Source organism: Phocoena phocoena, chromosome 8 (genome assembly GCF_963924675.1).
Source record: "Phocoena phocoena chromosome 8, mPhoPho1.1, whole genome shotgun sequence".
NCBI lineage: Eukaryota > Metazoa > Chordata > Mammalia > Artiodactyla > Phocoenidae > Phocoena > Phocoena phocoena.
In genome coordinates, this window is record NC_089226.1 from 102,783,488 (window position 1) to 102,913,916 (window position 130,429).

At 51.5% G+C, this 130,429-nt stretch overlaps 13 protein-coding genes across 21 annotated transcripts; 7 read left to right on the top strand and 6 right to left on the bottom strand.

Annotated features, from left to right (window-relative positions):
- The first annotated feature begins 4,431 nt into the window (after positions 1–4,431).
- ARL2 (ADP ribosylation factor like GTPase 2) lies at positions 4,432–10,280 on the top strand. 2 transcript variants are annotated; one of them, XM_065882637.1, is made up of 5 exons: positions 4,432–4,496; positions 7,365–7,475; positions 7,571–7,733; positions 9,205–9,285; positions 10,146–10,280. In XM_065882637.1, the coding sequence occupies exons 1-5, from the start codon at positions 4,432–4,434 to the stop codon at positions 10,278–10,280; spliced, it is 555 nt and encodes a 184-aa protein (XP_065738709.1). The 2 variants fall into 2 exon arrangements, with proteins under 2 accessions (XP_065738709.1, XP_065738710.1); XM_065882638.1 differs by lacking the exon at positions 9,205–9,285.
- A 4,510-nt stretch (positions 10,281–14,790) lies between these two features.
- SNX15 (sorting nexin 15) lies at positions 14,791–23,075 on the top strand. Of its 2 annotated transcripts, XM_065882511.1 has the most exons (8): positions 14,791–14,928; positions 17,246–17,281; positions 17,501–17,621; positions 18,934–19,049; positions 19,152–19,320; positions 19,634–19,777; positions 21,981–22,238; positions 22,510–23,075. In XM_065882511.1, the coding sequence occupies exons 1-8, from the start codon at positions 14,830–14,832 to the stop codon at positions 22,614–22,616; spliced, it is 1,050 nt and encodes a 349-aa protein (XP_065738583.1). In that variant the 5' UTR covers positions 14,791–14,829; the 3' UTR covers positions 22,617–23,075. The 2 variants fall into 2 exon arrangements, with proteins under 2 accessions (XP_065738583.1, XP_065738584.1); XM_065882512.1 differs by lacking the exon at positions 21,981–22,238 and having other exon boundaries at positions 14,830–14,928; positions 22,510–22,616.
- Positions 23,076–23,476: 401 nt separating this feature from the next.
- Positions 23,477–27,763, top strand: SAC3D1 (SAC3 domain containing 1). Of its 2 annotated transcripts, XM_065882046.1 has the most exons (4): positions 23,477–23,604; positions 23,791–24,371; positions 25,454–26,045; positions 27,753–27,763. In XM_065882046.1, the coding sequence occupies exons 2-3, from the start codon at positions 23,798–23,800 to the stop codon at positions 25,954–25,956; spliced, it is 1,077 nt and encodes a 358-aa protein (XP_065738118.1). In that variant the 5' UTR covers positions 23,477–23,604; positions 23,791–23,797; the 3' UTR covers positions 25,957–26,045; positions 27,753–27,763. The 2 variants fall into 2 exon arrangements, with proteins under 2 accessions (XP_065738118.1, XP_065738119.1); XM_065882047.1 differs by lacking the exons at positions 23,477–23,604; positions 27,753–27,763 and having other exon boundaries at positions 23,659–24,371; positions 25,454–25,956.
- Positions 26,853–37,246, bottom strand: NAALADL1 (N-acetylated alpha-linked acidic dipeptidase like 1). The gene is made up of 18 exons (XM_065882045.1): positions 37,047–37,246; positions 36,804–36,976; positions 36,601–36,722; positions 36,092–36,214; positions 33,793–34,076; positions 33,587–33,691; positions 32,796–32,881; positions 32,533–32,652; positions 29,611–29,696; positions 29,464–29,527; positions 29,311–29,378; positions 28,969–29,060; positions 28,797–28,887; positions 27,974–28,055; positions 27,716–27,889; positions 27,550–27,637; positions 27,347–27,439; positions 26,853–27,039 (listed from the first exon to the last, which is right to left on the bottom strand). The coding sequence occupies exons 1-18, from the start codon at positions 37,244–37,246 to the stop codon at positions 26,853–26,855; spliced, it is 2,238 nt and encodes a 745-aa protein (XP_065738117.1).
- A 19,610-nt stretch (positions 37,247–56,856) lies between these two features.
- On the bottom strand, positions 56,857–60,596 carry CDCA5 (cell division cycle associated 5). The gene is made up of 6 exons (XM_065883007.1): positions 60,551–60,596; positions 60,235–60,329; positions 60,088–60,153; positions 59,966–60,001; positions 57,129–57,566; positions 56,857–56,937 (listed from the first exon to the last, which is right to left on the bottom strand). Exons 1-6 carry the CDS (start codon positions 60,594–60,596, stop codon positions 56,857–56,859), a joined length of 762 nt encoding a protein of 253 aa, XP_065739079.1.
- A 235-nt stretch (positions 60,597–60,831) lies between these two features.
- Positions 60,832–64,934, top strand: ZFPL1 (zinc finger protein like 1). Of its 3 annotated transcripts, none has more exons than XM_065882140.1 (8): positions 60,832–60,978; positions 61,296–61,405; positions 61,716–61,827; positions 63,030–63,223; positions 63,316–63,388; positions 63,463–63,609; positions 63,859–63,982; positions 64,469–64,934. In XM_065882140.1, exons 2-8 carry the CDS (start codon positions 61,304–61,306, stop codon positions 64,653–64,655), a joined length of 939 nt encoding a protein of 312 aa, XP_065738212.1. In that variant the 5' UTR covers positions 60,832–60,978; positions 61,296–61,303; the 3' UTR covers positions 64,656–64,934. The 3 variants fall into 3 exon arrangements, with proteins under 3 accessions (XP_065738212.1, XP_065738214.1, XP_065738215.1); XM_065882142.1 differs by having other exon boundaries at positions 60,846–60,973; XM_065882143.1 differs by lacking the exon at positions 60,832–60,978 and having other exon boundaries at positions 61,304–61,405; positions 63,865–63,982; positions 64,469–64,655.
- Positions 64,903–65,615, bottom strand: TMEM262 (transmembrane protein 262). The gene is made up of 3 exons (XM_065882144.1): positions 65,363–65,615; positions 65,157–65,256; positions 64,903–65,056 (listed from the first exon to the last, which is right to left on the bottom strand). The coding sequence occupies exons 1-3, from the start codon at positions 65,534–65,536 to the stop codon at positions 64,980–64,982; spliced, it is 351 nt and encodes a 116-aa protein (XP_065738216.1). The 5' UTR covers positions 65,537–65,615; the 3' UTR covers positions 64,903–64,979.
- A 5,084-nt stretch (positions 65,616–70,699) lies between these two features.
- On the top strand, positions 70,700–94,235 carry VPS51 (VPS51 subunit of GARP complex). The gene is made up of 10 exons (XM_065882746.1): positions 70,700–70,959; positions 71,457–71,586; positions 90,215–90,361; positions 90,443–90,662; positions 90,765–91,482; positions 91,875–92,090; positions 92,290–92,508; positions 92,959–93,080; positions 93,172–93,259; positions 93,873–94,235. The coding sequence occupies exons 1-10, from the start codon at positions 70,735–70,737 to the stop codon at positions 94,131–94,133; spliced, it is 2,346 nt and encodes a 781-aa protein (XP_065738818.1). The 5' UTR covers positions 70,700–70,734; the 3' UTR covers positions 94,134–94,235.
- Positions 94,236–94,408: 173 nt separating this feature from the next.
- On the top strand, positions 94,409–98,932 carry TM7SF2 (transmembrane 7 superfamily member 2). Of its 2 annotated transcripts, XM_065881642.1 has the most exons (10): positions 94,409–94,618; positions 95,037–95,233; positions 95,336–95,390; positions 95,763–95,957; positions 96,036–96,139; positions 97,348–97,467; positions 97,561–97,729; positions 97,936–98,016; positions 98,103–98,225; positions 98,547–98,932. In XM_065881642.1, the coding sequence occupies exons 1-10, from the start codon at positions 94,570–94,572 to the stop codon at positions 98,705–98,707; spliced, it is 1,254 nt and encodes a 417-aa protein (XP_065737714.1). In that variant the 5' UTR covers positions 94,409–94,569; the 3' UTR covers positions 98,708–98,932. The 2 variants fall into 2 exon arrangements, with proteins under 2 accessions (XP_065737714.1, XP_065737715.1); XM_065881643.1 differs by lacking the exon at positions 97,936–98,016 and having other exon boundaries at positions 94,570–94,618; positions 98,547–98,707.
- A 151-nt stretch (positions 98,933–99,083) lies between these two features.
- ZNHIT2 (zinc finger HIT-type containing 2) lies at positions 99,084–100,359 on the bottom strand. Its single transcript, XM_065882907.1, has one exon. The coding sequence runs from the start codon at positions 100,329–100,331 to the stop codon at positions 99,132–99,134; it is 1,200 nt and encodes a 399-aa protein (XP_065738979.1). The 5' UTR covers positions 100,332–100,359; the 3' UTR covers positions 99,084–99,131.
- Positions 100,360–102,722: 2,363 nt separating this feature from the next.
- On the bottom strand, positions 102,723–104,258 carry FAU (FAU ubiquitin like and ribosomal protein S30 fusion). Of its 2 annotated transcripts, none has more exons than XM_065881561.1 (5): positions 104,147–104,258; positions 103,792–103,874; positions 103,558–103,702; positions 103,057–103,112; positions 102,723–102,896 (listed from the first exon to the last, which is right to left on the bottom strand). In XM_065881561.1, the coding sequence occupies exons 2-5, from the start codon at positions 103,864–103,866 to the stop codon at positions 102,771–102,773; spliced, it is 402 nt and encodes a 133-aa protein (XP_065737633.1). In that variant the 5' UTR covers positions 103,867–103,874; positions 104,147–104,258; the 3' UTR covers positions 102,723–102,770. The 2 variants fall into 2 exon arrangements, with proteins under 2 accessions (XP_065737633.1, XP_065737634.1); XM_065881562.1 differs by having other exon boundaries at positions 103,558–103,597; positions 104,147–104,197.
- Positions 104,259–104,447: 189 nt separating this feature from the next.
- Positions 104,448–108,155, top strand: MRPL49 (mitochondrial ribosomal protein L49). Of its 2 annotated transcripts, none has more exons than XM_065882716.1 (4): positions 104,448–104,528; positions 105,535–105,679; positions 106,505–106,629; positions 106,739–108,155. In XM_065882716.1, the coding sequence occupies exons 1-4, from the start codon at positions 104,451–104,453 to the stop codon at positions 106,883–106,885; spliced, it is 495 nt and encodes a 164-aa protein (XP_065738788.1). In that variant the 5' UTR covers positions 104,448–104,450; the 3' UTR covers positions 106,886–108,155. The 2 variants fall into 2 exon arrangements, with proteins under 2 accessions (XP_065738788.1, XP_065738787.1); XM_065882715.1 differs by having other exon boundaries at positions 104,451–104,534; positions 106,739–106,885.
- Positions 108,156–109,189: 1,034 nt separating this feature from the next.
- Positions 109,190–114,258, bottom strand: SYVN1 (synoviolin 1). The gene is made up of 15 exons (XM_065882068.1): positions 114,127–114,258; positions 113,809–113,901; positions 113,567–113,719; positions 113,396–113,444; positions 112,877–112,980; positions 112,101–112,227; positions 111,904–112,003; positions 111,761–111,826; positions 111,548–111,664; positions 111,290–111,453; positions 110,879–111,007; positions 110,629–110,781; positions 110,353–110,539; positions 109,373–109,524; positions 109,190–109,296 (listed from the first exon to the last, which is right to left on the bottom strand). The coding sequence occupies exons 1-15, from the start codon at positions 114,256–114,258 to the stop codon at positions 109,190–109,192; spliced, it is 1,833 nt and encodes a 610-aa protein (XP_065738140.1).
- Positions 114,259–130,429: the final 16,171 nt, after the last annotated feature.

A 130,429-nucleotide genomic window follows, 5' to 3' on the forward strand; every position in this document is an offset into this window, starting at 1 on the left:
GGAGGGGTGGGGGAGAATAAATGTAATAAATTAAGGGAATTATATAGGCTGGTAGAAGACCTTAACTGTCATGGGGGAATATAGAGCAAAATAAAGGATTTGGGGAATGTGGGTAGGGGATTGAGCAGTTTCAGACTTAAATAGGGCGGTCAGGCTGGGCCTTATTGTGACATTTGAACAAAAAAATTTTTTGAGACATTGGACATTAGAGCAAAAAATTGAAAAGAGGGAGGTGACAGGGAGGTATGGGTTAAGGGTGCTGGCCCCTAATGCACTGGCCAGCTGGAGAATTGGTAAGCAGGGGAGGAACAGGTGATGGGGGCACAGAGCCATGGGGACCACTCATGCAGGGCCTGGTAGGTCACTGAAGCCCTTGGGCTCTAACACGTAAAGATACGGGGAGTACCCAGCAGACAGTGGAGGGCTTTTTTTTTTTTAATATTTATTTATTTAGGCTGCACCCAGTCTTAGTTGCGGCATGTAGACTCAGTCGCGGCACGCAGACTCTTAGTTGCGGCGTGCGTGTGGCATCTAGTTCTCTGACCAGGGATCGAACCCAGGCCCTCTGCATTGCAAGCGTGGAGTCTTACCCACTGGACCACCAGGGAAGTCTCCAGTGGAGGGCTTTGAGCAGAGGCCAGACATGATGTGACCAGAGGTTAAAAGGTCCCTCTGCCTTGGGGAGGAGGAACAGGGAAACGGGTGGAGAGGCTACGGCAGCAATCTGGGTGAGTGGAGCCCCTGGCTCACCTGTCGAGTGGAGGTAAGTGTGGTACCTGCCTCTCAGGTTGCTGAGTGAAGGCACAGCAACTACTCCCTCCCCCCAGCCCCATTCACCAGGCCAGGCCCTGCAGAGACACGAAGCTGCTGGCACAGCCTTACTCTTGGGGATGCCAAGGCACAGGTCAGGTGGACGTGGACGTGGTTGTTGGAATAGCTCAGATTGTCATATCCTTAATCACTCCTAAGGTTCTGGAAAGGCCTGAGGATGTCACGTGCCCTGAGGAGGATGACAGGGGTATAACAGCTCATTGCGTCATCTGGAAGTTGAAGAGGATACCTCCTCTGTCTCCCACAAGAGGCAGCTGGGCTGAGACCTAGAATGAGGATGCTCAAACACTCTGACTTTCCATTTGAGGCATTCTGTTGTGGCCTGCACATTGTACACATGCACTGGGGACAGGATGGCCGTTGGATACTTAAGGCTTATAGAGAGATAAGGGGTGGGAGTACAGGAGCAGGCCAGGGTAGAACTGTCATCTGTAGGCAGTTGCTGGTTCAGTGATTAGGATGTACATTCAAGCCTCCAGTTGTTTACTCATTAGTGGGACGAAAGCTACACTTGGGTATGCTGCCATCAAGTGCTGGTTGGTGAGTCTGTCATATGCATGTGGTCCCCAAAATAAAACTTGCATCACAGATGTGTTTCAACAGAGAGAAAAACAGGATTCCTCTTATCAAAACTGTAACTTGATTTTAAACCACCTCACATGAACATTACAGTTTAAAAGAATCAAATAGGAAATTCATCTAGAGCAAGCTTAAATATTTATATATACAAATAAATAAATAAAATCCTTAGATATACTTCTTGCTAATGCTTAATGATCAACAATTACACTTAAGCAGAGTCTTTTCCCCTGGCTTTTTGTTGTTCTTGTTGTTTCTGAGTAACAAATAAAGTTTCTTTTATGATTATAAAGGTGATACATGGACTGTCTGGATCAAAAAGGCTACACCTCTTAAAATTAAAACCATAAAGCCAAATTTTCCTCCCCAGACATTGGGTAAATGTGCCCTTTTAAAAGGCATCTAGAACTCTACCCTCAAGTTATAATCCACTTACTTAGCCCCAAGAAACTCTCCTTTCAAACGCCTGTTTCACAGCTGTTAGGATTTGGGTATTTTAATCTCATGATTATTTCCTGTGAATATATATATATATATTCACAGTTATATATAACTACAGCTCTAGAGATCTTCTTTCCCAGTTTTCTTCCAAAGGTATTCCCCAAAGATTTTATTTCCTCAGGAGTACCCTTTCCACCTTTCCATGAGGCAAATGAAAATACTGTCATGAGGCCCCTACATCAGTCCTTAAAAGCCCCTCCACCTTCACTCCCCTACCCTTGACTTCTAGCTACTGGCAATCATTATTCAAAAGTTCAATACAGTTACTCCCTGGTCTCCTAATGTTTCACCAAGCTATGAGGTTGTTTTTCAAATTGGTGTCCACTGCAATCCTACTCTAACCCCTGGGAAGCTACACTAACAGCTTGGACAGGACAGGGCTTTAAAGCCTGACATTTAAGGATTTCAATGCCAGTAGTAGTAGTGAAGTAAAATAATCCAGAAGTGCTTATGGTAACAATTTTAAGTTTCCCTCAAAACTGCTCCAGAGTCAACAGCTGAACTGCAGCAATTTTAAAACTTTTGGGACTGTGACTCAGTGTGTACATATATCCATATAAGTATCTGAAACAAATGTTTCAACAAACACCACTTACCTGCTCTTCAAGGGGGCACCGGCAGCAATGTTTTCTGCTCTGTTCATTCTATTTAATTTTTGCTAATGCTACTAGGTTGAGCTATATGAAACTGATATCTTTGTTGTCAAAATGGTCAAATATGGGCAATTTCATACATTTCAACTTGTGACACTAAAATAATTTCACAATATACTTAACGGGCTGTATCCCATAGTGTGAGAAAACATTGTTTAGGGGGTTATTGTTATTTTAAATGTTAAAATGGGTTTGAAATTCGGGTTTTTCACTTAATATGGCATGGACAGCTTTCCACGCAGGTACTTCACCTTTCTCAAAGACTTCATGGAACCCACCACACAGGGGTACCCCGGCTTAGGTAACTGATCCCTGGTGAAGGCACTTAGATTTTTTCCAATTTCTTGCTGTTCCAAACCATGCCAAAGTGAACTTCCTTGTCATAAAGGTCCACGTGCTGGTGCTAGAAATTCTGTAGCATAGACTCATGGCAACACATTGTGATCTTAGTTGTGTCTCAAAGGCTTTGAAGAGGGGTTCCGCTCACTTCCTTCCCTTGTGTGCGCTTGGTGGAGAGCAAATGGTGCTGATGGAAGGGGCCCAGCCAGGCACCCGCTTCTGCCCAGCCCTCATCTGTCTACAACCTTCTTCTGCAAGATGGAGAGCTCCAGCTCACTCCAGACCTCTCCCTCTCTAGACAAACACCGTGGAGGGACCCAGAAAAACAGTGCCCTTTCCTGTTGACCAGACCCGAGTTTAAATTGTTGCCCAAGCTCCTTAAACTCTGGGGACTCCACTATCACATCTACAAAAAGGAAATAAACCTCTCAGGGTTGCGGGGAGGATAAAGTAGAAAACGTGAATGCTTTACAAAATGACACAGAAGTTAGCCATTATCTTCATCTGATGCCTCACTGTTCTTTCCCAAGCATTAGAAAGAGCCCACTCTGCTGCCTACTCACATTTACCCTGTGGTGGCCTGGGGGAAGGGCTCAAGAAAAGACAATAAGGCTCACCCTTCTGTGTTTACAATCTGTCTAGTCCCCGGCCTTGGCTTCCTCACTTTTTCTGGACTTGAGCGCTAAGGTTAAGAACCAAACGCTTGCATAGTCATTCATTCAACCACAAATATTTACTGAGCACCTACTGTATGTCAGTCACTATGTCAATCACGCTAAGCACCATGTGAGCTTCAATTTTCTTATCGGCAAAATGAAAATTGTGCTTCTCAATAACGAAACAATGAGCATCTTGGGCGGGACAATTCTTTGTGCAAGTCTTTCCCCTGACCTCTAAACGACAGGGACTCTACCTTGTAATCGGTACAATCCAATGACGCCTCCACACATTTCCAAAGGGGCCCTAAAGGCCATTTCCACCCTGGATGGAGAATCCCCGGGCTACCCTCTACGATTTCAGGAGCCAGGAAAAGTAGGGAAGCCCTGTAACTGGCAGATTTGGGATGATGTCGAGTCAAGATGAGCAGGATATGGACCATGCTTCAGGGGAACTGAGCCTCACAGTGGCCGCAGGGTGACGTCCACATCCTTGGGGCTCTTGGTTCTGGCTCCTAAGTCAGAACTCCTACTCCCTATATGCAGCCAAGATACAACCCAGGAATTTCAGGTTTCCGTTCCCAGCCGAGCCTGGGATCCTGGAAAGGAAAGAATGACAATGCTCTAGTCACCCAAGCCCTCGGGATGCTAAGGGTTAACGCAGGTGGCCGCGCAGAATCCGCCAGCACCGCTAGAGGGACCGTCCGTCGCAGCAAAGCCAGGCAGCTTCACAGTCACGTGGGAACGAGGGCGGGACTAAGCGCGAAGCCCGCCAATAGGCTGTGCTGTCTGTGACCGTGATAGCCAATAGGAGCAGGAAAAGGGGTCCCGGGATTACGAAGAAACGGCGGCCGGTAAGGGGCTACTGGGACATGGGGCTTCTGACCATTCTGAAGAAGATGAAGCAGAAAGAGCGGGAGCTGCGACTGCTCATGCTGTATCCTCCCCGATGCCGGAGCCGCGAGGGTAGCAGGGGGCCCCCGCCGGGTGGGCGGTGCCAGGCGCCCCCTACCGGCTGCGGGATGTGCTGCCGGCCGGCCCATACCAACTGCCCTTTGTGCGTCACGCTTGTGGGCCCTACCAAAGCTTTTGGCGGGTGGCCGGGAGGAGGCCGTACCACCGGCTCGGGGCGGGGGGCTTCGTTCCTAAGGCCAAAGGTGTGGGCGTAAAGGCGCAGCGGCCGGACCAGATGTCCCAGTGTAGGGGGAGGTGGGGCCCGGAGGTGACTCGAACGTTACCACCAGTCGGTCTGGCCCGAGCGTGGGGCGGTTGTCCTCTCGGGCCCTGGGCGCCTCCTCTCCCTGTCGGAAGGTGCCGGGCCTCGGCCCCGCCCTCAAGGTCGGAATCCCGGGGGCCTGTGGGCCCCGCCCTTCACTCCTGGGAGAAGTGGGTGTGCAGTCGGCGGGTTGTTCAGCCCGTGGGTCCAACCGTGCGTCTCCTTCCTGCCTCACGGCCAGTCGGTGTCCCAGCGGCTGACGGCTTGCAGGCCCGAGGGCCCCGCTGACCTTCTGAGTCCCATTAGCAGTCATCTGCACTCGTTCGCCCTCCTCTGTGCCAGGCCCGGGGGCACCCCTAGCAGAGAGGACATTTCTGTGCGCAGATAACTTAAAAATAATATTTACATCATGTCTGTTTTGAAGAACTCTGAGAAAGGCACAGAGAATTCACTCATGTGGTAAACATTTATTGAGCGCCTACTGTGTGCTAGGCACTGTCCTGGGGGCCGGGGTAAAACAGCAAAACAAAAAAACCCGAACTTCACGGACATTCTAAGTAATGCTGAGGGGAGAAAGACCTTAACAAAATGAGTAAAATGCATAGCATGTACGGAGAATAATGCAGCTTAAATAAGGTGGTCAAAGAAGGCCACACTGAGAAAATAACAGTTGAATAAAGACAGGGAGGTGAGGGATGAACCATGTAGATATCTGGGGAAAATTATTTAAACAAAGGGAGCAGCAAGTGTAAGGGTCTCCAAGGAGGAACTCAGCTGGTGTGTTCAAAGGACTGTCAAGGAGGTCAGATGGAAGAGCCACCTCACGTGGGACCTTTTGGTTCTGGACTTTTCCTTGTTTTTCTTATTTTTTTAATTTAATTTTCATTTTATATTGGAATATAGTTGATTTACAATATTGTGTTTGTTGCAGGTGTACAGCAGAGTGACTCAGTTATACGTTTACATATGTCCATTCTTTTTCAGATTCTTTTCCCATAAAGGTTATTACAGAATACTGAGTAGTGTTCCCTGTGCCATACAGTCGGAGACTTTTCCTTAAATGAGAAGTGCAGGGAGGAGGTGAGATCTGAGACTAGTTAGGCCACTGCAGTAACACAGGTGAGATACTATGGGAGCTTGGATCACGATGGAAGCAGTGAGGTGATGGAAGTTGAGGGACGTCTTGATAGTAGGCCAGTAGGAATTGCTGCTGGATTGGACATGAGTGTGAGAAGGAGTGTAAAGTCAAGTGTGACTCCTAGGTTTCTGGCCTGAGCAATTAGAAGAATGAGGAGCCACTTGCTGAGAGGTAGAAGGGGGCGGGGAACACATTTGGGGGGGGGAGGATGAGAGCTCAGCTTGCGCCATGTGAGATGCCTCTGAGACATCCTAGAAACGTCATCTAGGCAGCTGGATATAGGGACCAATGTCCAGGGGAGCAGCTGGGTGGGACGTGTGAATTTGGGAGTCATCCGCATAAAGATGGTATTTGAAGCAGTGATCCTGGATGAGATCACTGAGGGAGGGAGTGTGGACAGGGAAGAGAACCTAGGCTGCTCAGATCTAGAGGTCAGGGAGATGAGGAGGAATGACCAGGTAGGCCAGGGGAGACCCAGACAAGGGTGTGGCCCGGAGTGGGGGGCGGAGCTGGGCTCTGTCAGCGCTGCTCATTGAGCAGGGGGAAGAAGGCTGAGGACTGCCCAGCCAGCTGAGAACAACATGGCGTCTCTAAGGACTGACCTTGGCCAGAGCAGTTTCGGGGAAGCAGTGGGAGCAAAAGTCTAACGGGTTCCAGAAAGAGAAGGAGGATAGAAATTGGAGAGGGTGAGTATGGACAACAGTTCTGAGATTTGCTATAAAGGGAAGGAAATAAAGGAAAAAGTCAGGGGGAGAGGGATCAAGAGAGGGTGTTGGGGCTTCCCTGGTGGCGCAGTGGTTGAGAGTCCGCCTGCCGATGCCGGGGGCGCGGGTTCGTGCCCTGGTCCGGGAGGATCCCGCGTGCCGCGGAGTGGCTGGGCCTGTGGGCCGTGGCCGCTGGGCCTGCGCGTCCGGGGCCTGTGCCCCGCGGCGGGAGAGGCCGCAGCGGTGAGGGGCCCGCGTACCGCAAAAAAAAAAAAAAAGCTGACTTCCTGCAGTTTGGGCCTCAGCTCGAGACGGTCAGAGAGGCCTTCCCTGGTGCTGAGCTAAAGGAGGCTCCTCGATGGCCCTCTCCGAAAGCCTCTTCACTGCGCTGACACGCACCGGGCTCTGGCAGCGCCTTCCTTCTCACTTGTGTGCCCCGCGCCACTGTCCCGCCCTAGAGTGTAAGCAGCACAAGGTGGGGACTGTGGCTCCAGGCCGCCCCCAGCACCAGAGGTGTTCTGGCTCAGAGCAGGCCTTCAGTATATGTTGTGGGATGAATTAAGGAGCCTCTGGTCAGAGATGATAAGGTATTTCTTGACACTTTCACATGTATCGTGTGGGCCTGGCATGTATTCAACTTATTTTGATATGTGGTGGGAAATGATTTGTCCCCCAAGAGAGGGGCACTGTGATGATGTCACCAGGCTGCAGAGCATGGGGACTTCTCCTTAACCTGGCACACCCCAGTGGCCTGGACAATGCTGGCAAAACAACCATCCTCAAGAAGTTCAATGGGGAAGACATCGACACCATCTCCCCGACGCTGGGCTTCAACATCAAGACCCTGGAGCACCGAGGGTGAGCGGGGTCCCCGAGGGGGGGCCCGCCCAGAGCAGGGCAGGGAGGACAGGCGAGGGGCCAGGCTGACCTCCAGCCACCCCCTCCTTGTCCAGATTCAAGCTGAACATCTGGGATGTGGGCGGCCAGAAGTCCCTGCGGTCCTACTGGCGGAACTACTTTGAGAGCACCGACGGCCTCATCTGGGTGGTGGACAGCGCCGACCGCCAGCGCATGCAGGACTGCCAGCGGGAGCTCCAGAACCTGTTGGTGGAGGAGGTGGGCAGGAGGCCTGGCTGAGCAGGGGAAGCGGGGCTTTCCCCAGTGTCCGGGCCCCAATACTTTGTGCGCATGTGTGGATGTGTGCACACCTTCTTCAGCAGATTCCCTGAGGGGGCCGTGAACCCAGAGGGACACCTCAGGTGGGGTCTGTTCCTTCACTGAGCCCTCACCACGTGTCCAGCACCCTTGTGGAGGCAGAGACAACCTGTACAGCTGGTCTAGGGAGGCCCACAGTGCCTTGAGCAGGACACTCTGTGGATGGAGACATTAGTTTATAGCCCTGCGATGTCACTGCTTCACCACCCTGAGCTTCAGTTTCTGCACCTTGAATTGGGCTTCAGGGAGGATGACTTGAGGCCAGTGTGTGAAGCTTTGGGAAGCAGTGGAACCTGGCTCAGCAGTCGGACTCTTTGCTGTGTGACCTCAGGCAAGGCACTTAACTTCTCTGAATCTCCACTGCCTCATCTCTCAGATGGGCATTATAATTATGGCAATCTTAAAATTTATTGTCTGGGCCAAAATGCTCTTCTTTAAATAAAATTTTAGATCTACAGAAAAGTTACAATGAGAGTAAAAAGATACCCCATATACCTTTCACCTCGCTTCTCTTAATGTGAACATCTTACAGAACTGCCATACAAATGGCAAAACTAAGAACTTAACATTGGTAAGTTACTATTAACTGAACTACAGGTTTTATTTGGATTTCACCAGTTTTTCCACTAATGTCCTTTCTCTGTTCCAGGGTTTGAGCCAGGTTACTACACTTCATTTAGTTGAAAACCAGGACACTTTTGAGAGTAAAAGAGAGCTGTTAATAATTATGGAGGGACAACTGGCATAAACAGGGGTGTCGAGCAGGTCCAGTGAGACCCTGGCTGTTGAATGCTCAGCCCTGGGCTGGCATGTCATGGCCCTTTTTAAGGGCCAGACCCACCGTCCACATGGAGGAACTCCCAGTCACAAACACATATATGGAAATAACTGGAATCACAGGCAGAGAGTGAGGCCTGTCAGGGCAGTGGGACAGTTAGAGGGCTACATGAACTTGGAAGAGGGAAAGGTCATTTCCAACAGACCCCATAGCCTCTGGGACAGTCGCATTCCTTGTGCATGTCAGGTCATCAGATCGGAGCAGTCTAGAACTGGGGAGCATCTTACCCATCACCCCCTCCCCATTTATGGAAGAGGAATGTGAGGCATGGAGGAGAGAAGTGCCCACTGGGCTGGTGATTGGGCTGGAACCAGGGTCTCAGCCCAGCCCAGGGCTCCCTCCACCCCATAAATGGCTGGACACGAAGGCCGTCTCCACACTACCCACCCCGCTTGTGCCTTCGCAACTACCACGGGACCTTGCCCTGAGCTTCCAGGTTGATCTCTGACCCCAGGTGCTCTGGGTGATTAGTGCAGGGGCCAGGCTGCCCTCTGAGCCTCCACCCCCTTGACCCCCTCTGTTTCTCTTCCCCAGCGCCTGGCTGGAGCGACCCTCCTCATCTTTGCCAACAAGCAGGACCTGCCCGGAGCACTGTCCTCTAATGATATCCGTGAGGTGAGTCCAGGCCTTGACGCAGGCTCACGGAGGAAAAGGGGCACGCATTTCTTTGTTAATTTATTTAAAAAACATTTATTAGCCCCTCCTGTGTGGCTGGACCTATTTGGGATACTGGAGATTCAGTGATTAATAGGATATAGTTGTGCCCCACAGCCTGGGGGAAGGCAGACCTGCAAATAGATTATTCCACAGGATAACAGTAGCCAACAAGCAGTGGGTGCTTTCTATGTGCCAGGCTCTTTGCATAGGTTAACTCATTCAATTCTCAAAGCAACCTCATGAGGTAGGAACTCTTATAATCATTCTACAGATGGTGAAGCAGGCTTAGAGAGATTAGGTAACTCACCCAAGGTCACATAGCCAGTAAGCAGAGAAGCCAGGATTTAAACACAGGCCTGTGTAACCCCAGGTTGCATCTTAACTCCTATTCTAGGGCTTGAACACCAGAATGAGAAAGAGTGGGGTTAGAATCTACTAGTGGGGTTAGAATCTACTAGTGGGGTTAGAATTACTAGCTGTGTGACCTTACACAGGTTGCTTAACCTCTCTTAGTTTTCCTCCTCAGTAAAATGGCCAACACATCCCTGGCTTATGGGGCTGTTGGGGGGAATGGATGGGAGGACATTTGTAGGGCCCATAGCACAATGTCGGAAGCCCTTGTTGTAGTACTGGCGTGGCGGTGTACAGAGAGCCTGGGTGCCCTGGGGCCCTGACATCTTCACCAGGGGTCAAGGGAGGCTTCCCAAAGCAGGCCCTTGAGGGAGGCATGCATTTCCCCTGGGCCAGCAGAGGGCAGGGGCTGAGGGTGGGCAGGGCCTGTGGTTACTGGGGCCCACCATCACCTTCTACCCTCCCAGGCCCTGGAGCTGGACTCCATCCGTAGCCACCACTGGTGCATCCAGGGCTGCAGCGCTGTCACTGGGGAAAACCTGCTGCCCGGCATCGACTGGCTCCTGGATGACATCTCCAGCCGCATCTTCATGGCTGACTGAGGCGCTCCCAGCAGGCCCTCACCAGGCACCATCCGTGGGGGGATGGGAGTCAGCCAGGCCAGCTAACACCCCCTGCCCACCCTGTAACCTGCTGCTACTGCTGCTGACTGCTGCACTGTGGCCAGCCGGTTCCCATGGCAGGAGGGCTGCCGCCCTGGCTGTCACCCTGGCTCCTGACCCGGCCTGCTTGCAGCTGCTGTACCAAGAGGAGAGGGCTGGGGCTGGGAGGGCCTGCCTCTGCTGCTACCGAGGCTGTGAGCCTCGCCATTCGCTCAGCTGTGAGAATAAATTGTTCCTCGCTCCCATTCCTGGCTGAGTCATTTGTTGATTCAACAGCTCTAGAGACTGCCTAGAACCCACAGTCCAGTGGGGGACAGAAAAGGACAGATGATTTCAGTCAGAGGGTTAACTGTCGCTGTGTCAAAGGGATGGTAAAGAATTATAGAAGCACAGAACAGCGCTGTGTAATTGCATTTGGAAGAGTCCAGGTGGACTTCCCAGAGGTGGTGACATGAAAGCTGAGAGTTGGGACTTCCCTGGGTGATGCAGTGGTTAAGACTCCACGCTCCCAATGCAGGGGGCCTGGGTTCTATCCCTGGTCCAGGAACTAGATCCCACGTGCATGCTGCAACTAAGAAGCCTGTGAGCCGCAACTAAGGAGACTGCCTGCTGCAACTAAAGAGCCCCCCGGTTGCAACTAAGACATGACGCAACCAAATTAATTAATTAATTTTTTTAAAAAGCTGAGAGTGAAGGATGAGTAGAAGTTTTCTGGTGAGAGGATGGGAGGAAAGTTTACTAGAGCAACTGCTACCATCAGGGGGTATGAATTACAAAAAGGAATGCACCGCCACATCAGGGCTCACAGCTTATTGACTGGAACACGGGCTGAATTTCAGCTCCCAACTTCCCACTGCAGCCAGGAACCCATGTGCAGTAGACAACCTGCACAGCCCTGTGAGGCAGCATTGGTTCAAGTAGAGATAATTACAGGAAGAAAAAAGGAAAGCAGAACAAGGGCTCTTGGGAAGCACAGAGGGGTAAGGTCTCTGGTGAAGGATGTGGACATCAAGCCAGGTTAGCTCACCAAGAGCGGAGCTGGGAAGGGGCCTTCCCTGAAGGCTAAAGAGCACTCCGAAGCTGGGAAAGAATGGGAACTGGTGGGGGGGGGGGTGATGCCAGGGCCCCCATCCAGGTGGCAAGATAGACGGATGTTTTCAAAGGGCCCTCTGCTGTGGTCCTACCAGCGGGGCCTTACTCTGTAGGGTTCGGTTTGAAGCAGTCTCACTTGCCGTCACATTGAAGAACAGCCCCAAGCAGGACAGACTCTTAGTGTCCCCATCTGTATAAGAAATGAGCCTCCAGAAGTTTATGGGACTTACTCAAAGCTACCCAGCTAGGAAGCAGGGGGGCTGGGATTTGGACCCAGCATGCTTAGCCACTACACCCTACTAACCTGTTTTCTTTTTCTTTTTTTTTTTTAATTTGGGTATAGCTGCTTTTCAATGTTGTGTTAGTTTCTGCTGTACAGCAAAGTGAGTCAGCTATATGTATACACATATCCCCTCTTTTTTGGATTTCCTTCCCATTTAGGTCACAGAGCATTGAGGAGAGTTCCCTGTGCTATACAGCAGGTTCTCAGTAGTTAATCTATTTTATACATATTAGTGTATATATGTCAGTTGCAATCTTCCAATTCATCCCCACCCTTTTCCCCCTTGTGTCCATACGTTTGTTCTCTACGTCTGGGTCTCTATTTCTGCCTTGCAAACTGGTTCATCTGTACCATTTCTCTAGATTCCACATATATGCATTAATATATGATACTTGTTTTTCTCTTTCTGACTTACTTCACTCTGTATGACAGTCTCGAGGTCCATCCATGTCTCTACAAATGACTCAATTTCATTCCTTTTTATGGCTGAGTAGTATTCCATTGTATTCTGGTTTTGTTTCTCTGCTTGAAATTCAAGTGCCAGATAGAGGGAGCCTAATGTGTTTATGAGGGAAGGTCAGTTTTCCCAAGGGAAAGGCGAGGAAGAGATACTGACTTACTCGTAGACTGCCACTGGGATCCCTCGTGGAAGAAGGGAAATGGATGTTGGGTGGACAACCTTAGAACATAAACTGTCCTTCAGTGTAGAAATTTAGAACCTGTTGCCCTGTCCTCTGTGCAAGACTGGCACTGTGGTCCCCAATGTTCCATCCCTGCGGTGAGTGGACACCCAGTCTCCAGAGCCAACCCCTGGCTCTGCCACTCACTGATTGACGCTGAGCAAGTTGCTTAACCTGCCGGTGCCTCAGTTTCCCCATTTGGGTTAAAGATAGTGTCACCTACCTCCTAGGGTTGGGAGGAGGACCAAATGGGTGGGTTCCTTGTGTGTCATAAGCACTGGATGCCAGCTATAATTATCATTATTTGAACCAGTAGGATCCAATGAATGTGAACTCAGCCATCCACTGATCTGGGTTGACTCACTCATCTGGGCAAGGGAAGGGAGGGAATGATGGGCAAGAAGGGAACTTGGAGCCACAGCCCTGCTGAAAGAACTCTGAAGACCAGGAGCGGATGTCTAAAGGGGTCTCCAGAGGAGCCCTGGCGTGGGCTGTGGGAGGGGACACCACTCCATCCCAAACACCTCCTGCATGTACTCCCCTCTTTCCATGCTCCCAGGAGTCTGATTTGAGAGTTTGCTTTGTGTTTCTTTCTGGAGTTAAAGCGCCCACTCATCTGAGGTCCAGTAACAAGAGTAGCCATGAGCGCTTCACCCATGGTACTGCATTCAAGCTTCGAAACCTGGTGGTGGTGGTGTTACCGAAAGCTCGGCCTCTCTGTACACCAGTGCCGAATCAAATCCCGGAGACAGAGTTTTGGGTGAAGTAGAAAAGGATAGCTTTATTGCTTTGCCAGGCAAAGGGGAACACACCGGGCTTCTGTCTCGAAAAACTATGTGCCCCGACCCCAGAGGATCTGATGGAGGGTTTTAAAACAGTGGTTCAAAGGTGGGGTCTCTGGGCTTCCCTGGTGGCACAGTGGTTAAGAATCCGCCTGCCAATGCAGGGGGCATGGGTTCGAGCCCTGGCCCGGGCAGATCCCACATGCCGCGGAGCAACTAAGCCCGTGTGCCACAACTACTGAAGCCTGTGCGCCATGCTCCGCAGTAAGAGAAGCCACTGCAATGAAAAGCCCGCGCACCACAATGAAGACCCAACGCAGCCAAAAATAAAAAATAAATAAATTTAACAACAAAAAAAGGTGGGGTCTCTGACAAGATAAGGGCGTGAGCAGGCTAATCTCTGGTGGTCATCTCAATCTGGATGAGCTTCTCTGGTCCCTTTAATCTCACCTCAGGTGGTTTCCTGGCTGCTCCTCCCTTGATGAGCAGCTGTTCAAATCCGCCCTTTGGAACTCAGGAAAGGTCATGGAGGCTGGAGTCTTGCCTAAAAGAAATGGTAGACAAAAGGAGGCCTCTGTGCCCAGGCCCCACTCGGTTTCAGCAGTATCAGTCAGGGTCCTGGATGGTTTGCCCAGACACAGATTACTGTCTTTAGCAGAAAAAGCCTCTCTTGGAAGGATACTGGGAACTCATGGCATCTCGACGGAGGTCGGACATCCAGGCTTAGAAAACAGAGTGCTCCAAAGGCTGGGCAGCCAAACCCACAGCCAGGACTGTACTCAAGGAACAACTTAGTCCCCTTGCCAGGCACTGTGCCCTCTGTCCCTCACTCAAGATTCAAGGTTTCAGGAGGGAATCCCCGGCCCCCACTTGGGACCTGGGGCAAGGAAAGGGGCTGGCATCTTCGGATTCTGGACTAAGAGGCTGGAGGGCTGCACATACTAGCGAACTACCTCGAAAGATCTGGTACTATGGTGCCAACAGAAAGAGGCAGGGGTGAATGCTGGACAGACCAACAAAGGAAAAAGAAACATCCACTGCAGTAGATTCTATTATAAACATCCCCATTCTAGAGATGACAAACTGAGGCTCGAGTAGTTAAGGGAATCTTTTGCAGCTAGTAAGACATGTGACTTCAGAACCCATGACGCCATTGTGCTTCTCTGGAGTTCTTTTTGCTCCCCCCACCTTTCCAGAAAACGTGAATTTAGTGAATCCTCGGGAAGGAGACAGGGAAATGACTTGGCAATGTCTGGCACATACTGAACACAATAAAAGTTGTGTGGATGGATGAAAGAAGGGAATTGGGAAGCAAAGGAGAAGTCATTTGGAGATATGTGATGAGGGTTTACGATCGCATGGGGTGGGCTTATCTCTAAGCAGACCTGAGTTGATCCAACCTCCCCAATCCTTATTCTCAAATCACTTAGTTCCTGCTTTACCAACAACCGAGGACTTTTTAGACGCTCCCTTGGCCAGGCGCCCTGGCCGAGAATTGCACTGTCACTTGCGACCAGCTCCCTGGGCCCGAGGACGAAGGGCGCAGGCCCGGGAGAGGCTGTGGCTGGCGAAGACTGACCTGGAGGGGCAGGGGCGGGGGCGGCGTGGAGGAGGCGGAGGACGGCGGTCAGCTCTGCTCCAGCTCGATTGCCATGTCCCGCCAGGCGAAGGACGACTTCCTGCGGCACTACACTGTCTCCGACCCCCGGACCCACCCAAAGGGCTACACAGAGTACAAAGTGACGGCTCAGGTGAGGTGGGGCCCAGCGGGGACTTTGCCCTTTTAACAAGGGGGGGGGCCGTGTTTTACGTTAAGGCAAGACGCTGCTGCAAGCTCCCATGTTAGACGACAGATATGGATTTCCCCTTTAAGGGGAGGTGCCGGTAGGGCCTTAGTTTACTTCTTTAGCCATCAAGGGGCGGGGCCATAGGAGGGCGGTGCCTTTTTAAAAGGGCGTGACAGCCGTTCCCAGACTGAGGTGTGGGTGACCACGCGCAACGCGTGACATCTATCCGTCAGGCTGTGAATTTCTTTTAAGTTAACATGAAAGCTCTGGCTCAACTCAAATACTGGTTAGTTCTCCAATCTCTTGGAGTAAGTTTTATCTATTGGTTTGTTTGATATTTATATAAAAGCCCTTTAAGGAGTTGAATTACTTTTAATTTTTAAAAAAATAATGCTTGTGTATGACTAAAAATTCATACAGGTCAAAAGAAATTAAGGAGTAAGCCTCTTCACACAGCAGGAAGTCAATAGATAAAGACTGAAGTTGATGTATGAAGCAGTAACAACGTTAAAAGCATATATAAAGACGGAGGAAATCATGAAAAGAATTAAAAACAAACAGTGTAACAATATCTGTAGAATGATATACAAGAACTGCCTAGGGAAGATTTTTCACTGTAAAATTTTTGTACTTTTACAATTTTGAAGTAGGCAAATATTAAACTGGTGCATTAATGACTTAAAGTGGAGCAAAAAATGTAGAGACTTCCAAAGTGATTTAGAAATTTATTTATTTTTATTTTTGGCTGCGTTGGGTCTTTGTTGCTGTGCACGGGCTTTCTCCAGTTGTGGTGAGCGGGGGTTACTCTTCGTTGCAGTGCGCGGGTTTCTCTTGTTGCAGCTTGTTGTTGTGGTGGCTTCTCTTGTTGCAGAGCATGGGCTTTAGGCGCGCGGGCTTCAGTAGTTGTGGCAGGTGGGCTCAGTAGTTGTGGCTGGTGGGCTCTAGAGAGCAGGCTCAGTAGTTGCGGTGCAGGGGCTTAGTTGCTCCGTGGCATGTGGGATCTATCCGGGCCAGGGATCGAACCTGTGGCCCCTGCATTGGCAGGCAGATTCTTAACCACTGTGCCACCAGGGAAGTCCTCCTCAATATTTTTTAAATATAGTTTCTTTTATCCAAAATATTTTAGGCAAGTCTGTTGTGAAAAGCAAAGTCCAGTGTTTCATTGCTAGCAGTCCCTCCACAGGTCATGTCCCCTCTCTGAGCCTCTACTTCCTCATCTTTTGAATGGGCATGTGAATCATGTCTGCCTCCCTGGGGTCTAGGATAATGAACAGATGTTTTGAAAACTGTCAAAGTTACTTCAGACTGTAGGATTTTTTTTTTAATTATTATGAACGTAACATAATGAAAATGGAGTCTTTTTTTCCACCTAAGACACCAATCTGCTCTTTCTGGGTCACGACCCCAGTGAGGGTTTCTTCTGTGTCCGGGAGTGTTCACACACAGAGGCTTCCTCCTTTAAGGGAGAAGTGGCTCCTGGGACAGAAGCTCATTCTTTAGAGAACCTGGGGTTCTTCGTTTTCCGAAGGAGATGCAGGGACCCTTTGAAGGACCTGAGATAAAAGTTGGGCTGAGAATGGAGTCCTCTAGATGGGCCTTTAGGGATGGAGCCTCCCATTTTGAGACAGGCTGGGACCTGGGACCCTTTACTGGAGTGCTGCACTTGCACCTAGACAAACAGAAAAAACAAAGAAGCTATAAGGGGCTAAAAATAACTGCATGCCTGCAAAGCCTAGGCAATTATGAACAATAAGATACAAAAAGACCACAAACCAGTTGCCACTTCTGAGGTGCCTGGAGCAGAAGCAGGGTACTGCGCATGATCCTTGCACACAGCACCACCAAGGGGGTGGGCAGACCACCTAAGCCGCCCCTCCAGCCCAACCCACAGATCTGCCCCTGCCCTCACCCAATTTAAGGAAACAGTCAACCCTCCTCGGAGACAGCGGATAAGGGCACATGTTACTTGTTTTCCATCCCAAACTAGTAAAGCCTTAGGTCCCAATGAAGCCGTGCCTGAATTTCTCAGCTGGCCTCATCAATTTCTGTTGATTAGAGTCCAAGGACCGGTAACAATTTGACAGATGAAGAAACTAAGGTGCATGGTAGAAAAACTGCTAAAAGTTACACTCAAAGCCTTAAAGCCAGGACACCTTGATACCGCTGGCCAAAGCGCTCTGCCCCTTTGAAGGTGGCTAGGAGGTGGCCCCGATTTTACAGGGTGATGGGGTGTCTGCGATGTCAATCTCTGGTCTCACTGGTTCTTAACTTTCTTCCTCAGTTCATCTCAAAGAGGGACCCGGAGGATGTCAAAGAGGTGAGCCTCCTGGGAGGAAGGGACCATTTCGTAATTCCAGATCTGGAAACAGTAAAGGGACGGGGGTAACTCTGCCAGGAGACCAGCCCCCCTTCCTCGCTGGCCCTGGGAGGAGGGGGTGCTGTGCCCTAATGCACACACAGTGTGGGGCCAGGCTTGGGGTGGGGAAGGCCACTTCCTACCGTCGTTCAGCCCTGTCGAGTCACGTGTCCCTCTTAGGTGGTGGTCTGGAAGCGGTACAGTGACTTTCGAAAGCTGCATGGAGACCTGGCCTATACCCACCGCAACCTCTTCCGCCGCCTGGAGGAGTTCCCTGCCTTCCCCCGCGCCCAGGTGTTTGGTGAGTCTTGATCCCAGCTTTCAGGCCAGAGATGGAGAGGGCATTGAGCAAAGGGGACCCCTGCTGGTGAGGACTGGATAGAGGGACCCTGAAACTCCTGGCAAAGACGTGTTTCAGACAGCTGGAAGGGCCCTTAGAGATGGCCTCATTTGACAGATGGGGAAATTGCTCTGCCCTTATTGTGTGTTGAGCCCTTTAACATTCCTGTTCTCATTAGCCCCATTTTCAAGATGAGGAAACTGAGGCTCAGGGAGATGAAGGGGCTTGACCTGTAAGTGGCAGAACCTGAACTCCAAGCCACAAGCCAGTGTTTCCTCTAGACCTGTGCTTGTCCAGAAATAGCAGCCACGGACCACCTGTGGTTGAGGAGCCCCAGAGACGTGGCTAATCTGAACTGAGATGTGCTATCTGATCGAATACACACTGAGAAAAGAATGTAAACTATCTCAGTAATTTACACATTGATTACATGTTCAAATGAGAATATTTTGGATATACTGGGTTAAATAGAGTGTATAATTAAAATTAACCTGTTTCTTTTTACTTTTGTAAAATGTGGCTTCTCGGGAATTCCCTGGTGGTCCAGTGGTTAGGACTTGGCACTTACACTGCTGTGGTCCCTGGTTTGAGCCCTGCTCGGGGAACTAAGATCCCACAAGCTGGTGCAGCACGGCCAAAAAAAAGAAAAAAGGTGGCTTCTAGAAAATCGTAAATTATATGTGAGGCTCATATTCCTTGTTACGTGTATCTCTAGACTCAGAGGAGATGTTCTTTTGTAGCAAGATGAAAGCTCATTCCTGGTAGATTATGCCAGGTAATGCGAAGTACAGCAGGCTACCCACCCTGACAGCATGATAACTAGCCCAGAGTTAAATAACTCTGCATGATACCTAGACCAGAACAGTGAAACTAAAAATGGGGCTACTTGCTGTGTGACCTTGGGTGAGTCAGCTCCCCTAAGTCTTACTTTCCTCCCTAATACATCAAAACCACCTGTAATTATTTGTTTCCTGTTGGTTGCCTGCTTCCCCCTGTCTAGGATGTGATACGCATGAGGGCAGAGACCTTGCTTTTCTCTCATTCACCTTCTGAACCTAGCACATAGTAGGTGTTCAACAAACATCTGGTAAATGGATGAATAGGGAGGTTGGTCCCTCCTTGCAAGACCCTCACCCCAGGCAGAGCCAAGGAAGATTCCTGGGAGAATGGGGAGGGGGGCAGTGGGCTCCTCAGAACCAGGGAAAGTGGCCTGGGGGCCAGAAGCCCTTGTGGGTCACTGTTCTCTCCCTGCCCCTCGTCCTGGCGGGTGCAGGCCGGTTTGAAGCCTCGGTGATCGAGGAGCGGCGAAAGGGGGCCGAGGACTTGCTTCGCTTTACCGTGCACATCCCCGCACTCAGCAACAGCCCCCAACTCAAGGAGTTCTTCCGGGTATGTGTACCTGCTCTTCCCCCGTCCTCTGCACCTGGGAAGCTTACCTGCCCACCAGGCTGCACCCTGTGACTCCCTGTGGCTGGTCTTTCTCTCCTGAAGGGTGGGGAGGTGACACGGCCCTCCGAGATGTCCAGAGACGTGCATATCCTGCCACCCCCTCTGATCCCCACACCGCCCCCTGATGAACCCCGGGTGCAGCCTCATGAGCCCTGGTTGCCCCAGCCGCTCCCTGCAGAGAGGAGGGGCCTCGAGGAGTTGGAGGTGCCAGGTACATGGGGTGGGAGAAGGAGCCAGGGCTGGAGGGCCCAGAGCATGTGTATATGGGGGGTGGGGACCACTCCCTCCTCAGTGAAAAGCCTGGGGTGTTTCCCAGCTCCTCTACCACCATCCTGCTGAGGAACTCTGCACAGGTCATTTTCCTTCTCTGGGCTTTAGCTTCTTAATCTGTAAAATGGGCACAAACCCTAAGAACGGGCTTATGTATGCCTGTGGTTGCTGAAAGGATACAGTGAGAGGGTAATTACATTTTGAAAGCTGGGAAATAATAAAAGCAGGCATGTCCCCAATGATCTATTCCTCAGTGGACCCCCTGCCATCCAGCCCTGCCCAGGAGGCCCTGGATCTCCTCTTTAACTGTGGGAGCACCGAGGAGGCGTCCAGTTCCCCCGGCCGAGGCCCCCTCACCGAGGCTGAGCTTGCCCTCTTTGACCCCTTCTCCAAGGAAGGTAACAAGTTGGGACAAGTGAGGGGTGGGGCGAGGGCGGTAGCTGGGCAGGAGGTCCTTAGGGGCAGGGAGGCAGAGGCAGGCACAGCCAGTGGCTGGCCTCGCCTTGCCCGTGTAAATCTGAGAAAGGCGGCCCCTGTGGGCAAAAGGCAGCCTTGGTGAGAATTAGAAGCAGTGACCTTCCCCCGTGCTGGCGAGCTGGACGGTCCTGTACAGTGAGCAACCACGGAGGAAGTAGGCCACTTCCCACCATGGCATCTTCTCCCTGAGAAAGCTGTGGAACCAGCAGGATGTCACCGTGCCCCAGGAGGATTTCAGTTCCTTTGCTGGAAGCCCGAGGTGGGGTTTCCTGGCTAGCTTGGGGTCTGGCTGTAGATCTTCTGCCAAGAGGCCTTGTTGGTCAAGGGAGGGGAGGTCTGGGTTCAGAGGACAGCAGAGGAGGCCCCTGGAGCAGCCACTGACATGTGAGGGCACCAGAGATGGAAGGCCCCCCATGGAGGCCCTGGTCCTGAGCTCCTTGTCAGATCAGGGACTTGACCATCCCAGGCTCTGAGACACGGGGTCTTTCCGTTTTAAAATTCTCCAAGTTTATGCTGTTACTGCAACTGGGGTATTGAAGTGGCTGATGGCACGTCCGGGTCATCATGCAGCAGTTTCATTCTGGATCCCACAGCAGACTTTTTAAGCCCATTTTGTTGGCTTCCCTTGGTGAACTCTTGGGTAGGCCCTTAGCTTTCTGAGGTCCGATCCAAATCAGGACCTCAGTCTCCCATCCACTTTTCTCCCATCCACGTCCCCGCCAGCTCAGGCCTGACTGCCCTTGGCCATGGTGACAAGGGTGTGAGGACTGTCCTTTTACTCTTCTTGTTCTTCTTATCCCCCTGCCCCGCTCCCAGGGCTGGGGAAGGGAAAGAAGGGACTGGAGGGGAAAGGCAAGAGTGGTGTCACCATGGCTGATGAACTGGCCACAGGTAGGCGGGCATCCAGATACTCTGCCTTGCCCCAGCCAAACCCCCTGGGGTACCCAGTGCCCAGATGCTTGGGCAGGAGCCTGTCAAGACTCCTCAAAGGCAGCTCCCATAAGACATTCCCTTGGCCCACGGACAAACTCCTAAACCCTTGCCCACACCAGGCCTGGAAGCGCACTTCACTCAGATGCTGCCTTCTACCCTTGCCCCACTTTGTGGGCACCTCCAGCCAGCCTTTCACCATCAGAATTCTCCAGGCGAGGAGCCGGCGCTCGTCTCTCTCTCTTCAGCACATACACCGGGCTCTTGAACTCAAGTACTAAGGCATCCCAAGAACTCTTCCGTCTTCTGCTCCATTAGGAACACAGGGAGGGCTGTAGTCCAACTGGGAAGTGAGATGTCACCTCCCCTTCCTGTAAGAGGCCCCTGGTCTCCACATGGGGTCCCTTGGATAGGGTTGGAGAGAGGCCCACCCTTCCCTCTCCAGGCCGGTGGTGTGCAGCGGTGGTTCCCAGTCCTGCACCTTCCCTTCAAAGGCCCTTTCATCAAAGATTCACCAAATCTCTAGCCTTCTTTTGTGTAAGCTATGGAGGGCATCTTCAACCATCTCTTTGCCAGTCCTAGAGGATATAAGAGCCCTTCTTTCTGGAATGTGCGAATACCTACCACCCACTGTCTTCACATTTAGGGGCCTCAACTGAAATAGTAAAACCTTAAAAAAGCCTTGAGATTTTCTGGATCCATTATCCTAAGATTACAAGGCTTGGAGCATTTCTACCCTTGACCTGGCATAGTTGGTCTAGCATCCTTCAGTTAAACTTTATGGAGGAAATTCTTGGGTTTATAGGTCAAGCGTAGTCAGGACGGAAGTAGAACCAGTGACCCAGAGCTTGCAAGCTAATGTCAATGTGTACCTAAAGAAAGAATGAGGCTACACTGTACATCTGAGACTTACATAATACTGTAAATCAATTGTACCTCGAAAGAAAGAGGAAAGAAAGAGAAAGAAGGAAAGGGAAACAATGAATTAGGGAAGTAAGGGTGTTTTTACCAAAGTACACGAACTCCACCAATCGAATAGATCATGGCTAGTGTGCTATGTACAGGTGGCTTTTGGATTGCTCGGGCACTGAAGAACCCAGGACAGGTTGGTGGGCAAGAGAGGTCTGGGGATGGACAGCAGGCCCTGGGAATAGGAGGTCCAGTCTGGCTCGAGTCCTCCATATCTGATTGCAGAAGGTGTAGGCCCCAGTCCTACCCACATGGGTGAGCTGGCAGCATTGGAGGCAGAATCTGAAAGACTGGACCAGGAACCCTGGGAGCCAGGAGGGCAGGCGGAGGAAGAGGACGAGGAAGGAGGGCCCGCCCCTGCCTATCTGAGCGAAGCCACAGAGCTCATCACCCAGGCCCTACGGGATGAGAAGGCAGGCGCCTACCCTGCAGCTTTGCAGGGTTACCGGGATGGTGTGCACGTCCTGCTTCAGGGAGTTTCTGGTGAGCGGGACTGGAGGGCGGAGGGTCAGGCCTGGGGTACTGGCTGGTGCAGTGAAGAGAGAGAAAAGTAAAACACAAATCAAGGATCAGAATTGCTCCTCACTGGCCAATTGTATAACCTTGGGTGGCCTCAGTTTTATTTGTAAAATGGGGAGAATATATCTGCCTCCCAGGGAGCAGGGAAAGACACATGGTGATGCTTTGAACTGTAAGGGGCTAGACCAGGGGTTCTGAACCCAGGTATCTCTGCTGAGCCATTCTGTCTTCACAGGTGACCCATCATCTGCCCGCCGGGAGGGTGTGAAGAAGAAGGCGGCTGAGTACCTGAAGCGGGCAGAGGAAATCTTGCACCTGCATCTGTCCCAGCTCCCACCCTGAGACGGGAGAGGACCCTTTCCCAGGACTCTAGCTCCAGCACTGCCAGCCACCCTCTTCTCCTCTCCCTGGTGCCTGATCTGATCTTCTGGTCTTGTAACTCCAGAGGCCATTTCTGTGTGTAACTGGACCAAGAATGAGACAAATAACGAATTCTCAGCTCCCTGACTACACCTGCCACCTTGGAATCAGGGACTCACAAGTCTGATCCTGCCTGTCTCTATCTTGATATGTGAGCAGCAGCTCTGGTCCCTAGGCTCTTTGTTTATCCATGTAGAACAGGGGTCTGCAGACTATGTCCCGCACCCAAATATGGCCCACTGCCTTTTTTTGTAAGGCCCACAAGCCAGAAGAGTTTTTACTTTTTTTTAATAGTTGAAAAAATTCAAAAGAATAATATTCTGTGGCAGGTGAGAATTACATGAAATGTAAGTATCTAAAAAAATAAAAGTTTATTGGAACACAACCAGGCTTGTTTGTTTACGTGTTGTCTATGGTTGCTTTTTCACTACACCAGCAGAGTTGAATAGTTGCAGAGTTGACTGGTTACGACCTGTAAATCCCAGAACATTTACTGTTCTGGCCCTTTGCAGAAAAAGTTTGCTGACCCCTGATCTAGAAAATAGGGAGAAGAGCCTCCAGGGAAACATTAGAGAATGATAGCAAGGCCCCTTGAGCCAGGTTATTGGGTGAAGAGGAACCAAAGCGAGTGCACACACTTCGGGCCCGTGGTTCAAAGCCAAACCGTGATGATTCAGAGGGCTGGAGCCTGGGAAGGCGTGGCCCCACTCCTGCCCCGCCTCTCCTACAAAGCGATTGGTTGGGGAAGGGACTACAAACCGGTGCATCATGGGAGTGACCCAGACCGCAGAGGTGCATGACGGGCGGGCTTTAGCTGGGCCTGAGCGTGAGGAGCAGTGTTGACACTGAACTACAGCGCAGAGCATCTCGGGAGGCCTGCTCGAAGATCTGTGGGAAGCCACAGGACTCGGTGAGAGAACGGCGGAGCCAAACGGGCGGCGGGGATGCCTAGACCAGGGCGGGGAGGCGGGCCCGTCGGGGTCGGCCCCGCCCCGCCTCCCCTGAGCCTCCGCCGGCCTTGGCGTGCTCTCCCGCAGGATGGGGCGAGTGGCCGCGCCTGTCCACGGGATGCTGAGCGCCCATCCTTCCCCCCCAGCCCACCCATGTCCGGCTACGAGCTGCCCGTGGGCACGTGCGTGGACATGTGTCCGGCCGCTGAGCGCGCCCAGCGCGAAAAGGAGCGCCGCCTGCACCGCTTCGAGGTGGCGCCGGGGTGTCGCGGGCACAGGCCCCGAGCCGACCCGCAGCGCGCAGTGAAGGAGTACAGCCGGCCCGCCGCCGGGAAGATCCGGCCCCCACCGAGTCAGCTGCGTCCGCCGTCCGTGCTGCTGGCCACCGTGCGCTACCTGGCCAGCGAGGTGGTGGAGCGCACCGACGCGTCCCGCGCAGAGGTAGCCAGCTTCGTGGCGGACCGGTTGCGCGCCGTGCGGCTGGACCTGGCCCTGCAGGGCGCGGGCGACGTCGAGGCGGCGTTGGTGCTGGAAGCGGCGCTGGCAGTGCTGCTGGCAGTGGTGGCGCGGCTCGGACCCAGCACAGTGCACGGGCCAGCGGACCCGATGTTGCTGCAGGCCCAGGTGCAGGAGGGCTTTGGTTCTCTGCGGCGCTGCTATGCGCTGGGCGCCGGGCCCTACCCCCGGCAGGCCACCTTCCAGGGCCTCTTTCTGCTCTATAACCTAGGTGAGTCGGGGTCCCCGCGATAGAACAAGGGGCAGGCGGCCCTCCGTGAGGACAGTGGAGGCCGGGAAAGGAAGGAGAAGCTTTAAAACCTCACCAGTAGCTCCCTCTCCATCCCTGCCTCCTAAATGTGTGTCTCAGCCAATGCACAAGATGTACCGAGCTCCTACTTGGCCCTTCTGGCCTGTCTCTTCCCATCTTTGGGTCTCAGTTTTCTCGTTACAAAAGTGGAGGGGATGGGGTTAGAATGGGACAGTTGACCTAGATAGTGGTTTTCAAGCTTTTTTTTAAACCTCCAGTTCAGTCAGTGTTGCAAAGCGGCCAAGAACACATACGCTAACAAACGTATCTGAAACAGAAGGTTTAAGACTAGATCTTTTCTATGGATGGATGGTGCATTTTAATAAATTCTTTTTAGTTGTAATAAAATGCTGTTGACTTCATAACCCGCTAATGGGTCAGAAGCCTCAGTTTACAAAAAGTGACCCAAGTTTCCAGTGTCGTGATTCTTGGAAGGGGAGCAGAGGCAGAATTTGAAAAAATAATTGCCTCACCAGGCGGACAGAGGAGGATGTGTCAGAAGCAACTCCCAAATCTTGGGGCAGCTACAGCAGTGGAGAAAGGACTGGGTTGGAAGTCAGAAAACTCAGATTTGGTTGGGTCAAGTTCTACTACGTACAAACTCTAAGGCAGTCTGAGGCAAGTCATTAAATTATCTGGGCCTGTTTCCTTCCTCTGTAGACACTGCCTCACTTTATTATGAGGACCCAGACTATTTGAAGGGGTTCTCGAACCTCTGACAACAAATTCTGATGTGGCTTAGGAAGGGGCCAAGGGGGAAAGGGGGAGGGAGGGTGGGCTTGGCCTGGGGGAGGGGCGTGGCCAGACTGGGAGGTGGGGGTGGGGTGGGGAGTGAGGTAGGGTGATGAGCTCCGAGGAGGGCTGGAAGGAGGTGGCGGAGGTGGCGTGGCTGAAGACCCGAGCAGGTGGGAGGGGAGATAGGGGGAGACCTAAGGGGATGGCACGGAAAGTGGGCCTGCTCCAGAAGGAATCAGCGTCCTCATTCGGGCTTCCCGCCCTCCCAGGCTCGGTGGAGGCCCTTCACGAGATTCTGCAGCTGCCCACTGCCCTGCGTTCCTGCCCAGCCCTGCGCACTGCCCTGGCAGTCGACTCTGCCTTCCGCGAAGGCAACACTGCACGCCTGTTTCGCCTGCTCCGGACCCTGCCCTACCTGCAGAGCTGCGCCGTGCGGTGCCATGTGGGCCGTGCCCGCCGGGGAGCCCTGGCCCGCCTCGCTCGTGCCCTGAGCACCCCCAAAGGCCAGACCTTGCCCCTGGGCTTCATGGTCCACCTGCTGGCCCTGGATGGGCCCAAGGAGGCACGGGACCTGTGCCAGGCCCATGGACTGCCCTTAGATGGACAGGAGAGAGTTGTGTTCCTGAGGGGTCACTACACTGAGGAGGGGCTGCCACCTGCCGGGACCTGCCAAGTACTGGTGGGGAACAAGCTTGGAGGGCGCACCCTGGAAGAGGTGGTCACAGCAGAGGAGGAAGATGAGGCTGTGGACAGACCCAAGTCTGCGGCATGAGGAGGGCTGTGCGGTCTCCCCGAGCCCCAGGAGTGGGGCTGAAGCGCTCAGGGTTTTTCTTCATGATTCCCACACAGTAAAAGGAACTCGTTGGGCATCCCTGGTGGCGCAGCGGTTAAGAATCCACCTGCCAACGCAGGGGTTCGAGCCCTGGTCAGGGAAGATCCCACATGCCGCGGAGCAACTAATCCCGTGCGCCACAACTACTGAGCCTGTGCTCTAGAGCCCGTGCTCCGCAGCAAGAGAAGCCCCGGCAATGAGAGGCCCGTGCACCGCAGTGAAGAGTAGCCCCACTCGCCGCAACTAGAGAAAGCCCTCACGCAGCAACGAAGACCCAACGCAGCCAAATATAAATAAATAAAATAAGTCTAAAAATAAATAAATAAGTGAAAGGAACTTGTCTCGCAAGGACAGCAGCTAGGCTCAATTTATTTGGGGAGGGCAGGGAGGAGTTGAGACATGCTAGGGGCGTGGGGGGAGCAGAACCCAAATTGGGCAATGCCCTATCCACCCTGGGCCTCAGTTTCCCTGCTGGTCACTGAGGAGTAGCTCTGGTGGTCTCTGAGTTGACATCTAAGGTTGCCATTATGCGTCCCATCCTAACCCACCCACCACCAAGAGCAGTTGGTGGTTTTGCCATCCCCACCATCCCTATCTCCTGTTCACCCTCTGACAACCAAGAGCCAGGAAGAGGGAAGGTTTCATCTGGGGCTTGTCACTCCCTTCAAGTGTCTGCACCGGTGGGGCCCTGAGCTGTTGCCTCAGAAGTTTGAGAGGGTCCTGTGGTCGTGCCCTTTCCTAGCATCAGGAGAGACGGGGACACACTCAAAGAAAACTGGAGTGGGAGAGGGTTAGGATAAAGGGTGGGGATGGGAGCTGAAGAATGAGGGCTAGGGTCAGAGGTCAGCCACAGGCCTCAGGGTGGCTGCTGCGCCCTCCAGGGCCACCACCAGGATGCTGAGCTGCCTCCGCACCTCAGCCCAGGCTGCAGATCTGGGGCCTGTGTTCATGGCCTTGGAGCAGGCATTGGACAGGCCCGGGAACGTGGCTACAGAGCCGGTGCGGGGTGCCCAGAGCACATGGCTGACAGGAGAAATGGGGGAGGATAGGACCATTCAGGGGCCAGGAGAGAGGGGAGCTTCAGCCCGGAACAGCTCCTGTATACAGCTAGGGACAAAAGCCCCTCTCCACTGGTGGTGGGAAGAGATGCAGGTTCTAGTCCCAGGGTGACCTTCACCGATTTGCCTCCCATCCTTTAAGCCTGACTCCCCAGCTGTCTCAAGGGACTGGGTTGTTCTCTAAAGGCCAGCAAAACTGACATTTTCGTCCCTCCAGCGGGTGCCCATTGCCCAGCCTCACTGCACCTCGAAGAGCTTCAGGATAGGTTCACCTGTAGTAGCGTTCCTCTGGGAAGGCTCGCGAGTTCAGGAAGGTCCGTTCCAAGAGCATCAGCTGGTCATTGAGCATCCGCACCTGTAGGGGGCTGGAGGTGACAGGGCGCTCTGGTCACCCTACAGCCAGCAGCCCAGCTGCCAGCCTGCATCCCGCCCTGGATGCCGCCCTCCCAGACACCTGCTTGCAGCCCTTGCTCACTCGGGGGTGCCCTTCTGCAGTGCTGATACGTGTTGGACCAACACCGTGGCTGCCTCCTCAAACTTCTCCACTGCGGTCACCAGAGGTCCTGTGGGGAACAGCCAGCATCTTAGCCCTGGGGGTGCAGGGCTCCCCATTCCTCAATGTTGGGGGGGCGGCTCCGTACCCAGGCTGATGTTGTGCTGCTCCAACAGGCCACCAAGGTCCTGCTGGGCAGCCTGCAGGAGGCTGCGGAGGGTCTCGCTGTAGTCACTGACATTAAGAGGCAGGAAGAGGCTGTCACTGAGCCGGAGAAGCACACTGCCCACGGTCCGGGCCACGGCCTGATGGCTGCTGAAACCTTGCAAGAAGCGCAACAAGGCCGGGGCTCAGTCTTCAGCCCATCCTCCTCCAGCCTCAGAATGCCCCTTGCCCTCGTCCTCACCAGGGTCCACAAACTTGTCCATGTAATCAAAGGTGTCAAAGGCTGTGTGGTAGGTAGGGTAGATCCGGGCTGAGGTCTTGCCCTGGGGGAACAAGACCCAGAGGTGACAAGCTTGGGATGGGAAGTGGAAGGAAGTGTACAATGTAGAGACATTATTTCAATTCAATTGTCACCACATCTGTGAGGAAGGTTCTAGGATTCCTACTTTACAGAGGTGGAAGCAGGCTCAGAGAGGTTAAGTAACCTTCCTGACATCACACAGCTAATAAGTGGCAAAGCTGGGTCAGGTGCCAGTTTCCCGTTTCACATGAAGGAGAAGAACCTGGGGTTTGCAGTCAGACAAGAGGATTCAAATCCCAACTCCACCACTCAAGAGTGGTGTAGCCATGGAGGGGTGAAAGGGCCTTTTGGAGCATCAAACAGGGAGACAGGTTGGGCACTCTGCATCCCTTATCTCACTTTACCCTCAGACCACCCCTGGTTTATACTGTTATTTAAGCGATTCTGAGATAAACATTTTAAGATCTCTGGAATCAGGATGCTTCTTACAGTCAGTGTCATCCTGCAACTACTTGACAGTGCTTTTTTCCCTCCTGAAGAGTGCGTATCATAACAGTGCATCTTATACTCAGCTGTACCTTAAATTTGATAAAATAACATAGATGAGGGTGAACATGCTCAAGAGAGGTAAAGAAACTTGGCTGAGGTAGCACAGCTAATGAGTGATGGAGCCGGATTCAGTTTGCACTGGAGCGGCCCGAAGGAGAGGAGGGGGCTGGTGGAGCAAGGAACCGGGATGGGGGACGGAGGGGTGTCCGCTTACCCTGTCATAGGTGTAGGCGATGTCCATGGAGGAGATGCCCAGGAAGTGAATGAAGGGTGCGTAGTCGCTGCCCGCACCCAGAGTGCCCAGGCTGCGGGAAGGAAGATGTTTAGGCTGCAGGGCGCTGGGCCAGCTCACCAGCCCGGAGTCCACATCCCGGCCCTGGGCTCACCTGGGGACCAGGCCGTACACCGGGCTGCTACGGTTGGAATATCGGATCCAGTTGTCATAGATGCTGAGACTGCTGGGGCCTGGTGCGCGGATCTGAGCGGAGGGGGATCTAGTCTCGGGGCTGGCCCCGCCCCAGGCCCCACGACCAGGCTGGTCCTCCTCTCTGCCCACCCAAGTTTCCAGCCCACGCACAGTCCTGAGGGTCCTACAAGGCCCACCCCCCACAGCCTCAGTCCCACCCCCAGCCCTTCTAATAAGTACCAGCTCCAGCTCCGCCTACCCCGTGTAGCCCCGCCCCGCCCGTCCTCCTCCCAGCCCAGCTCCCAGCCCCTCCCATTTCCACCTGTTTGGCTGCAGAGAAGATGACGCTTTGGACCGGGGGCGTCCCCTGCGCCCTCAGGGTGGCATTGGCTGTGAGGGGATCCGAGAAAGACTCTATTCGGGCCCCGCCCTTTCGTTTCCCTCCTCCCCGAGTAAGCCCAGCCGCCCCTCATACCAAACACCGAGATGTCCACGTTGATGTAGGCTACGGCGCGCTCCTGCAGCTTGCTGAAGGACTCCTGCAGGTGGGTGGGACCCCGTCAGCCCCGCGCTGCCCTGCCCCGGAAACCCCCTCGAGCGGCGAGCTGCGGGGCTCGCTCACCTCCGTGAACTCTGTGGAGCCGATGAGCCCAAACTCCTCTGCCCCCCAGCTCGCAAACACGATGGATCTTCGGGGACGCCAGGTGCCTGGGGAGGGGGATAAAGGGCTGGAGGGCAAGATTCCTCGGATCCTGGGGTGGCTTAGGGGGAAGGCTGGGGATGTGGAGAGGAGGGAGGGCTGGAACGGGCCGGGCACAGGCGACTGGAGGTAGGTCCTGGCATCTCCCTGGCCAAGCCTTCCCTGAGGCTCCATCCTCCTTTTACCAGCGCCCCTCCGCTTCTGTGACAGCCCCCAACATTGACGCCAACACCGATCTCCCTCCGTCAGGTGGTACCTTCTGCCAGAATGCCCTATCCACCTCTTCTCTCTGGCTATGCTGATTAGAGGTCCCCCAACTCTCTCCATGCATCCTATGCAAAACTCTCCCCTAATCATCTTCACTTGGCGATGATACATTCCCATTCTCCTTAGAGCCAATCCTTACAACACGTCGTGAGGGACAGACTATGACTCTCTCCATTGAGGAAACTGAGCCATAGAGAAGTTTAATGACTTGCCAGGATTACACAGCTGGTAGGCAGCAGAGCCAGGGTTCAAATCCAAGGCCTGGCTCCAGAATCCAGGGGCTTAACCAATGCCCCACATTGCTTCTCATAGCCTCCCGCAGCCTGGCTTCCATCTCCAGTCTCTGTGCCCTCGCTGCTCTTGCCACAGGCCTCAGCCACCTCCTGGAAGCCTCCGAGGTCCTTGCTTGACCCCCCTCACCGCCTTCAGATCCCCCCTCCCCCTCCACGGCGCTATGGGCTCCTGGCTGTGCTCCCGTCTCTGGATGCAACTCAGTCCCCTTTGATCATTCCTCATCTTTTTGTTTTAAACCAAAAATTTTAAGTATAGGGACTTCCCTGGTGGCCCAGTGGTTAAGACTCCGCGCTCCCAAGGCAGGGGGCCTGGGTTCGATACCTGGTCAGGGAACTAGATCCTGCATACCGCAACTAAAAGATACTGCGTGCCACAACTAAGACCCGGTGCAGCCAAATAAATAAAATTTTTTAAAATTTATTTATTTATTTTTGACTGTGTTGGGTCTTCATTGCTGTGCGCGGGGTTTCTCTAGTTGCAGCGAGCAGGGGCTACTCTTTGCTGCAGTGTGCAGGCTTCTCTTGTTGCGGAGCACGGGCTATAGGTGCGTGGGCTTCAGTCGTTGTGGCTCGCGGGCTCTAGAGCGCAGGCTCAGTAGTTGTGGCGCACGGGCTTAGTTGCTCCGCGGCCCGGGGATCTTCCCGGACCAGGGCTCTAACCTGTGTCCCCTGCATTGGCAGGCAGATTCTTTTTTTTTTTTTTTGGGGGGTTCACGGGCCTCTCACTGTTGTGGCCTCTCCCGTTGCGGAGCACAGGCTCCGGACGTGCAGGCTCAGAGGCCATGGCTCACGGGCCTAGCTGCTCCGCGGCATGTGGGATATTCCCAGACCGGGGCAGAAGCCCCCATCCCCTGCATCAGCAGGCGGACTCTCAACCACTGCGCCACCAGGGAAGCCCGGGAGGCAGATTCTTAACCACTGTGCCACCAAGGAAGCCCTAAAAAAATTTTTTTAAGTATAAAATGATTACATGCTTGCAATGAAAAATTCTCATTTTTTCTGCCAAAAATGCATAAGATGAATCTAATCAGACAAACCCAAATTGAGGGACAGTCAACAAATGAAATATCAGGATCATGAAAGAAAGAACAGCTAAGAAACTATTACAAATGACCCATGCGACTACTACATGTGCAACGTGTGATCCTGGATTGGTTCTTGGACCAGAAATTTCTTTTGCTGTAAAAGTTATTGGAACAGGGGCTTCCCTGGTGGTACAGTGGTTAAGAACCTGCCTGCCGGGTTTCCCTGGTGGCACAGTGGTTAAGAATCTGCCTGCCAATGCAGGGGACATGGGTTCGAGCCCTGGTCCGGGAAGATCCCACATGCCTTGGAGCGACTAAGCCCATGCGTCACAACTACTGAGCCTGCACTCTAGAGCCCGCGAGCCACAACTACTGAGCCCATGTGCCACAATTACTGAAGCCCGTGCACCTAGAGCCCTTGCTCCGCAACAAGAGAAGCCACTGCAATGAGAAGCCCACACACTGCAACAAAGAGTAGCCCCCACTCGCGGCAACCAGAGAAAGCCCGCGCGCAGCAACGAAGACCCAATGCAGCCAAAAAAGTAAAATAAAATAAATAAAGTACTTTGCCCATTTAAAAACAAAAGTTTTCAGAACAATTGGCAAAATTGTTAATTTCCTGATTCTGAGCATTGCACTGTGGTTATGAAAGAAAATGTCCTTATTTTTAGGAAATATCCAGCTCTGCCACCTGGTCCAGCAGCTCCTTCCCACATGCTGTGCCCCACCTGGATCTCCACCCTTACCGCTCCCAGAACTGCCGCCTCCCTGCGCTCTGGCTTGCATCTGGAAAGCCTCATAGATATTTTTCCTTATAGCACGTTTCACAGCTGTCATTACAGCATGAACTCTGGTGTTCACTGGGGGATGTCCAGTGCCTAGAACTGGCCTGGCACATAGTAGCCATGGGGGACATATTTGTTGAGTTGACGATTGTCTGTCACCCCTGCCTCAATTGGGCTCAGACTCTCTGAGGGCAGAGCCTGGGCACTGCCTCGCTCGAGGCCACATCTGGCCTTGCTTCATTGGAGGGGCCCAGGAAACCCTCAGAAGGTGTTGCACAAGTTCCCTGCCTCGAGCGAGGCCAGGGCTGGTGTCCATGCGTGTCTGCCCCCAGGGCCCTCAAGCTTCGCCCAAGTGGGGACTGGAGAATGAGAGAGAGGAGCGGGGACAGGACGCCCAAAAGCTCGGGGAGGACTGAGCTGGAGGCGACCTCCTGGGGAGAGAGTCCCTGGACCAGGGGAGCAGGATCCGCTCACCCTTCTTCAGCAGAGTCCCCAGGACGCGGGAGAGCTCCAGGAGGACAGCAGTGCCACTGCTGGGGTCCACGGCCCCGTGAACCCAGCTGTCCCGGTGGTTTCCATACAGCACATAGCGGTCTGGCGGGAGGAGCAGAGTCAGACGCCCAAGTGGAGGAGCGAGGGTGGGCGGGGCAGCCAGGCTGGGCAGAGGGGGCGTGGTCAGGGGCGCTCAGAGCAGGGCCGGGTCCTGGGGGCGCAGGGAACAGTGAGGCGGCGCTCACCAGGCTCCACGGCCCCGCGGATGATCCCCAGGACGTTGGAGGAGTTCCGCAGCTCCAGGCGGTTGTAGACACTCACGTTCACCTGGCTGGGGGAGCGTAGGGGTATTAGGAGTCTTCCCCTCCACCAAAGTAGGAGAAACTGAGGCCCAGAGCAGGAAAGGGACCTGACAAGATCACTTGCCTGGAAATACCAGGAGAGACAGCGAGGCTAGAGCCCAGCTCTTCTGATTCCAATTCTCCTTTATACTCACTCACTTATTGGATACCTAGTGTATGGCAGCAGCGTACCAGGCTCTGGGCGATGACTGAGACAGACATGGACCCCACCCTCGTGGGGCCTCCCTCTCCTGAGGGAGGCAGACCCCAAGGAAGTGAACAACTGCAGGCAGTGAAGGGGCTTGGGAGGACACCGACAAGGTACCTGGTGGCAGGTGGGGAGGTTAGTGCAGGCCAGGAATGACAGAGCGTAAGGAAGGATGTTCCCATCAGCAGGAACAGCAAGTGCAGAGGCCCTGATGTGGGAAGGAGCTGGGTGTGTTCAAGAGAGGGGGCGGCTGGAGAATGGAGGTCCAAGATGAGGTGGGGGGGACCCCACAGGGCCTTGTGAGGCACGCAGCTGTTTCACAGGCTTCCCCAAAGACAAGACAGATACTCTGGAATCAGGGAGGCGTTGGGAGACAGGAGAAAGGGAAAGGCCAGGCCTTGAAGTGAGCACTGAGGAAACCAGGGTCAAGGAAGCATAACAAGGGAAGAGAAGGGGAGCGTTGGGATAGGAGGGGGCCCCATCTCACCTGCCTGCTGGGAAGATACCATCAGAACGGAAGCCGGGCCCCAGCTTGTAGTCACAGCCCAGGGCTCCCTGCCAGGCAGCCGGGGCTGAGGCTCCCTGCAAGTTGCTGGGGAGGAGGGGGAGGCCCATCAGAGCAAATATGGGTGCCGGGGTTGAAGTTTGGGGGCCACTGGAGAGTGGGAAGGAGACCCCAGGGCAAAAGCTCACCAGAGAAGGACTTCTGCATCCTTGAAGCCAATGGGCTGAGTGGGAATTGGGGGAAATCCGGAGGCATTGTCAGAGTCCAGGCGGAAGGAGGAGGGGTTGGCTGGAAGGTAAGGAGTCAGGGGGTCCCCAAAATACTCAAAGTAGGAGCCTCGCTCCACCCCCGAGGGAGGAAGGCCCCAGGAATGCGGGAAGGTCTCGTTCGGCAAGCTTTTCCCGTCGTTGATATCTGCAGGGTCCGTGTACACCAGCACCCCAGACACCCCATACTTGGCAGCATTCACAGCCTGCAGAAGGCAGAGGAGGCTGTGTTTAGGGAGGGGCAAGAAGGGGGCACATCTTGTTCCTCTTCCTCCCTCCCTCACTGTGGAAGCCAGGACAGATCTGTCTTCCCACCGGCAAGATGATACTTAACGCAAGTCATTTGTCGCAGTGCTGCTTGAGGCAGCAAAAGACTGTTGCGCCTAGGCAATGGCTCATCGATGGGGTCATGAAATAGACGGAGGTGCCCTGCAGTGGAGTACTATACAGCTGTGTAAAAGGAGGATGTGCTCCTAAACCCATGTTCGTATAAACACTGTTCATAGTAGCCGAAAGGGGGAAACAGCCCAACCGTCCATCACTGATGAATGGATAAGGAAAACCTAGTATATAACGTGCAAAGGAATATTACCGATTCTTAAAAAGGAGTGAACTTCTGATACATCAATGAACTTTGAAAACATTATGCTGAGTGAAATAAGCCAGACACAAAAGGACAAATATCACATGATTCCTCTTACGTGAGGTACCTAGATGAGGCAAATTCATAGAGACAGAAAGTCAAATAGAGGTTACCAGGGGCTGCAGAGGGAGAATGGGGGCGTTCGTGTTTAATGGGTACAGAGTTTCATCTGGAACCGTGAAAGCATTCTGGAAATGGTTAGTAATGATGGTTGTGCAATATTGTGAATATCCTGAATGCCATTGCATTGTACATTTTAAAAATGGTTAACCTGGTAAACTGGTAAAATGTATGTTACATATATTTTAGGACAGTAAAAACAAAACAGTACATTAAAAAAAAAAAAGATCAAGGACAGAGTTTATGTACCAATTGAGAATGATCTCCAGGACGTATTAAGGTGAAAAAAGCATAGCTCAGAACAGTATATTTATGCTACTTTTATATAAAAGGAGAAAGAAGTAAGAATATATCTTCATACGTTCTTCTTCCCAAAGAAACTCTGGATACATATCCCATAAACAAACAAACAAGCTACCTTTTTGGAGGATGGCATTATGAGAAAACTTTTTCACTCTATACATTTTTTTTAAAACTGGAAGTTTCATAATCTGTATAATTCCACCACGCCTGTTCGCCTTTCTTCTCTTTTCTTTCCATTTTTTTACCCCCAGCTCTTATCATGGGCATTTCTTTCATTTAGTTATTTATTTTACTGCTTTTTAAATTGTGATAAAGTACACATAACATGAAATTTACTATCTTAACCATTTTAAAGCATACAGTTCAGTGGCATTAAGTATATTCCTATTACTGTGCTACCATCACCTCCATTCACCTCCAGAACTCTCTTCATTTTGCAGATTTGAAACTCTGGACCCACTAAAGACTAACTCCCTAGTCCCTGCTCCCACTCTATACCTTTTTATATTTAAAATAAATAAGTAAGTAAACATTTAAGAAAACACAAACATGTAACCCTCAGTCAAAATTTTGTGTTGAGGCCTTCCCTGGTGGCGCAGTGGTTGAGAGTCCGCCTGCCGATGCGGGGGACATGGGTTCGTGCCCTGGTCCGGGAAGATCCCACATGCCGCGGAGCGGCTGGGCCCGTGAGCCATGGCCGCTGAGCCTGCGCATCCGGAGCCTGTGCTCCACAATGGGAGAGATCACAACAGTGAGAGGCCCGCGTACCACAAAAAAAAAAAAATTGTGTTGAAAAGAAGCAAGTTGTGGAGGAAGGGACAACAGGAGGGATTTAAGTCGAATGTTCAGAAGAACTACGTCACAGGAGGACTTAGACTTCCAGAGTATACCAAAGCTGAAAAATGTGCCCAATTCCTTTATTTCCCAAGGCTCAGGGAGGTTAGGGGAGATATCCAAGGTCACACAGCACCTAAGTGTTCTTTGGGCCAATCAATGGGCTAGAGCCTGGCTGGGCAGAGTGCCAAAGCAGGCCATTGGTGGGTGGAAGGAGTCCTTCACCCTCTACTGCCCCGAGCCCAGGGCTTGGCCTACCCCTCAGCCCTGCTCCATCCCCTTCCCCACACATCCTCCTGTCCACTGGGGGCTGCTGCTTACCTTAGCCCTGCGCCCTACACCCCCATAGCGGGTCAGGACGATGCTATCTTGGAGTTTGATGCCCTGTTGGTATAGCTCCATGAAGTCTTCTTCCGAGCCCCGGTTAGCATAGACGAGGAAGCCCTGTTCCCCAGAGAAGGTAACCCTTAGAGCCAGGCCCAGGAAAGAAGGGGAAAGGCTGAGTGGCAGGATGAAGGATTTAGAGTCTGTCCCCCAACCTCGCCTAGAGCTTATAAGCTCCCCAAGACAAAGTCACACCTGGTTTGCTCTGTGTCCATGTACCCTGTATCAGGCCTGGCTTTGAGCAGGTCCCATTAGTGTTTGTTGAATGACTAAGTGATGGGCAAAAGGAGTCGTAGTGGAGTGTGGAAGCAAGTAAATTCTGGGTGGGGCTGAGCCCCAGTTGAGGCACTTTTCTTCAACTGCCCATAGGTCAGGATGGGAGCAGCTGGGGTAGAAGCCAGCGGGAGCTGGGCCACGGCAGTGGGGAGGGGGTGTCCCAGGCCCACCTGAGGGGTTCCGGGGGGAGCATAGGCAGCATATGGTGGCACCACATTGGGGTCCCCCTGCTCCCCAGTCAGGTTCTCTTCACTTCGTTGGGAGGAGAAGAGGATGCCTCCAGCAGGACCCACTGTGGAGAGAGGGCAGTGTCCGGGCTGGGCCGGCAGCTCCCCCGGCCCACAGGCCTCCCCAGGCCAGAGCAGGACCTCACCAACATCCACACGGTTGGGCTGCTTCTGGCTGGGGAAGGACAGCAGCACTTCGTACTCAGAGGTCCCGGCTGAGTCCAGGCCCGACTCCGGGTCCTGCCAGCGCCGCAGTAGCAGCTGCACCAGCACCTCATCCCGGGGGCTGGTGGCCAGGTGTGGCTCCTTGGAGAGTTCTCTGCAGGGTGGGCCCAGGGTCAGGGAGGAGCCTCTGGCAAACAGGAGGGGCACATGGGCAGGCCTCTCACCTAAGGTTCTCCCGGATCCTGTCGGCATCGAGCTGTCCCATGACAGCCTCAAGGATCTCCAGGTCCAGGTCCTGGGAGGCTGAGGCACTGGGGGCTGGCAGGTCAGTCCCCTTGGGGATGGCGAAGTGGCCCAGGATGATCCCCAGCCCCAAGAGGGCAGCGGCCCCCAGCACCCCTCCAAGCACCTTCACGCACTGCATCTTGTGAAGTCTTGGCCAGCTGGTGTGGCTCCTTATAGATGGGGTGTCGGGTCCAGTTAACCATTACCTAATAGGTGGCCCTGCCCTTTGGCCACTAGCTGGCAGGGAGAGTAAGGGAGTGTCCTGCAGGAAGGGCCAGGAGCTCTTCACATCCAGCTCGATTTCTGCAACATTCACTTGGAAGAGACCTCCAAGGGGCATCAAATCCATACCTGGACGCTGAGGCTTGGAGAGGGACAAAGTTTCACTCACGGTCTCCCAATAGGAGAGGCCAAGGTAGGACTGGAACTCAGCCCCTGTCTCCAGAGTGGGGCTGGGCCTGCTGCCCACCATCTCTGCCTCTGTTTCCCTGGTGTCATTCCAGCTCCAGCGCATCCAGCCCTGGCTACTTGATTGGGTTTTAAGTTCAAATCCCATCCTTTGCTAGACATAAGTTGTGTGACCTTAGGCAATTCAGTTAGCTTCCCTGAGCCTGTTTTCTTAGCTGTGAAATGGATAATAGAACCTAGTTCACAAAACTGTGGTGCTGTTTTCATTAAACAAGGCCACATCTGTAAAAATGTCTAGCGTGGTGTCGAGCCCATAGTAGGAACTCAGTACATTTTAGCCACTCCTGCCTCATCTGACGCCTTAAAATGCTAAGCCTAGAGCTAAGGGAAAAAGAGGGACTCAGAAGAATTCTCTGTAACTATCCTGCAGGGGTCCCAGTTTATGGGAGAAAGTGGGACTCTTAGAAAAGGAGACTGGGCACTTCCCTGGTGGCGCAGTGGTTAAGAGTCCGCCTGCCAACGCAGGGGACACGGGTTTGAGCCCTGGTCCGGGAAGATCCCACATGCCGCGGAGCAACTAAGCCCGTGTGCCACAACGACTGAGACTGCGCTCTAGAGCCCACGAGCTACAACTACCAAGCCTGTGTGCCACAGCTACTGAAGCCTGTGTGCCTCGAGCCCGTGCTCTGCAACAAGAGAAGCCACCGCAATGAGAAACCCGCGCACGGCAACGAAGAGTAGCCCCCGCTCGCTGCAACTAGAGAAAGCCCGCGTGCTGCCACAAAAACACAACGCAGCCAAAAAGTAAATTAAATTAAAAAAGAAAAGAAAGGAAGACTGTTCTAGAGGACAGAGCCGGAGAAGCACACTTTCTTGACAAGCTGACCTCCATCCCCTGACCCTACCAGGAATCCATCCATCTATTCATTCATCCATCCATTCATTTATTCACTCCTTCATTCCTACCTGCAAGCACCTTTCATTTATTCAGCCCTATGCCACATCCATGCCAGGCCCTGGGGAAGCCAAGGTGCCCAGGGACTCAAGTCTGGCAGGGGAGTCAGATAGGCTTTGGGTTCAACCATGTGGTAAGCGCCCCTATAGAGGGAGGACCAACATGCTCCCAGTGGAGAGAATGACAAATTCTGTCCAGAAGGGAACACTTGAGGGGAATCTTCCAAGGATGAGAAGGCATTCAGCGTGCAGAGAAGGCAAGGGGCAGGCCATCCTTACAGATGGCCTGGCATGTATAAGGGCTGAGAGGGAGAGAGAGCCACCAAGTACTCGCTATAAGCCTCTTTCAGACTTCATAGACAGCCAGGCAGGGGTGGGAAGGTCCCTGGGGCTCAAGTGTGACTCCTTCCACCTGCCATGGCCTATCCTGCCTTGGGATTCTGCCCAGCCAGGCTGCAACCCATTGGTTTTGTTTGTTTGTTGTTTAAATATTTATTTATTTGGCTACATTGGGTCCTAGTTGCGGTGCATGGGCTTCTCCAGTTGCAGCATGCGGGCTCTCTAGTTGTGGCGTGTGGGCTCCAGAGTGCGCAGGCTCAGTAGTTGTGGCGTGCGGGCTTAGTTCCCCCTCAGAATGTGGGCTCTTACTTCCCCAACCAGGGATAGAACCCGCATCCCCTGCACTGGAAAGCGGATTCTTAACCACTGGACCACCAGGGACGTCCCCAGGCTGCAACCCATTGATTGGCCCAAAGATGCCTGGAAATCTGGGGGAGCTGGGCACGGTAGACTTTGTGTGTGCACGTGTGTGTGTGTGTGTGTGTGTGTGTGTGTGTGTGTGTGATTTCACAGCACCCTCTCAGAGCAGCCCCCTTCCTACTGCTCACAGCCCCATTCACCTGCACCACCGTACCCACGTCCCCTTGTGCTGGTTGGGAGGGTTAGCGTGTTAGAGTGGCGGGACTAAGGGTAGGGTATAGTGTGATCAGGGACTTCAGGAAGGTGCACCAGAAAGCCACAGTCCTTGGAGAGCTGATTATGAGCACCCAGAATATAATATTATCAGAAGGCCATCCGTGTGGGGAGCACACACATCCCTTATGAGGGCACAGGGGGACAGCCACCACCAGGCAGCCAGCCAGACACCAAGGTCGGCTGATAAGCTGAGGAACTGACATGGTGATGACACCATGAGGCAGCAGCTCCATGGTCCTGCCCCACCCTCTCCTGGAAGGAACATGTGAAGCCACAGACATGACATCTGGACAAGAGCGTGTGACATCTGAGTGGGTGACACCGGAGAGCTCCGGCTCAGGCTGTTGGAGTCAGCTGATGTCTATGCTGCTGTAGGCACCAGACAATAACTCGATCAATCTTTTTTCCCCTTCTTGGATGGGAAGATCGTATGGCCCCTCCCTGAACATTTTGGACTGTGAGTGTCGATGGAAATCCCTTCAGGGAGCTAATGCATTTGATTTCCTTTTTATCTTCCCACCTCGCTCGCTCCATCACTCGGACTTGGAGAGTTCTTCCACCCCTCCAGGACGGCCAGTCCATTGGTGCTAGCTCCTTTCCACTCTCCCTCACCTCCCAAGTGTGCTTTCCTCCCTCCTGGCCCAGCCTGAGTCCCTTGCAAACCCTCTCCACCCCCTTGATCCTCTCTGTTTTGGTCACATTCACTGGAAAACCCCTGACCTGGTTACATCCGCCCCTCCACCTACTCTGAACCTGCACCCTTGACCCTGAATATGCCTGTGGAGTCAGATGACCTCACTCATCTCGCTTTAAGTTTACGATCCTAGACCTCGAACATGTCCTCAGTACTGCCCGGCAGTCCTACCATCCTTCCCCGGTCCACGCTCCCACTAGGACTCCTAGATGGCGGTTGCACATCCCCTCCTCTCTTCTCAAGCCTCCAACACATTCTCCTCCACCCTCACGCTCAGCTGATGACCGTGCTTCCTACTTCACTGAGAAAATCAGAGGGAACGTCACCGTGATGTGTGATCCACACCCCTGTCCAAGGCAGCCTCTCCCCTGTGCAGAGCCCACCCCCTCGCTGCTCAAGGATGTGGCCCCACAAGTCTCCCTGCCTTTAGTGGATCACTTCCATCCACCTAAAGCCCCTGTTTATGGTGTTTAACACCATCTTTAAAAAAAAATCTCTCAATTCCACTTGCTCCTCTAGTAACCGTCCCATTTTTCTGTCCCCTTTTATGATAAAACTCCTCGGAGGAGTGGACCATGCTGGTCTCCAGATCCTTTCCTCCTATTCTTTTTTTTTAAATTTATTTATTAATTAATTTATTTTTGCCTGTGTTGGGTCTTCGTTGCTGTGCACGGGCCTTCTCTAGTTGCGGCGAGCGGGGGCTACTCTTCGTTGTGGTGCACGGGCTTCTCATTGCTGTGGCTTCTCTTGCTGCGGCGCACGGGCTCTAGGCGCACGGGCTTCAGTAGTTGTGGCATGCAGCCTCTAGAGCGCAGGCTCAGTAGTTGTGGCGCATGGGCTTAGTTGCTCCGCGGCGTGTGGGATCTTCCCGGACCAGGGCTCAAACCCGTGTCCCCTGCATTGGCAGGCGGATTCTTAACCACTGTGCCACCAGGTAAGCCCTCCCGTTCTTTCTAGAGGCCACTCCATTCAGGCTTTACTCCACTAAAATTACTCTTGAAAATGTCCACTTTGCTCCATGTGTGCTGGATCCAGTGGTCAGTTCTGTCCTCTCTTCTTACTTGACCCAGCAGCAGCGCTGGTCACAGCTGATCCATCGTCCCTGGATCGCTTCTCTAGCTACACCCATTTCCCAGGCCATCTCCTGACTGTAAATTCCATTGTGGCCCCTCCCTCAGGTCCTCCACATCTCTGCTCAAATGTCACTTCTGCACGAGTGCCACTTTCTCTGAATTGTGTTCCTTCTCCTCCCTCAGGCTTCCTCTCCGTCTCCAGCTTCATTTTTCTCCATTGCATCTATCACTATCTGACATTAATTATTCCTTGTCTCCCCTTCTAGAATGTAAGCTCTACTGGGGCCTGGATCTTTGTTTTATTTGTCGCTGAATCTCCAGAACCAAGAGCAGTGCCTGGCATGTAGGAGGCGCTCAATAAATACTTGTAGAATGGATGAAAAACTGACCCAAACGAGCTCAGTTCCTCCACCACCCTGGGCATTCGTACAGCTGTCTGATATTTAAGGAGTGTCCAGGGCAACCACAAGGGAGACAAAAGGTGGGCACAGAACTCCTGGGAAACAGACCCCATCAGAACAAGCCTCAGCGGATTGCTGAGCCAGCCGTGGGTGGGATCCTGCATAGCACAGGGGCTGTGGGATTTAACAGACCTCTACGGCAGGATCTTTCTGAAGGATGATTCCCCTGGATGGAGGGTGACGCTGCCAGGCTGCAGGATAGGGGCCACCTTCTCGGGCAGGAATAGCAGGACCTTTAGGCTGGGCAGGAGTGGGGAGCCTGCTGGGAGCCTCTAGAGGTACCCCAACCCACTTCCACTGGGCCTCCGAAGCCAGTCGGAGGTTTGGGTAGATCCACTGGAGGTTGGCTTCAGAAGAGAGATGGGACCATGCGGACACAAGAGGCTGATTTGCCAACCTGGCCCCAGCGTCTTGATGGCATAGAGGCTGGAAGATCTGGGCACAGCTTGTGACGAACACAGTAGCCTGCTTTGACTAGTAGTTCTGGGGGAAATGTGTGTCTGTGTGTGAATTAAAATACCTGGTAATGCCCTGGGGCCCACACAGCTTTGCCTTGGGACTTCCCCTTGAGAAGGGCTTCCTGACTGGGCTGCAGGATTGCAGGGACGTGGCATCAACAGGAGTGGTTGTAGGGACTGAGCTCGGGGCAATGCTGGGGCCCTGGGCTGCTGGGCTGTGGCCAGGATGCATTTGGGACATCTGTCAGCACTTCTGTGGTTTAGACATAACTGGGGAGTGGGCTCTGTAACCGTCTCCATTTCCTGCAGCCAAGCAGCATGGATGTCGCCACATGTGCTTGCTTTCCCAGGCTGAGATGCTGGAGGCGTTCAGAAAAAACTCTTAAAATAAAAAATAAATCGTGGATTATTTATACAGCAATAAAAGAACAAACTACATTTACATACTCTCACCTGTAGCAACATGGATGAATCTCACAAACATAAAGATGCACAAATGAAGCCCGACACGAAAGATAATATATTGTAGAATTCCATTTATGTGAAGAGTCAACTCATATGAATTTATATGAAGTATATTAGTTATAGACTGTTGCAGGAGGACGTGACCGCCAGTTGACCCGTGAGCTGGACCGGGGCAATTGGGCGCTCCTCGCCCCTCCCCTGTCTTCAGAATGTCCGCTCTGCCCCACAGTTCCCACACTAGGAGCTGTTTTAAGGATGCTGCCTTGAGAGAGTAAGGTGGTATTGAGACCATCTGGACTGAATACCTGACCAAGCCCAGTTAAAGCCTCTATATAAATCTTCAGGATTCTGGCAGGCGGATGCAGGGATCTACTGGTCTTTTGGAGCCCAAGATAAGCCTTTTACATAAGTTCCTTTGCTTATCAAAACTGCCGCCTATCTTGCCAAGGGTGGGGGGTAGGTGGAGAAGGGATGGATAGGCGTATGGGATTAGCAGATGCAAACTATTATTATATATAGAATGGATAAACAACAACGTCCTACTCTATAGCACAGGACCTATATTCAATATCCTGTGATAAAACCAGCCTAAGGCAGACACTCCCCGCTGTCCAGGTTATAACCTGGTGCCAGCAGAGACTTCCCAGGGAAGACAGAGCTGTTCCAATTATGTATGTCTTCTGTAGAGGGGATTACTGAGACAGGAAAGAAAAGTGCAAGAATTGGTCGCTGGTGCTACATGGTGGCAGCTTTGACATTTCTCTGGCTTCTACTTTATTTTTTAAATATTTACGATTCTCACCTGCCCTAATCCAATATTTATAAAAGAGGCAGTCTAGAGAAAAAAAAATATATATATATCTCCTGTAATAAACCATATGGAAAAGAATATGAAAAAGAATATATATATGTGTAACTGAATCACTTTGTTGTATAGAAATTAACACAGCATTGTAAAACAACTATACTTCATAAAATAAATTTTTAAAAATATGCCACCTATCAAATGGGAGCGTGCTGATGACTGTATCTTGGTGATAGAAGCCCTTAAGTGCTTACATTGATTTAATCATTTAGCTGTTGGTCCAGCTATGCCCCTCAATCTCAGTATCAGATGATTCCCATCAGGAAAATAGCAAGATGGCTGTACAGCTGGGTCACTGGTTGGCTAGGCCACTGGTCAAGAGCCAATCAGGGAGATGCCCTGGAGCCATCCAGGGGAGGAGGGTAGGGTCTTGGGAGAGGAGAGGAGCTCAGCTCAGCCTAAAGCTGTGACCAAATCAAACCTTCACTAATCAAGTGTGTCATCAGTTTTTGGCCTGGGCAAGGTCCCACGGGTCTAAGTCAAACCAGGTCTGACAAGGGGCCACAAACCTGGATTTCCATCCTCTTGGCTAGTGTCCCCCCTGTAGTGGGTATAAGGCAGAAAGATGGTCACAGTTCTTTCCGTGTCATATTAGAGGATTCTGCCCAGTAAATAATACCACCCTTAGGGTTAATGGGGCTTTGCAAAAAATTGCCCTATAGCATATTGACTGATTTTGTATCTGATTTAGCAATCTTATTTCAGGATTCCTTCCATTTTTCCCCCTTGAATATATATATATATATGTATAATGTGTGCCACTTTCTTTTACCCTCCTTTAAAGTGGCTTTGTCATCTTGCTGGCTCTGTCGTCTCCCTCATTAGGGAGTTAAAAAAAAAAATCGAAAGCACATTCCTTGTCTAGTTGTATAGGAATTATTTCTAAGTTTTGAATATTCTACCTATACATTCTCTGTGTGTCTCTGTCTCTCTCTCTCGTTACATCAGTAATCAGGGGATGCTTAGAAAGCCTCCCTGGGGTTGGACAGAGTCTGAGGGCAGCAAGGCTGATGGGCGCAAGCCTTGAGGGCCTGTCGGTGGCCAGGGCACAGTGACCACGGCTGGACACTCAGGCCTATGGATGGGGTGGGGGTGGGACCTATGACCCAGGACAGGGAGAGCCCCATTGGTGAAGGGAAGCAGGTCTCAAGGGAGGCCCCAGGAGGCCCTGGTTGAAGGTGGGAGTGGGAATTCAAATTCCAGAAGCACCTCCAGGCCTGAAGCATGTTGCGTGTTGGGCCCTTGGGAAGCTTTCACTAGCCCCTCCCCCATGACTTGAGTGACAAAGAGGAAGAGACTTACCCAAGGCCATAGTGTGGGAAGTGGCTCTTCCCACCCCTCCCTAGTCTTCTGCCCTTTGGAGTTAGACCTGGGGCTTCCAGTCCTCCCCAGGAGAGGGTGTGGCCCCCTTCCAGTCCCACTCCAGGGCTTATCACAGGGGCATTGACCTTGAGGCTGATAAGAGCCAGACCTGGAGCCTCCTGGGGGTGGGGGCAGCTCAGGGCCAAGGGAGGTGGTGGTCGACGGCCTAGGGCCCACAGACAGGCAGGGGAGCCATGGATCAGCTGCGGAAACGTTTACTGCTGGGACTTGGAGAGGAGTGGCCAGAATGGCTTCCCAAGGAGATGTCCTATCTCCAGCCTTGGGCCTGGTTAGGGCTGACATTGGTTTCCATTGTCACGGGCAGTGTCAGGCTGCAGGATGACCAGTTCTGCCTTCTGGGAGCCGGCTCGCTGCAGGCAAGGGGAGCCGGGTGAGCAACGCTGGGAAAATGTGTCCTCTCTCCCCACCCACGAGTAGGTGGAGGCCCGGGTACCTGGAACAGTGCCCCGTCTTGGGCGGCCTGGGCTCCCTCCTGGGTGGCCTTCCCTTCCTCCAGGATGGCCTTCTCTCCCTTCAGGATGGCCTTTGCTTCCTCCTTCAGGCTCTCATACAAGGAGTTGGGCTGGAACAAAGGGTTGCAGGGTAGCTGACGCCAGGCAGGACTGCCTGCCACGTGCCCGCACGGGAGCTGGGCTGGGAGGCAGGGAGGAGGCACAGCAAAAGAAGGGGGTCCTGGGCTGAGGTCTCACCAGGTCTTGCAGCTTCTCCCCCAGCGCCAGGTTGTCTGCTTGGATAGTGCTCAGAGACTCCCGAAGCCTAGGGTTGAAAGCGAGACCCCCGTCAGGCCCCAGACTCTTGTCCTAGGCAGTGCCCCACACCCACAAAACACAGCTCTTGCATGAGCTGCGTGGCCCAGCACAGCCAGGAGCCCAGGGTTTCACCAGCAGCCGCGTCTCTGGCAAAACTACAGGCAGGGAGGGAATTGTTCTCCCCATGTGACTTGCAGCAGGGGACCCAGCGAGGGTCTTCTCCAGCGAGGGAAAACCAGGCTGCTTCATCGCATATGCTAGGCTGGAAAGCCTCTAAGGCAGCCTCGGGCTAGCTGCCCATCCCTCTGAGCAGCAGTGGGGGCAGTGGCAGGGCTCTGTGTGGAACTAGCCCTGCCTGAGCGTGCAGGCCAGCTGTGTATGAATAAAAGCGCTGACCGCTCAGATCCATGGCTCTGGGAGCCACGTGCAGCCCTGGGGAAAGGACTGTCACACTCCCCCCACCCCAAGACCTCTGTCTCCAGGTGGAGATCGGACCCTGGCATTGCCACTGACAGGCAAGCGGCCATGGGACTCTGCAGACCTAAGCTCCAGAGCCAGACATCCAGAGAACAGACCCCCACCCTCACCCCCCGCCTTCTCCACAGACCAAACTACCCCTCAAGTCCTTGGATAATTAAAGATGGCGGTCTTGGGACTTCCCTGGTGGTCCAGTGGTTAAGAACCCACCTGCCAATGCAGGGAACACAGGTTCGATCCCTGGTCCGGGAAGATCCCACATGCTGTGGAGCGACTAAGCCTGTGCGCCACAACTACTGAGCCTGCGCTCTAGAGCCCACGAGCCACAACTACTGAGCCCGCTCGCCGCAACTAGAGAAAGCCCGCGTGCAGCAATGAAGACCCAACACAGCCATAAATAAATAAATATATTAATTAATTAATTAAAAAAACAACCAATACCTATTAAAACAAAAAAGAGAGATGGCCGTCCCTTACAGGTAGCTTCATAGACTGCCCACTAACTAGGCATGTAGGCACATTGATGGGAAAGAGCTGTGGCCCCCACTCCCATGGGGCAGGTCATGTTCACATACAAGGACACTGATGCTTGGGAGGGAAGGGACCTATTGGCCAGCAAGCGGGTCACCCAGAGTAGAACAGAGAGAAGACAAGGGAAGGAAGAGGGTCAAGTGAAGGTGCCAACCCACAGCTGTCAAGCTCCAGGCCCTGACCTCCATCGGGCAAGGCCCTGTCACCCTCCTGTCCCCACCTGCCTCTGCCCAGCTCACCTCATGCAAACATTCTGCAAACAGCTCATTTCCTTGGAGGTCCGCTGGGGGCCCCAGTCTTCCTTATCCAGGAACTGGCACTCCTGGGTCTCCAAGTCCCTGGGTGGGTGCATAATGAGGGTTGGACCAGAATCTGGAGGCTGGGGAGGGTGGGGTGGGCAGAGAGGGGAACCAAGCCCGAGGCCCAGGCTTCTTCAGTCCTGTGTGGGCCACACCCCCTGAACCCCACCCCGGGCTCAGTTCCAGCCCAGGTCTGAATGCTGATGGCGGGGGAGCAGTACACTGTGCCCGCCTCCCCCCCCGCAGCCTCACGCACGTTCACGCGGCCTCACTCTGCAGGGTCTTTTGTGGGCTCTGCTGTGCTCAGGAGCGTAAACAGGAACGTGACGGTGGCTTCCTGTTGCAGGTCCAGCTTCTGCTCTGAAGAATCTGAAGAAGGTGGCTTTGGCAGAGAGGGTGCCCTGGTGACTGAAGTGGCATGAGGCTGGCAGCCCAAGAACCGGGGTCCTCCCACACCCAACAGCAAGACGGTGGAGTGCAATGGCCGGGTGTTCAGATCTCCATCCAGGCAGGAGGAGAATTTCTCTAGCCCTCCTGCCACCCCGGCCCTCTGCCTTGGGAGGTCCTGTCACCTCTGTGCCCTGCTCCCTGGAGACCTGAGGGTCTTCTGGCTGCTGCTCCCCAGAAGGCTGCGGCAGTGGCTTCTCCTTGGGCTTGGAGCGGGCTCTTTGTCCACCCGCGGGAGACTGAGGGAGACGGAAACTTGGTTGGTGAGCCACGCCCACCATCCCGCTGGCCTCCCCTTTCCAGCCTCCCCTGGTTTTCTTGGGGCGGCCTCCAGCCTCGAGAACCTCCACCACCAGCTCTGTCCAGTAAACCAGATCCCTCAAAGTTTGGGTTGCTAGATTTAGCAAGTAAAAATAGGACACCCAGTGAAATGTGAATTTCAGAATAAATAGTGAGTCATATTTTTCAAGCATAAGTATATCCCAAACATTGCACAGACCATAGTTATACTTTAAAAAGTATTTGTTTTCCATCTGAAATTAAAATTTCACTGGGGTGTCCTATGCTGTGCTTTCTTTCTTTCTTATTTTTTTTTTCGTCACACCGTGCAGCTTGTGGGATCTTATTTCCCTGACCAGGGGACTGAACCCAGGCCCTTGGCAGTGAAAGCATCCAGTCCTAACCACTGGACCACCAGGGAATTCCCTGGGGTGTCCTGTGTCTTATCTGGCAACCCTACTAAAGCCACATGTTGACAGTATTTTGTAAAAATGAATTTCTGTAAATGCAAGGTGTCAGGGTAGGGGGTGGGGGATAGAACGGCACTATTTAAAGGGATTCTATAGAAGCTTATAGGAAAGTGGAGACTCCCTCCCATTTTTGCTGCAGAGATCATTTATCAGTCGGGCATTGAGAAGGAAATAGTGTGGCATTCAAGACCCTGAACTACGGACACCCTTGTTTGTAACCCACCTACTATTCCACCGTCCTTGAACAAGCCTCTGCTCAGACTTGGCCAGGAGCTTCCCTTCCCAACACCATCCCAAATGTCCCCACCACCGTGCTCTCACCCACACTGTTCCCCCCGTCCCATTCCCTCCCGCCCTGGTAATCTGAACCTGGTCCACTCTTTTCTCTGCTGAGCAAAGATGGCGCCTCCCCCGGGACCCCCTCAGATCCGTGGTGGAGCCGGAGCTGGGCTGAGCCTGAGGAGGCTTCTGTCTCTATGAGGTGGTGTAAGATGTCCCACCAAGCAGGCTTGAAACAGCAGCTTCTCCCCGAGTCACAGAAAGCCTTAAGTCAACAAATGGACTCGTCATCATTTTTCGCTCTCCAATTTTTCAGAATCTTGTACATTTGCTGGCCAAAATGTGAAGGACAATCCAGCTGGAGAACAAATGGTGATCTCAGACGCATCTTTCTTTACACTGAGCTCCACCTGGGCTTCAGAAAGGCCTGTGGGTTGTGGCAGGAATTCTATGCCGTGTGCTCTCTGCATTACATCGAACCTTTCCAGATGGCGCCTGAAATACCACAGTCCTGTGCATGTGATGTAAACAGAATCTCATTGGCTGGCAGTGCCCGCAGAGGGCCTGTTACCCCGGGGACTCGCTGTGCCACAGGGTAGACCGATTCTTGGAAGCAGGAAGCTCTGCCACCGGGTTTGATCTGTCCCAAAGGGATGCCGGCAATGTACAAGATCTGCAAAACTAGCCAGACCCTTGCCCTGGTAACTTTGCTTTGGAAACTAGGCCTGAAGAAACAACTCCAAAGGAAATAAAAATAATTCACATGGAGGTCCACGGTAGCCGATTTACACCGTGAAGAAAAACTGGAACCTGCCTAAAGGGCCCAAATATAAGAAAAGGTAAGTAAACGATGACTTATGAACATGATAGAATACAATCCGCTTTGAAGTTAATAGTCCCCAGTAAACACTGGTCGACCAGCCACTGTCTGTGGGACAAGCCTCGGGCTGGGCCCTGAGAACACACTGATAGATGACTGTGACCCGGTTCTGCCCAGGAGAAGCCCCCAGGGATGAAGAGGTGGCCCAGGCTCCCAGGTGACCACAGGGCAAGGACATGTGCCATCCAGAGGCCTGTACAGAAAACCTTGACCAAGAGAGGAGGGAGCCACTTGGCTTAGGAGCACCAGAAAGACTCCACCGAGGGGTGCTGCTTGATCTATGAGTCGAGTCAGCCAGAGAAGGAAGAAGGGCAAGCCAGAAGAGGGAATGGTTTGGGCAGGACGGTGCCAACAGGCATGGTGCGTCCAGGCGTGGGGTGCTCCCGCTAACTCCCAGGGTGAGCAGGCCTGGGCTGTGGCCCCCCAGGTGACAAGGAGGCATGGGAGGCCTTTGAGTGTTTGTCTGTGTGGGTTGTTTGGGCCGTAGCTGAGAGGATGGATGGGAGGAGGAGACCCTGGGGGCAGAAGCCCAGGGTCTTGGGGGTGAAGGAGAGGGGCACGCACAACTGCTGCCCATGACAAGTATCTACACTGTGTTAATACCAGGGAAGGCGAGCATGGTCTGTACGTGCTACGTACCAATGCACCACACAAGGTTGCCAAATAAAATACAGGATGCCTGGTTAAATCTGAGCGCCATATAAACAGTGAGATTTGTTTTAGTATGATCATGTCCCAAACATTGCATGGCACGCACTTGTACTGCAAAATTACTCCTTGTTTATCGGATTTGGGACATGCTTATGCTAAACAAAAATTCATCGTTTATCTGACATTCAAATTTAACCAGGCATCCTGTATATTTTTATTTGTTACATCTGGCAACTCTAACACCATGCCCACCTGTTGGTACCCATCAGAGGAAACTGGGAGGCATGAACAGCTTCCTGGTTACCAGTTAGTAACCGGGAAGGATTGGAGAGGTGGATGACTGGAGATCTAGGTGTGTATCTGAACAATTAGAGATACAGGAAGTTGTAATAAGATAGGGAGTCGAGGGTCACTAGTTCTTTGACTTCCCTCTGTGCCCCCACCGGCCTTCAGCCTGGCTGTCTAACAGCTGACTGTACGCAAGCTCTCTCCCCGCAGTCCATGGAGCTCTTCCCCAGAGAATGCCTGGGATTCCCTTGGTGTCCCCTCAGGGTCCCGCTGGCCAAGCTCAGACAGGTGCTTAATTCAGATTTAGAGAGAAGACAGCTCAGAGCTGAAAATCCATAAACCCAGGTTCAAGTCCTGCTCTGCCGTTCAAAGGTGGGGCAGCCCCAGGCACTAGGCTCAGTTTCCTAGCCTCTAAAATGGGTATTCAACTCCACAAATATTTACAGAGCCCTGATTTTGTTCAAGGCCCTGCTCTGAATGTGGGGAGGATACAAAAAGGAATTTCCTCCTTTAAGGAGTCAGTCATGGACTGAGTACAAGAATACTAGCAGTCAGTTATTACACTCTACCAGGTGCTGTGCATGTGACCATCAGCCTGGAAAACAATCCCCAGAGCAATTCTGTAATAGAGGTAGAATTAGCCCCACTTGGGACTTCCCTGGTGGCGTAGCGGTTAAGAATCCGCCTGTCAATGCAGGGGACATGGGTTTGATCCCTTGTCCAGGAAGACCCCACATGCCGCGGAGCAACTAAGCCCATGCACCACAACTACTGAGCCTGCACTCTAGAGCCTGCGAGCCACAGTTACTGAGCCCACGCGCCACAACTACTGAAGCCCACACGCCTAGGGCCTGTGCTCTGCAACAAGAGAAGCCACCGCAATAAGAAGCCCGCGCACCATAACGAAGACCCAATGCAGCCAAAAAGAAATAAAGATTTAGCCCCACTTTTCATAAGAGAAAAGTGAGGCTTGAAGAAGCTAAGTGACTTGCCTATAATCTCAGAAGAGTCAAAGCCAGGGTTCAGACCCAGGGCTACCCGGGCCTCCACCCGATAGCTGTCAGAGAGTTTGACAACTTGCCAGCCAGGAGATGGAAATACGTGAGGGGAAGGCAGCCTGCTTGAAGCCCGTATGTTGGGAGGACCACCCGGGCCTTGGGCCAAGGCCTCACCTGAAGGTTGGCGGTTGCAGGGGCTCAGGACTCAGGCTGAGGAGGCGAGGGCCGTGGTTCGGGTAGGGAGCTGTCCTGTGGAAGAGGGAGGGTGCAGTCCACTCCCAGGGCCGTGGGGGTCAGTGTGAGCCCTGGGGCTGGAGCCAGGATTCATGCTGGGGGAGGCAGAGGCCCCATGCCCGAGTGCAGACCACCCAGGGGCCACTGCTCCTGACTCCACCTGCACCTCTCTCTCCTCCAGGGCACCCAGAAGCTCTCAGCCCCCAGCTCCTACAGGAGGGTGTGAGCTGCTATGGACCAGGCTGGAGGGAAACCACCACCCCTATTCATCCATGATGCGCCCGGATGCTGGGGGGACAGAGACAAATACGATTCTGCCCCCACCCTCGGAGCTAAGACTACCGTGTAAATGTGTGTGCCCCACAGATAGACTCGAGCTTACAGGAGCTGTGAGAGAGGTCTGGAAGTTAGAACGGAGGGAGTGGTCAGGTCTCCCTGAAAACAGCTACTGTTCACCGAGTACGTATCACGTACTAAGCACTGTACCTGTATCCTTTCCTCTCTCACCGAAACCCCATGAGGTGGGGACAGGTATCCCCCACTTTTCCAAAGTTCACTTTATGCCAGTCACTTTTACAAAAGACCTAACCTTAGCACCTGTTTTTGCTAATCGAAAGAAATCTGAGGACAATTTTCATTTTTAGGAAAAAAGCGAAAATAGCTTCCAGCATCAGTTTTGCAGTGTGCCGGTACAGAGGCAGCTCACACCCCGAGCAGCCAGAGTGGCCCCGCCAAGCTCCTCCACCGGGAACTACACTTGACATCTCAGCATTGTGAGCATCTGTGCTTTAACCTCGATTTATGTTGTGTATCTGTTAGCAAGCTGTTGTGACCTAAGGTAAATTGCGTCTTTGCTTACGCCATTTCGGCTTACAAAAGGTTCACAGGAATGCTCTACTTTCAGATAGCGGGGAAACCTGTACTATTATTGTTCCCATTTTACAGATAAGGAAACTGAGGCACAGAGAAATTAATTAACTTGCCTGGGGTCTCACATCTAGAAACTGGCAGCGCCAGGATCCAAAGTCCATTGAACTCTGGAATCTGTGCTGTTACCCACCATGCTGTCGCTGCAGAAGGGACAGGCAGGTAGGAAAGACTGAGCAGAGGTGACGCTTGAGCCAAAGCCAAACCTAATCAAGTCAGGACTCAGCAGGTGAGACAGGATTGGGAAGAGTAGGTGAGGCAGAGAGCAGTCTGAGCAAAGGCTGGGAGGGAGGACCTTCCAGCAGCTCAGGGTCTGCACTGGTTCCGTGGGCCTTAGACTGGAGATGTGGCCACCAGCCTCACCCTGGAGTCCTCATGAGCCCTGCCAAGCAGTCTGGAGCAACAGGGCTCTGGGTTGCAAACAAGAGAAAACAACATTGGTTAATTTGAGCAAAAAAGGACTTTATTGGAAGGATACTAGGGAGTCACGGAACTCATAGAACAGACTCAAAGGGCAGGAAGTATGGGATGCTGGCTGCCAGGACCACGTGAGGACCCTGCCACAGGAGCCAACTGTAGTGTTCTGCCATCTCCACACTGGACAGCGGAGGCCCAGGGCTGCCGCTGGACACGTGAGGCCACCACCTCACTGAATCCTCAATTATCCTTCCTTCTCTTCCTTGTCCTCGTTCCAAGTCCTCATGCAAAACCTGATTGGCTGAGCTCAGGTGAGATGACTATGTCCTGGTTGCTGGGATCACGGGGAGCAAGTGCCTGGCCTCTTCATGCCCATGGAGGGAAGTGGCGTCTTGCAGTCAGGGCATTTGTAGAGGTTGAGACCGGGCAGCCAAAACCCAATAACCATCCATTACATGACTGCACGGACAATGGGAAGTCGCCAAAGGGTTTTTTTTTAAATTTATTGTGGCAAAGTACATAACATTTACCATTTTAAGTGTACAGTTCAGTAGCATTAAGCACACTCACATTGCTGTGCAACCATCACCATCATCCATCTCCAGAACGTTTTCATCTTCCCAAAGTGAAATTCTGTCCCCGTTAAACAAGAACTCCCCATTCCCCCCTGCCCCAGTCCCTGGCGCCTACCATCCTACTTTCTGTCCTGATGCATTTGACTGTTTCAGGTATCTCATATAAATGGAGTCATACAATATTTGTCCTTTTGTGTCTCATTTCACTTAGCATGTTTTCAAGGTTCATCCATGTTGTAGCATGTGGCAGAACATCATTCCTTTTGAAGGCTGAATATTCTATTGTACCTCTATGTTGCATTTTGTTTACCCATTCATCCATTGATGGATATTTGTGTTATTTCCACCTTTTGGCAATTGTAAATAATGCTGCTGTGAACATGGGTGTACAAATATCTTAAGACCCTGCTTTCAATTCTTTTGGGTATCGTACCCAGAAATGAATTGTATCAAAGGGTTTTAAGCAGGGGAGAAACAGCATATTTTTGTCTCCTAGAAAACTCATTCTGGCCGCAGTGTGGACAGTTTGTAGAGGTGAGAGTAAAGGGAAGAAGACCCACTAGGCCAGAGCAACTGTCCAGTGGCCATGGGGATGGAGGGATGTTGAGGGTGGGGCTGATGGGATGGGGTAAAGGAGAGGGTAGAGCTGCAGAGGACCCCCAGTTTCCTGGCTTGTGCTCGGGCCAGCTGGTGGTGTTGCTATCAGGGGGAGCACAGGAAAAGGCAAGCTGGCGGATGAGCTGAATTTGCGATGACTTCTGAGTTGAGACACAATTTTTTTTTTTTTAACATCTTTTGAGATACAGTTTTAGAAGACAGTTCTAGATTCCAGTTTGAAGCCCAGGAGAGAGGTATGGTTTGGAGATAGACTAGCAAGCCTTGAGCAAGGAGGCAGCCCAGAGAGAGCAAGCAGATCGGAAAGAGGGTCCAGGACTGGACCTGGGTGTCCTGATATTTCAGGGAAATCCAAGAAAGAGAGGCCAGCAGTGCCAGGGCCCCAAGAAGGTGTTCTCTGCCAAGGCTACAGAGGCTCAAGTCTTTAGCACTGGGCATTAGGGGGTCACTGGTTACTTCTGCCCAAGCAGTAAATGGAGTGATGAGGGCACCCAAAGTAAATGAAACAGAAGCAGAAAGCAGCTTTTGAACATTTTTCAAGGAGCTTAACCTTGAAAGGCATAATAGTAGCTGAAGACAGATGCTGGACAAAACTTTTTGGTTAGGATTAGGGTGGTTGTTTTTAACAATAAAATGAACATAAGCCTGTTTAAGACTTGTAGGAGAAAGAGGAACAAGGTCTCAGAGATGAGGGAATTGGATCAAAAGCCAAAATGCAAAGCTTGGCCTTGAAAAGAGGAGCCTGCTCTCCTCTGGGTAAGGGAAGGAGGTAGAAGTGGGGAGGTTTAGGGAGAATTAAAGACTTTAAAGGCCTTAATTTGTTCTAAGGACTAGGAGGCAAGGACAAGCGTAGGAAGGATGAGGGGAAGGACAGTGGTTGTGACACCTGCATCAAGGTGCACGTATGTCCCGGGCCCCCTCTGGCCGAGTGCGATAATTCCTGGGAATCGCACCTTTGACTAACTTCCCAGGGCGTTCTGCACCCACTGCTATAGAGCACCCAGGTTGGGCCAGTGTGTGAGGAACTGGCTCCTTCACAGGAGTCTGTCAGGGAGAGGAGGCGGGGAATAAGAGCTGGACTCGGGGTGGGGTGGAGGGTTGGTTCCCAGGCACTAAGCGAAGCTCTTAGCAGCCTCACCGCAGACCGACTTCTTTCCTCCTGGGACAGGAGGGTACAGGGCTCCCCTTCTTAGAGGAGTGGGTGAGTGACTAGACAGAAAAAACAGACCTGGGGGTGGGAGTGATCTACCACAGGCTACTGGAGGCCAGGCTGGCAGCCCCCCATACAAAGGGACAACCCTGGTGACACAGCCCAAAGAAGGCATGGCTTCCTGGGTCCCACACCTTCAGTTCTGCCTTTGACTCAACAAAGAAACAGTCTATGAACAGGCAGAAACTCTTTAATTGTTGTTTTCTTTAAAAAACAAACCCCAGTCTTTCCTTAAACTCCATTCTTAGTTTTTCAGGGACAAAGAGAAGTTTGCAGTCATGACATCAACTCAACATCATTTGGCTGCTCCCGATTCTGCAGGACTAAGGCATTTCCCAGGAGTTGTCCCGCCAGCCAGCGAGGACAATTGCAAAGAGTTTAACTAGCACCCACCAGGCCCGTGCCATTTCAGGGACCCTAACCAAGCAAGCACTCATCTTCCCTGATATTCTCTGCTATCCACTAGCCTCTCCACACTCCTCTTATCCCCTACTTCCATGAACCTGTAAACATCAAAAGGCACAGAGGCCTGGGCTATGGCGGAAGTTGTGGTTGGGCAGCCTTTGTAAAGCTCACCTTTTAACAACATTGAGAAAAGAGAAACAGGGGCTAGGGGAGTAGGGATCCCCAGAGACAATGAGATGACTCCACCCTCCCCCTAGTTCAACTCCTAGCACCTACCTCAGGCGGTGTCCTCCTGTGAGAGGACACTAAGGAAGCTGAAAACTAAAACTGCTATCAACCCTGGCCCCTTTCTGGCACGTGAGAAAAGCTTCCTAGAACTTTACGAAATGCTAATGTCACCAGGACCATTCAACCCCTAAGTTCTTCTTCTAGAGCTAAGTAGACGCTGTACACTTTGTTTTGTAAAAAACAGGTATGAGTGATAAGAGGGGGGGCCTCCTGCCATGGGCCCCTTCCTGCCCTCTGCAGTTATCCGTCCATATGCCCTGAGCCTCAGGTTCTGGGGGGTCTGGAGACACCTTCCCTCCCCAAGCGGCCACTGCTCCGTCAGCCTGCATTTAACCGAACATCTCAGCGACAGCATACAGAACTATAAAACACAGCTTCCGTGCAGCAGACATTTATAGTCTGAGACCCAACCAAGGCTTCCCTCCCTCCTTCAAAACTGAAGACTATAGGCTGAATATTCTGCTTCTTCCTCACAGATAGAATGTCTGCAATCCATGGCGACAGTCCTCCCGGACCATCTACAGAATCTAAGAGGAAACCCCAGCCTCGTTACCGAGATGCGCTCATGGCCGGGAACCAAGCCTCAGCAGAGGCAACTCAGAGAAAGGCCGAGGCTGGCTGTGGCCCTCGGCCTCCAGCTCTGGTGGGGCTGCTGCAGAGCGGCCACACTTCCCCATAAGAGCAGAGGTGCTCTCTCTCGCCCCCAGCCCCTGGCCCTTTAACCTCTTCTGGCTGGGCCCGTGATTCCTACTCCCTAGTCTGAGGCCCGACGGGAAACAGGCTGGGATACTCTGGGACGCAGTGCGGGAAGGATGGTGGGTGACTGACTGCAGGCAGGACACCAGTGTGGGGCTGGGCCAGGCCTCACGTGCGGCAACAGCGCGTGCACAGGTAACGAGACCAGGGGAGGGGACCCCAAGTGTCTTCTCCACAGGGAGAGGGGACTATGTACAGGGGAAGAGGGGAGTCTGGCCAGGGACACCCCCACTTCATCTCATTCAACCAGGAGGTCAAACTGCTCAGCAGCTTCAAACTCAGCGTTCATGGCCGCGGCCCACTCATCCAGCTCCGATTTCTGGGGGAAGAGAGATGGGGGCAGGTGAGTGGAGAAGCGGGCACACTGGCTGGAGCATTTCCACCCATACCCTGCAGGCGCCGCCTTTCTCCCGTGACAGCCAGGGCTGAGCCCCGGCCCTGCACGTGTCCCGGTGCGTCTCCCCGTGTGTCTGGCGTGACGGCAGAGGAAGGCCCCTGCCCCTCACTCACCAAGATCTCCGGCACCTTCCTCTTCTTTCGTTTCTCTTTCACGGCCGGGGGAGAGATCCCAGGGAGAGTTGTGTCTGGGGCCCAGGGCCTCACAGGAACCCTGGGGACCTCAGTTAGCTTTGAAGCCACCACAGGCGAGACTCCAGCCAAGTCTTCTGTGGCCAGCAGCCCCTCAAAGCCAGAGCAGGACCGGTGACCCGGGGTGGAGGTGGCGGCCGAGCCAGGAGTCTCCAGGCGGCTGTAGGATCGCCTGACTTTCTTGGACATTTCCAAGTCTCTGGCGTCCAGGTCTCCTTCCCTGGAGTCGGACTCAACATTCAGGGAGCACAGCACAGGAGTGGAGGTGGAGGTGACAGGGACACTGCATGTCGGGAAGACGTCCTCCCGAGTAGGCTCCTTGCTAGGAGGGTTGTTTTCTTTCTCCAAAAAAACAGCGATCTGTACCAGGACAGAAGAGAGAACGCCTCCCTGTTACTTGGCTGTGTTACTTACTTCAAGAAAGGCGCAAGGAGATTTAGGGCCGAAAGAAAGACCCACAGGACCTAAAATGTCCATCCAGTCAATAAGTCCTTACTGGCCATCTGCCAGGCACTGGGAGTAGAGCAGGGAATAAAACCGAGAAGACCCGTCTCCACAGTGCTGCCACTCTGGTGGGGAAAATAGAGAATAGGGAGAATCACGTCGTATGTTAAGCACTTTGGAAAAAAACAACAGGGCTGAGCATACTGGGTGGGGGAAGGGCTTGGAATTTTAAGTAGGCGTAGGTCAGTGTAGGCCTCACTGAGGTAGCACTGGAGCCATGACTTGAAGGAGATGAGGGAGTAAGTCATCTGGAGGAGAAATGTTCTAGGCAGAGAGAACAGAAGGTGCAAAAGTCCTGAGGTGAAAGGGTCAAGGAACAATAAGGGTGAAAGGGTCAGGGTCAAGGAACAGTAAGGCTAGCGTGGCTGAAGTGAGGGAGTGAGGCGAGGAACTGAGCATGGTGTTCGAGAGGTAAGGGGGTGTTATAGGGCACTTTGCAGGCCACTGTAAGGGGAGACCCACGGAGCCCCTTGCTCCGAGACCCGGGGAGCCATGGCAAAGTTCTGAACAGGAAAGCACTTAATCTGACATGTGTATTAAGAGGTTCACACGCTGGCTTCTCATAATTCCAGTCTCAGCTGAAGTGCTGCCTCCTCAGGGAGGCGGTCCCTTACCGTGGAACGGAGCAGCCCCTCCTCACCTTTGCTAGTCACCCTCTGTCACAATGACCTCTTTCCTGAACAGTGAGCATCACTGTCTGATTGTGGCTGTGCGCTGGTTGACTGTGACGCCAACTAGAATGTGCGCGTCACATGTGAGCGTCTTCATCTGTCTGGCTGACCTTGCCTGTGCCCAACACCTTCAGCAGAGCCCTGCGTGGAGCCGGTGTTCCATAAATAATCACTGAGTTAGCTTTCACAAAACTTGACACTGAGCTTTGTGACAACCAAGACGAGGCGAGAAACAGGACAAATTTAGGGCCCTTGTGGCTTAATAGAATTATATTGGCTATCAAGAGAGACATTTCCTGGCTACAGATTCTGGGGAATCTGCCCCATGAGTCTTAGTAAAAGGGATGCTGAACAAAATGGGAGTCACCCAGACGACTTCTTCTTCAATCCCTACAGCCAAGCAGTCATCGAAGTCCTTGTGCATTTTTTGTTCAATATCTCATGAATCTATCATTCGACCAACAAGAAAGAGTGGCCACCATAGGGGAGACAGAAGTCCCTGCCCCTAAGACAACAAACATGCAAACAAAATACTCTCGGCTATTCATAAGGCCTATGGAGAAATGTATCAGGCAGGCTTCGGGGAGGCAGTGCCCTTTGAGCTGAGTCCTGTGTGATGCGGCAGTCACGCGGTGAGCCAGGGCAAGAAGCAGCACTCTGCCTTTACCTAACTTCAGGCTCGCACCATCTCACTTCGGGGTCCCTTTCATGCCCGCCCACCTGGTCTGGGGGTCCCCAGAAGGCTTTCTGCAATCCATTCTCCACCCAGACCCTAAAGAGATCTTTCTAAAACACCCAAGCCTGCCTCAGTCGCTACCTTAAGACTCTCCAAAGCTGCCCACAGAACAAAGGATGAAGTCGAAGCTCATCCTCATGCCTCATCAGGATCTGCTCTGGCTTGGCACGCTCCCTCCCCTGACAAGGTCTGCGGCAGACACATCAAAGCTGCTGTTCCCCAAACCTCATGCTTTTCCTTGTGGACTCCAGGCATCTGCAAACACAGCTTCCTTTGCCTAGAGCACTCCTAACTTGTCTTCAAAGACTCAGTTTAAACACTTCTTCTGTGAAACATTCCCTGAGCTACCTGGTCTGGGTTAGGTGCCTTTACAGCATCTAGTACTTTCTTTATTGCAGTCCTCTGCACACTATGTTATCACTTATTTGTCTTTCTCCCCACTTGACTGTAAGCCCCGTGAGCCACTCAAAGGCAGTTAGTATTTCTCATTCATTATATCTTCAGGTACAGATCTCCTTGTAATGAGACATCCTTAACAATAACTTCTGCTAAAACAGTTAAGGACATTATACTGCACTGAGAACAATAGACGAGCAAGAAGAAAGTAGTTAAGACACAGCTCAACTTTTAAAGGAAAATGGTAGAGAAGACAGGGCATCAATAGCTAATCGCACCAAGTATGCAGGAAGTAAGCAAGACTGGCCATACACATAGGTGTCCAAAGGCAAATTGTTTCAAAATACAGCAAATAGCTCCCTGGGCAGACGTGAGCAGCCATTATATTCCGCCTCAGCTCTAGACTGTCTGTCCTGGATTCCCCTTAACTAAGAAAATGAAAATGAACTTACCCGGGGGCTCCTTCGAGGAGAATGAACAGACGGCATCTGTGGAGACAACACTAGTTGATCACATCAACACTAGTTGATCCCACTTCTGGCTCCCCACCTACAACCCCTCTCTCTGTCCTCACCTCTACAGTATGGGCCACGATCTTCTTCAAGACGATGGGCTTTCTGACTGGAGCCGCCTGGGGTGCCTGGAGAAGAGGGGTGAACTTGAGCTCTACATTAGCCCAGGGGCCTCCGGGGCAGGAGGAACTGAGGAACCCGGGGCTCACCTTAGGCCAGATTTCCGGGAGGATGCTTGGGAGATCAGAGCCTGATTTCCGCTGGGACCTCCGCAGAGACTGAGTGGAAGTTGGGGCGCTGGGCCCTGGAAAGAGACAAATTTATCAGGTAGGGGAGGACTCTAGACCTCAGAGTCTAGAAGGAACAGGAGCTGAAGAGAGCGAGAGAAGTTCCCAAACAGGCCCTTCGGGGGCGCCTTCTCGGGCGGGGGACAAGCCTCCTAGGGCGGTGGGGGGAGGGCCTTCCTCACGGAACTGCGTCCCACAAACTGCTCAGCCCCATCTCTCCCGCGCGCCCTCCGCTCACCGGAGCACTGGGCGGCCCCTCCGGACCGGGTTCGCCTCTGGGACATGTCTAGCCTTGGTCTTGAGCTCTACTGCCGCAGCCACCGCTGCCAGGGCTCGCGCCAACCCGAAAGGCAAACGTTCGAATTACCCGCCTTACCCAGGAGGAAGCGGAAGTGACGTAAAGCGGGAGGGCCGCCGAGCTCTGGTCACCCCTTTTCCACCCGCCTCCACGTCTAGCGTCTGCAGGGGCGGGGCCAGAGGCGAGCTGCTGTCATCAGCGCGCGCCGCACCCGGAAGAGACGTGGCAGTGGAGGGATAATCGGAGGGTTCTGAGCTGGAGGGAGCCGAGCGAGAACTCGCCTGAGTGCTGTCTGACCTTCCGCACCTCGGACCGGCGCTCGCGCCCGTGGGGACGAGTGCCGCAGCCGATTCGTAACACAGAGTGGGGTCTGTGGGGAAGGTGGGGGCGGGGCTTGGAGGGGGTGGGGCTCGGGAGGGGCCCCTAGGGGCGGGGCCGGTGGTATCGGAGAGACTGATGGAGGGGCCTGGCCGGGTTTGGGATGCGGGAGGAATCTGGGGTCTCCGGAGATGGGGTTTATGCAGGGGGCGTGGCCGGAATGGAGAGGGACGGTGGGCAAGAGTTTGGGGTTGGGGCGAGTACGAGAGGTGTCTAGGGCAGGTAAGAGTGGAAACAACTGGGCTGGTGAGTGCGTCGTGGCGGCCACCAGAACCTGGCTCCCTGCCAACTCAGACCCCTTCCTCAGGGTCGACTATGGGGCTTTGCAAGTGCCCCAAGAGGAAGGTGACCAACCTATTCTGCTTCGAACACCGGGTCAACGTCTGCGAGCACTGCCTGGTAGCCAATCACGCCAAGGTGGGTGTTCAGAGGAACGGCTGAGCAGGGCATTAGGTGGGCATGTAGTACTGACTTCCTCCAAATCCATGAAGGGCCTGGCCCTAGAATGGAAGCTCCACAAGGACAAGGACTTAGTTTATTTTGTTCACTGTTGTATCCCCAGTGCTTAAGTCAGAGTATGGCACACTGTGTGTGCTCAATAAATGTTTATTGATTGGTCGAACAGAAGGATCAGTCTCCTCTGTGATGAGAAAAAGAGGCATCTGGGCTTTGGGGAGATGGGCTGTGGAGTTCTTGCTCCAGTTGTGACCTCTTTCTCCCACTTCAGTGCATCGTCCAGTCCTACCTGCAGTGGCTCCAAGATAGCGATTACAACCCCAATTGCCGCCTCTGCAACATACCCCTGGCCGCCCGGGAGACGACCCGCCTGGTCTGTTATGGTGAGGCCTGGGCACCTTATGGGGGGATCAGGACAGGCCCAGCGTGACCAGTTTCCAGGCACTCCCCAAGCAGCAGGACAGTGACCTCTCAAGCCTGGGAGGCTGGAGCCCCAGATTCTGGTCCAGCTAGGTTACTTACCTGCTGTGTGAGCTCAGGCAAGTCATTTCCCCTTTCGAGGCCATAGTGTTTTTCCCTAAAAATTAAAGCTTCTAGCTTCTTCCCTGCCAATCTCTAGGGTTGAGCAAGAGCCAGTCAAACTTGTGGGTGTGGTTGTAGCTGTGAGCAGTAGCTGTCCATACCAGCAGTGAGCTGAAAGCATGGGGCTTTCAGACATTCAGGATCCATTTCTGATTCCAAGATTAAACAGAGAGGAACTGCATTCCTCACAGTAATGTCAGCTAAAGGAAGTCAGCAGGGGCATGTGTCATGACCTTGACCTGACTCTGGTGTAAGAGCCTTAGCTCCACTTTTTGAAGGAACTAGTGTAAAAGAGTGCGCTCCATGTATGTGTTTCTCACTGTGTGTTTATATGTGCATGAACTGAACGTGCATTGTCTTTACATAAGTGTTAGTGTATTCATTTGTACTATGGGTGAATGAATGGGTAACTGTTGTATGTGAACATATAAGCACAGGTGTGTTGTGGGGTTGCAGGAGAACTCCTAGGTGAGGGTGCTTAAGTGTTAGCAAATGTGAGTGTATAGATGTGTATGTGAGAGTTAGTGTGCCCGTATGTGTGGATGTAGGGGATGGCACCTGCGTTTGACATGTATATAAACACGTGTATATCTGTGCCCATGGATGTGTACACCCATACGTGTTCCTGTGTGTATGTCTAGTAACCTTTTCTGAAACTGTTCTTGATGAGCTGTTAGCCCAATGAGCTTGTGATGAGTGCGAGTCCAGAGAGGACTCATGGAAAGGGTAGGTGGCATCTTCTTCCCACCCACCCCCACCCCCTAGTGGGCTGGGAAGTTTGGTAGCATCTGCCTTGACTTGGTCAGATAGTGGTGGCCAGGAAGGCCAAAGTCTTAGGGAATACTGATGAAGTGGACCTGGGGTAAGGATGGGCAGGAGAAGGCCCTGGGCTTACACTTACGTGTGCATGTATCTCTGCAGCAGGCTGGGGGCTCTTGCTGGGCTAGGGGTCCTAAGTGTCTTCTTCTTCATGTCTTTCCTCCACTACTTCATGGGCCCTCAGATCTCTTCCACTGGGCCTGCCTCAATGAACGTGCTGCCCAGCTACCCCGAAACACAGCACCTGCTGGCTACCAGTGCCCCAGCTGCAGTGGCCCCATCTTCCCTCCAACCAACCTGGCCGGCCCAGTGGCCTCCGCACTGAGAGAGAAGCTGGCCACAGTCAACTGGGCCCGGGCAGGACTGGGTCTTCCTCTGGTGAGAGCCTGTATCCCCTGGGTCCCACCTGGGCCAGGTGGGTGGGTGGGGACAGCACTGGGCAGGCTGGTGACATCTGTTCTTTCCTCCAGATTGACGAGGTGGTGAGCCCAGAGCCTGAGCCCCTCAACACTTCCGACTTCTCTGACTGGTCCAGCTTTAATGGTAAGTGGTGGTCTCCACCTGCTGTTGGGGCCCTTGCCTCCCTGCTCTGCTGACAGCTCTCTTCCTGCCCACAGCCAGTGGTAGCCCCAAACAAGAGGAGACAGCCAGCGCTTCTGCTGCCCCAGCCTTCTACAGCCAAGTCCCCCGGCCCCCTGCTTCCCCGAGCCGACCCGAGCAGCACATGGTGATCCACATGGGCAATCCCGAGCCTTTGACTCACGGTGAGCCGGGGAATTGTCCAGGCCAGAGGAGGATAGAATGGGAGTGGGGTGCTTTGCGTGGAGGGAGCTCGGGGGTCTGGACACCCACCCACAGGGACCCTTCCTCGCTCCATCACAGACGTTACCTCCCCACAATTCCGAGATGCTGTTAGGCTGAGGAGGTCCGGGACGTCCTGCCCTCCCCTCTCCCCACCCGGCTATGGGCCAGTTTTCCTGAGCCTGTGGGGGCCGGTGGCTCTGCCCCTGCAGCCTCAGCCCCAAGGAAGGTGTATGACACGCGGGATGATGACCGGGCACCAGGCCTCCATGGGGATTGTGATGATGACAAGTACCGTCGCCGGCCTGCCCTGGGCTGGCTGGCCCAGCTGCTCAGGTACATGGGGTCAGGTGGGGCAGGATGCCAGGAAGGGGGAGGAGGGGAAGTGAGAGCCAGAGACCCTGGCAGGACGATTTCATGACAAAAGAGGCTTGTTCTGGGTAAAAATGGGACATGGTACAGGGGCTGTGCACCAAAGCCTGGGCCAGGGTCTTCCCCCCTCCGGGTGTTTCCTTGCGCGCTACGTGTGAGGTTCGGACTCGGGCTCCTTGAGGCCCCTTCCTGCTCTGACACCCCCCAGTCTCTGTGGCTCTCCTTATCCCGACACATTCCAGTTTCAGAACACAGTTGTCGCCTCAGCCGGCTTCAGCTGCGCAGTCAGCCTGGTAGCGGGCAGGCACGGGGTGACCGCCCTTGAGGACACCAGGCTCAGGGATGGTGGCGCTGGGGCCGGAAGACGAGCGTCATGGCTGGGGCTCCTCTCCCGGCTGCAGGGCCCGCCAGAGACTGGAGGCCTGACCTGACTTCCCCTCATCCCCCCAGGAGCCGGGCTGGGTCTCGTAAGCGGCCGCTGACCCTGCTCCAGCGGGCAGGGCTGCTGCTGCTCCTGGGGCTGCTGGGCTTCCTGGCCCTCCTTGCGCTCATGTCTCGCCTGGGCCGGGCTGCGGCTGACAGCGATCCCAACCTGGACCCGCTCATGAACCCTCACATCCGTGTGGGTCCCTCCTGAGCCCCTGCTTATGGCTAGGCCAGCCTAGGAGCTGGGGGCCTGAGGGTGGGTAGGTGGGGGGGAGGTCCAGGGGCCCTTCTCTGCTCCTCTTCCTCAAGCCTGAGACACTAAGATCCCAGGCCCAAAGCCAAGTCCACCAGAGTGGCTGCAGGCTAGGCCTGGGGTTCCTGCAGATCAAATATTTGTCTTGACCTTCTCCTCCTGGGTCTCCAGCTTTCCCCCTCCCTCCCCCAAAGGAGCTGACAGGTGGAAATAAATGACAGACTTTATTAAAACACCCGAAGCAGCCTTTTCCTTCCCCCTTCTCAGCCTGGGTCCCAAGCCTCAGTGGTTCTCTTCCCGGTACTCTATGGCCAGAAACTCCAGGGACAGGCGGTTGAAGAACATGGCTCCGTTGAGCACTGGGCAGAGGAGAGAGCCCCCATCAGCCTTGCCTGCCCCCTCCTTGCTGCATCTCAGGGTTCCAGAGCTCCCCCCTCCTGCTGCGTACACCCTACTCACTCAGGACGGTCAGGGAAAAGCATCGACGAAACTTGTCATGTGTCATCTCAGCGTAGAGTGACCCCATGGCGGCCCAGCAGATGCCAATCACCTGGGAGAACTGTAGGCCCCATCCCGTGGGAGAGTGGCCCCCTGACACAACAGGGGGACTTCCATCAGCCCCTGGGCCTCCCCTGACCAGCCCTCGAGCCCCTGCCCTGGCCTACCATCAGGACAACTGTGTAGCGGAAGCTCATGCGGTCATAGTGGTGGGTGATATAGAAGCTGTGCACGTCGCTGGCGAAGACGGTCAGGTGTATGAAGAAGAGCATCAGAGCAGCCATGGTGAGAATCATGCCTTGTGGGAAGAAGAGCACGGCCACGCGGTCCCGCCACCGCATCCTGGCGGCAGCACAGACTCAAGGCAGCTGGTACAGCTTGAGCAAGCGGACACAGCCCAGGAGGAGCAGCCCACCCCTCTGGTTCTGGAGCACACAGTCTGGAATAGCCGTAGGATTCTAGAATCAGGAGGACATAGAGAACAAGATTCTCGAGCACAGGCTGTTTCCAGCCAATACAGGAGTGTTTCATGGGTGGCCAGGGCAGCTCTGAACTGTGGAGGGGGGCTGGGCTAAAGGTACAGAGCAGCGGGGCCCTAGCGTGTTGAGGGAGGGACAGCGTACCTCACCAACCCAGCCCACACACTTTGTGCTCTTGGGCAAATCTTCTCACTAAGTCCTCAACAGTTCCACGCAGGAGGTAGCGTGGGCACATTCTGCAGATGAAGAACTGGGGCTCAGAAAAGCGAAGGGGGGACTTCCCTGGTGGCACAGTGGTTAAGAATCCGCCTGCCAATGCAGGGGACACAGGTTCGAGCCCTGGTCCAGGGAGATCCCGCATGCCATGGAACAACTAAGCCTGTGTGCCACAACTACTGAGCCTGCGAGCCACAGCTATTGAAGCCCGCATGCCTAGAGCCCATGCTCCACAACAAGAGAAGCCACCACAATGAGAAGCACACGCACCACAACGAAGAGTAGCCCCCGCTCTCCACAACTAGAGAAAGCCCCCGCGCACAGCAACGAACACCCAACACAGCCAAAAAAAAAAAAAAAAAAAAAGTGAAGGGGCACGTAGGTCCTCAGCAAGTCTTAGGCAGATGAGAGGTCAGGTGTAATCTCTCCTAAGGAGATCTCTCCAGTAGAACTGGAGGATGTAGCCAGGTAAGGGCAGGCCTGGGCTGGATCACAAACTCCAAGTATTTGTTCCAGCCCCTAATGGGGAGGAAGTAAGGGAAGGGACAACAGATTCTCCATAGCTGTCCCAGGACCTTCCCACATCCTCCCCAGGTGGGCCCCGGAGAGCAACTGGCTTTTCCATCTTCTCCCCAGATGTTCTTCCAACACATGATGCTGACCAGCTCTCCCCTCTGCTGCCTTCCAGCACTCAGCATCTTAACACTCATTGTCTCTACCATTCCAAGAGTCCCATGAGAAAGCTGGGACTGGTGGCACAAATCCTATTTTACACACAAGCCTGGGGCACAGAGAGGGATTGTCAGCTCAAGTTTTCGCAGCCAATGAGTGAGGGAATCAGTACTAAGACTAATATCCACTTCTACCCGAGGCTGTGGAATGGGCAGGGACAATTAGATGCCAAGAAAAAAACATTTCCTCTGTACGTGTGAGAGGTGAGAACTCCAGGACTGTCAACAAAATAAGTCAGAAAACTGGCCAGAAATGGTGTGGAGGGACATGCAAACTCCCAGGAACTAAAGTATTGTAGAAGAAGAGTTGATGTTGAACTTGGCCCGCCCCATTGCCTCCTGCCTGTCTGCCCCAGAAGTCAGGTCCCAGGTCAGGTCAAGACCGGAAGTCTCCTGCCTGGAAGCAGTAAGGTTCAATAAAGCCTGACACCACCATCCATTATTGCTGCCCAGTGTCATTAATCACAAGAGACCCTCAGACCCCCATCTTAACACATTGAAGGGGTGATGCCCGATGCCCAGCTGTGTTCACGACATTGAAACAATTGTTTGCACTTTAGTTCTCATTTGAATACAAACGAATGTTTTTATGTTAGGGCTTCTACCTCACTGTCATTAAAAAAAAAAAATTACCCCCAGGGGCTTCCCTGGTGGCGCAGTGGTTGAGAGTCTGCCTGCCGATGCAGGGGACACGGGTTCGTGCCCTGGTCCGGGAGGATCCCACATGCCGAGGAGCGGCTGGGCCAGTGAGCCATGGCCGCTGAGCCTGCGCGTCCGGAGCCTGTGCTCCGCAATGGGAGAGGCCACAACAGTGAGAGGCCCGCATAATGCAAAAAAAAAAAAAAAATTACCCCCATAGTGTATGAATATGTTCTTGTAAGAGATTTGCATCATACACAGGCACACAGAGGGGAATGTACCAGTCTCCCCCCTCCCCCCCCACACCTACGGAGGTAACCCCTTCAACAGTTCGGTGAGTGGGCATCTTTTGAGTTCCTTCTTTTTAAAAAAATTTTTTTTTAATTATTATTATTATTTATTTATTTTGCGGTACGCGTGCCTCTCACTGTTGTGGTCTCTCCCGTTGCGGAGCACAGGCTCCGGACGCGCAGGCCCAGTGGCCATGGCTCATGGGCCCTGCCGCTCCACTGCATGTGGGATCCTCCCGGACCGGGGCACGAACCCGTGTCCCCTGCATCGGCAGGCGGACTCTCAACCACTGCGCCACCAGGGAAGCCCTATTATTATTTTTTTTAATTTATTTGTTTTATTTATTTATTTTTGGCTGCATTGGATCTTCGTTGCTGAGCACGGGCTTTCTCTAGCTGCCGCGGGGGCTACTCGTTGCAGTGCGCAGGCTTCTCATTGTAGTGGCTTCTCTTGTTGTGGAGCATGGGCTCCAGGCACATGGGCTTCAGTAGTTGTGGCACGCGGGCTCTAGAGCGCAGGCTCAGTAGCTGTGGTGCACGGGCTTAGTTGCTCCGCGGCATGTGGGATCTTCCTGTACCAGGACTTGAACCCGTGTCCCCTGCATTGGCAGGCGGATTCTTAACCACTGTGCCACCAGGAAGCCCTGAGTCCCTTCTTGATGTAACTTCATACACCTACGTGTACATCTACATGCATAATTTAAAAAACAAAATCACACCATATGTACTGTCAAAGTATAATTTTCAGAAAGTTAAAAATATGATCTCTAAATAAAGAATAAACATGTAACTAAGATGTCTTAACTCATCGGTGAAGGGGTTCCCCCTCAGTAAGGTAGGAATGCATCTTGAGGAGCTGGATATGGATAGGCATTGAAAGAGGAATATTAGAACATGATTACTAGGTTAGATACAAAATTGGCTGGTGTCCTACAGGGCAAACAAGCCAAATTTTGAGGTTATTTTTCCATTGGATATAGATGTTTTGCATCTCTTTGGGACAATATCTAAATAGCAAGATCAAACAAATGTACACTCCTATAGGTAATTAAATAATCCTTGGGTGGGCTTGTGAAACAATGCCCCAGTATGATATTGGAAGGTCATGCTACCGTCTGTATTCCAAAGTTTGGATAATTTTTCTTAACAGTATTCTGCAACTTTTTTTTTGAAGTTTATAGATTTCTTGGAGTAGATCTACATCTTTCTACTCTTTTTAAAGACTATATTTATTCAGGCTGCGCTGGGGCTTAGTTGCGGTGGGATCTTCGTTGCAGCATGTTTGGTTTCGGCACGTGGGATCTTTAGTTGTGGCACGTGGACTTCTTAGTTGCGGCATGAGAACTCTTAGTTGCAGCAGGCATGTGGGATCTAGTTCCCTGACCAAGGATCGAACCCGGGCCCCCTGCATTGGGAGTGCAGAGTCCCACCCACTGGACCACCAGGGAAGCCCCTAAATCTTTATACTCTTTTCTTCATTTTTCTAAAGATTATAGCTTGATAAGCTTAAATCTTCATGTATATTTTTTATACAGTCTCTGAGTATCCCATAGAGTCAGGGGTCAGCAAACTTCTGTGAAAAACAAGATAGTAAATGTTACAGGTTTTGCCAGCCGTATGTCTCCGCTGCAATGACTCAACTCTGCTGTTGTAGTTAAAAGTAGGCATAGGGCTTCCCTGGTGGCGCAGTGGTTAAGAATCTGCCTGCCAATGCAGGGGACGTGTTTGAGCCCTGGTCTGGGAAGATCCCACATGCCGCGGAGCAACTACGCCCGTGTGCCACAACTACTGAGCATGTACTCTAGAGCCCGCAAGCTGCAACTACTGAGCCCGCGTGCCACAACTACTGGAGCCTGTGTGCCACAACTACTGGAGCCCGCGTGCCACAACTACTGAAGCCTGCATGCCTAGAGCCCGTGCTCCACAACAAGAGAAGCCACCGCAATGAGAAGCCCGCGCACCACAATGAAGAGTAGCCCCCGCTCGCCGTAACTAGAGAAAGCCCGCACGCAGCAACAAAGACCCAAGGCAGCCAAAAATAAATAAATTAAAAAACCAAAAGCAGGCATAGATAATATGTAAATGCATGGGCATGGATGTGTTCCCATGGACACTGAAATATGAATTTCATATGATTTTCACATCATGAAATGCCATTTTTTTTCAGCCATTTAAAAATGAAAAAAAAAAAGCTTACAGGCCATATGAAAACAGGTGGTGGGCTGTGTTTGGCTGGCAGGACCCCTGCCAAAGAATAAAGTGGTTTCCATTCCATCCCTGGCCCCCCCAGCCCATCATAAGTAATGTTTCAAGGACCACACTGACACAGTCTTTTTCTCCTTTTCATCCATTCAAACTCGGCGTGTCTCAGTTTGAATTGCAAGTCTTTCCCTATCTTCAGCTCTTCACCTGGGTGAACAGCTGTACCTTTGTCCCAATTGGAAACCTGAGAATTATCCTCAACATCTCCACCTAACCCCTCCGTCAGCACATCCCATCAGTCACTTAAGATGTGCCAGCTGTGTCTTCTAAGCAGCGTATAATAGGAGTTCTCAAGTTCAGATGCACCAGAACTACCTGACTTAAAAAAAGTAAGCTAGGTCTGAGGGGAGCCCAGTCTTTGCAACACGCCACAAGTAATTCTGAAGGCAATTCTGATGCACGTCAGAGGACCAGGCCTTGAGAAACACTGCACTAGAGGCACTGAGCAGCACTGTACATGCATTTAATCCTCACAGCCCCCTTGTAAAGTATGTACCCCAATATTAGGAATGGGGGAAACCGAGCTGCTACCTCCGTAACAAGGCAGTGGCAGGATGCCAGACATACCCTCTCTGGCTCCACGGCCCGCGCTCCGTCCACTGCATCTAGGGACATATTCCGCAGCCCTTGTCTGCGGGGGTGCAGGGTTGGAAGCCACGACTCGTCCTCCTTCTGGGAGGACAGCGACTCGACCAGTTCCACAAAATCCTTCCTGCGAAGCTGGGGTAACCCAGGGCTCTGGCGGAACCTCTTCGCTCGGGGAGAAAAGGTGCGGGGGAACTCCAGTCCCGAAGGACCCAGGGCTGCAGGGGGACGTTTCACCCGAAGGACTGCCTTGTTTCAACAACAACTTTATGGCTCCCGGAAGTACCTCCTCCCTATCCCCTGCCCAGCCTCACTCCTGTGGGCTGCACTTGGAGCCATGGCGGCGGCAGTCGCAGGACGTGGCCCGGGCTGTGGACCTGGGGACTCCCCAGAGGGGCCCGAGGCGGAGGCTCCGGAGCGTCGGCGGAAGGCGCACGGGATGCTGAAGCTTTACTACGGCCTCTCGGAGGTGGAGGCGGCGGGGCGCCCCGCGGGGCCGGACCCCTTGGACCCTACAGATCTCAATGGGGCGCACTTCGACCCGGAGGTGTATCTGGACAAGGTGTGTGTATCGGGAGGGGGAACAGGCCCCCGATATATTGCACCCCACATCACGCCTGCGACTTTGTTGCGGGGGCGGGGGGGCGGGTGGGGCGAGGGAAGAGGTGTTCATAAAAGCAGGATGACCCTGGGCCGGGCAATAGGGGCAGAGCTGGAAGATAAGGGGTCGTGGGCAGACTTGGACTGGCCTGAGATGGTGCGAAGTCTGAGGTCTCCTGGGCTGATGTTCTGACAGATCCGATATAGGGGGCGTGGCCCAGGCGCTGACAGGCATAGGACTGGGCCTTGGTTGCAGCTGAGTATTTCAAATGCCGACAAACCCCAAATAGGGTCTGACCTGGTAACTTCTGAGCTATGCCACTTATAGGTTCCTTGTCTGAGATTCCTGGCAGGGGTAGGATCAGGGTTTTCTTGCACCAAAAGCCTACCAGTTAGGGGCAAGGCTGGGGGACATGAGTGCCCCCTTGTCCTGGATACTAACCACCTAATTTCCTCCAGCTGCGAAGAGAGTGCCCACTGGCCCAGCTGATGGACAGTGAGACGGACATGGTGCGGCAGATCCGGGCTCTAGACAGCGACATGCAGACCCTGGTCTATGAGAACTACAACAAGTTCATCTCGGCCACAGGTGATTCCTACTGGGGCACACTCCTCACCGTCCCACATACCCCAGTTTCTCCTGTGTTGGGGAAACCAGCAGAGGATTTAGACAGAGCAGACCCAGATTCTAGTCCTGCCCTGGCACTAATGCACTCTCATCTTTCTCTCTCAGAGCTTTTGTGGTTTGATGACTATTGAGGTGATAACTGTTCTCAGAGGGTTGTTTTGAGGACCAAAGGGGAGAAAAGGACAAAATGAAATTTTAAAAAGAAATGAATTAAAAAAAAAAAAAGAAATGAATTTACCTGAAGCACTTAGAATCTCTGACACTAAGGACGCCTCAGTAATGGTTAGTTTCTCTCATTAGTAGTAGTTTTCTTCTCTGGTTCAGGTCTTTCTTGAGAATGGGCTTATCTCTCTTTCACTCTCTCTTTTTTTTCTTTCTTTTCTTCCTTTCTCTCTCCTTTCCTTCCTTCCTTCCCCTTTCCCCTTTTCCCTTTCTCTCTTTTTAAATGAAGCAGAGATAGAAAATGTATGACATTAAGGGACAAACATCATATAAAGGGTTTTTTTTCCCTTCTGTCCCCTTTATTCTCTATTCAAGATGGTACTAGACACTGTTCAGTATCATCCACACTAGCTTTTGTCCTGTGTTGGTGAAATGCACTGTTCAGATTTTTGGGACCCACATGTACTTAGTCCTAGAGGCAGATCCTGCAGGTCTACCTGCAGTCTATGGGAATGTCTGTCCTCTGAGTGAGATGAACAGAAGAATGGGGTGACCTGACTGTTGTTTTAAAAGGATCCCTCTGTCCACTTGTTGAGAGTGGACTATAGGGAGGCAAGGATGGCAGAGACACCCATTAGGAGGCTATTATAACGGTCCAGGCAAGATGCTGGTTGTATGGACCATGGTGGTAACCGTGGAAAAGTAGAATGGCTCAAGATTCTTAAAAATTTGTTAGTTGAGGGATCTGGAATTCAGAGAAGGCTGGAACTTGAGGTACATGGAACAAGATGGTCTCTCCTGGGGGGAGTGTACAGAGAGAAGAGGTCTGAGGACTGAAGCCTGGTGCATCCTAGCATTCAGAAGTCATGAAAAGAAGGAAAATCTCACAAATCTTCTTTCTCAAAGAAACAAACATTTGGGAAAGTTTGAGAACAACCCAGACCATGGCTGTCTTAGAAGATAAACGAAGAAGGCATTCCAAGAAATGGAATTGATAAGCTTGACCAGTACATTAGCTCATCAGTGGTGCAAGAGAGGGAAGAACTGCAGAAGCAAAGTCCTCAGGAAAGAGGGAGGGGATTGAGCAGTGCACATTGGAGAGGCTGGCCTTAACAGGAGGTCAAGAGCTCATCTACTGTAGCAGGAGGGAAAGCAGACTGTGGGCAGAGCCAGTCAGGTGGATAGGTGTGGTAGAGTTTAACTAGAGACCTTTCAGAACACATTAAGGAATTTTCCATTTATCTAAAGAGTACTTAGCTAATCAAAGTGTTTAGACAAATGAGTGATGTGATTTGTGCTTTGAAAAGATCCCTCTTGTCCCTGGCTACATTGAAATGAATAGATTGGAGAGGTGGCTGGAGTGAGGCCATTTCGGTAGTCCGAACCAGAGATTCTGGGAGCTAACACCAGGATGATAATGGGGGGGGGATGGACAGTGATGAGTGAATTGAGAAGTGTTAGGAGGCAACATCGACAGGACATGCTGTTGAGGAGCTTTGGGTGTACAGAATGACCCAAGTTTCAACTTGAACAGTGGATGGTGGATGTGGTGCCCAAGAAACTGCAAGAAGATCAGGTGTTGGAAAAGGAACATAATGAGCTAGGTTTGGTTTGGTTTTGTTTTTTTAAGGGGAGCAAGGCATGAGATAAACCTGGACGAGCCTGTGGGGCCAGATCATGAAGGCCTTTGTAGACAAAATAAGAAGGATTTTGGTCTTAATCATAAGAACTCTAGAGATCCATGTCAGGTAATCACAGCATCTCAGTATGGAAGGAAGCTTGAGGGGGTCTAGTCCAATCCATCTCTTCTTTCCTCAGAGTATCTCTAAGGAGTGGCCTTCTGACTCTTGCTAGAAGTGGGGAACCTTTACCTAGTGGTGAGAACTCATAACTCTTTGAAAGAACTTTGAGGCTAAGGGAGCTAGGTTTTGAGGTTTTGGAGCTGTGCATAAGGAGCTAACAAGAAGGCAGATGCATATGTGGCTCTGGAGCTCAGAAGAGAGATCTGAGCTAGAGGAATAAGCCTTGGAGGCAGCTGTGAAGAGGAGGAGAGTTTAAAGGGAAGTGTGGGCAGGGTTGGTCAAGAATGGGTTAGAGCCTGAGAAAAGGAGAGAGCCCAGGACAGAGCTTGGAGGAACACCTCCGTTTGATGGCCATGGGGACGAGGAGGGTGAGCCTGCGATGGAGACAGGAGTGGTCATAGAGGGAAAGTGGTGTCAGTTTGAATATACGTTAATTCAACTGATTCATTCATTTATTCAATCGCTTGTCAAATATTTGCCTGTGTGCCAAGTACTATTCTAGGCACCAGGGATATAGCAGTAAATAAGACAGTTTCTCAGCTGTCACAGAATGTACATTCTAGAGAAAGAGACAGATAATGAAGAAAGAAAATAAGATCAGTTCACTTCAACAAGAGCTCTGTAGAAAATGAAACAGGATAATATATTAGAGAGTGGGTGGTTGGGACTGATATAGAGAGAGTGGCAGAGAAAGGCTTTTCTAAAGAGGTCACAGTTAAGGTGAATGATAAAAAGTTGACGATGGGAGGATTTGGGGGCAGAGTGGGCCAGGCTGAGGAAACAACTTGTGCAAAGGCCCTGGAAACTCTACGACCAGAGCAGGGAGAGCAAGAGTGTGGGGGTGAAGGGAGCGGGGTCTGACTGCATAGGATATACAACAGGGGTGGTGAGGTTTTTCTTTTCTTTTCTTTTCTTTTTTTAGGTTTTCTGAAAGGACCAAAAAGTAAATATTTTAGGCTTTGTGGGCCATCTGGTTTCTATCACGACTACTTATCTCTGCCATTATCATGAAAGCAACTACAGACAGTATAAATGAATGAGCATGGCTGTATTCCAGCAAAACTCATTTACAAAAACAGCCCTGGCATCCAGAGTGACGTCAGCAAACATAGTGGAGTAAGTGCATTTGAAAATATCCCCTCCATGAAAGCAGCCCTGAACTGGCCAGAATGGTTAGAATAAGCTTTCTTAGACCTCTGGAAAGTAACCAGAGGTGTGCAGCAATCAGAGGAGCATTTATTCAAGAAAAAGAGCTGAATCATGGTAAAAATAATGAATCGTATGGTATTTTAGCTTATCTTAGCCCCACCATTTCCTCTCCAGCTTAGCAGTAGCCTTGAAAAATAGCCCATATTCCTAATACTAGAGGGAGCAGAACAAAGCTGGAGTTCTTTCAAAGCCTCATGCCCAAAGAATTGTCATTATTTAACCTGTCTGGTGGTTTCCTGAAACAGTCCACCCCATAGGTTTGTCTTGACCTGGAGGTCACCCAGTGCTAAAAGTCTCTCACCAGGGCTTCCCTGGAGGCACAATGGTTGAGAGTCCGCCTGCCGATGCAGGGGACATGGGTTTGTGCCCCGGTCCGGGAAGATCCCACATGCCGCAGAGCGGCTACGCCCGTGAGCCATGGCCGCTGAGCCTGTGCGTCGGAGCCTGTGCTCTGCAATGGGAGAGGCCACAACAGTGAGAGGCCCACGTACCGCCAAAAAAAAAAAGAAGTCTCTCACCAGAGTTGTTTGTCAAAAACAATTACAGGCAAATGGTGTGTCTGTCTGAAGTGACAGATAACACTTGGGCAAACAATAGTACTAACCCAAAAGCTTAAAAGGAAAAGCTGAGGAATGAGATGTACCTAGGGGCTTTGACAAGCTCTGACACATTATTAGGTATCTTGAAGTCCACAAATGTGTACGGTAGTACACATACTTAAGAAAGACCTGAGAGACTTCCCTGGTGGTGCAGTGGTTAAGAATCTGCCTGCCAATGCAGGAAACACAGGTTTGAGCCCTGATCCAGGAAGATCCCACATGCCACAGAGCAACTAAGCCTGTGTGCCACAACTACTGAGCCTGTGCTCTAGAGCCCATGAGCCACAACTACTGAGCCCGCGTGCCACCACTACTGAAGCCCATATGCCTAGAGCCCATGCTCCCAACGAGAAAAGCCACCACAATGAGAAACCTGTGTACCACAACGAAGAGTAGCCCCCGCTCGCCACAACCAGAGAAAAGCCCGCATACAGCAACGAAGACCCAACGCAGCCAAAAATAAAATAAAATTAATTAATTAAATTAAAAAATCCACTTGCCAGTGCAGGGGACACGGGTTCGAGCCTTGATCTGGGAAGATCCCACATGCCGCAGAGCAGCTAAGCCCGTGTGCCACAACTACTGAGCCTGTGCTCTAGAGCCTGCGAGCCACAGCTACTGAGCCCGCGCACCCTGGAGCCTGTGCTCAGCAACAAAGAGAAGCCACCGCAATGAGAAGCCCGCGCACCACAACAAAGAGTAGCGCCCGCTCACTGCAACTAGAGAAAGCCTGTGCGCAGCAATGAAGACCCAGCACAGCCAAAAATAATAAATAAATTAAATAAATGTATTTTTTAAAAAAAAAGGAAAGAAAGAAAGACCTGAGAACGTCCTAAGCTCTCACTTCTGGCTTACTTCAGGCTCAGTGCAAGCAGGAAGTGAAGGTTAAGGGAGAGTTGTAACCCTCCTGGCTGAGTGTTTAAGGTATGCCCCAACACACACACACACACACACACACACACACACACACACAGCGCCTCAGTAAATACTAGGAGATTTATTAGTACTAGATATTTAAGGAGATCCTTGTCCAGTCATTAGCTAATCACTAAGCTAACCAAGTAAAGGTTTCAGTGGCTATACACAGCAAAGAATACAAACTTTACAGAGTTGGTTCAGAAACGAATTAGTACAGGTTTAGTAACTCTGAAAAATAATTAGACAAACAATAGCAACAAGCAGCAACAACAAACCCTGGGGAGGAGAGAGGATCTGATTTCTAGAGTTGCCATGTTATATCAATATTATCTAACATGTCTGTTTTTTCAATAAAAATTTATGAGGTGTGCAAATAAAGTAGAAAATCGGACCCATACACAAGAAAAAGCAGTAGAAACTGTCCCTGAAGAAGCCCAGAAGTTGAATTTACTACGTAAAGATTTAAATCCACTATTTTAAATATGTTCAGAGACCTACAGGAAGCTGTATCTAAAGAACTAAAGGAAGGCATAAGAATGTTTCACCAAATACAGAATATCAAAGAGAAGAAATTATTTAACAAAAGAACCAACTAGAAATGATGAAGTACCACAATGAAAATGAAAAATTCACTAGAGGGTCTCTATAACAGATTTGAACAAGCAGAGAAAGAATCAGCAAACTTCAAGATAGGTCAGTTGAAATTATTCAATATGAGGAATAGAAAGAAAAAAGGATGAAGAAAATTGAGCAGAGCCTTAGAGACTTGTGAGACACCAAGTGTATCCACATATGCATAATGGGAAGAGTGAGAGGAGAGAGAAAGTAGCAGAGGAATGTATGAAGAAATAATGGCCCAAACCTACCCAAATTTACTGAAAAACATTAATCTACACATCCAGGAAGCACAACAAACTCCAAGTGAGATAAATGCAGGGAGATTCACACCTAGGCATATCACAGTGAAACTGCTAAAAAAAAAAAAAAGAGAGAGAGAGAAACTTGAAAGCATCAAGAGAAAAGTGACTCATCACATACAAGTGATACTCAATAAGATTAACAGCTGATTTCTGGTCAGAAACCATGGAGGTCAGAAGGCAGTGGATTCACATTTCAAAGTGCTGAATGAAAAAAATGTCAACAAAGAATTATATACCCAGTAAAAATATCCTGTAAAAAAGAAAGAGAGGGACTTCCTTGGTGGCACAGTGGATAAGACTCCACGCTCCCAATGCAGGGGGCCCGGGTTCGATCCCTGGTCAGGGAACTAGATCCCACATGCATGCCGCAACTAAGTTTGCATGCCACAACTAAGGAGCTCACGTGCCTCAACAAAGGAGCTGGTGAGCCTCAACTAAAGGAGCCCTGGAACCGCAACTAAGGAGCCCACCTGCCGCAACTAAGGAGCCCACATGCTGCAACTAAGACCTGGTGCAACTAACTAACAATAAATAAATATTTTTTTAAAAAAGAAAGAAATTAAGACATTCGCAGATAAGTAAAAACTGAGAGAGTTCATTATTAGCAGATCTTTACAAGTAAAACTAATTTATTAATAGTTATATATAATAGCAAGTTTAACTGGTTAATACTAGGCAATATTTATTGAGTGTTTAATATAAAACTACACTGATTGAACTGCTTACATATATTAATTAATTTAATTCTTACACATCTATGAAGTAGTTAACTATATCTCCATTTTACAGATAGGGAAACTGAGGTAATGAGATGCTAAATAACTTGGTCTAAATTTTATAGATAAGACATAATGTTTAATGCCTTGTTTCAAACACAAAACAAGTCCAAAAATAACTTTAAAAAATCAGATATTTTTGTTCTAGTACCTGTAGTAGCTTTTGAAGGAACTGCATTTCTATAAAAGACAAACATTGTGCATAATAAGTAAATCCCTAAATGAATAAGTTTTATGTTAGACTATTGTTTAACAAGTGAAAAATAAAATCATGACAATCAGAGAGTAGACAAATAGACTAAAACAAAATACTGCCATAAAGGAGAAATAGTAATTCAAGAAAATCTAGTAACCTGGGACCACTTGGTGTAGGAACCAACAGCTCTGTCAACATCTGCAGCACTGGCAAATCATTATCTTTGCAAAAAGTTTATCAAGTTTATCCAGAGTCAAGAAAACAGTCTAAAGTACATCCACACTATTATGTTTAAGAAAATAGAGGCAAGGTTTATATATTCAAAACATATTTAATGAAAACCCCTGCCACTCACTTCCTACAGGGGAAAAAAATCCTTAGTATTTGTGTGAGTGTCCTATGATTGCTATAACAAACTGTCACAATTTTGGTGGCTTAAAATAACAGAAATTTTAAGAAAATAACAGAAATTATGGTCTCATAGTTCTGGAGGCCAGAAGCTCAAAAGCAAGTTGTCAGCAGGGCTGCACTCCCTTCAAAGGCTCTAGGGGAGAAGCTCTTATGCCTCTTCCAGGTTCTGGTTGACTTAAAACATTTCTTGCAGTGCACCACTCTAACCTCTGCCTCTGTCTGCACATGGCCTTCTCCTGTGTCTGTGTCTTTATTTCTTTAATGTCAGGTGGCAGCGAGGTGGCTAGATGATAGGTCAGATTTTTGCCCTCTAGTCCCATTAGTTGTGGCTGGGAATGAAGAGGTGGCAGTCGATGACTTTATGGTATAAAACCTTTCTATTGCAAGAGAGAGACTTGTGGATCAGGAATTGGAATATGGCCAGGGCAGGTAACAGTGCTTTGACACCCGCTAGTATTGGAGGGTCTCCTGCTAAGGTGGGGGCCGGCTTTGGCTCACTGTAGGGACAAGGACACTGGCAGTGGCAGTTCTTACTGGCGTGAGCCCTCGTGAAGGCTGCCGTTTTCTCACCAATATCTGGCCCCACGTAACAACCTGTAGGCTTCTGTAAATTGAATAGAATTGAGTCCAGAAATAAACCTGTACATCTGTGGTCAGTTAATTTTTTTATAAGGATGCCACAGTTACTCAACAGGGAGAATAGGTTTTTCAACACATGGTTGGGATACCTGGATAGCGATATCAAAAGATTGAAATTGGATCCCTACCTCACACGCTATACAAAAATTGACTCAAAATGGATCATAGACGTAAATATAACAGCTAAAACTAAACACTCTTAGAAGAAAACATGGGTGTAAGTCTTCATGTCCTTGGATTAGATAAGAGTTTGTTAGATATGACACTGTGATTTGTGATTTATAATAAGAAATATACATTTGGTCTTTGTGCACCATCCCTGGAATAGCTCCTAACCCCTTGTAATTTCCTATATAAGAGCCTTGTTAACAATATTTAGTTTTGTTCCCAGTTCCTGAAATAGCTCTAGTGAAATAAAGTGACATGGATGTCTTTTGGTATTTATATAACAAGCCCTTTTCAACCACACCTGAGTTTATGTTAATGAGGTGATATTTGGAAAACTCCTAGATAACCCGCGGATGGGGGGGCAGGTTGCCAGCAGAACCAACCATGTGATTAGAGGGTTGGAACTTTCAGCCCCACCCCCCAGGCCTCCAGGAAGGGGAGAGGGGCTGGGGATTGAATTCAGTCACCAATGGCTCATGGTTTAATCAGTTATGTCTATGTAGTGAAGTCTCCATAAGCACCCAAAAGGATGGGTTGGTGAACCATGTGGAGGTGTTGGGAAAGTAGCATGGCCAGAGAGGAAATGGAAACTCTATACCCCTTCCCACATACCTTGCCCTATACATCTCTCCCATCTAGCTGTTCCTGAGTTGTTTCCTTTTGTAGTAAAACAGTAATCTAGTAAGTAAACTGTTTTCCTGAGTTTGCTGAGCTGCTCTAACAAATTAATTGAACCTGAGGAGGGGGTCATGGGAACCTCCAATTTAGAGCCAATCAGTCAGAATCATAGCTGACAACCTGGACTTGTGATTGAAATCTAAAGTGAGAGAGGATAGTTTTGTGGGACTGAGTCTTTAACCTATGAGATCTGACACTAACTCCCGGTAGATGGTGTCAGAATTGTTAAATCATAGGATGCCCAGCTGATGTCACAGAATTGCTTGATGAGTGGAAAACCCACACATCTGGTGTCAGGTGTGAAGTAGTGTTGAGAGTAGAGACACACAGGAGTGGGTTTTTACTTTATAGACAGCAAAAGCACAAGTAATCAAAGGAAAAAAATTGGATAAATTGAACTTAATCAAAATTTAAATCTTGTGCTTCAGAGGACACTATAGAGAAAGTGAAAGGACAGCTCACAGAATGGGAGAAAATATTTGCAAATCATATAGCTAATAAGGGTCTAATATTCCAGAATATGTAAAGAACTTTGATTAAGTCAGCACTAAAAAGACAACCCTGTTTAAAAATGGGCAGGGGCTTCCCTGGTGGCGTAGTTGTTAAGAGTCTGCCTGCCAGTGCAGAGGACATGGGTTCGAGCACTGGTCCAGGGAGATCCCACATGCTGCGGAGCAACTAAGCCTGTGCACCACAACTACTGAGCCTGTGCTCTAGAGCCCGCGAGTCACAACTACTGAGCCCACATGCTACAACTACTGAAGCCCACACGCCCAGAGCCTGTGCTTCGCAACAAGAGAAGCCACCGCAGTGAGAAGCCCGTGCACCACAACGAAGAGTAGTCCCCACTCACCGCAACTAGAGAAAGCCTGCACTCAGCAATGAAGACTCAATGCAGCCGAAAATAAATTTTTTTTTAAATGGGCAAAAGATTTGAATAGACATTTCTCCAAAGAAGATATACAAATGACCAACGAGCACATGTAGAGGTGCTCAACATCACTGGTTATTAGGGAAATGCAAATCAAAACCACAATGAGATAACCACTGCACACCCACTAGGTTTTCCAGAAAACGGAATAAAACAAATGTTGGTGAAGATATGGAGGATTTGGAACCCTCTGCATTCCTGGTGGGAATGCAAAATGGTGTACCCGAAAACAGTTTGGCCATTCTTCAAAAGGCTAAGCATGGAGTTATCGTGAGGCCCAGCAGTTCCACTCCTAGGAATATACCGAAGAGAATTGAAAACATATGTTTACAAAAACATATACACAGTTGTTCATAGCAGCGTTATTCATGACAGCCAAAAAGTGAAAGCAGCCCAAATGGCCACCAAGTGATGAATGGAAAACAGGTGTGGTCTGTTCCATACAATGAAATATTATTCTGCCATAAAAAAGTATGATGTACTAATACACGCTACAACTTAGATGAGCCTCGAAAACATGCTAAGTGAAAGAAGCCAGACACAAAAGGCCACATACTGTATGTAATTCCATTTATTTTATTTTTTTGGTATTATTATTTATTTATTTTTGACTTCGTCGGGTCTTAGTTGTGGCACGCGGGATTTTTGTTGAGGTGTGCACGATTTTTCGTTATGGCGTGGGGGCTCTTCCTTATGGTGCGTGGACTTCTCTCTAGTTGTGGTGTGCGAGTTTTCTCTAGTTGTGGCGCACAGGCTCCAGGGCGCGTGGGCTCTGTAGTTTGTGGCACGTGGGCTTAGTTGCCCCATGGCATGTGGGATCTTAGTTCCCTGACCAGGGATCGAATCCACCTCCCCTGCATTGTAAGGCAGATCCTTTACCACTGGACCACCAGGGAACTCCCTAATTCCACTTATTTTAAATGTACAGAATAGGCAAATCCATGGAGACAGAAAATAGAGGAATGGTTGCCAGGGACGGAGGTGAGAGTGAAATAGGGAGTGACTGCTAAGGGATACAAGGTTTCTTTCTGGGGTGATGAAATAAAGAATTGGATAGTAATGTTGGTTGTGCAATCTTGTGCATATAATAAATATACTAAGAACCACTGAATTTTATGCTATGTCCATTATAGCCCAGTTGAAAATCAAAAAGCCAAACCGCTATCAAGCCAGGTTTGACCCGCAGGGTATATAGTTTGCCAACCTTTGGCCTAGACACTGCATTTGTTTATGTAATAATGCATTTATCTGTTCCAAAATTGGAAAGGTCCCAAAGGTTGTATAGTGAAAAGCCTCTTCCCATTCCTTTCCCCAGGTAAAGACAAAACAATCTTTAATGGTAAACTTTACTGAAGAGTAACAGAAAAGTGCACAGGTCATAGTGGCCAGCTCCTGGAATTTCACAAATGGAACGCCTCTGTGTAGTCAGCACCCCGGTCAATCAACAGCATGACCAACAAGGCCCCCTCCAGCCTCCTACCAGTTACCACCCACTCTCCTCCCAAGGAGAGTTTGCTCTAGTTGCAAAGTACTTATCTTAGCAAGCCTGAAAGAGTTCGGGGATGTACAGTGTAGTCTTTATTACTCAGTGGTGTGGATGGTTTTTTGTTTTGCCGTGGTGCAGCTTTTATTTCCATTTAAATGGCTCTGTGGTGTGCATTCAACAGCAATGCCACCAGTACTAGGTTTTCTTTTATTCTGTTTTAATGACAACTTAGTTTTGGATTTTTTTTTCCCTTTGAAAGTCAGATTCAAGTTTCCTTTCTAATGTAGTACCTAAATGTCATGGTCCCAAACACCCACTCCAAAATGAATCGGCTCCTCTGATGGTAGCATTTGACAGCCCTGGAAGGAGGTTGTGTCATAGGTTAAATGGTTTGTAAGCAAAAACAAGAATTCACTGGGGGAAGACGAAACGCCTCATGAACTTCCAAGCCTCTTCATGATCGTCAGCCCGTGAGCCTTCTGGTACCTGAGCTTCCATCTTTTGCCTTTGCTCTGGTTTTATTCAGTTGTTTTTTTTGTTTTGTTTTTTTGGCTGCATTGGGTCTTCGTTGCTGCGCCTGGGCTTTCTCTAGTTGGCCGCAAGTAGGGGCTACTCTTCGTTGAGGTGTCCGGGCTTCTCATTGCGGTGCCTTCTCTTGCTGTGGAGCATGGGCTGTAGGCGCATGGGCTTCAGTAGTTGTGGCTTGAGAGCTCTTGAGCACAGGCTCAGTAGTTGTGGTGCACGGGCTTAGTTGCTCCAAGGCATGTGGGATCTTCCTGGACCAGGGATCGAACCTGTGTTCCCTGCGTTGGCAGGCAGATTCTTAACCACTGCGCCACGAGGAAAGTCCCTTTTATTCAGTTTTTAACTGCACGGCACTGTCTGTGCTATGTCCATTAATTCATTATTTGTGAATTGGCAACAGTCACCATTTTCCAAAAAAATATAAGTAACTCCAACCAGTAGCCCCAAAGAGTAGTACAGATGTTTCATATTATGGGACTTTATTTTTTTAGTTACCTTCCTCTCTGTGGAATCTAAGAAGGGTGAATGGTCTTGTCCCACAGACTGTGTTGCTAACATGAGAAGTTCATTTTGTGATTCTTGGTCTACCTCTTCGTGTAACTTTTTAAAAAATCTCTTAATTGTTCTGTAGGTGTTAGCTCTGTGAGTTCTTGTGCATTTTTTTTGTTTGATTTTTTCCAGCTATTTTTTCCCTGCATATTTTGTGTCTGTCTGTTCCTTTTTATTGTAATTGTCATTGATGTTTTTCTCCTCACTTTGCCCAAGTTGGGTTGCTGCCCCAATCCTGCTCAGAGAACATTCCTACAGTCCAGGAGCCACACACAGGCCAGGTGTGGGTGTGCGAAGGCTCACAAGTGACTGCTGTTAGATATTGCCTATTCTTTTCCGTAGAAAATGACCTGTTTGCACAACCACCAGCAAATGGGAGAACAGCTCTTTCCATGCACCCTGGCCAACACTAAGTTACTAAAATTTTCAGTCTTTGACAATCTGAAAAGTAGTATCTCTGTAGTTTTTTTAATAAGATTATTTATTTACATATTTATTTATTTGGTTGCACCAGGTCTTAGTTGCTGCACGTGGGCTCCTTAGTTGCGGCAGGCAGTCTCCTTAGTTGCAGCTCATCAGCTCCTTAGTTGCGGCACATGGGCTTCTTAGTTGTGGCATGTGAACTCTTAGTTGCGGCATGCATGTGGGATCTAGTTCCCTGATCAGGAATCGAACCTGGGTCCCTTGCATTGGGAGCGCAGAGCCTTATCCACTGTGCCACCAGGGAAGTCCCTCTGTGTAGTTTTAATTTAATTTCTCTTGTGAGGTTGAACATTCTTTGTATGCTTAAGAGCTGTTTGATATCCTTGTCTGTGATGTCCTTTTCCTATTTTTCTGTAGAGTTGTTCTTTTCTTCTTTTTATTTTTGGCCATGCTGGGCAGTTTGCGGGATCTTATTTCCCCACCTAGGGGTTGAACCCAGGCCCTAGCTGTGAAAGTGCCAAGTCCTGACCACTAGACCTCCAAGGAACTCCTGAGTTGTTCTTTTTCGTAATGATTTGTAAGAGTTCTTCACATATTAGGGAAAAGTAGCCCTGTATGGTATGATTTGCAGTTCTTTTAAAGTTCGTTTTGATTTAGCTCATGGTGGTTTTTGTTGATCAAACAATTTTATTAATCTCTTCTTTGATAACTTCTGAGTTTGAGGTGTTTCTAAGCAAGACCTTTTCCATTCCTAATATTATTTTAAAATTCTCCCTGACTTTCTTCATGTACTTTTGTGATTACATTTTAAAATCACATTTAAACTTTGATCCCTCTGCTCTGTGTGTATATATAAGGTGTGAGGTCTGAGTCCAACTATATATATATATATATATATACATACATATATATATATTTTTTTTTTTTTTTTTTTTTGCGGTACGCAGGCCTCTCACTGTTGTGGCCTCTCCTGTTGCGGAACACAGGCTCCGGACGCGCAGGCCCAGCGGCCATGGCTCACGGGCCCAGCCGCTCCGCGGCATGTGGGATCCTCCCGGACTGGGGCACGAACCTGTGTCCCCTGCATCAGCAGGTGGACTCTCAACCACTGCACCACCAGGGAAGCCCCCAACTATATTTTTATTTTAAATGGCTTTCCAGTTGTCCCAACACTATTTAATAATTCATCTTTTCCCCACTGACTTGAAATGTTACCTTTATCATAATAGTAAATTTCTTTATGTTTCTAGATTTTTGAAAAACCTTCTGTTTTGTTCAATTTATCTCTAATTGTCCATGTACCAGTGCCACACACTTTAAGTTACTGTAGCTATAAAACTGCACGTTTTAAATTCTAGTAAGGCTAGTTCCTTCTTACTCTTTTTCACTTCCAAATTTTAGTTCCCCCTTCTTATTTTTCCACCTGTTCATCAAATTATACTTTTTAAAAAAAAGGAGGGGGGGTCTCTTAAAATTTTACTGATCAGGTTAAATTTCTAGGGAGAATCAACATCTTAGGTTTTGGGGCTTCCTGTCCAAGAATGTGGTATGTCTTCACACTTCTTCAGGCCTTCTAGTATGTTCCTCAGCTTATAAAGGTTTCTTTATGTAAATGTTGAACATTTCTTAAATTTATTTCTAGATATTTTGATCTTTTAAAATTGCTATTTAAAATGGGTCATTTTCTACTGTATCTTCTTATTACTATGTGTGAATGTTGTTGCTTAATTCTGTAGGTTTTTTATATTAATTTCATGTTCAGTCACCTTACTAATCTCTTATTGTTTGTAGTAGTATTTTCAGTGATTTGTTTTTTAGAGTTTTCAATTTATGCAATTATATCATCTGCAAATAGTGATAATTTTACCTCCTTTACAATTTTTGTATCTCTGTAATATATTACCTGAGTCTAATTGTGTTGGCTAGTACCCCAGAACAATGTCAGACAGCGGTGGTGATCATGAACCTCCTTGCCATGTTTCTGATCTTAATGGAAATTGCTTCTAGCATTGCCTCATTAAACATGATGCTGGTGTTTGGAGGTTAGGGAAATATTCAGCTGTTCATATTTTATTGAGAGTTTTTTTTTTAAAATCAAGAATAGCCGTTGAATCGTCTTTCTTTCATCTCTTAATATGGTGAATTATTATCGAGATCCTCTCATATTGAGCCGTCCTTGCATTCCTGAAATAAAAACCATTTGGACATATTTGTCAATTATTCTTTTAATACATTGCTGGATTCTGTTTGTTAATTTATATGTGTATCTCCATTTATTTAATTAATTTAATGTACCTATGCATCTCAGTTCATAAGATATGAATGTGTCACTTTCATTTTTGAGCTATTTTTGTCACATTTTTGTATCAGTGTTATGTTTCTTCCACAAAGTTAATGTGAACGCTTTTCTAATTTTCTCTGCTTGAGTACTTCTTACACAGAGCTTTGGAATGAGCTGTCCTTCAGAGCTATGGCAGCACCCCCATGACATCCTCTGGCACCTTTGTGTAGGGGGGAAGGAGAATCTTTCTTTTTTTATTTTTTAATTTTTAAATTTTTGGCTGCATTGGGTCTTCATTGCTGCACGCGGGCTTTCTCTAGTTGTGGTGAGCGGGGGCTACTCTGTTGCGGTGCACAGGCTTCTCATTGCGGTGGCTTCTCTTGTTGCAGAGCATGGGCTCTACGCGTGCGGGCTTCAGTAGTTGCAGCATGTGGCCGCAGTAGTTGTGGCTCGCGGTTCTAGAGCACAGGCTCAGTAGTTGTGGCGCACAGGCTTAGTTGCTCCATGGCATCTGGGATCTTTCCAGACCAGGGCTCGAACCCGTTTCCCCTGCATTGGCAGGCAGATTCTTAACCACTGCGCCACTAGGGAAGTCCTGGAGAATCTTTCTTTGACAACATTCTCAGTTCTCTCTGTTCATGTATTCTTGCTCTTCTGGAATCCATTTAGGTAAATTCTGGTTTTTTGTGGCAAATTATCCATTTCATCTAGGTTTTCAATTTCTTTACACAGAATTGAGCTAAGTTGTATCTTGTGATTTTTTAAATATCTGTGTATTTGTGATTGTTTCTCCCCTTATTTCTTATTTTGTGTATATTTTTTTCCCCATTTAAAGATTAGGGTAGCTCACATTTTATGTATTTTGTTTTTCATTTTTTTTCAGTGACCCTGACCTTTGATCTATTTATTAGTTCTCCCATTTAAAAAAATAAATTAATTTCTGCTTTTAGCTTTATTAATTCCTGCTTTCTTTTTTATTTTTCTGCTTTCTTTTCTGGTTTCTTTTGTAGTGCTTTTTCTAACTTCTTGAGTTGAATGTTTATTCTAATTAGTACTATTTAGGACTGATTTCCTGTGAACATTGCTTCAGCTATATCCTATAGGTTCTTATAGTGTTTTGATTGTTGTTATTTTTTATATATACAGAAATTTCAGCTTTGATTTCCTTTTTGATCCAGTAGTTGATAATAATGAGGTTTTCTCTAAATAATGGGATCTCTTTATTTTCTAGTTTTGTTATTAATCTCTAATTTCATTGCATTGTGATCAGGGAATGCTTTCTGTACCATTTAGTTTCTTTTCTTTAAATTTATTGAGATTTTTTTGTATGACCTAATATGTGGTAAGGTTTTGGTGTATTTTATGGAATCTTGAAAAGAATAAAAATCAAATAGGTCTTCCATATTAATGATATTATTTAGGACTTCTGTAGCTTCATTTGGTTTTTATCCTTTTGGTCTGTCACGGATTGACAGAAGTGGATTAAAGTCTCCTATAATAGATATGTTTCTGCTTCATCCTCATTGCTTTCATTTATGCATATTGATGGTGAGTTCCAGAGTGGAATTAGGGAAATTAGTTGGGAAATGTTAGTAGTAGTTGGACAAGAGATGATGGTGGCTTGGAAAGAAAATGTTGGAGGTAAACCTTATGCAACTTGCCAATGGACTGAGTGTAAGGTAAAGGAGAGATAAGAATCAAAGATGACTCTTAAGAAATGGGCAGGAGGGCTTCCCTGGTGGCACAGTGGTTAAGAATCCGCCTGCCAATGCAGGGACACGGGTTCAAGCCCTAGTCCGGGAAGATCCCACATGCCACGGAGCAACTAAGCCCACAAGCCACAACTACTGAGCCTGAGCTCTAGAGCCTGTGAGCCACAACTACTGAGCCCGTGTGCCACAACTACTGAAGCCCGCATGCCTGGAGCCTGTGCTTCACAACAAGAGAAGCCACTGCAATGAGAGGCCTGCGCACTGCAACCAAGAGTGACCCCCGCTCGCCGCAACTAGAGAAAAGCCCACGTGCAGCAACGAAGACCCAACCCAATGCAGCCAAAAATAAATAAATAAAATTAATTAATTTAAAAAAATAAGTAAAGAAATAAATGAACAGGAGCCAAAATGGAAAAGGTTAGTGGAGGAACAGGTTTGGGGAAAGTCAAGAATTCTGTTTTGCGTATGGACACCAAGGCGGGAAGGTGGTGGGGAGGGGTGGTGGTGGGATGAACTGGGAGATTGTGATTGACATGTATACACTAATATGTATAAAATAGATAACTAATAAGAACCTGCTGTATAAAAATAAATAAAATTCAAAAAATTTTTTAAAATTCTGTTTTCAACATATCATATTTGAGGTGCCTGTTTGCCATCCACATCAGGATATTAAGTAAGTTGCTAGGCAGGGCTTTGATCGGGACTGGAGGCAGAAATGTCCAAGTCATCACAGCCGTGGGACAGGATGAGACTCCCTCAGGGATCTGTTCACTCTGCAGGTTTGGAAGGAGTTGATGTTTGCTTGTATTTTCTCTGTGAAGTGTGAATCAAGGTCACCATTTGAGAGTTGGGGGCATGTACTGGCGTTTTGAGAACTGAGGACAAAATGTTGTTTTGGAAAATGGAAACACAAGACTCACTAGAAGGTTTGGAAGGACAGCTGACCAGTGTGCAGTGCTGCTTTGGGACTTAAAGTCCTAACTTGAAAGGGAGGCCAGTTGGTATGATGTTGTGGCTCATTTTCAGCTGTCATTCTTAGGGAGTGGGTTGGTAATTGGGCTTAACCTGTGGTAGGGTTCTGCCGACAAATAACGGGGGCCAGGGGGCAAGAGATGCAAGGGGGCTTGCAAATGGGTGCTGATGCTCGTGGAGGACCACAGATTCTAAGAGGAGTGAGGAAGGAAGTGCAGCCATGAGAGGTATTACAAACAGTGACCAAGCGGTAGGGCCGCTGGGTCTGGAGTTACTGAAAAGGCCAAAGGATTGTTAGGGCGGGGTCAACAGGGTGAATGACCAGAATTACGAAGGTTGTGAGGCTTGAAGCTAAGGTTTTAGAGGACGCAGCTCTTAGCAAGGGCAGGGAGAGTGGCACAGAAGGCAGATGCAAGAATGGATGGAGTTGAGGAGGTCAGCAGATGGAGAGTCAAGAATGTCCAAAGGCTCATCCTTGTGTATGTTGATGTCCACGAGGAGGTGTGGCCGTGATCTGGAACTGAGGGGCGTGGCAAAGAGGACAGTAGGGATGGCAACAAGAAGGGGTGTAGTTTGATGTCATGGTCTTCAAAGAAGCTGGGGTCTCAAAGGGAGGAGGAGTAGAAGCTATCTAGAAGTGTTAAGGGGCCAGGCCCTGAGGCATCTGGGTTGAAAGGAAGAACAGCCCCCTTAGGCAGGTTTCTGTCAGGACCAAAGGGAAAGAACCTTTCAGGGAAGGTCAACCATGTTCTAGAAGGCAGAGTGAAAGGGTTAGGGAATTCTGGGAAAGAGGTAAGACTGAACAAGTATTTACTGTCTGTCCCATGGCAGGCAGGGTGCTGGGCATGGAGGATGCCCTTGGGAACGAGCAGACAGGTCCCTGCCAAGTGCCCTGGGCCCTCCTTTGGATCTGGGCATCTTCTGAGATCAAGGACTGCGGCTTCATGGGCATCTCCCCACTGCACTGGGACTAGGGGCACACACGGGGTGTTCAGAAAACGTCTGCTGCACTGACATAATGACACCTCACCCCCATTTATAGTGACCAAGCACCACTGCAGTCCTTTTCAAGCACCTAATCCTCAATGTGACCCTCGAGGAGTGAGCTCAGGCGCGTTTGGGAAGGGGGCGGGTGTGTGTGAGGGCATTTGGACTACCTCTCAAGCTGAGTGTTCTGCCTGTGCCCCTAGTCATCTGCCTTTCCCCCTCTTGCGCCCTTGTCCTCCTAGACACTATCCGGAAGATGAAGAACGATTTCCGGAAAATGGAGGATGAGATGGACCGGTTGGCCACCAACATGGCAGTGATCACGGACTTCAGCGCGCGCATCAGCACCACGCTGCAGGACCGCCACGAGCGCATCACCAAGCTGGCAGGTGCGGCCCGCCCCAGAGCTGGTGCTAAAGCGGGCCACCCCCAGGGAGTTGGGGCTAACACCACCTCCCCCTGTCCCCCAGGGGTCCACGCGCTGCTACGAAAGCTGCAGTTCCTCTTCGAGCTGCCCTCGCGCCTCACCAAGTGCGTGGAGCTGGGCGCCTACGGGCAGGCGGTGCGCTACCAAGGCCGCGCGCGGGCCGTGCTGCAGCAGTACCAGCACCTGCCCTCGTTCCGCGCCATCCAGGACGACTGCCAGGTCATCACGGCCCGCCTGGCCCAGCAGCTACGGCAGCGCTTCAGGTGTGGGCTCTGGGCCCTCATGCCACACCCGCTGGTCTCCTGGGTCTGCCCCCGCCCCGAATTCTGTCTTCTTGCCCTTCATCTCCCTCCCCCTTCCCGCAGGGAGGGTGGCTCTGGCGCCCCTGAGCAAGCCGAGTGCGTGGAGCTGCTGCTGGCGCTGGGCGAGCCTGCGGAGGAGCTGTGCGAGGAGTTCCTGGCTCACGGCCGAGCACGGCTGGAGGAGGAGCTAAGGAGCCTGGAGGCGGAGCTGGGGCCCTCCCCTCCGGCCCCCGACGTGTTAGAATTCACTGACCGCGGCGGCAGCGGCTTCGTCGGGGGCCTCTGCCAGGTGGCGGCGGCCTACCAGGAGCTGTTTGCGGCCCAGGGCCCGGCGGGTGCCGAGAAGCTGGCAGCCTTTGCGCGGGAGCTGGGCAGCCGCTATTTTGCGCTGGTGGAGCGGCGGCTGGCTCAGGAGCAGGGTGGCAGTGACAACTCCCTGCTCGTTAGGGCGCTGGACCGCTTCCACCGGCGCCTGCGGGCGCCCGGGGCCCTGCTGGCCGCTGCCGGGCTGGCAGAGGCCGCCACAGAGATCGTGGAGCGAGTAGCCCGCGAGCGCCTGGGCCAGCACCTGCAGGGCCTGCAGTCGGCCTTCCTGGGCTGCCTGACGGACGTGCGGCAGGCGCTGGCCGCCCCTCGAGTTGCTGGGAAGGAAGGCCCTGGCCTGGCCGAGCTGCTGGCCAACGTGGCCAGCTCCACCCTGAGCCACATTAAGGCCTCGCTGGCCTCTGTGCACCTCTTCACTGCCAAGGAGGTGTCTTTCTCCAACAAGCCCTACTTCCGGGTACGATCTTCCCCTGGGCATCCTTTATCTTTTTTTTCTTCCTTTTCAGGGCATTCTTTCGTTTATCTTGCATGCAGGTTGGCAGCTACCAGGGCACACAGTCCTTGCCCCAGGCAGTCTGGATGTGGTTTCAGGCTGCCTTGAGAAAGGCTGGCATAGCCTGGAGGGGTGGGGCAGGCTCTGAGGGCATCTGCAAGCAGGGTCCCCAGTGCTGGCTTTGCCCCCCTGCACTCCCTTCCCACAGCAGGGGAGCTGCTCTGGGGTTCTGGAATGCGGGGTGAAACTGTCCCTTGGAGAGAGGCCAGGGCACTTCGAGTCCCAGTAGAAGGTCACTAGCAGCCTCTGTCTGGAAGGTTGGACCTGCTGTGTATCTGGGGCGCTCCTCCTCACAGGGCGAGTTCTGCAGCCAGGGTGTCCGTGAGAGCCTCATCGTGGGCTTCATCCGCTCCATGTGCCAGACAGCTCAGAACTTCTGTGAGAGCCCCGGGGAGAAGGGGGGCGCCACGCCGCCTGCCCTGCTCCTGCTGCTTTCCCGCCTCTGCCTGGACTACGAGACCGCCACCATCTCCTACATCCTCACCCTCACCGACGAACAGTTTCTGGTGCAGGTGAACTGCTAGCTCAGAGCAGGGTGGGGGGAGGTGATGCTAGGAACACAGGAGGCTGGGCAGTGCCCTCATGGTCAGGGCTGCCTGTGCCCAACTCAGCCTGCCCCTTGCCCAGCCTGTGCCCAGCTCCTGGTGGCCAGTGGCTGCAGAGCTGCCCCCAGTGCCCACTGCCTGTCTGTCCTCTGCATCCCTGGCTCAGGACCAGTCTCCAGTGACACCCGTGAGCACACTGTGTGCGGAGGCCAGGGAGACGGCACGGCGGCTGCTGACCCACTACGTGAAGCTGCAGGGCCTGGTCATATCGCAGATGCTACGCAAGAGTGTGGAGACGCGGGACTGGCTCAGTACCCTGGAGCCTCGGAACGTGCGTGCCGTCATGAAGCGGGTGGTGGAGGACACGACAGCTATCGACGTGCAGGTGCTGCCCTGGGCTGGCCAGGGGAACTCTGACGGGGCTGGGGGTGCTGGGGGAACAGCCCTCTGAGGATCATGACAGGAGGGGCCAGGCAGTGCCTGCATCTACGGCCTTCCTCCTCAGCCATGGTGGCCTCATCACCCCCATTTCAGCTAGGAGGAGGAAGCTGAGGCCCAGAGTCACCCAGGAAATCAGGTCAGGGTTGGCCCTGAAGATTTGGCCTCAGTACCAACTCTTATGTTCCACTCTTGCCCCACTCCACTGGTTCTGTAAATAGTGACTGGGTACCAACTAGGTACAGGCCCTAACTATCCTGTGGTTTTTATAACGGTTGTGATTGTTACAACAAATGAGTGTGTAACTTAGGGCATCCTTGGCCCTTGCCCAAGGCACCTGGTGGGCTGCATGTTCCCCGTGCCCTGGCCTCCTTGCAGTTCCTCCTTCCACCACCAGGTGGGGCTCCTGTATGAGGAGGGTGTTCGCAAGGCCCAGAGCAGCGACTCTAGCAAGAGGACCTTCTCCGTTTACAGCAGCTCTCGGCAGCAGGGCCGTTATGCACCCAGCTACACACCCAGGTCTGGCTGGTCAGGGTGGGCGCAGGGAGGATGGAGAAAGGAGGACCGGGGTGCAGGGGTGGGCTCTGATTGTTTGTCTCCTCCCATTCAGTGCCCCGATGGACACCAACCTCTTGAGCAACATCCAGAAGCTGTTCTCTGAGCGTATTGACGTGTTCAGTCCTGTGGAGTTCAATAAGGTCTGAAGTCCACAGTGACCCTGCCTTCCCAGGGCCCCTTGGGAAGGTTGGCTGAAGCAGCCCCGCACTGGCCCAGGCAGCCCTAGGACTCTGATTCCCCACCCCCCGACCCCGTCTCTGTTTCTGAGGGATGTTTCTAGGAGTGAGTGGTCATCCAGAGCCCCGCCATCACCATCTCATAGCCCTCTGCCCGCGTCTGGGTGATAATCTAGTATACCTCTTGGCCCTCGTCCTTATCCCCACCATAGCCCTGGGTCCTCCCCAGGGATTCCTAGTCACACCATGGGCCCTGCCCCAACCCAGCCCGTGCTCAGGGACCTGATACTCTCCCTCCAACTTAGTAAGCTTCTCCCCTCCCCATATCAGTGCTGACCCCCATCTCTGCCTCAGGTTGCTGGGCCCTCCCCGTCCACTCTCCTCCAGATGATGGGGCCAACCTTGTATGGTCCCTCCCTCTTACCTGGGTCCTGGGACTTTCCACCCCATCACAGCTACTGGCATTTTGCCGTCTCCTTGGCCCCTGCACAGAACGTGGGTGCCCTTCCTCGGGGATCTAGTACCCCTCCCCAACACCTGCTGTAGTGGATCTGCATCCCTGTGTCCCTACGTGCAGGTGTCGGTGCTGACCGGCATCATCAAAATCAGCCTGAAGACACTGCTGGAGTGCGTGCGGCTGCGCACCTTCGGGCGCTTCGGGCTGCAGCAGGTGCAGGTGGACTGCCACTTCCTGCAGCTCTACCTGTGGCGCTTTGTGGCTGATGAGGAGCTTGTGCACCTGCTGCTGGACGAAGTGGTGGCCTCAGCTGCCCTGCGCTGCCCGGACCCAGTGCCCATGGAACCCAGTGTCGTCGAGGTCATCTGTGAGCGTGGCTAGGCCCGGTCACACCAATCCACTCATCCCCTGGTGGCCCGACCTGGTGGCCCGCCCTGGTGGCCCTTCCCCTCGGGGCCTGCCTAATAAAGACGTGTTGTCTCCAGCTCCCTGTCGCCTGCCTGGGCGGGGTTTGTGGGGGGAGGGAGGTGGAGCTGTGAGCCTGAGACTACAGAGGCGGCTTTGGAGGCGGTCCTGTTGGTCTCGCCCCTGAGAGACGATTGGCTGACCTGCTGGGCCCAGGATGGGCCGGGGGCGGGTCCATTTAAAGACCTCGGGACAAAAGCGGTCGCTGTCTGTGCTCCGTGCAGAGACAGGTGCAAGCCCAGCTGGACTGGGTCCTCCGTGTCACCGAGCCCATCTCCTGGGGGATGGGGTGGGCTGTGTTTTCTTGACGGATTTTTAAGAGCCCCCAACCCCCGGCGGAGCGGAGGAAACCATGGCCCCTCAGGGCTCCCGGGCTGAGCTGGAATTCGGAGGACCCCTGGGTAATGGGGCAGAGAGAGGGGGTATTTGGGGCCAGAGCTATGCGAGGAAGAACTGGAGGGTTGAGCTATGAGCGGAGATGGGGGCAGGGTCTGAGGATGAAAGGCTTTGAGGGGTATCGGGAGTCAGAGGATCTAGGAGTGTGCGGGGAAGCGTCTGGAGAGGGGGCTGAGGAGGAGCCAGTTCTGGCGGCTGCAGAGCAGGGGATTTGTGGCATGGAGGACCGGGCGGACTAGGGGGAACGCGAGCAGGACCCTCGAGGGGACCAAGACAGCAGTCAGAGAAGGGGGCCGAGCGCTGAGAATGGGGTGTGGAAGGCGGCGATGGGAATGCTGATGGGGCCCTGGCTATGACAGGGCGCCTGTGGGGGTCCGGGAGAGTTGGAGAGTGGACCCCCGACGCGGCTGCCCCCTTCCCCAGGCGCTGCGGCACTGCTGCTGCTGCTCCCCGCCACCATGTTCCACCTGCTACTGGTAGCCCGCTCGGGCCCGGCGCGCCTCCTGGGCCCACCCCCTTACCTGCCGGAACTCGAGGAGCTGTGGAGCCCTTGGGCGCTGTTGCTGTGTCTCACCTGGCTCGGCCTGCAGGCGGCGCTCTACCTCTTGCCGGCGCGCAAGGTGCGGACTCGGCTCGCGGACGCGCGGGGGAGGCGGGCGGAGAGAGGGGACTCGGCGAGAAGAAAGACAGCCTCAACCCTTAGCGCCCTTTTGTGCCCACAGGTGGCCGAGGGGCAGGAACTGAAGGACAAGAGTCGACTGAGCTACCCCATTAACGGTGCTTGGGGGCTGGGTCCTTGCGCGGAGTTGTGGGGATGGGGTTGGAGCCCCAGGCCCGGTGGGGAGGTCTGTGGAGATGAGCCCGCAACCCCAATTGCTATTTTGTGCCTCTTTTACGCCCAGGACGGAGGGGGTTCCACTGGCTCCCTCCACACCCCTCCTCCCTCCACTCCCAGCATTGCTGCCACTCTATGCACCAGAGAAGTGGCTGGGGTGACCCTCCGAAAGCTAAAGTGTCTGACTAATGGCTCGGGACAAGGTCTGCGACCTCCCTGGGCTTTAGGCTGTGTGTGTGTGTGTGTGTATTTGGGGGGTGGGGGGGGAGGGGGAGGGGCGCAATCCCCAGGTCTCACTGTGTGCTGTGGTTCAGGCTTCCAGGCCCTGGTGCTGACAGCCCTGTTGGTGGGCCTGGGAGTGTTAGCCGGGCTGCCCCTGAGCGCGCTCCCGGAAATGCTCCTGCCCTTGGCCTTTGCGGCCACCCTCATCGCCTTCATCTTCAGCCTCCTTCTCTATCTGAAGGCTCTGGTAGCCCCTGCCTCTGCCCTGGCACCCGGGGGGAACTCAGGTGAGAGGAGTCCCAGTAGGGTGTAGATGGAGGCAGATGGGGGTGCTTGCTTGCACCTCACCCTCCATTATTCTCCAGGCAATCCCATTTACGACTTTTTCCTGGGACGGGAGCTCAACCCGCGCATCTGTTCCTTTGACTTCAAATATTTCTGCGAACTGCGGCCTGGCCTCATCGGCTGGGTATGCTGGGCATGGCTAAGTGGGCTTCCCGCCAGGAGGAGGGGTGGGATGGGTGAGCAGTGCCTGGGCAGGGCAGGGCCAATATTGTGCTGACATAAATCACTAATCACTCATTCCACAAATAATTTGTTGAGTCCATCATGTGCCCAAGCACTGCTCTAGGTACTGGGAGACAAAAGAAAGAAAAGTTACAGGAAAGAAAGAAAAAAAATCTCTGTCTTCATGAAGCCTGCATTCTAGTGGGGCAAGACAGACAAAAAATAAGTAAAATACGTATCGCATGTCAGGGGATGCTAAGTGCTACGGGGAAAGAGCAGCGAGGGAGTTGGGGGAGCAGGTGCAATTTTAACTAAAGCGGTCAAGCGCAAAATCTATTTCGAGAAGAGAGTGATCCTGAGCTGCTTGCTGGCCAAAGCGGTGCAGAACTTCAAACTGGTCACTGGGTTTAGCAACCTGTCTGTCACTGGTAGCCTTGAAAACAGGCCAACTGTGTTTTTTTGGTTATAATCACCCATACTGGACTGGTCAAGATTTCCTGAAGGGTTTCTTGGGCAAGGTCCCTGTCACCTTGGAAACTACCTCATCCAGAGACGGGAGGAGTGCTGGGCACCGGTCACAGATCTGGTCTTCAAGGCTGTTTCCTCATGTGTGAAATGGGATAAAGTAAGAGCTTCCTCCCAAGATTACTGTGAGGATTAGAGGTGGTAACCTGATTGGCAGCCTCAAGCCCAGTGCTACCAGAATGGGGGTGCTCAGTACAGGCTGGCTGCCAGCTAATCATTATCAAGCACTTACTAGGTGCTTAGTGCTTCACACACATTATGGTCCATGATTATCTCCCTTTTCTACATGGAGGTGGGGAAAATACGCTTTAGAGAGGGTAAGCAGCTTGCACAGGTGGCAAAGCTGAGATTCAAAACCAGGTCTGTTTTAACTCTCAAGCCTGAAGTATGCAGTCGCTCCCTACAGCGCTCTCTCAAAGGGAACACTGCAGGACACGGCAAGAGAAAACAGGTCAGGAAGTGGTCCAGTGTGGTCTCTCTGCCCCTGGGTACAGGGGCCGGAGCCACTCAACGAAGGCCTGGAGAGTTAGTAACGGACAGCTGAGAGAAGGGGACAGGCTGGCCACTGCCTTTCCAGGCGCTGCCACCTCTGTGGAGACGGACTGAGAACAGACTGCCCTGTCTCACCCTCTGTGTAACCCCCAGGTCCTCATCAACCTGGCCTTGCTGATGCAGGAAGCAGAACTTCGGGGGAGTCCCTCACTGGCCATGTGGCTGGTCAATGGCTTCCAGCTACTGTATGTGGGTGATGCCCTTTGGCACGAGGTGAGGCAGGACTGGGCTAGGGAGGGAGAGGGTGCCTCCCACGAGAGCACCTCGTGGGGACTGAGCCAGTGTGTCTGGGTCCTGTCCCTGCAGGAGGCGGTCCTCACCACCATGGACATCATACATGACGGGTTTGGCTTCATGCTGGCCTTTGGGGACCTCGCCTGGGTACCTTTCACCTACAGCCTGCAGGCCCAGTTCCTGCTGTACCACCCAGAGCCCCTGGGGTTGCCCCTGGCCTCGGTCATCTGCCTCATCAATGGTCAGTCAGGAAGGGGCAGCGCTCTCCCTCCCCCTTTCATTCGTTCACTATTTATTCAGCACCCACTAGGTAGGTGCTAAGCCTCACACCCTTCTTTAAAGCCAAGGGCTGCGTCCTGGCTCTCCTGGCAGACTGAGTCTAGGCTGTGGGTAGTTGGTCAGGGTCAGAGAGAAGGCCCCTGACTGCCTGCTCACACTTTCTCCCAGCTGTTGGTTACTACATCTTCCGTGGAGCCAATTCTCAGAAAAACGCCTTCCGGAAGAATCCTTCTGATCCCAGAGTGGCTGGTGAGCTGGGTTTCTGGGGTGCCATGAAGTGAGGTTGGGCAGCTGGACTTCCAGGGGGTCCCCCATCCCACTACATCTTTCCCCAGACCTTGAGACCATCTCTACAGCCACAGGGCGACGGCTGCTGGTGTCTGGGTGGTGGGGTATGGTCCGCCATCCCAACTACCTTGGAGACCTCATCATGGCTCTGGCCTGGTCCTTGCCCTGCGGTGAGTGGTTTGGGTTGGCGCACGGCAGGGGCCGTTAAGTGTGTGAGGGGCAGAGGTGGAGTGGTGAGCACAGGATGCCCAGTCTGGGTGTGGAATGGAGAACAGGGCTGCACCCCAGTGGAGGGAGTAGTCGGGGAGCTGGGGATGGACTCAGGGTGTGGCTGGGCCAGACCTCTGTGACAGCCTAGCACGCCAGCACTCCCCGCAGACCTTGGACCTTTCACCATGGAGCCCTGAGGGCCCCGTGAGCCATCAGCTGTGGAAACCTTTGTGAACCAGGGGGGGCTGGCTGAGTGGTCACAGAGACCCCTTTCCCCACAGGGGTGTCCCACCTGTTGCCCTACTTCTACCTCCTTTACTTCACTGCGCTGTTGGTACACCGTGAGGCCCGGGATGAGCAGCAGTGTCTGCGGAAGTATGGCCTGGCCTGGCACGCATACTGCCGGCGTGTGCCCTACCGAATCGTGCCCTACATCTACTGAAGCAGCTCCACGTGTCCCAGGTCGGGCCACATGCCCACCCAGCTGCCAGCACACCCAGCACCAGGAGCCTGGACTCACCTGGCACTCAAGGGCCTGCACCCTACCCTGCTCTGAGCTCGGACAGGCAGGGGTGAACAGCCTGATAGGTGGTTGGGGCAAAAGGGGAAAACGAAGACAAAATGGAGTGGAGGGGCTGCTCTTCCTCCTTGGATAAACATCTGGAATGCCTGGTGCTGCTTCTCTCCCTTTCTGGGGCCAGGTTGCTTAAAAACTGGCTGGGTCAGCCCCGATCAAGAAGAAGCTGACAGGTGGTCTGTGGCCACAAGCGTCTGGGGGTGGGTGGCACAACAGCTGTCCCTCAGAAATGGGCACTGGCGACAGGGCAGACCAGTCACGGCTTTATTAATGACAAAGAGTGTCCAGTTCAGCCAAGGAGCTCCTCAATGAGAGTCCTCCGGGCAGGTGGCAGGGGGCCTCCCCAAAGCTGCTCCAGCTCCCCAGTGAGGGCTGCCACCTCCACGGCTGCCACAGTGTGGGCTCGGTGAGCCCTGGCGCAGTCTAGAGCCAGGGGTGTGAGGGCCTCCTCATTTTCGTTGGTCCAAGACAGCAGGAACTGGCACTTCTTTCGGGCCCGGTAGAGGCAATCTCGTTCCTCAGGGGCCACAGCTTGTTTCCGGGCTCGGCCCAGGGTCTGTATCAGGTCCCCCAGTGCTGCCAACGTGTAGCCTTTCTGGTTGGCCGGGCCCTCACCCAGCAGGATGAGGGCAGCCTCGCGCATGGCACCCCGTGTGCCCAGGGGTCCGGGGGGATGCTCGCCTGCTTCCAGCACGTGGGCTGCGGCCTGCAGGGCCTCCTCGGTAGAGGCGAAGACTTGCTGGGCGCCCAGGACTCCAGAAACGCTGAGCAGCGTGGCACAGAACTCAGAGAGCAGAGCCTCGTCGCCGCCGTGATACAGGGCAAGAGTGTGTGCGTAGGCGAACAGCACGTTGGGCAGCTGGAAGCGCACGAGCGGCGACGTCCGGCCCCTGCTCAGGCTGGCCAGCGTGGGGATGAGGGTGGGCACGGCGGGAGGGCAGGCCCCGGGGACGTCTCCGAGAATTGGCTCGGCTGCCCCAGGCTCATCCTTCTCGGGTTCCGGTGGCGTCCTCGCAGGGGAGGGCTCCAGCTCCTCGGCGTCACAGCCCGGGGCATCACCCAGCTCCTCCAGAAGCCGCGGCCCGGCGCCGCGAACCCACCACCATGGCCGCCACGGGGGCAGCAGCCGCCCGGCCTCGCCTCGGCTCAGCAGCCGCTCGAAGGCCGCCTTCTCGGCCGGTGCCAGCCGCTCCCAGAGTCCTGAGAGGCCGCCGGGCGCCGGACCAGGCCTGAGGCCTGCGTCCTCGGGCTCGTCCTCGGTCTCACGTTGCTGACGCAGCCGCAGTAGGGCGCTGGCCAGGCGGCTGGGAGAGGCGCTGCGACCGCGCAGCTCTCCCAGCACCTGGTCACGGTAGAAGTCTTCGGCGCAGGTGCCATGCGCCCGGTAGCAGCGCAGCGAGCAGTAGGGCACGTTACAGCGAGGGCAGGTGTAGCGCGCTGGCTGGGCCTCCCCGATGGGGCAGAAACCACAAGGCCCGGCCGGCTCCATGGCAACTGGCGCCGCACACCGCACGGGAACGAACAAGGGCAGCGGATCACAATCTTCCGGCGCTTCTCGGTTACTTCCGCCTCTGCGGGGCCGACGGAGTGCTTAGTCAAAGCTCTTCGAGGATTCTCGTCAGTTTCCGCCCACACTCGGAAGCCAAGCCCCACCCCTCTCTTGAGCCGCGCTTGGGCTATGCGCCGGAACCGGTGGGGAGGTACGAGCTCAGCCCCGGCTTCGGCGGAGCTCGGCCCGGCGCAGTGGGAGCGTAGGGAAAGTGCGTCCGGCGGACGCTTCGCCGGTACCAGCTCGCCCCCTAGTGGTTGCCTTTTTGGCACTATAAAGCGCTGCGGCAAAACCCAATCTTTGCTAACCTTAATCTACTCTGGGCCACTAATTGTGCTAAACCCATAGGAGATGAGGCGTCCCTGCGCTGAAGGGGCAGCCATTCTACTAGGGGACACAGACAAAGGGGAGAGTGGAAGAAGGCCAAGGCGGGGTGCCTAGACTGGGTGTGTTGGGGGCATTTCCCCTCTTGAGAAGAAAGAAGCATTAACAAATATTTGAGCTCTTGCTCGACTTCCTCATCCAACTTTAAAGCGCAAACTTCACACGAGGCAGCAAAAACACACTGAAGAGCAAAATGAGATGAGGTTCCTGCCCTAATGGACCTTACAGTTTGTGGTAGAGTGCAGGTGACGACTCAGAAACTGTGCCAAGCGCTGTGAAGACTTGATCCATGGCAACCCTAAAAGTAAGCTCTGGTTCTTTGGTCCCTCACCTCACTCATACCCAGCCCCACCTCTAGTCAGCTCTGCCTTCGAAATACCTTGTCTCTATCTCAGTTTGGGTCATCTGTTTCCCTACCACGACCTGGATGGATTTGAGGAGTCTGCTCAGTTTTGCATCCCCTTCACCACTGGTGGTCTAAGCTACTTGCTCAACTGGATGACACCAGCTTAACTGGTTTCCTTTTTTCTTGCCAGCCCTCCAGAAAAGTCAGCCAGAGAAAATACTAGATCACCAGTCAGATCACATCAGGCCCTTGCTTAAAACCCTGACCTGCACTTGGACTCAAACCAAACTCCTCTCCACATCTGACAAGACCCTGCAGGATCTGCCACTCACCTTTGCACACAGGTCTCTTGGCTGGAACTCTCACCATCTCACCACTTGTTCAGCTCCTGTTTCAGGTCTCACACACATCCCATCGTCAGAGACCTCCCCTAGGATAGTTATCTACCTGTCACACTCCCTTTTATTACAGCACCCTGCTTACTTTCTGAGGTCATTAACACTTGTAACTAGTTTCCTTGCTTTCCACACAAGAATCTAAACTCCTAAAAGGGATGGGGGCCAATGTCTTTCTAGGAAGCTCACTGTAGAACTCAAAAATAGCCAATATATTTGTGCACTTTCTAGAGGGCAGGTGCTGATCTAAGCACTTCCCATAAAATCCTCAAAGCAACTCTCAAAGAGATGATGGCAATGGACTTCCCTGGTGGTCCAGTGGTTAGGCTTCGGCGCTTTCACTGCTGGGGCCCCGGGTCGATCCCTAGTGGGGGAACTAAGATTTCACATGCTGTATGGCACAGCCCAAAAAAAGTCAGCCAGCCAGTGAATAAATGGAACAAGGATCCAAACTCAAGGCAGTCCAAGTCTAGAGCCCAAGGTCTTTACCCCATAGTATGCTGTATTCCAAGAACTAGCAGGTTCAAAAAGCTTAGCAGAATGAATGAATGGGTATGCATGTGTTGCTAGGAGGAAACTTGAATCGGCCCCAGAGAACTCCAATTCTGGGAACACTGAAACAATCAACTGAGCCACCTCACCTGTGATTAGGTTAGCAAGGCCCATCAGGTAATCAGAACAAATAAGATCACTGCAGTACTAATGTAATCAGGCAATACTTTCTGAAGCTGGGGCAGACCAGATTCCTGGTCTGGATTCTACTAAAGCCACAGCTGGTTCCAAGTGCAGGGAAATGCCAGACTGGTGTTCCCTGATACATCTTCTACTCGATCAATATCCTCTCCATTGCTGCCCCTATAAAATCTCTCCCACAACGATGGTTCCTGCTATCTTCTGTTTAAAAGAAAAAGACCAAAAAAAGAAAGTATTTGGAAGTTAATTATCAAGTTATTTAGCATTGGGATTGGAATTTTCCTCAACTCTTCATCTGAAAGGCTGGCATTTATGGTTACCAATTTTCACAGGAAGCTTTTTTTTTTTTTTGTAGTTTACCACTTATCCACCTCCACCCACACATCCCTGCCAAGCTGCTGACTCTTGACACCACCAAGAAAACCAAAATGAGGCCTCACTGTTCTTCATACCACCAGCCTGAGAAGCCACATCTCTCCCTGAGGCTCTGCACATGAAGATGAAACAATGAGATGATTGGGCTAAGTGACTTTATTAGAGAAAGCCAAGATGACAACAGACTTAAGAGTTGGCATTGGGGCCCTTCTTCTTGCCAAAGGTAGGCACAACATTGACAAAACGCCGGTTGTACTGCATACGCCTCTTGGCCCGGCCCGTCTTCTTCTTCTTTTTCTCTTGTTTGGCCACCTGGGAAAAGGGAGGGATGATCAAACCTGGGTTGCCTCTTCCATGCCTTCCCTCAGGTTCATCGCCAGGAAGGGAGAAAGCAAACAGGGCAAGGGCCAAGGGTTTTGGCTTAGCTGTGCCACAACAAAGTCCAAACAACACCACTAATACTCTCACTTACCTTCGGTGTCTGACCTCTTACTTTCCCGGCTCGGGCCAGGGAACCATGGACTTTACCTGTGATAGGAAAGGAGGACAGCAAGCAGTTAGAACAAGAAGGCCCCACCCAGCAGAACCCTTTCTCCCTCAACTCAAGTTTAAAGGCAAGATGGGCCCAAACAGGGAATGAAAACAAAGTCACAAAGACTTGAAATCTAAGAATGTCTAGTCTGGTACATTCTGGGGTGTCACTTCAGAATTTTCCAACTACTGACCTTAAGGCCTAAAGAGCACTTTGGAGATCTGGTCTGACCTCCTGATTTTATTGAGTAAATTAGAACACAGACAAGGGTCTTATCTAGTAAGTGACTGAAATAGAATGACACTCTGGCTCAGTCTCCCATGGATCTCTCAAAAAGTTCGTTCTGAGAGATGTAAACAGGAAGAACCACCCTGGACTGAGCACACACCCTACACCCATGAGCTTACAAAGCAGTTCAAAACACAGACCTCCCCAACTCACCTCCAAGCATGCGGCCGGCTACTTCCAGAGTGCTCAGAGCCTCCACCCCACACTGGCCCAGGGTAGCCTCATCCTCTAGGGGCGTGCCTGCCATGAGCAGGACTTGATCTTCTGGAGCGATGCCCTCCAACGAGGCTACATGAGCCTACAGGGAAAAACGAGACTCAGCGTTCCCGCGGCGGGCGAGGATGAAAAACACAAAAGACCACCCCAGGGAGCACCACGGAGCCCTACCTTGATCTGGGCGACCGTCTCCTGGACGGTCACCTCGAGAGTGTGTAGCTCCTGGGCGCGGACAAAGAGCTGCATGTTGGCGACTGAAAAAAAAAAAGGGGGGGGGGGTTGCTTTTAAGAGAAGAAATACTCTGGGCGAGAGGAGGGTCAGAAAATGGGTGGCAGGCCGGGGACGACGGCGCCGAAAAGTAGGTGGTCTCGGGGTCTCACGTGGGTAAGGCCGGGCCTGCCAGGGAGGTCGGACGGGGACTGGCCCGGCCCCCAGAGCAGCCCTTCTTCCCCCGTTTTTCCCGCGTCCTCTAACCTCGCGGCCAACCTGCGAGCCCTTCGGATCCATCCGTGGCACAAACCTTACCTGAACCGCGGATACCGCAACCGCTACCGCTACCGCGAAGATGGAGTCGAGAAAGAGGAAGAAGCTAGGGCAGGTACGTGCTCCTCGCCTGCTGCGTGTCACGTCACTGCTGAGCGACCGCCAAGGCCGCTGACTTTTGTACCGCCCTAGGCCGCCTGGCTCCGCCTCTTTGTGCTTTGCGCAGGCGTTCTCTCGGTCCCGGGGTGGGTGGGGGTGGGGTGGGGTGGGGCGGGCCGGGCGAGCCGGAAGGGGCGGGACCAGGTTGGTTGCGCGCGCAGAAAGCGCGTGTACGGGGGAGTTCAAGATGGCAGCCACCGTGTTTCGGACTGTGCAGCGAGGCTGGAGGACCGGTGTCCCGCCGGGCTGCGGGCTGCGGCGACTGGTGAGAGCGCTGACCCTGAAGCTGGTGGCAGAGGGCTGGGTGGAGGCTCACCGTATTTCTTGTAGTCTAAAAACCGCGTGCCTACCTAGGGGGCACTTTTCTGGAGCTCAGATAAAAGATTGACAGGGAAGGTGGCAGGGCTTGGAGCGCGTTTCGGAGTGTGGGGCTTGAAATATGATTGGAGGACAACTTGAGTTAGTTGGAACTGGGAGGTGCTGCACATAGACTCTCGCTGCCTAGTGTTTTGAAGGGGAAACCGTACCGGAGTGTGGGAATTGGCCCCAGATCGTTGGCGACACTTCTGAGAACCTAGGACTCACGATATATAGGCCACTTCATCTTCTCATTCTCATTGTAACCCTGGGGCCTATCAGGAGTCCAGGGTATCTGTTGGGAGAAGTATAGGAGGACAGACTCTGGAATGTGACCTTAGGTAGATTGTTTGCTAGTGTCTTAATCTTTCTTGGATGTACACCGGGGGGTAATAAAATACCTGACTTGTCGAATTAAGTTGTAAGCACTTAGTGCCTGGTGGTGTCCGTATGAGGCCGAAATATTCCAGGTGAGGGAGGGTCACATCGGATGAGTGTGAGTGGGAAATTTTCACGATTGCTGAAAGAGCCTAACCCAGAACTAGAATATTTCAGTAGAATCTTCACAGGAAACTTTAAAATACTGAAAAATGCCGTATTGGTCACACTTACGGTTACCCAGCTTTTCAGATGTATACACACACTTCTCATTTGAGTCCCACAAAAATCCTGAGAGAGGCAGGCCCTTCCGAGTTCCTGAACTTCTTTTTCAGACCCACTTGTACCCTGCACTCTAGCAAACTGAAGTCTGGTGCTTTCCTACCTCCAGCCTTTTATATTTATACTATTCTCTCTGCTTGTCATGTTTCCTTTTTCTACTTAACTGAAGTTCTCCCTATTCTGGGGTGGTGGGTGGGGCGTGGGGGATGGGTAGGCTGATGGAGAGATTTTTTTTTTCCCCCCCTCGGAGCCAGACCCAGGGGCCTCCTGATTACCCCAGCTTCGTGGAGTCTGTGGATGAATACCGTTTTGTGGAGCGCCTGTTACCCCCCACCAGCATCCCAAAGCCCCCAAAGCATGAACATTATCCCACTTCTAGTGGCTGGCAGCCCCCCAGAGGTGAGCTGGGTGATGGGGATGGCTTGAAGGCTGCAGGGAAACATCCCCCTCCTTAGAGATCTATCTGCCCTGGCTGAGGCTCTGTATTCCCCAGAGGGTTCAGGACTTGTGTTGAGATCTCTCAGAGCTAGCATCTGTCTTACGTTCAACAAAGGGCCCAGGATCGGAGACCTGTTTGGCTAGTACCCATCCATCCACACTACTGGGGTGAGGGCTTCCCATGTGGGAAAAGTGAAGCATAGAGAGAAGACCCAAGAATTTGGACCCCCACCTCCACCCCCGGCCATAATTGAGAACACAGCTTGGGAGGTGGGCAGTTCTGGGTCCAAATTTGGCTTTGCTGTCTATTGCCAGTATGGTTGAGTTAGTCACTTAGCTTCTCCCAACCTCAGCTGCAGCAAAACAGAGATCATCTGCTCAGCACATAACGCGTGTCATGCAGAGCCCAGCCTGCGGTAGGTGTTCAGTTCTTATAAACCCCCATCCCTTTGTGCCAGAGATTGATTTTAGCCTCCCCTACCCAGTGGAGAAGGGCAAGGATTGGCTCCAGAGGGGGACTCAAAGATCCCGGGAGGCATAGCCCTGACCTCGTTTCTTCTTGAGCACCTTCTGGTGCCAGGTCTGTGCTGGGCCTTGAGGTACCAGGGTGAACAAGCTGCTCCTGGCTCTAAACTTAGGGAAACAGCAGGTCTCCTGATCTGAAGTCTGGAGGTGGCTTTGCCATTAGGTTCACTGACCCCCTGCACACTCTGAGGAGAAAGGCCTTGGCTGAGGTGAGATGAAGTCTGGGAACATTTGACTTATCACTGTCCCTCTCTGTCATAGACCCCCCACCCAACCTGCCCTACTTTGTGCGACGCTCTCGTATGCACAACATCCCAGTCTACAAGGACATCACGCATGGAAACCGTCAGATGACTGTGATCCGGAAGGTGGAGGGGGACATTTGGGTAAGTGGGTGGGTGGGTCGGGGTCCGATTCTGACCTTTCAGGGCTGAAGGGATGGGAACCCTCTAGAGGGAAAGGTCTTACCAGGCCTGATTCATCATCTTCCCCCAGGCCCTGCAGAAGGATGTGGAAGATTTTCTGAGCCCGCTGCTGGGGAAGACACCTATCACCCAGGTCAATGAGGTGACAGGTACCCTTCGGGTCAAGGGCTACTTTGATCAGCAGCTCAAAGCCTGGCTTCTGGAGAAGGGCTTCTGAAGCCCAGCTGAGCAGCCTGCACGACCAGCGTCCCCCTGCGACTGGAGTGCTGGGGATCTCAGGAGGAGGGGAGAGGCTGTTGAGGCAGCTAGGGGAAAGGGGCACAGAGACCAGGGCTGAGGGCCTTGGAGCAGGCCTTGTTTGCATAAAGGAGGAAATGGGACTCTGTATAGGTGGCAGCACGGGGGGAGGGCTGTCTAATATTGGAGACCCACCAGGAACAGCCAAGCTAGGGGGGAGCATTAATTCCTCCACCCCCCCCCCACTTTGGCATGTTCCTGCTTTCCCTTCATTGGAGCTCCTTGGACTCAGCTATTCAAGCTGTAGAGGTGGTTGACTGCCCCTCTGTTGGAAGCAGTAGCCCAGCCCAGTTTACAGGAGGGTAGCACAGGGCAGACCCATTGGGCACATTCCTTCCTTGGCCCGCAGACCCTCACTGCGGCAGAAAAATCCCTGAGCCCTTGCTCTAGGTCATACCTGACTTGGTAGAGGCTACAGAGAACACAACACGACTCAGACGTGGGTCCTGGAGGTCTTCAGTTCCAAGTGTAGTGCACGTCAGCCCCTCGGCTCATTCCTTTTACCCATGGAGAGGCAAAAAGGCCAGTCACCTTTATTCCATTCCATATTGAGTTGGGTCTGACTGGGTTTCCAGCTCCAGCAAATTAAGTGATTAGCTTTAGCTGGTCTGCCCACAAGGGGCTCCTTGAGAGCTCCTAGCAGCCCAGCACAGGGCCATCCTTCCCAGGTTGCTGACCTAGTATCAAGGCTGGACAGGGGGTTTGCAGGCAGGAAGATGCTGACCTTTTGTCCCTGCCATCCCATCCCACCCCAGCCAAGGAACCTTCACACCTGCCCCATCCTTGGGAGTCACAAGGGCCAAAAGCCAGAGTTCCCACCCCATCTCAGCAGCAAGCTGGCTTAAGACAGGGTTCAGAGCCTGGCTCCCCTACTTTTCTCTGACCTAAGGCAGGGTACTTAACCTTTCTGGGGTTCAGTTTCTTCATATGTAAAATGGGTATATCTTTCTAATACCTTAATATTCAACATTGTGCCCAAGAACAGTGTTGGCTTGTGTAAGTAAACCCTCACTCCTGGAGATTCCAGGCCACTCTCCAGTCTACGGCCTGAGTTAAGAAAAAGGAGCATGGCACACTGATCCTATCACACCAGTTCCACCAGTCATTAATGCAAGTTTTTATTTGGCTGTATATACAATTTAAGCTATTAAAATTTGTACAATATTTACAAATTAAATAATCATCTGAAACTGTCTCCAGCAACTCCTGTAACACAACACCGAGGGGCAAAAGACAGGGGCAGGCAACGCCTTGGCTCCTGTCGTCCCCACCTGGCCCAGAGCCTTTTCTAAACTGGAAAGACAGGGAGCTTGGCACTCCTGCTCCCCTTTCCTGGGGTCAAGCATTCAAATTCAAAGACAAAATTTAAGCCAAAAGACAATAGCAAGGAAGTAATTCCAATTCTTCTAAACTCAAGAAAAATTCTGTAAGTTAAGAAGTTGCCTTCTGTAGGTTCTGGGGCTTGCAGTGGTTCAGAAGCAGACACAAGAGCCCTCAGCCTAGAGTGAGGTTGCACAGTGGCTGCTGGGTGAGACCAGGGACAGTCTCACCTCAGACAAACTGCAGGGAGAAAAGGGCCTGGGGGGGAGGGGCAGAGCAGGGCCCTTCAGTGCTGCCAGCCTGCTTCTCCACCCCAGACACTCCTTTCCCTGAGCTGTGTGGTTGCCAGTAAGACATGGAAATGCCACAGGGCACTAGGGGCACAGCCACCACCACAAAGGGCTCCTGGGGAGTTCGGGTAAGAAAAGGACATCAGTACCAGTCTTCGTGGGTGGGCCCGGGAGCAAGTTCCTGGCCTACCTCCAGCCCCTTGAGTCCACACTTGGGAACGGGAACTAATACTGTTCGGCACTGCAGCGTGACTCCACACACAAGGGGGGCTCGGAGGGGCTCCCCTTCTCCCAGAAAGGGACTGGGTGGGTCAGAGGGCTTCTCAGACACTGCACCTTTCTGTCTTCGTGGCCCCAGCAGAACACAGCGCTGAAGGGTTGGACAGGAAGGCTGGAACTGACCCAAGATCCCCATGGCTGCCCGGGACTGTAAGGGCTGGAGTCAGCTGGGGCCTCAGGCCTCTTTCCACTTGGTCAGATGCCACCTCCTCTGTCTCAGAGCTGGGGGTTACTACTCCCTGGTGCAGATAGAGAGGGAGCTGCCACTTGGTGGCAGGACGTGTTCCAGCGCGGACTGCTCAAGAGTGGGGGCAGGGGCCAGGACTGGGGCAGTGTCAGTGGGCAACAGGGGACTCCAACTTCTGCAGGCGACGGCGGCGGAGCTCTGCTGCGTCAGGCTCCCCATCCTCAGGCAGCTCCTCGGTGCCCGCTGACTCAGGAGCTGGGGACAGAGAGGTCCAGAAGCGGAACCCAGAGAAGTCCCCTGCCCCACCCCACTGTAGGCTGACCGCAACTACCTGAAGGCTTTTCAGGTTCAGGGGCTGGTGGGGAGGCTCCCAGGGATGGGGTGGTGGCCTCAGAGCTGGGGGTGCTGGTGGAGAAGGCAGCAGCGACAGCTGTAGGGGCAGTCTCCTCAGTGGGGTTGGCTGAGGTGGCAGGCCGGGGGGGCCTAGGAAGAGAAGGGACAAGAGGAGGGCCTTGGCATCCTGGCACGACTCGAGAGGTTCTGCCCTCCGTGAGCCTTGTGGGGTGCACTCCAGCGCCGATGTGCCTCGCAGCCCCAGTGACGCAGACACGACTGAACACATGTTGAATGATACTTGGAATTCTATACCACAGATTGATTGTAAACCACTTGCAGGCAGGGACCGTTGGCCTTGTTCACTGTTACACTGCAGAGTTGCCACTCTGAGATGCCAGGCACCTTCTAGAGTACCAACTAAGACAGTGCACTGAACAACACAAAGCACGCAGGTCTCAGACTCAAGCTCCATTCCAAGTCTGTACCGACATTGCTGGGTGCCAGCACTTTGGTCTATGTCCCCTGCGAATAGGACTTAGAACTCTATTCAAATAAGGTAATGAAGGTCACAGAGCAAGTGAGTAATAAGATCAGGACTTGAATTCGGGCCAAGCTGGCTCCAAGTGACTTTGTATTTGCTGTCTCAGATCAGGGGCAGTGATTCCCAGTCAAAGTGTCACCCTGTGTCAAGAGAGTATACGTGATTAAAGTACTGGGAATTATATACAAGGACAAGATTCAAGGATAGCTCTCTAATAAACACCACTCCTCCTTAGATCCAGACAGGCCTTCTGCAGTGGGAAGATAAAAAGGCACCAAGAACCCCGACACCTTGGGTGTGCCTATAGATAGAATGCCTGAATCGATACATATCACAGGGTGGCAGGGGAGAAAAAGGCCCAGAACCGCTGCTGGGGGCCTTCTCTCGGCAGCCCCACACCCCTGCTGCCCACCCTGGCCCCCGTGTAGGCGTACCCGAGGGAGGCGAGCACGGTGAGGTACTGGTTGATCTGCAGCATGGCGGCATCCAGCAGCGTGTGGATGTTGCGCAGGCTCTGTAGCCGGGCCTCCAGGTGCTGCCGCTCGTGGCCTTCCAGAGCCCGCAGCTCCTCTGGGGTCAGCCCAGCAAAGCCGGCGGGAGGCACAGGCATCGGGGGGAAGGCTGGAGAGAGAGAGAGAGGCTCAGCCTGGGCTGCCTGGGCCTGACACCCCCCCACCTCCCAAAACAACCCCAAGAGCGGCCCAGCTTACCAAAGGGTGGAGGCAGTGGCATGCCCATCCACGGGGGAGGGAAGGGGAAGCCTGGGGCAGGGCCAGCGTCAGGGGTGGAGGCCGAGCCAGGTGCTGGGGCAGAGGCAGCAGAACCAGCTGTGGTTGTGGCTGCTCCACTGGGCCGAGAAAGGGCTGCGAAAGAGCAAGAACAGGAAGTTAGTCCGTGCTGAGGGCCCTCTGCTTCCCTTCCTTCCACCGCCCTGGCTGGCGTGCTACCCAAAAGACTCACCTGCACTGGTGGACGGAGGGGCCACAGCGTCTCCAGAGCTGGGGGGAGGTGGGACAGGAGGAAAGGGGCCCATGGGGGGCCACAGCGGGAACATGCCTGGAGGGAAGGGAGGCAGGAGGCCCTGGGCGACTGCAGAGAGAGGACGGGGTGGTGAGAAAAGGTCCAAACTGAGAGCCAAATCGCAGGCAAGGGACTGGGTGTTGGGGCTCTGTCCTCTGCTCCCACAGGCCCTCTCTGAGCCCAGCACGGATCAGACATGACCGCAATCATCTGCGTCTCTTCCCGTGACCAGCCCCCCGGCCCCAGACTGAGCTTCGAGGGCAGCGACTCTGATTCACCTCCGCATTTCCCACTCCCAGTCTGGGGCGAGAACCCAGCAGTGTGCTGGATGGCCAGATGAGTGCCACTCACAGTTGGGGGGCTGGGGCAGGAGTGGCGGGGGGTGGGGGGCAGGTGGTGGCCCCTGATCCGCAGGCTCAGGGGGCGGTGGTGACTGGGTCGGCAGCGACGCCCGAAGGACATCCATACGGCAGGTGGGGCAGGTCTGCTGCCGCTGGAACCAGGAGCGCAGGCAGCTGGGGGTCAAGACCAGGCAACAGTTAGCAGGTGCCTCGGGGTCTGCCTTCCAAAGCCGCTCCCTCATGTGCAGGCTGCTCAGGGCATCTCCACCTGGTGTGGAAAATGTGGTTGCAGGGCAGTCTCTTGGCACCAGTCACCATCTCTTCTCGGCAGATGATGCAGACGTTGTCCATCGCCTGGAGTTCCTCTGGGGTGGCGTCTGGATACCTGGTTAGGACAGACCAAGGACACGTCAAGACCAGAGCTGGAGGCAGGGGCACCTGGGGCACGGCCTGGGCGAGCAGCTAGGACACGCCCACTTACAGTGTGTTCATGTTGCGGATAGCTCGGCGAGACATGATGGCATCTGTCACAGCTTTCTTGAACTGCCTGAAAAGACAGTTTCAGTAGAAGGAGGGAGACGGAGGGGAGGGGTCAGAGCTGGGGCAGGGCAGGGCTAGGCTCACCTCATGGCCAGGTACATAGGCCGGATGGCAAAGAGAGGGAAAGTGTGCACCTTGATCATGATGGTCATGAAAGCCATGTACAGCAGAACCTTGATAAAGCCTGGGGGCAAGGGGTGCAGAGAGCGGCAGGTCACAGGGCCTGGTAGGCAGGGCTGGGGACACTGGTGCAGGTCAGGGGAGGTCCAGGCCCGTCTCACCTGTAAACAGCTCCGTGTAGAGCATGTACACGGCCTTATTGTCCCAGGGATTCTCGCTCTGGAGGTCCACAGAGTGCAGCACGTACTTGATGAAGATGGTGAGCACCATAGTCATCAGGATGGCATACTGGGGGTGGGGGGGTGGACATATGAACACAGGCCCCGGGCTCCAGCCAAACCGCTGTCCCCAGGCCCGTGCACAGCGGAGGGCCACGGTACAAGCACAGGCTTGGACACAGCCGGGGTCCTCCTAGCTTCTCCACTCCCTAGCTAGTGTGACTTTCAGCAACTCGTAGACCTCTCTGAACCTCAGTTTGCTTGTCTGTAAATGACAGAATTAACTGTTCCTTTATAACAACGTTGTTTTGCTGATTAAAAGAGATGCAGGTCAAGTGCTCAGCACAAGGCCCGGCATACAGTAAGCACTCAACAGACGTGAGCTGTCGTCACTGGACACGTTCTTCCTCTGCTGGGGACACACCTCCCCAGCTGTCCATCAAGCTAATTCCTTCTGTCCATCGACAGCCAGCTCCTCTGGCATCAACTTCCAGGAAGCCTTCCCTGAGCGCCAGGTCAGGGCTCCTCCTCCACACGCGCCTTTCTGCGCCGTCCCCGCTCTCCTAGGAGTGCGTAGAGGGCAGGGGCTGGGACTGACTGATGGCTGCTCCTTGGTGGCCCACACGGGCTGGCCACAGAGCAGGTGCTCGATAAAGGTTTGTCAGGGCACAACAGTGCCACCTTGGGCTTGTCCTCCCAACCTCCCAAGCCAGTTTTACCTCAAAGCCAAACACCAGCTGCACAGAGGCCCCACGGGTCAGGATGCTGTGATAGGCATGGCTGACGAAGAGGAAGTCCAGGATACCCAGGAGGAACATAAGGGCTGTGGGGACCCCCCAAATGGGAGGTTGGTGGGGTCAGCCCAGGGCCTGACAGCCACTTCCTGCTCTAAGACAGCTCCCACCCTCAAGCCCACCACGGCCCTAGCCATCTAGTCAGGTGGGTACACTCCACTGAACCCGGCCCCCTGGGAACTCCAGTTCTGCCTAGGGGTGGCCCAAGCTCCAGGTGAGGAGGCAAAGAGCTAAGGGGCTAGGCAGTTGAGAAGCCCTGGAGTGGAACAGGCAGAGATGATGCAAATTAACTTCCTAAATTATCTTTCCTGTACAGCTGAGGGCCGAGGGCAGCCTGTGCTCTACGGTACAGGTCCATGGTTAGTGACTTTTCATGTTCCAGTCCTTCATGGTGCCTCTTCTCCCTCCAGCTCCCTCCTCTCCGCTCCCATGGGTCTCACTCACAGACAATGCGGCAGTGAAAGAGCCAGGAGATATTGGGGCTGCGTTCCATCTGAGGCAGAGGAGAGAGGGGGCCCGTCAGGAAGGCTGGGGCTCACCCCATGTCCCCAACCCAGCCATCACTCCACAAGCCAGCCCTCTGTCTGCTCCAGAGAAACCCCCGACCCAACTCACAAAGTCCACACGGTCCTCAGCCAGCCAGTGAAAGCACTTGAGGAAGAGAAGGAGAGTGAAGAGTGCCACAAAGCGGGGGCTAAAGTCATCCCGAAAAACAGTGAAGGCCAGACAAGTCTCAGTGACAGCGTACCAGGAACGTTCCAGAAGATGCTGCAGGTTGGGCAAGGAATGATGTGGAACTCAGACCTTCTGCTTGCCCAGCTCCCTGCCCCTCACCTTTGGAGCCATGAACATCTCACCTCCATCTCTGCCGCCCTCAGCTGTCCGAAGAACACCTTGCCCATCACCTTGCCCAAGAGGAAGACAAGGACGAAGGCCTGGATGTACAGGACCTAGGAGTGAGGAGAGGCTATGGTTTGAGCTCGCTTTCTGCTTTGCTCTGTCCGGGGCTCATCACTCAGGAGCCTCTCCACAACCCCATCACAATTTGTTCAAAGTTAGGCCCGGCAGCTACTTCACTTGTCTCCCGCTTACCTGACCTTTAGCCCCACCCCTCTCTCAAACAGACTCCTCCTTCCCTCCCAGGGAGTTCCTCCCTCCCTGAGCCCTGAACTCACTGCCATGCTGGGGCTTGACTTGGTCAAGTACACCACGGTGGGGTAGAACTGGTGCTTGAGGTAGTAGGCGTGAGCCACCACGGCCCCGGTCAGCGCCAGGCTGGCCGCCATCATCACGGCGGTGCGGAACATTGCCCTGGCCTAGGGACCTGCAGGGGGAAAGGACTGTGTGATGCTCAATACTGGGCACACCTAGCACAGTGCCTGAGACGCAGTGCTAACAAACAGGAGGAAGAAAAGGAAACCTCACTTCGTCCTCACCATCATCGCATCAAGAACAGCATATACTCCCCCATTTTACAAATTAGAAGACTGAGACTCAAAGGGGTTAAGTGATCACACTGACGCAAGGCCAGCAGCCTGGGTTAGTCTTGTTTCAGATCTAGGGCTCTTTCCACGCCGCCTGCCAGACCGCCGCCTCCAGGGAAGAATGAGGAAAGGCAGCAAAGTCGGAGGAGGAGGGAACTGCTCCCAGTGTCCCTAAAGTGACGGTGATGGAGTGGGATGCAAAAGCAGAAATCTCCCGCAGCGGGAACGTGCGGCCTGGACCGGGAGAAGCCAAGGCGCTGGGGGGCGCAGCCGGGCAGGCGACAGCGCCGGTGACAGCTCCGCCAGGGTGGGCAGTTCCGACGCGCGCCCCGCGGGAGCGGGCGGGGTACGTCAGGTTGGAACCCTGGCGCTCCCCAACCCCCGGGGCAGTGTCAACTCGGGGCACCGGAGAAACGGCCGACCGTCAGGATGCAGGGGCGGGACGGAGAGGGACCCGGGTCGCCTCCACGGTCGCACACCTGTAAACGCCAGGAGCTGCGAGCGTCGCAGACGGGGCCGAGGCTCTGAGAGCGGCCGCGCGGGAGCCTGTCTACGGCCAGATGACAGGCCGAAAGCGGGCGACGGGGCTGAGGGGGCGCGCCGACCCCGGAGACCTGAAGGGGAAAGATCCAGGTCCCGACTCCAACCCCAACCCGGGCCCGACCCCGGCCCCGGCCCACTCACCAGGTGCCCAGCGCCGCGAGCCCGCTCAAACCCCGCGACTGCGGAGGCGACTCCGATTAACAACACTCCCCACCCACTGCGAGCCGGAACTTCGGGAGTGAGACACCTCACTTCCGGCGGGGCGGGGCGGGGAATGGATCGTACCAAGTGCCGCTTTCCCTTGCCCGCGCAGCGCGCTCCGCGCGGTGCCGGGAACAGTAGTCCCACCACCCAACTGGGGTTCGTGCTCACGGTTCTAGCGACAGATGGGAGAGGTGGTCTAAGCGGAATAGGCAATCCGGAGAGGATTACAGACTCCCTATTTATTAGTCACAGATGGTATCGTCTGCACCTCTGAGTGGACTCAACCTAGCGGAGGACTCTCAAAGCGGCTGGATTGTGGCGGGGGGGGGGGGGGGGGGGGCGGGCATTGTGCGGGCCGTACCATTTGGAGGGGTGAGTATGCAAGGGACAGACATAACAGGCCTAAGAAAAATAAAGTGTCTTAGAGACTCATTCCAGGGGGATTCACAACAGTTTGACAAATCAGATGCTTTCTAAGAGAACTGGATTCAGGAAAGAAACATATGTCTCCTCCTAGATCACCCCCAAGTTGTGTGGGAGTGAGTTGGGTCCCCGTGGCTGCTACTGATTGCTCGAAATAGAGTTACGCGGACCAGTAAGAAAAAGAAAGGAAAATCGCTGGCCTATCGAAAGAGAAAAGCAGGTGAGCGGTTGCTAGGGGCGGAAGGTTGCGTTGCCTAGGGCTAGGTCCAACCCGGGTGGGCCGAGAGTAGAAAAGGCGCAATCCGTGGGTTGGTGTTCCGAGTCTGCCCCAGGGGACGTTTGTTGCATTCAGAGAGGGGGCTGTGCCTGGGACTGAGGAGGAGGCAGAGCTTTCATTCCGGCTAATCTTGGGATGGGAGTGTTCTGTGCAAAGGGATGGATTTCAACGTCGCATGCCCGCACCCCTCCCCAAACCTACAGCTTTGCTGTCCTTATAGCAATCATTCCTGGGCCGTAGGCGCAGCTCCCCCTGGTCTTGGTTGTCTGTGTCTGTCTATGTCTGCTTCGCAGCCAACCCAGTCGGCTCGTTGACAGAATGGAGCTAATGCACCCACTTTGTGCCTTGCGTTTTCCTCCATCATCTAATTTAATCATCAGTCACTAAAGTTAATAAGCTGGGTGGTGCTATCCTCATTTTACGTGGGACCAATTGAGGTTCAGAAATTTAACAAGTCCTGGGATTGGCACCAGATCTCTCTGACCCTATATTCGTGTACCGTTAACCTCAGTTACCTTTACCACCACCTGTTGACCTGAATTGGCCTGACCAGTTTAGCTTGTAACCTGTCACTGAGTTGGCTCCCCCATAAGGCTGTCTATGACTTTCTAGTGACTGCGTCCAGTAGCCAGCTTTCAGTTCTTGCCTGACTCAACCTCTCTCTCCTTAAAAGTCTCCTCCCTGAGCTTCTGTGACCCCACATGCCTCTGCTTTTCCCCCCAGCTATGTCTCTGTCCCCTTCCTTTTATTTAAATGCTGTCCATATTGGCCACTTCTGTCTCCTTTCCCTGCATGATCCTCTCTGCTCCTGTGGTTTCAATACCCCTGCCCTGTTGCTGATGACTCCCATATGAGGTCTTCAGCTGGGCTCTCTCCTGCTTTAAAAAAAATTCAGTGTCCCTAGTCCTCCACCGCAACCCCAGCTCCAGAAACGTGGGCATCACACTCACCATCTCCCTCTTGGGAACTCACATCCAAACTGGTAATTAAGTTATTTATTCAGTTGTCTGCAAATACGTATCCCATGCTGCCTGTTCTAGTGACTTAGGATGTCAGTGAACAAAGCAAAGATCTTTGCCTTTGTGTAGTTTCACCCTAGTAGATGTGGTGGACAATAAACCATATACATAATGTAAGTGCATTATCTAATATGTTGGAAGGTAAGAAGTGCTGTAGGGGAAAAGTAGAGCAGAACAAAGGGGACCTGGAGTGTGGAGGGGTGCTCGAAGCAGGTTGCAGTATCAGCGAGAAGATGCCATTTGAGCAAAGAGTTGAAGGAGCTGAGTGGATGTCTGGGTAGAGTTGCACCTAGGTAAGGGTGGACCAGTCCTGGTTTGTTGGAGGAGGTGAATGTGGCTGGAGTAGAAATAGCAAAAGGGTGAGCAGTAGGAGAGGGGGGCAGGGCCAGAAGGTGTTGGCCATTATAGGGACTTTGACTTTTACTCTGAGTGACATGATGAGCCATTGGAGGGTGTTGAGTAGAGGTGTAACATGTCCTACTTAGGTCTAAAAGGATCACTCCAGCTCCTGTGCTGTGGGATGTTGTTGGGTAGAGGACAAGGGTTTGGAGCAAGGAGATCAATTAGGAGGCTCTTGCCGTACATCAGGCAAGATACTGGCTTAAAAAAATGCACAATGTGAGAGTTGCAAGTTAAGTTTTATTTGGGTCAAAGTAAGGACTGCACCCCAAGAGACAGCATTTCAGATAGCTCTGAGAAGCTGCTCCGAGGAGGCAAAGAGGGGGAGCCCAGTTATATAGAAGTTTTGCAACAAAGGGCAGGTAGTCTGAACATCAAAAGATTATTGTTAATTAAAGAAAACCAGATATATCAAGTTAAGGAATTTAGTGCTTTTCTATGTATGGGAAGATGCAAGAGTCTGGGCTCAGTGAAATCTTTCCTTTGATATGCACCTCAGCTATCTGGGGCTAGTATCCTGTGTTTTCACATCCTGAGCTTCCTCAGGGCTCACTGGCTCATGTTGGAGGGCTGCAATTGTTGATGGCTGTGACATCCTTTGTTTACTGATATGGCAGGAAATATTCCAGTTATCAATATTCCATTTATCAGTATGAAGTTCTATTGAGTCTACCTCCTGAGTGTCTCTAGAATTTATTCTTTCTCTTCCATCTTCATCTCCTAGTGCTAGTTCAGACCAGCATTATCTCATGCTTGGGCAAATGCAACAGTCACCTAACCAATCTCATTTCCTACACTCTCCTCCCTATTAACTGTCCAAGCAGTGGCAAAAAAGATCCTCTGACACCTCAGTACATATCTTGCCTCCCTTTCCCAAACACTGCCCTTCAGGCCTATGCCCCATTTCTGGGGGCTCCCAATGCACCATACATACCATGACCCAAGTGGGACCCTCAACTTTTTTTTTTAATTAATTACTTTTGGGGGGCTGCGTTGGGTCTTCGTTGCTGCACGTGGGCTTTCTCTAGTTGTGTCGAATGGGGGCTACTCTTTGTTGCAGTGCGCAGGCTTCTCCTTGCAGTGGCTTCTCTTGTTGAGGAGCGTGGGCTCTAGGCGCATGGGCTTCAGTAGTTGTGGCATGCAGGCTCAGTAGTTGTGGCACGCGGTCTTAGTTGCTCTGTGGCATGTGGGATCTTCCCGGACCTGGGATAGAATGTGTGTCCCCTGCACTGGCAGAAGGATTCTTTATTTTTTATAAATTTATTTATTTATTTTGGCTGCGTTGGGTCTTCGTTGCTGCGCACAGGCTTTCTCTAGTTGCGGTGAGTGGGGGCTACTCTTTGTTGTTGTGGTGCGTGGGCTTCTCATTGCGGTGGCTTCTCTTGTTGAGCATGGGTTCTAGGCACGCGGGCTTCAGTAGTTGCGGCATGCAGGCTCAGTAGTTGTGGCTCACAGGCTCTAGAGCACAGGCTCAGTAGTTTTGGCTCACAGGCTTAGTTGCTCCATGGCATGTAGGATCTTCCCAGACCAGGGCTCGAACCTGTGTCCCCTGCATTGGCAGGTGGATTCTCAACCAGTGCGCCACCAGGGAAGCCCTGGCAGGCAGATTCTTTATCCACTGCACCACCAGGGAAGTCCGACTCTCACCTTTTGTATAGGCCTTTCCTTCTCCAAAGACTGTCTTTCTCTTCAATTATCAACACAGTAAACATTGCTTAACTCCTCAGTCTGGATGGGGGCCCCTTCCGTGTGTTCCCACAATGCTTTGTGTTTCCCCATCATGGGGCTTAGCAACCTGTGCTGACTTTGGCAATGAACTTAAATCTCACTTGCAGAGGCCCTGAGCTTAAGGATGGAGGCCTGAGTCTTTTTTCCTCACACTGAACAGAAGAAGTAGATTTCCAAGCAAAGAATATCACCAGTGTTAAAGAAGGTCATTTTATTATGATACAGGGGTCAGTCAATCAAGAAGATATATAACAATCCTAAACATTTGTGCACCTAATAACAGAGCTTCAAATTACAAGTAACAACTGATTGAACTGCAGGGAGATATAGGCAAATCCATAATAATAGTCAAAAATTTTAATAATCTTCTTTCATTAATTGATAGAACAACAAGTAGGCAGAGAACCAGCAAGGACAGAGTAGACTTAAGCACTATCAACCACTTGACCTGATTAACATTTACAGAACACTTCACCCAACAAGAGCAGAATACATGTTTTTCTTAAATGTACATAAAACATTTACCATGACACACATATTTGGGGACATTAAACAAGACTCAATAAATTTAAAAGAATTCAACCCACATAAAGTGTTTCTATGACAGCGATGGAATTAACTTAGAAATCAATAAGAGAGAGATGCTTGGAAAATCCCAAAATTTTCGAAAACAAAACACTTCTAAGTAAGTAATGGATTAAAGAATAAATCAAAAGGGAAACTAGAAAGTCTTTTTAACTTAGTGAAAGTGAAAACACACATAATAGGATTTGTGGGATTCCACTAAAGAATTTTGGGGAAATTTATAGTACTAAATTCTTATGTTAGAAAAGAAGAAAGGACTGCTTATGACCTCAGCTTCCACCTTAAGAAACTAGAAAGAGAAGAGAAAAATCAGCCCCCAAATAAGCAAAATAAAGGAAGTAATTAACTCCAAAAAGGAAATCAATGAAATAGAAAACAGAAACAAAAAAAAAATAGAGAAAATCAAAGAAACCAAAAGATGGTTCCTTGAAAAGATCAATAAAATTGACAGACTTCCTAACCAGATTGATCAGGAAAAAAAGAAAAAGATACAAATTACCAATATCAGGATTGAGAGAGGTGACATCGCTATAGATTCTACAGATATTAAAAGGGTAATAAGGGAATATCATGAAAAATTTTATGCCAATAAATTAGACAAATTCTAAGATGAGGAGCAAGGCAAGGGTGTCTGCTTTTCCCACTTCCACTCAACATTATACTGGAGGTCCTTGCCAGGGCAATAAAGCAAGAAAAAAAAAAGCATACAGATTTTAAAAGAAGAAATAAAACTGTCTTGGTTCACAGACAACATAATTGTCTATACATATAATCCTAAGGAAGCCACAAAAAAGTTACTAGAACTAACAAGTGAGTTCAGCAAGGCTGTAGGATAGAAAGTCAATATACAAAAGAAACTGCATTTCTAAATACAGTAAACAATCAGAAATTAAAATTTTTAAAATACTACTTACAGAGCATTAAAATATGAAATGCTTAATGATAAAATTAATGTAAAAATATGCAAGACTTATACAGTGAAAAGTATAAAACATTGCCAAGAGAAATTAAATATCTAAGTAAATGGAGAGGTATACTGTGTCTGTGGATCAGAACACTTAACACTTCTATGATGCCAATAAAATAGAGAAGATTAATGAAGTTCAAAGCTGGCTCTTTGAATAAGCTAATAGGCAAAATTCTGGCAAGACTGATCAAGAACATAAAGTGAAGGTAAAAATAAACAATATAATGAATGAAAAAGGGAGATAACCACAGACACAATGGAGATTTAAAAATAATAAGTGTGGGGACTTCCCTGGTGGTGTAGTGGTTAAGAATCCACCGTCCAATGCAGGGCACACGGGTTCAATCCCTGGTCAGGGAACTAGATCCCACATGCATGCTACAACTAAGAGTTCACATGCCACAACTAAGGAGCCCGCCTGCTGCAACTAAGACCCGGTGGCAACCAAAGAAAAAAAGAATATTCATCCTCTAACAAAAAGATAATAATAATAGGGGTGTAGTAGGTGCAATTTTATGGCAACAAATTTGAAAACTTAGGTGAAAGTAACAATTTCCTAGAAAACAAAAGATGTGTAAAACTGACCCAACACGAAATAGAAAACATGACTAGACCAATAAATATACTTTTTAAAGTTGCTAAGGGAGTAGATATATTTTTTTGAGATTTATTTATTTATTTGGCCGTGCTGGGTCTTAGTTGCAGCACACGGGATCTTCGTTGCAACAGGCGGGATCTTTAGTTGCGGCATGTGGGATCTAGTTCCCTGAGCAGGGATGGAACCCAGGCCCCCTGCATTGGGAGCGCAGAGTCTTAACCTCTGGACCACCAAGGAAGTCCCTCATGCCTGTTTCATAGATGAGGAAACTGAGGCACAGAAAAGTTAAGTGACTTGCCCAAGGTTTGCACAGCTAATAGGAAAAGGCAAAGTCAGGATTTAAAGCAGGCAGTGTGATCCCACAGCCCCCCCTCACCCTGTGTACTTTGTAACATGTCCATTTTCTCAATCCCCGTGACAACGTGTTGTTTCATTCATGAGAAAGCGGAGGCTCAGAGAGGCTAAGGGACTTAGGCTCAGTCACCCTGGAGAGTGGCTGAGCTGGGACTGTCTGGTTGCCTCACACACCACAGCCCTCCTAGTCAGCTGCCAGGTCCCACTGCCTGGTCCCCACTCCCCCAGTGCCTGTGAGGAGTTCCACCCCCCAATTCAAGCAGTGTCAGGGGGCTGAGTCATTCCCAACAGTCTCTGGGCAAAGCTGCGGAACAGCCACCACAAGGCTAGACAGCTTGGCCATCCTCGGAGGGCAGAGCCGGGTCAGAAGCCCAAGTCTCTGCCTGCTGAAGGGCGCAGGCAGCCAGGTGTGAGGCCATGTCAGGACGCAACTCGGGCCACCATGGGCTTCAGGGAAAGGGACATACATTACAGGGGACAGGTCCGGGGACAGCACCTATCACCCAAGTCTAGTTCAGACAAAGAAAGGTGTGGCTTGGGCAGTCAGCTGGCACCTGGCCAATCAACACACTTTTAATGGAACCTGTTATGTGTCAGACACGGGGCTGGGTGCTGGGAACTCAGGTGTGAGTAAAAAGACACCTTCCGCCCTCCTGAGCCTTCTTGCCCAGGGTAAGAAATCTGGGGCACACACCTTTCCTCCTACTTCTCGCTTGCTCCTGTCTCCGTCCCCTTAGAATAGATGGAGTTTCCCTCTTCCCATGGATTCAGTTGTTTATTCATCCCACAAGTATATAGTGAGTCCCCGCCATCAGCCAGGCCTTGTTCTAAGTGTAGAGAATGCATTTGTGAATAAAATAGATAAAAATCCCTGCCCTCACGGAGTGTACAGTCAATAAAAGACAACAAATACACAAGGAAGCACACAGGGAAGTGAAGACTTTGGGAAATCAAGAGGGTAGGGGAGGTGGGGCAGATGAGGAGGACCCTGAGTGTTTGAAAGGAGGAGAGACAGTTCTATCTGAGCAGGAGGTGTGTACAGATGTGGATTCAGGTAGATTCAGGGGCAGGAAAAGAGAAAGAGTGTTGGAGGTGAGGAGTGAGAAGTTGTGATTAGTTATCTCAGAAAGAGGGAGTAGGAACTTTGTATCGAGCTGCATTAGGAGTGCCAGGAAGCATGAGTGTCCAAAGAATTTTATGACCTTAGAGCCCTGAGTTCAAAGTGAAGCAGCCCCTCTGCTTATCTGATTTGTTTTCTCCTCTGTTGCAGGTACTACGTAGGTAGATGGAAGGGTTCAGCCAGAGTTGGAGTCTCCTAGGCGTGGTAGTTTTAGGATATGTCCATACATTCATGATACCTCTCTTTTCAAGAGGTGGACCCTAATTCCCCTCCCCTTGAGTATAAGCTGGACTCAGTGATTTGCTCCTAACAAATAGAATAAAAGTGATGGTGTGAGACTTTGGAGGCCTGGTCACGAAAGGCACTTTGGCTTCCTGCTTGCTCTGTCTCGGGTCAATCGCTCTGGAGGAAGCCAGCCGCCATGGCATGAAGACACTCAAGCAGCCCTATGGACAGGTCCACATGCTGAGGAACTGAGGCCAACAGCCAACAGCCATGGCAGTGACACCCTGGGAAGGGGATCCTTCAGCCCCAGCCAGGCCTTCAGACGACTGCAGCTCTGGCCAACTTCACTACAAATCTCACGAGAGACTGTGAGTCAGAACCTCCCAGCTAAGTTGCTCCTGAATTCCTGACCCACAGAACAGCGAGATGAAATGCTTTTTGAAAAAATTTAAACCCCAAAGTTCTGGGGTAATTTTTACACAATAGTTAACTAATACCCCAGGTGTCTTGGATAGAGTGAGGAGCGATTGGAGGGTGGGCTTCTACGTGGTAATTCAACAACCCAGGCTCCTTGTATCTGGTGGCCCTACCATTCCCTAGGGACCCTTGGAGTTACCTGGAAATCTTCTGCATTTGGCTGGAAGTCAAATGACAGTGAGGCAGATCGTAAGAGAGGGAGGTTTTCAAAGGCCATACCTGGTTCTGAATAATAAAAAGTAATGAAAAATGGGATGAGGAACTGACTTTTAAGATGGAACCAAAAGACGATTAGAAGGTAGGAAGGGAGAAAGGAATAAAGGTCAGTGGGAAGACCTCTGGCCTGAAAGTCTGGGTGTATTTTAGGAAGTAAAGAGAATCCCTGGAGCTTGGGGAGAGAGGCTGAGAATGGCTGAAAATGAGTCTGAGGAGTTGGGTGGAGCCAGATGGCGCAGGGTCTTGTAAACAGCCTCTTAGGACTTTATCCAGGGTCAGTGGGAAAAACTGCGGGTTTCCGCAGGAGATAGCTGAGCGGATCTGGACAGAGCGCCGGCCTGGAGGAGGGAGGGAAGCATCAGCTGGAGCTGGAAGAGTGGTCGGGAAGCTGCTGCAGCCGCTCAGGGAGAGATAAAGACAGCCCGCTCCGGGCTGGGCAGGGTGGACGGAGATGCTAAAGGTATGAAGGGCCAGGAGGCAGTATTTGACTAAGTGTGCGTGTGTGTGTGTGTGTGTGTGTGTGTGTGTGTGTGTGTGTGTGTGTGTGTGTCGCGGGGGGAGCGGGCTGGCCGAGGGGAGGGAAAGGGCCCCAGCGGGCCCAGTCTTCTATGTGGAAGGTAGAATTATTCTCAAGGACGGGGGAATCCCAGAGACAGCAGGTTTACAAGGCAGCATGTTGAGTTCGCTTTGTAAAATAATGCAATATTTGATACGTACAAAATAATTGATGTCAAATATACATAAGCAATAGAGTGAAATAATAAACGCCCAACTTGAGAAACAGACTATTAGCAACATCGCCGTCTCCCATCACGTCTCCATCTCCCACCACAAGATACCACACCCCTAATTTTATTATTTTTTTTTTAAAATACCTTTATATAGTGTATTCCTTCAGATGTATCCTTTTTTTAATTTTATTTTTTAAATTTTTGGCCGAGCCACTCGGCATATGAGATCTTAGTTCGCAACCAGGGATGGAACCCACACCCCCTGCAGGGGAGGCGAGGAGTCTTAACCACTGGACCGCCAGGGAAGTTCCCTATTATTTTTAAATACTAATTATTTTTTAAACTCATTACCTTGCTTTTATTTTTCTCATAAACCCAAGTGGTTATTTTATTATAAATATGCTTACAAAAATGTTCCAGTTAATCATTGAAAGGATTTCTTTTTCAGTACAAAATCTTTTTAATACACATTTATTTGTTTATTTTTGGCTGCGTTGGCTCTTCATTGCTGCACACGGGCTCTCTAGTTGCAAAGAGCGGGGGCTACTCTTCCTTGTGGTGGGCAGGCTTCTCATTGCAGTGGCTGCTCTTGTTGCAGAGCACAGGCTCTAGGCTCACGGGCTCAGTAGTTGTGGCTCACGGGCTCTAGAGCACAGGCTCAGTAGTTGTGGTGCATGGGCTTAGTTGCTCCACAGCATGTGGGATCTTCCAGGACCAGGGCTCGAACCGGTGTCCCCTGCATTGACAGGCAGATTCTTTTTTTTTCTTTTTTTTTTTTTGCGGTACGTGTGCCTCTCACTGTTGTGGCCTCTCCCGTTGCGGAGCACAGGCTCCGGACGCGCAGGCTCAGCGGCCATGGCTCACGGACCTAGCCACCGCGTGGCACGTGGGATCTTCCCAGACCGGGGCACGAACCCGTGTCCCCTGCATCGGCAGGCCGACTCTCAACCACTGCGCCACCAGGGAAGCCCAGCAGGCGGATTCTTAACCACTGCGCCACCAGGGAAGTCCCTTCAGTGCAAAATTGACTGCATTCCAGGTAAAGCTGCCAATAACTTGATCCACCTCAGCAACTGGCTCAGACTTTCCGCCCAGCCACTGCCCCTCCCATTGCTTTAACCACTTGTCGCCTACAGCCCCATGGGATCTGTATCACTGGGCAAGGCAAGATGTGCCTCGGCATTCATTGAGATGGTGCAATTTTTCTCCTCTAATCTATTAAGGGAGTAAATTACATTAATTTCCTTGTCTCTAACCTTGCAGTTTTGGAGTAAATCCAACTTGGGCACCGTGTGTTATCTTGTCTCTATATTACCAGGCTCAGTTTAATAATTTGCTTAGGGTATTTTACATCCGTGTCTATGAGCCTGCAGTATTTCTTTCTTTTTTCGCTTTTGGTATCAAGTATGCTACCTTTATGACATGTGAGAGGGAAGGTCCCTCTCTTTATATACCCTGGCAGGATTTGTACAAGATAGAATTATTTGTTCTTTGAATGTTCGGTTAATCTTACTGTTGGAGCCATATAGGCCTGGGGTTTTCTTTGTGATAAGATTTTTTAAAAATTATTTTATTGAAGTGTAGTTGATTTACAATGTTGTGTTAGTTACTACTCTACAGCAAAGTGATTCAATTATACATATATATACATTCTTTTTTCAAAATATGCTTTTCCATTATGGTTTATCATAGGATCTTGAATATAGTTCTAGGTGCTGTACAGCAGGACCTTGTTGTTTATCCATTCTATATGTTTGAGGTAAGATTTTATCTACTGATTCAATTTGTTTAATATTATAGGACTAATCAGGATGTATATTTTTACCTGTTTTAGTTTTGCTGAGTTTTATTTTTCTACAGAGACTTGTCTATCTTTATATAAATATAAACAGTTAAATTGTATAAAGTATAAAAGTTGGCATAAAGTTGTTCATGATATCTTCATATTTTTATTGTTGAACGTATCTCCCTTTTTATTCCTGTTAGTTAATTTGTGCCTTCTCTTTTATTAATTTTTTTTTATTTTCATTTTTTTGTGCCTTCTCTTTTAAAAATTACTCTGAATGCATCTTGCCAGAAGTTTATCAATTTTATTGGTGTCATCAAAGAACCAAATTTTGACTTTTCTGGTTCTTTCCATTAGTATATGTTTTCTACTAATTTCTGCTCTTTATTACTTTATTCCTTCTATTTTTAATTAGGTATATTTTTCTGCTCTTATTTTGAAATAACTTTAGGGTTACATAAAATTGCAAAAACAGTGCAGAATTCCTGTATACCCTTCACCAAACTTCTTTTGATGGGAACATCTTACACAAGCATATGACAGTTGTTGAAGCTAGGAAATTAACAGCGATATACTGGTGTTAGCTAATCGATATATCTCATTTTAATTGTGCCAGTGGTCCCACTGATGCCCTTTTCCTGGTCCAGGATCCAATCAGGATTCCAAATTGCATGTAATCAGTAATTCATTGTTGTGTAATAAACACCCTAAAACTTAGCAGCTTAAAACAACAAACATTTATTATCTCCTAGTTTCTGTGGATCAGGAATTTGGGAGCCGCTTAGCTGGGTAGTTCTTGCTCAGGGTCTCTGATGACATTGTACTCATGATGTCAGCCAGGACTGAGGTCATCTGACGTCTTAACCAGACTGGGGGATCTGCTGTCAAGATGGCTTATTCACAAAAGAGCAGGAGGCCTTGGTACCTCACCACGTGGGTCTCTCCATAGTGATGCTTGAGTGGCCTCATGACAAGGCAGCTGCCTTCTCCCAGAGAAAGTAAGGTTGAAGTTGCAAAGTCTTTTATGATCTAGCTTCAGAAATCACAGGGTGTCATTTCCACAACGTCCTATTGGTAAACGGGTCAACCCTATTCCGTGAATACCAGGCTCACTCAGAGGCCACCTGGGAGGCTGGCTACCACAGCTGTCCTGTCCCCTTGGTCTTCTCCAATCTGGGGAAACATCTCAGATTTCTTTTTCTTCTATGAACTTGACACTTGTGGAAAGTATTGGCCAGTTATTTTGTAGAGTATCCCTCAGTTTGGATTTATCAGCAGTTTTGTAATGATTGCTTTGAGGTTATTCATTTGGGAGAAGAATAAAACAGAAGTGGGGACTACCCTGGTGGCGCAGTGGCTAAGAATCCGCCTGCCAATGCAGGGGACACGGGTTCGAGCCCTGGTCCAGGAAGATCCCACATGCCATTAAGCCCGTGCGCCACAACCACTGAAGCCCACGCACCCTAGAGTCTGCCTGCCGCAACTACTGAGCCCGCGCACCGCGATTACTGAGCCTGCGTGCCACAACTAATGAAGCCTGCACGCCTAGAGCCTGTGCTCTGCAACAAGAGAAGCCACCGCAATGAGAAGCCTGCACACCGCAATGAGAAGCCTGCACACCACAATGAAGAGTAACTCCTGCTCGCTGCAGCAAGAGAAAGCCTGCAGCAGCAACGAAGACCCAACGCAGCCAAAAGTAAATAAAATTTAAAAAAGAAAGAATAAAACGGAAGTGATGTGTACTTCTCAGTGAATCATATTGGATGGTATATGATGTTGGTTTGTTTTATTACTGGTCATGTTAACATTGATCACTTGGTTAGGGTGGTGTCTGCCAGGTTTCTCTTTTTCCATTTGTGATTAGTAAACATCATGGGGAGAGACACTTTGAGTGTATGCAAATACCTTGTTTCTCATCATACTTTTGTTTACTAACTTTAGCATCCATCAATGATTCACGCCTGCAACAATTACTACTGTGGTATTTGCTTAAGGTGAATTTATTTATTTATTTATTTTTGAATTTTATTTATTTTTTTTGTTTGTTTGTTTTTTTGTTTGTTTTTTTTTTTTTTTTTTTTTTTTTCTTTTTGCAGTACGCGGGCCTCTCACTGTTGTGGCCTCTCCCGCTGCGGAGCACAGGCTCCGGACGCGCAGGCTCAGCGGCCATGGCTCACGGGCCCAGCCGCTCCGCGGCATGTGGGATCTTCCCGGACAGGGGCACGAACCCGTATCCGCTGCATCGGCAGGCGGACTCTCAACCACTGCGCCACCAGGGAAGTCCTTATTTATTTTTTATACCACAGGTTTTTATTACCTATCTATGTTATACATATTAGTGTATACATGTCAATCCCAATCTCCCAATCATCCCAATTCATTTTAAATTTTTAAAAAATCTTCTTGTTCCCATGGTTATTTTCCTCTTGTCATTTATTTGCTATATATGTGCTTTCCCCCGTTTTCTTGAAAAATTAGCTAGTTGTTTGTCTATTTGTTAATTTTTCCAAATATTCAGGCCTAATTTCTGTTCTCTACTGCATTAATCTTTGCTTTTATCTTTATTCTTTCCCTCTTTGTGCTTTCTTTTGGTTTACTTTGATGTTCTTTTTCTAGTTTTCTTAGAGCTGGGAATTAAACTCATTTCTTTTCATTCTTTTACTTTTAATGATACACGTGTTTAATCCTATGAATGTTATTCTAATCATTGCTTTAAATGTATCTCATAGGGCTTCCCTGGTTGCTCAGTGGTTAAGAATCCGCCTGCCAATGCAGGGGACACCAGTTCGAGCCCTGGTCTGGGAAGATCCCACATGCCACGGAGCAACTAAGCCCGGGTGCCACAACTACCAAGCCTGCGCTCTAGAGTCCCTGAGCCACAACTACTGAGCCCACGTGCCACAACTACTGAAGGCCATGTGCCTAGAGCCCATGCTCCGCAACAAGAGAAGCCACCGCAATGAGAAGCCTCTGCATCGCAATGAAAAGTAGCCCCTGCTCGCCACAACTAGAGAAAGCCCGTGTGCAGCAATGAAGACCCAACGCAGCCAGCAATAAATGAATAAATTTATTTTAAAAAATGTATCTCATAGAATCTGATATGTAGTATTTTCATTATGATTATTTTTTGGAATTTTGTATTCCAGTTTTTCACCTAATTAATTTGTTTTTGTCTTTGTTAATGATTTCTCATTTTATTACATTCTGCTCAGAGAATATTGTTTATAATATTTCCATTTTATTCAACTTACTGATGATTTCTTTGTGACCTAATATATGATTAATTTTTTGTGATATTTTGTTTCTTTGGATTTATGGTCGTTTTTTTTCAGGGGGAGATTTCCTCAGTTAATGTGTACTGGATTTTATTTTCTGACTATTTTTTGGTTTTTAATAATAGTTCCAGATGGATCTGTTACTCCTTTTCTTGTTCATTTTTTGTGATATTGGGGTGTTTTACAAGATTCCTAGCTCTATAGCACACTCTTATGTCAATACAGCAAAGTCCAGACACTTCAGTGCATTTTTTTTTTTTTTTTTTTTTTTTTTTGCGGTACGCGGGCCTCTCACTGTTGTGGCCTCTCCCATTGCGGAGCACAGGCTCCGGACGTGCAGGCTCAGCGGCCATGGCTCACGGGCCTAGCCGCTCCGCGGCATGTGGGACCTTCCCAGATCGGGGAACGAACCCGTGTCCCGTGCACCCGCAGGCGGACTCTCAACCACTGTGCCACCAGGGAAGCCCTACTTCAGTGCATTTTAATTTGTTTGTCTGGTTGGGGAAAGGGGTTTGTGTCCTCCAGTTTCTTTGTTTGTTTCTCTTTTGTCTTGCAAGACCCTAAATTTTTCCCTTTTGCTTTCTCCCCCTTCATCACTCAATTGCCCAAAGACTCTTCGACCATTCAGTGTTTTTCTTTTTCCTTTCCCAGAACCTATGTATTTTAAAGACTGACGCTTCAAATCCCACATATCTTTTAGTCCCTTCCCTGTAGTCTGCACGCTGATCCCCCAGGACATTTTCCCGTTATTTATAGACTGCAGATGACATCGTCTTCCTGATGGAGGTTCTAGATCGACCTTGGGCCCCATTGCCAACTCCCCTCTTCTGTCTCTTCCCCGTTTATCTTGGTACAGAGCCTGGTGGTAGGGCTGTGTGGGGCTGGAGCGCAAGAGGTCCGCACAACCCTGTGGCGGGCTTTCTTTTTATTTACAGTTATTTTGAAGTTCGGACATTCTCTGCTTTCAAGTTATGCTGAGGCTATGGCAGAGTTTTATTTCCCATTCTTGTTTCGATTTGCTTGGGAAGGAAGCACTGAGAGATGGGGACGTAGGCAGCTGCCCCGGA

What these genes read in the sequence shown, in the direction of transcription:
- ARL2 (XM_065882637.1), top strand. Translation starts at nt 4,432, where the DNA reads ATGGGGCTTCTGACCATTCTGAAGAAGATGAAGCAGAAAGAGCGGGAG. An exon ending in GAGCTGCGACTGCTCATGCT is followed by an intron (nt 4,497 to 7,364) that starts GTATCCTCCCCG and finishes GGCACACCCCAG; the next exon opens with TGGCCTGGACAATGCTGGCA. An exon ending in AGAACCTGTTGGTGGAGGAG is followed by an intron (nt 7,734 to 9,204) that starts GTGGGCAGGAGG and finishes TCTCTTCCCCAG; the next exon opens with CGCCTGGCTGGAGCGACCCT.
- SNX15 (XM_065882511.1), top strand. Translation starts at nt 14,830, where the DNA reads ATGTCCCGCCAGGCGAAGGACGACTTCCTGCGGCACTACACTGTCTCC. An exon ending in AGTACAAAGTGACGGCTCAG is followed by an intron (nt 14,929 to 17,245) that starts GTGAGGTGGGGC and finishes TTTCTTCCTCAG; the next exon opens with TTCATCTCAAAGAGGGACCC. An exon ending in CCTGCTTCAGGGAGTTTCTG is followed by an intron (nt 22,239 to 22,509) that starts GTGAGCGGGACT and finishes CTGTCTTCACAG; the next exon opens with GTGACCCATCATCTGCCCGC.
- SAC3D1 (XM_065882046.1), top strand. Translation starts at nt 23,798, where the DNA reads ATGTCCGGCTACGAGCTGCCCGTGGGCACGTGCGTGGACATGTGTCCG. An exon ending in CTTTCTGCTCTATAACCTAG is followed by an intron (nt 24,372 to 25,453) that starts GTGAGTCGGGGT and finishes CCGCCCTCCCAG; the next exon opens with GCTCGGTGGAGGCCCTTCAC.
- NAALADL1 (XM_065882045.1), bottom strand. Translation starts at nt 37,246, where the DNA reads ATGCAGTGCGTGAAGGTGCTTGGAGGGGTGCTGGGGGCCGCTGCCCTC. An exon ending in TCGCCTACACCTATGACAGG is followed by an intron (nt 28,056 to 28,796) that starts GTAAGCGGACAC and finishes TTGTTCCCCCAG; the next exon opens with GGCAAGACCTCAGCCCGGAT. An exon ending in CTGCAGAAGGGCACCCCCGA is followed by an intron (nt 27,440 to 27,549) that starts GTGAGCAAGGGC and finishes TGTCACCTCCAG; the next exon opens with CCCCCTACAGGTGCGGATGC.
- CDCA5 (XM_065883007.1), bottom strand. Translation starts at nt 60,596, where the DNA reads ATGTCCCAGAGGCGAACCCGGTCCGGAGGGGCCGCCCAGTGCTCCG. An exon ending in TCCCGGAAATCTGGCCTAAG is followed by an intron (nt 60,154 to 60,234) that starts GTGAGCCCCGGG and finishes CCTCTTCTCCAG; the next exon opens with GCACCCCAGGCGGCTCCAGT. An exon ending in CTCCTCGAAGGAGCCCCCGG is followed by an intron (nt 57,567 to 59,965) that starts GTAAGTTCATTT and finishes GTCCTGGTACAG; the next exon opens with ATCGCTGTTTTTTTGGAGAA.
- ZFPL1 (XM_065882140.1), top strand. Translation starts at nt 61,304, where the DNA reads ATGGGGCTTTGCAAGTGCCCCAAGAGGAAGGTGACCAACCTATTCTGC. An exon ending in CAGGACTGGGTCTTCCTCTG is followed by an intron (nt 63,224 to 63,315) that starts GTGAGAGCCTGT and finishes TCTTTCCTCCAG; the next exon opens with ATTGACGAGGTGGTGAGCCC. An exon ending in TCCCGAGCCTTTGACTCACG is followed by an intron (nt 63,610 to 63,858) that starts GTGAGCCGGGGA and finishes CTGCCCCTGCAG; the next exon opens with CCTCAGCCCCAAGGAAGGTG.
- TMEM262 (XM_065882144.1), bottom strand. Translation starts at nt 65,536, where the DNA reads ATGCGGTGGCGGGACCGCGTGGCCGTGCTCTTCTTCCCACAAGGCATG. An exon ending in GCTACACAGTTGTCCTGATG is followed by an intron (nt 65,257 to 65,362) that starts GTAGGCCAGGGC and finishes TGGGGCCTACAG; the next exon opens with TTCTCCCAGGTGATTGGCAT. An exon ending in CTTTTCCCTGACCGTCCTGA is followed by an intron (nt 65,057 to 65,156) that starts GTGAGTAGGGTG and finishes TCCTCTGCCCAG; the next exon opens with TGCTCAACGGAGCCATGTTC.
- VPS51 (XM_065882746.1), top strand. Translation starts at nt 70,735, where the DNA reads ATGGCGGCGGCAGTCGCAGGACGTGGCCCGGGCTGTGGACCTGGGGAC. An exon ending in CCAACAAGCCCTACTTCCGG is followed by an intron (nt 91,483 to 91,874) that starts GTACGATCTTCC and finishes TCCTCCTCACAG; the next exon opens with GGCGAGTTCTGCAGCCAGGG. An exon ending in CGACAGCTATCGACGTGCAG is followed by an intron (nt 92,509 to 92,958) that starts GTGCTGCCCTGG and finishes TTCCACCACCAG; the next exon opens with GTGGGGCTCCTGTATGAGGA.
- TM7SF2 (XM_065881642.1), top strand. Translation starts at nt 94,570, where the DNA reads ATGGCCCCTCAGGGCTCCCGGGCTGAGCTGGAATTCGGAGGACCCCTG. An exon ending in GGCACCCGGGGGGAACTCAG is followed by an intron (nt 95,958 to 96,035) that starts GTGAGAGGAGTC and finishes ATTATTCTCCAG; the next exon opens with GCAATCCCATTTACGACTTT. An exon ending in TTCTGATCCCAGAGTGGCTG is followed by an intron (nt 98,017 to 98,102) that starts GTGAGCTGGGTT and finishes ATCTTTCCCCAG; the next exon opens with ACCTTGAGACCATCTCTACA.
- ZNHIT2 (XM_065882907.1), bottom strand. Translation starts at nt 100,331, where the DNA reads ATGGAGCCGGCCGGGCCTTGTGGTTTCTGCCCCATCGGGGAGGCCCAG.
- FAU (XM_065881561.1), bottom strand. Translation starts at nt 103,866, where the DNA reads ATGCAGCTCTTTGTCCGCGCCCAGGAGCTACACACTCTCGAGGTGACC. An exon ending in AGACGGTCGCCCAGATCAAG is followed by an intron (nt 103,703 to 103,791) that starts GTAGGGCTCCGT and finishes TTTTCCCTGTAG; the next exon opens with GCTCATGTAGCCTCGTTGGA. An exon ending in AGCCGGCCGCATGCTTGGAG is followed by an intron (nt 103,113 to 103,557) that starts GTGAGTTGGGGA and finishes TTCCTATCACAG; the next exon opens with GTAAAGTCCATGGTTCCCTG.
- MRPL49 (XM_065882715.1), top strand. Translation starts at nt 104,451, where the DNA reads ATGGCAGCCACCGTGTTTCGGACTGTGCAGCGAGGCTGGAGGACCGGT. An exon ending in GGCTGCGGCGACTGGTGAGA is followed by an intron (nt 104,535 to 105,534) that starts GCGCTGACCCTG and finishes CCTCGGAGCCAG; the next exon opens with ACCCAGGGGCCTCCTGATTA. An exon ending in AGGTGGAGGGGGACATTTGG is followed by an intron (nt 106,630 to 106,738) that starts GTAAGTGGGTGG and finishes ATCTTCCCCCAG; the next exon opens with GCCCTGCAGAAGGATGTGGA.
- SYVN1 (XM_065882068.1), bottom strand. Translation starts at nt 114,258, where the DNA reads ATGTTCCGCACCGCCGTGATGATGGCGGCCAGCCTGGCGCTGACCGGG. An exon ending in AACCACATTTTCCACACCAG is followed by an intron (nt 111,454 to 111,547) that starts GTGGAGATGCCC and finishes CTTGACCCCCAG; the next exon opens with CTGCCTGCGCTCCTGGTTCC. An exon ending in CCCTCCGTCCACCAGTGCAG is followed by an intron (nt 110,782 to 110,878) that starts GTGAGTCTTTTG and finishes GCTCTTTCGCAG; the next exon opens with CCCTTTCTCGGCCCAGTGGA.